Source organism: Polyodon spathula, chromosome 15, assembly GCF_017654505.1.
Source record: "Polyodon spathula isolate WHYD16114869_AA chromosome 15, ASM1765450v1, whole genome shotgun sequence".
NCBI classification, from domain to species: domain Eukaryota; kingdom Metazoa; phylum Chordata; class Actinopteri; order Acipenseriformes; family Polyodontidae; genus Polyodon; species Polyodon spathula.
The window spans coordinates 16,308,028-16,452,206 of record NC_054548.1 but is presented as its reverse complement, the minus strand read 5'-3'; the positions used below and the strand labels follow the sequence as shown (position 1 = coordinate 16,452,206).

General features: G+C 35.9%; 1 protein-coding gene across 1 annotated transcript; it reads right to left on the bottom strand.

The window, feature by feature from the left end:
• Positions 1-55,562: 55,562 nt before the first annotated feature.
• Positions 55,563-108,205, bottom strand: LOC121327620 (anosmin-1). Its single transcript, XM_041271733.1, has 14 exons — positions 107,935-108,205; positions 97,298-97,345; positions 78,704-78,766; positions 78,282-78,504; positions 69,934-70,118; positions 69,644-69,773; positions 63,944-64,149; positions 63,094-63,238; positions 62,123-62,251; positions 61,528-61,616; positions 59,268-59,439; positions 58,512-58,732; positions 57,306-57,447; positions 55,563-56,572 (listed from the first exon to the last, which is right to left on the bottom strand). Exons 1-14 carry the CDS (start codon positions 108,124-108,126, stop codon positions 56,514-56,516), a joined length of 2,004 nt encoding a protein of 667 aa, XP_041127667.1. The 5' UTR covers positions 108,127-108,205; the 3' UTR covers positions 55,563-56,513.
• Between the last annotated feature and the right edge of the window lie 35,974 nt (positions 108,206-144,179).

Genomic DNA, 144,179 nt, shown 5'->3' with positions numbered 1-144,179 from the left:
GACAGATATTTTAACAGATAATGAACACACAGACCCCAGAGACTTTATAATTGTCTCATCAAGTTTCATCCTTATTGACACAAAACACATTTTTCCAATAGACACCTTTTTGTTTTCAAAGCCAGTTCATTAAAATCTCCCTAATGAATAAGTTATTAGCATTAATAACACCAGATTTACCTACGATAATAATAAAATCCATCTAATTGCCACATATTTCAAAATGGTTTTGCTTGCATATTTAATGCCGGAATACTGGACAAAACTCTAGGGTACCAGCTAGCTTAGAAAAGGGGGTTAGTTCATCTGTTTTTTAGAATAGCCTACTATAAATAACCTCATTAAACATGTGTGAATAGCATGCTAACAGGAAATCAATGAGGTTTCCACATGACACTAAACCTATCATCACTACCTTAATATTGTGCAATGTGCCTTGAAACCATATGAGAAGGGTATAAAACAAGGGTAATAAATAAAATTGTAATTAGTGAGAATTTTAAGCGAAAACAAAGCCTTTTAACCACAGAAATCCTTGTAAACCTTTTTCATGACCCAGATAATATATTTTCTGTTATTCTTATATGGAGTATTATCCATTTTATTTTAGCAAGTTCTAAGAAAAATGTAATACTTTATGTTCCTGTTAGGCAGGAAGTGTGTTCTGCCATGACATCCTTAACCAGCAGAGACTATTATACAAAAATGTTAAATTTATATATTATATATATATATATATATATATATATATATATATATATATATATATATATATATATATATATATATTAAGAATGTTAGAGTATTGCTTTGAAAGTCTCCCAGGTGCCACTGAAACTAAAAAAGTTTTCTTAGCGACAATTTGCATAACTGATAAACACAGACTAGACACATCTGTTTTTCACCATATATGTTGTCCAGATTCTCAGACTCTTTTTTTCTTTCTTTTTTTGTGTGAAAGTGAAATATACTACGTGGCTGGAAAAAATAACATTGCCTTTATAAGTTAAGTTGTCCCACCACTAAAAATATAAAAATACAATGGAATATTAAACTCTTTGGTCAGAGGATACTTCCTAAAACATGAAACCAATAATATTTACTGCAATTTGTCATTTAAGACGTATGAACTTCTGACAAATAGCTCAAAGAACTTTCGATAGTCTTTCACCTTTGAAGACACATCTTTTTGTAACAGCTACAAGAGGATTATTAGAAGTTATTTGCCTTTGCCCTGATTTCCACATTCGTATGTAAGCATTTAAGCTCCACTTTTCTCCTATAGGCAGGTGTTTTACATAATAGTGCAAAGGTATTCCTTTCTGATGGATAATTAAATCTGTCATTTTGAAGTAAAGAACAAAGCCCAGTTACAGTGTTACCCCAACTAGCCCTACAGATGTCATGAAATCATTCCTTTGTTTACCACATTTTTTTAACAAATTGCTTGCGCATGTTCAGCATACTTCTGCTCCAAGAGGTCAACTTTAGCTCAGGTATTTTATTTATTCTGTGTTTTAATACACATTCAAATGTATGATGACAGTACTGTAATGTGTTGTTTTTTATTATTATTATAAAAGCAACGCTTTTCATTTTTATTCTCACCCTCAACATTTTGTTAATGTGTTTTTTATTAAGCTTGGCTCTATTTCAACAAGCACTTAAGTGCACTTATTAAATTGAGATACCTGCTAACACTAGAATGGTCATTTTGTTCAGTTTTTAATATTCATGTAACATTTTCTAAATATTCTCTCGTTCTCAAAATGTATTTATTCTCCCATATCCATTCTATCATATATAATGTAGGATAACACTTGACATTCTAATTGCTGTGTACTTACATAGGTACATATGTGGCGGCTCTGTGGTCCAGTGGTTAAAGAAAAAAGGCTTGTAACCAGAAAGTCCCTGTGTGATCCTGAGCAAGTCACTTAACCTCCTTGTGCTCCGTCTTTCGGGTGAGACGTTGTTGTAAGTGACTCTGCAACTGATGCATCGTTCACAAGCCCTAGTCTCATATCTTGTGAAGCACTTTGTAATAGTGGTCACTATATAAAGATTAATATATAATTACAATGATATTATACATAGTTACAGTGTATTTGATGTGTAAATGTTTTTGCACAATACAACCCCAACCCTACCCTTAACCCTATCCCTAACTCTAAACCTAACCCTATGCCCATTTCTGATGCAATTGTGTACTTACATATATCATGCAAAAATATTTACACATTAACTACATGGTAACTATGTGTAAGGAGATTGTAATTATGTGTAAGTACTCATTTATTTACTATGTAACTATTACATAAATAAACAATAATTAGAGACACAATGCAAAGTGTTACCAAATAGAGTGTGTATCTGTAAATATAAGAGCTTTTCTTTAAATGAAAAACATTTTTAAACTTAAGTCTCCCTGATTCCATTGTTGCATGCTGTATACTATGTGATCATTGGCTTTATCTCATTCTTTTTAATTGAATTGAGTTAGTCACGGAAGTGACTCAGATCAATAAACTTTGAGGACCCAAATCAAACACATTTGTCCATAAAATGGTGTAGCTTTCAGTTGGGAATTACGAAGTCATATGAGTTAATGTACTTGACATTTCCCTAAATATCTCCCTGATCCTATTTGGTTCTTATAACGTTTAGAAGCCTTTAAGAGCTCAAACTTGCAAATCAGAAAGACTAGTTGTGACCTTGTGTTGCAGGTCTTTCTGATTCTCTATCAAGCATGAGCGCCCCACGTCTTCATTGGAGAATTGTACCAAGAAGGTATAGCCTATAACATCCAGTTTGCATTCACTCAGCATAGTTTACCTCTGCTGGCACAGTTTTAATGAGAAAGATCTGCAGCAAATGTTCTAGCAGCCTTGAATGTGGTACCTTGTTTCCTTACACAATTCTTCAAATTACCACACACAATGAATATGTAATTCACCCTGCCAGAGCTACTTGTGAATCACAATTTCTGCCTGCATTCATGTTAACTAAACATTGTATTTGTTTCATTCATCTAAAATAACAGTATCCAAGAAGCATTGCACGGTGTATTGTGATGACTGCTTCTGTTTCTTTTTACATTTATTAAGCTAAAATACATTGCCAGTTGGACACAAATAGACGCCATATACTATCAGAGAAAAAAAAAATATATATTTTATATTTCAAGACATTGTTATTATGGTTATATTGTTTCCATATGCTCGTCCTCCTAACAAACTTCATGCCATGAGGATTAGATTTTTTGAAAAACAAATGTGTATTTTGATAGAACAAATAATGCTTTCTGATAAGATATGAAGCTTAATATTCATGAATTTCCCAATTCAAGGCAAAAAAGGACATCAATTAAATCAGTTATGAAGGAAATATAAAGATGCAAACAGATAGAGATCATAAACGTCGGATTGAAAACGTTTATAAAGAGACAAAAACGCTATTATTTTGTCTGTTATCTTTGAAACTGGTGTTACCAAATTATTTCCCGCTAGAAAAATTGCAAACAATTGTGAATTGTGCCCTTTGACCTTCCAGGGTTTCTTCAGTCAAAAATAAGTAAGAGGGGTCATATATAAGTGTGTCATCACATGGCTGTTTACACCCTTCCAAAAAAGGTGTGAAATATTATTTTGGGACAGATTTTGTAATTTACTCCTATTTTTTGACATTGGAAAAACACCTGTTAATTTTTATAAAACTAGAACCAAACAACTAACATAATCCAAGGTAGAGTTGTTAGTTTCTCATTAACATTAACATGATTTGTATTCTACTTTCAAAAAGTAAATTACACACTTGAAAAAATGCCCCAGACTTTTTAGTGATAAGGCTACACATTTTTCTGTGTACAAATCTTTTTTTTTTTTTTTTTTTTCTGCATATCTCAATTGGTGGAACAGTAAAAAGCCAATTCACATGACCTGGTTTATGAAAAAATAATGTTTTAATCTGGGATCTGCAATTCTGTAGCTGTGGCAGCTAAACAGTAACACATTTTATCCTAAAATTGAAATGGACTGGCATGTTTATCTTTTAAGATGCAGCTGTTGAATGTTTTTTTTTTTTTTTGCAATCCTTCAGAAACATTTTATGATCCCGTTGTCTGTAAATATACAGCAATGCCACCCACAATCAGATTTACCCAAATTAATTTAATTCTGTTCCCTTTATTTTTCACGTCATCACTATTTCTGTATTTACTGCCATCTGTAAAGTGTGAAACCAGAATATGTCCTCTCAGTTTCTGCCCCCCACTGATAACTATGATCTGCATTAGTATGGCATATTTACTGCACTGCTAAATTGTAGAATATTTTGTTTTTTATGTCAATCTTTTAAAGACCATTAGTAAATTACCAATTCACCATTGATAAATTATCAAATAAAAACTAAAATAAATTTATAACAACAGACATTTAAAATGTCCCCTTCTGATCTTTAGCAGAAATGTTTCCGATCTTTAATGCAGCCGGTGTCTTTTTCGCCTAAGACATTTTAAAGAAATCATGCAGCTCTATGCAGTGCCTAAATGTGGTGGTGTTGATTCAATAAGGGAAATGTTTGCTGTATTTATTTTTAAGTGCTAAAAAATCATGCATATTTACACTGTTCTTTCAGAAATGGGAATTTTCATGTGGAACTACATATTACACGGCAACAGGTAAATTTCACGTGAAAAAAAAACACAGCCATCGATGGGGCATGAGAAGTTACCCTGCCGAAACTTACATCAATGCATTATAAAGTGTAGCATAGATATGGAAATGAACATGATACAATTACACACGCAGTGAGCGAAGAGGATTATAAAAAGTTTAAGTATTTTGAGCAGTCAGATCAGTTGTTTAGTGAAAGACCTCAAAACTTCCCATACTAAGCATTGCAAGATGAACTCATCTGACAAATGTACAATGATCCCACAACTGCTACAGCCTCCAAGACCTGTCATCGCACTCATAAATAATAAAAAAACTTGGTAACTGATTTATTAGCTCATTTTCCACTGAATTATTAAGATAGCATATCATTATCTTGGCAGGGCTAAGGAGCACAGGAATAGCTGATGAAATGTATTTGTTTCCTTACTGCTACAGTTACAATCTGTTCCTGATTTGGCACATGCATGTAAGGCATTACGTGTCATTCAGGTATGATGCTCATTGGATGTGTTTTGTGCATAATGAGAATTTGGGAGGAGTTAAATGTTTAACCAGATTCTAAACTGACCTGAAATGAATGGTTATCTAAAAGCATTTTTTTATTTATTTTCTGTAGTTTGTCAGGTTTTGTCAGTGAATCACAGCATATATTGTGATTAAAAGCCATTACACAACATTTAATTGATCTGTGAAAGTAATATTAAACTAGAAGACTGGTTTGGTCATCTAACTTGGGCAACTTAATTTAGACCTGACTATTTATTACAACAGCGCCCCTGAGCACGTAAGTGTTGCAAGTATGTGTTCTGTATATATTTTTTGTTGAGCCTGAATTAAAATGCATGTTCGTATTTGTTATAAATGTGGCCTTTCCCAAGTACTCATTAGTCGTCTGGTTTGTAAAATCATATTTTATTATTGGGGTTTGCAGTTAGGGTTTACAATCCAGAGATAATTATACAGAAGTAGTGTTTCTCAATATTCCACATACTGGCTTTAAAAAAAAATGTTGACAAAATGATCTGATTGAAACTGCTTCTGTTAACGCATCAATAATAGAGGACCTTAAATTAAACTCGTTTGTCTATAAAGACATTGATAAATATTTGACCTAGTTTCTTTTTAGGTTTTCTATTGAAAATGTAGAACATCCAAAATGAGTACATTGTAGAACAAATGTATCTTTAATATATCATGGATATATGAATACAAGTCATGTTTCAACACTGGAATTCTACCTAAAAGGAACAATAACTATATAAATTAAACCAAATTCAGTATATTACATTAACAATATTGTATTAAAACACCTCATAATGAAAAGCATTTGTGTGTAATTTGTAATAAAGTGTAATGCATAATGTTTAGGAAAATGTAATTAAAAATGTGTTTGTGAAATTAAAATAACGTTGCCATGTGGAAATATGCAGAAGTACAAGACTGTGCATGGGTTGCCTCATTGATTGCAGCATTTCTTTACCACTGGCACACAGTTTTATGTTTGTGCTTTATAAATCAAGATGGCAAATGTTCATCTTCATTACTAAAGCCTGGGGCCACTTTAGAAAAAAAAGGTGAAGCTTCCAGACTATTTAACAGAAAAGCATTCAAGTTTTATGCCAAATAGTTTTATTCTCACAATTGTAATAATTCAAAAATGTGGTCTGCATATGGATAGATAGATAGATTCCAATTTGAGACAACATGTATTTTTATATCTGCTTTTCACATAAACCAAAAAAAAGTAATACTGAGGGAAATTGAGTAGTGAACAGTCGTGAACACTTCAATTAGTTTTTATTTGCAATACACTAGAGGGAACACTGCACATCAGAACTGCTATCCTCTCCCTGGTCAGACTGATTAAAAATGTACGTTTATGTTGTTAAAAATGTAATAATAATAATAATAATAATAATAATAATAATAATAATAATAATGGTAGAACATTGTAATTGTAGCACTATTACGCTTGAAAAAAGGGTCCTTTGACCCTGTTGTTTTTTATTTTGACAAGGGTTTACAACACACTTGTGTGCCACGTCAGTGGGTATCATATTATGGTAATCATGGAGGGGCTTTGCTGACATTTCTGATATCATGCATCAAAAGAATGTACCATTAATTAAACACAGATTGCATTAAAAATGGTGTTTGCAATGACTTTGTATGATTGCAATTGTACTTGCCTAATCGTGGCCATGCATGTTAACAGCAGATGTAACTGGAGCACTCTTTTGGTCATCTCTCTTTTTTTATCTCCAAGGATAATTATATGTAATTATTTGTTAAATGTTTCCATTAAGATTCCCTCACAGCAAGAAATGTCTTAATGTGCTGTGCTAAAGCTGTGCCAACATGCTGCATCTGATAATAGTTTAATTGAAATTAATTTGTTAACTACGTAAGTTAATACATATGTGTGTGGCTTTTTTTTTTTTGCAACCCTTAGAATAGCTACAGTGTAATGTGAACATAAAAAGTACGTCTAGTAAAAGATATGTTTCATGATTTCAAATTAATCAATTTTCAATGAAAGGCTCTAACTGCTATAAATATTATAAGAGAAGAAATATTATTTTGTATTCAAATATTTTTCAACAGCAGGATTCGATTATGTGATCTTAAGGACCATAACCTTTATTGACCCAGACATGACTTGGTTTCTAAACATCGGTTTACAGCTTCAGGAATTAGCCCACGCTATCTTTTAGCAGCCGTCTAAATTCTAACAGCATTGCTTATTCTCCTTACCAATGCAAGTCTGGATTACTATAGAACTGATGCTACTTCCTGCCTTGGCCAGAACTCTACAGCTTCTCTGAGAATCAAAATAGTTAATGTGTATATTAACAAAAGTGCATTTTTCACATTATATTTAAAACTAAAATAAAAAAATACAATAGTCATATAGCTCCTGATTTAACTGAAAAGCATTATTGTTGTTGTTGAATTATTAAATTATAATTAACGTAAAACTACTGCACATTTTACTTTTACAAATTGATCAGTTTTATGACAAGGCTATTACTGATACAAACAATTCATTCAGAGTTATACTTGAGAAATGTGCCGAATGGTGATTTTTTAATTCAATGTTTAATATATTGTGCAATCTTTCTAAAATACTAACACCCACAGTAAATAGTAATCATGTTTTTCAGCTTTGGAGACTTGATGCCATCTGATAGTAATTAACTCTGGTACTGCAAATTATCTCAGTGCTACCTTGGAAATGTGTATGTATCCTGATTACAATTACATGAAAAAAATTCTGAAAGAGAGTTTAATCTTATATCCAGAGACAATACATTTTCTATCCATTTTTGCTAGGCAAAAAGCTATATTGCTTATAAGCATGAGAAAGATATAGTTGTAGTTCTCTTGTCCACGCTAAAAGGAAACAATTGACAGTCAAAATTTACCAACAATCAAAAGTCAGTATTATGCAAGGGTAGTTTTTAAGTGTCCACATCCATAAATACTACAGTAAGTATGACTGTTAGTCAGAAATGTTTAGTTAACTGTTTTTTATTATTAGTTAGTAACCATTATATGCTAACATTTATCGATTAAGAGATTATTGATTGCCATGGTGAGTCTCAATTAAACATTCATAGATGAATTGCCCTGGTGTCTTATTTGGAACTTCATTTAGCTAGCTAATCAATAACACATACTTTCCTTGCGCATTGCTAGAATAAGGCTTGTCCATTTTTATTTGTTGTTTTTTTTTAGAAATTAGGAAAAGGCAAAGTTTTGTGTTGGAAGTACTGTAGCTAACTACATCGAGAGTAGCAACTTCTCGGTCTATAATAGTACTAATGTTATTAAGGCAGGACCAAAGGATGATAAATAAGACCAAGTTTTTCTACAGTTATTCAGATTTGCATTACAGTTAAAATGTAAGGCTGTAGTTAGTGAGTACCCCATAAGTTAGCATTAACGTATGCACTGTATTTATTAGATGTACTAGTGACTTCAAGGTAATGCTGCATCTTACATACCCAAAATGCAGTTTACACACACAGGCCCATTGATATAAAAAATGGCGGTAATTTTGGACCATTAAATAAGAATACTGGGCAGTATTTAACACACGGTTTATAAAACCTACAGCCTGGTTGTTTTACTGGCCAGTAATGGTTTTAGATGTGATTTACCATCATAGATTGTTTGTCACCAAGAGCGTGTATCTAGCCAATTGTCAGAGATATGCTGTATCCCCTACTTAAGATGTCGGCACATACACCGTTTGTTTATACCGTCACATTATGGCTACAGTAGACACTCTCTAAACAGGACAAGTCAGGAGACAGACAGGTTTAATAATTAAATAAATAAATAAATAAATAAATCGCATATACACCCAGATGTTTATAGTTTATTTTAACATATAAATGTTTTTTGTATAAATCATTAAAGTATTCTCCGTACACATTACATTATGTGAAAATATAAATCTGTACAGTAGGCATATACAGGACAGTAGGAAAATCGTAAAAGTATTTTTTTTTTTTTACTTTAACCTATAGGCTGCCGCTACCACAAAATAAAGCATGCTGCTGCATTGGACACTGTTGGCTGCTGTTATGCATCAAACTTTCTTTTCTTTACATTTCGAACCACTGGAGTACATCAGTATTTCTGAAAGCTTCTTGCTCTTGTCCAACCATTTGATTGCAGTAGTTAGTTTAAACTCTGTATAGTACTAGTTATATGCCCTCTTTTAATCACGTTCTTTGTTTTTTTTAGTAGGCTGCTTGTATCTATTCTTCAGTGCAAGAAGCACTGGCAAGATGAGCGTCAGATTGTTAAAAGAAAACAAATCTGCAGGTTCTACTCAGTCTTCTGGGAGGGTCGTCTTCCAACAAGATGTTGCCCTCCTCCTGATGAACAGCTCAGATAAGCACACCGAACCCTGCCATTTTCTCCACTTAGAGCAATGAATAGGCTACAAGACTGATTTGTGTTTTCCAAGCAGTAAGTAGCTTGCCCTGCTCAGACGAGTTAACAATGCAATTTAGTGCATGTGTGTGACCAAGTGGATTGCAGTGCCCTTGTGTTGAAGTGATGTGGTGCACAAATAAAGACAAACAAGTGATTTCAATATTCAAACAATGTTTTATTTGGAGTAGAGTTTGTAATCCAGGTCGTTTGCGACCGGAAATAATAATCACAGACAATATACAGCAATGTATATTGCATTGTTTAAATTACAGGTTACAATCCAGAAATAATAAACACAGTATTAAACACACACAAGACACACACATGATCACAAGCCAACAGTGAGTGCTAATGTTTAAGTGGTTAACATACAATATATCCATGAAAGATGGTGCAGTGTAGTCCAGGTTTGTGCTGGCCTTAAGTAACAGCTCCACATAGTGTTAGCTGTCTAATAAACAACATACATTACAATTAGACTTGACAAAACAAACAAACACTAAACACTCACAGTTATTTTATATTTGGTCCTTCAGCATTTCTCTTAACCATAAACAAAGGAACAGATCACCTAGCCACGTCCCCTTTTGTACCATTGTGCAATTGTTTCTCCTCCAATCCGCAGTTGCCACATCGCTTTCCCTCTGGAGCGATGACTTAGTGTACCGTAGCTCCGCCGCCTTTCTAGATAGCCGACTTACACCTAACCCTTGGAATTAATTGTCTGACCATCCAGTCCGGGGCACTCTTCCCTTCACACAGCGCCCTCACAGGTCGGGAGGGAGATTTATAATCAAGCTGAATTCTTTCTCTGTCACAATGAGTTACAAATAACAACATACTTAAATGACCTGATTACCGGATAATTGAGCATAGACATTTCTTATTATTACTATTGGCTTAAATACACGTTCCTAAAAACACAAATTCGGCTGGGAAATTAGACAGTAAAACACATGTTATTCTCCGCTTGGTCTGAAGTATGTAGTAATTATGATACCAGTAAGGGTCAACTAATGGCACCATGAATCAGGCGAATAATATGTTAATGAGAAAATTGGTCTCTAAGGGCACGTTATTCTAACGTTGTGATGAGTGAGGTTTTTTGACGGTAAATTATTTTTATGAATCACCTCATGAAATACTGTCATCTTAAACACTATTACTGGCATGATAAAGGAGTCTGCATATGGGAATACTGTTTAAATTGGAGTAAGTTACCATTGACCTAAATCCATATCTAGAGCACTGATTTGTTATTAAAAATAGATCATCTGTTTCTCAGAATAATTAATATTTTGTCAGACAGACAGTTGGAGATTTGTCAAGTTACCTTGGTGATGTCAAGATGTATTTCTAGGTACCAAACACCACATTTTAAATTAAGATCATGTTCATGATAAATGAATTTAGATTCAAGGCTTTTTACATGAGTGAAATGGATTTGGTCACATACACATGAATCTACAAACACACTTAAAATATTCTTCATGGGAAAACAGATAAAAATTAATTCAATCTGTCCTCATCTCTTGGTGATTATTTTTCTGTTTACTCTTCATGCAACGATGTAAGGAACACCAGTGGCATTTTGCCCAGAATCCTAATGTGAAATTCAGTGACACAAGATCAGACTAGGTCTACTACTGTTTATTTTTTAATAAATGCTAAATGGGACCCTTAGGATATTATGGCACATTTTCTTCAGTTTCCTTGCTGTAGCTATCAGGAATATATACATAATATCAAGCTATAATAATCATATTGATTTCATGTGTTCATATATTGATAACTTGGGGAGGTATTTGGTTGGGTGATGTTTGAGTTTCTATAGGATATACAATAGTGTTTGATTTCAGTATAAATGTGCATAGTACAACACACAAACGAATACTGCAGCAAAACCACTCCAGTGCTTAAAAAAAAAAAATACCCAGTGTATAGGGATAGTCATTGTTTGATCAAACAAAATGGGGTGTACTTCAAACAACTTACATCAAGCTTTTTGAGGTCCTATTTTGGAGTGGGAGTGAGAACACAGGAACTGATGACATCTCACCCACCTTGCTTTTAGGAGTCATACTGCCTGCGTGCCCATTTTTAGACAACAATGATGATACTGTAGTAAGCAGACTCCCAAGAAACAGCTTTTAGATAATTATACAGCAAGTGTTGAGAGATCTAGTGTTGAATAACTCTTTTGTGTGCTATGGATCTCATTTGGAATATAAAATGTGATCCAGTCAGAGCGGCAAAGCTTTTTTTTTTAGGTTTAAATACTTTTATTTTCCATACAATGCACTTGCAGTCTTTATAAACAGGACATTACATGAACATTCATGGAATGCTGTGACTATTTCATTAGTTAGGATCGCCATAAATAACCCACTGGTAGCTGGATTTAAAAATCTGTGACGTGTTGCTTTGTACACACAAAGAATGCATGAGACAGCAAATTGTGGCATCATTCAGATTTGTTCATGTGATCTGGACCTTCTATTCATGTAATAGCATACTATATAATTTCTATACCCGCTTTTATAATGTAATATTTCCTTAAATATGTTGGTTAACTATATATATATACACACACATTTCTTACTTCTGGCATGAGGTTTCTTTTTTTTATTGTGTTGTATGTAAGGTCTCCAGTACAATCTGTCACAGCCATTTCATTGTTTTTGCAGACAGAACTAATAATATTTTCTCACCCTCAGATGGCTGTTCTAAAAGAAATATGCATTATTTTCTTGGTAATTTTTTTTTTTTTTTTTTTTTATGTAACACACAATATTAAAAACGAAGTAGCTTATCGAACTGTAACATTGTTAAAATGAACCACAGGACCATTTTATGGACCACCGGGAAGTGTGATTCCACTTTCATGAACTTTTATATGCGGCTCAACAGCTTTATTAGCTGATGAATGGGTGGTATATCTCACTGAACGTAATTATCCTATTAGGTGGCAGACATGCTATAAAATGTGGTTTCTACACTAACTGCTAAAAGTCTTGATTATAATAATGTTAGTAGTGTTTTAGGTGTCAAGAAACTGAAGTGGCAACAATTTAATGTGCTTTATCTTAAAATTCCCTATTAGGATACATAAAAAAAAAAAAATAATAAAAAATCATCCCCATACGTAAGTACATACAGAATGTTAAATGCAGCTGGCAACTGGTGCATCATTGTAGCCTCGTAACCCAGATAATGGGGATGTAAAATCCTTGTCACAATGAACAGTAGATGTCTGTAAAAGTAAAAAAAAAACAACAATAAAACAAAACAAAAAACAGAAAACGTTTAAGATGTCTGAGTTCGAGGTTTCATATGATTTGTTGGATCCTGACATAGAACGAAGGTAAAGGATAAGAAGTCGGAGATACCCTCCTGAGAGGGTTTATAAGCAAAGGATCAGTTTTCTCACACTTAATAACTTAAGAACCCAAGTCATGTGTTTCTACTGCTTTGTCTGTTGCTTTAAAGGTAATTGCAGCACTAGTTATTTTATGCAACAGGTACATTCCAGACACCAACTGCAGACACTACAGGCATGAGTCAGTCATGTTTTTCAAGATGTTTATATCAAGTGAGAGGTGCATTGTTAAAAGTGCCCTGAAACCAGATACCAGCAAGAGCAAACAAAGAGAGATTTCATTGATATTGCTGGTTTTCCACAGGTATTGGGTGCAATAGATTGTACTCCTGTCTAAATATGTGCACCTTCTGAAAATGAAGCTGTTTACGTTAATCTAAAGGCTTTCATTCTTTAAATATCTAGGTACTGTGTGATGCTAAAAGTATAATAACTAATGTTTTTCCAAATTACCCGGGATCCAGCCACGACTCTTTCATCCTTTTTTAGTCATCCATGGCACGGTACTTTGAAAGTGATGACATATATCATAGTTTACTGATAGGTGGCAATGAATATAGTCTGAAAAGTAAGCTTATGACACCAGTTCCTCATCCACAAACAGCAGGTGAAAATGTATATAATGAGGTGCACAGAAGAGCTTGCAGCATAATTGAAAGGACATTTAGCATGCTTAAAATGCATTTTAGGTGTTTGGACCTGAGTGGTGGTGCATTGCAATACAGTCTGAAGAAGGTTGCAGACATATTGGTAGCATGTTGTGTGCTACTCATCGATGTTTGTTAGACATCATTAAACAGGTTAAATGTCATTATTCAACAGCAGGCTGACTTTGATATTCCAAATGATCCAGTAGCAACTCCATTATGATTGCCGATTACTTTGAAAATGAATACCAATATCCTTTGCTTAACAATTGAAAATCAGTGTAAGGTAAGTCTTGTTAAATGTATATTAAATGTGATACATTAGACATACAAACAAATATTGAAACACAAATCAGTTTTATGTATATATTTACACTATGTGCACCAAAAACAAATTATGCATCAAATGCAATATATGTTTTGTTTTAATCTACAGCTCAGCTTTTTCTTGGTTGCTCTGGTCTTCTTGACATAAATGGGGCCACAGGCTCACTCCAGTCTTAGGCACAAGAAATGGAAGCCTGCAAGGTAAACGGGACAGGATCTGTGTTTGTTTCTGCTGTTACTTTTGTGTGTGGTGGCTGTGAAGAATATGATCCATATTATTATTATTATTATTATTATTATTATTATTATTATTATTATTATTATTATTATTATTTTTTATTTATTTATTTATTTATTAGCAGGCGCCCTTACATAGCGGGAGTTCACAGATTTGCACAACACGGGCAGCATGCACACAACTTTGAATCTGCACATGCCTTTGCCCATGCCCAGGGAAAATATAGTACTTTTTTAATTAGGATTTCGCAGTCTTACATTAGAGAGGAGAGAATTTTTTTTTTTTTTTTAAGATATAGTATACAACCCAGGGATTTGTAATCCAAATTAAATGATCATGCTGGATTTGAATAAGAAAGTAAGGTAACTGGATTTATTGAGGATTTAAACCATATGGAGGTAGCAATTAATAAACTTGTGACATTATTTTGATTTGCACTTGGCCCTGAAATACATAATCACACATTTAAATGCCAAGATTGTTTCATTATAAATGTATAATTAAATCAAAATGAATAAGGACTCCTCTCTGACCCAATAGTTTCACACCATGCCTGCTTTCTCATAATAATAGTAAGATTGATGTGCAATACAGTAAACCTGTAACAACTGTCACTGGAACCAGTATTTATATTTCATTTTAGTACAATACAAAGTGCGTTAAGGCTGTTCTTACTTCCTAGGTCATTCAACATCAGAAGTGGTTTTCTGTCAAAGCATATCACTAGCTGCAAAGCTGACTGATGGAAGCAAATGGCAGGTAGGTCAAATGTGTAATCCTTTTGATGACAAGAATTGTATTGCATTTTAAAATTAGACCAGGAGACTTTTTTTTTTGTTTGTTTGTTTTGTTTTTAATAGAAAATACACTTCAGTAAACAAGAGCAATGTAGTTACCTTCTCTGTGGGGTTTCATGCCCCTAAAGTAGAAATCTATTTTGATTTGATTTGATGTGAATCTCATTTGGTCTAAAAAATAAAATTTCTGACAGCTGTACAAATAAAAACATACAATGAAGGTTTGTGCTTACAATAACTTGAATTCTTTCTATTTCCAATAAACAATATTTCTAAGGATGTTTTTTTTTTTTTTTTTTTTTTATAGCAGTACCTTTTTAAAAATGTTTTAGTACATGAGAGAATTCATGAATAATTTCATGAACCCCAAGGCTTTGCTTTCATTAGGATACACGCAAGCGAATTTTCAGAAATGACTGGTTGTAGTTGCCTTGAGGCCACTGTTAAAATCAAAATGTATTTCTCAATTCCTCATTCCATGAAAATAAATGTGTGGCAGACAAGACCAACCAAGCCAGTTGGGTACCAATCTGAGCAAACAAAACAATAAAACACTTTTCAGAGCACACATCTTACCATAGATGACTATATAAGCTCCACCTGTTCTACACGTATACAATGGTTCTCACTTCCAGCTTCACAGATTCTATGTTATCCACATTATAACTAGGGCATCTGATTTTTGGGTTTTACCCGACTCCCCCCCCTCTCCCAAATGCTTTTTCTGCATTCGGATTAAACCCGAAAACTCCCCGAATAGACACATACTGTATATGAATAAACGCATGCACAGTTGTCTGTGATTCGAAAAATGTGGCTTCTTATATATAATCGTATGTACGGGAAGGCAGCAGCCTGATATACGTTCCTTACAAAGGAGCCAGCTCTTTTGTACAGCGGTATCGGTACTATGCTTCGAGAGGTCCCGGGTTCGTGCCCACCTTCCACCTGTGTGTGGACTGCCTAGCCCTGTGTGAGATGCCTGTCTGCGGGAACTGAGATCGCTACTATATATAGTAGCGATCTATAATTACAGCAATATAGCTTTAAGGTTTTTACTTTTTTTGCACCCTTTCCTTCCCAGTTATTTGTTTTATGAGTGTGTGTTTAAACCATGAGAATTTAGATGGAACAGTCGATCATTTCTCTTTGTAAAACAGAGTGGAGTAAAGTCGTTTAGTTTTCCATATGTTCTATGTGCAATTATACTTGCAACTCCACTACAAAATAAAACTTGATTGGAATGGAGAAAAGCTTCCATATACAGTGTGAGAGAGAGAGAGAGAGAGAGAGAGAGAGAGAGAGAGAGAGAGAGAGAGAGAGAGAGAGAGATTGAAGGGGGGGGGTGAGCTCTGATAGGAGCGGTGGAGAGAAACGAGAGGGGGAGGAGGTGAACGGTATGAGTTGCAGATGAGGGTGTGGTAAAGACGAGATATGTCGCCAAAAGTTTGCATACCCCAATGTGTGGAAATATACATACATTGGGGATTTAAACTGTTCACGACAACTTTGTTGTCAACACTTTGACCTTGAGCATTTGTTTATTCCTTTCTAAACAAAACCAGATTTCTACCCAAATATTTATTCTTTTGTGATTAAATATTTTAAAAATCCACCAAATTTCACTTGATTTTTTCATTAAATAATTCTACACGATTTTTTAAAAAGCATTCACCCTAATTTGGAAAAAAAATTCACCTGAAAATCAGACGCCCTAATTATAACTTGCAAAGTACATTGCAATAATCATGTTACCTGTTGTAGTTGATTGGTAACATCATGGGACAGGCCATTTTCATGTAATTACATCAGTAGCTACAGTTGGACAGCAGGAACCAAAATGTAGAGTATGTTTTGAGGTTTACTGAAGTAATTTCTGTTACTGTTCTGCCCTGCCTTTACCTCACATCCCTCTTCATTCCTTGTTTCAACATGCTCTGATTTCTCAGTCAAGCACTGTCTCTGATTCATTAACGAGGTCTCTTCAACAATTTCCATCAGGCACTGGTGTGGACTTGAAAGTCATCTGACATTGATCCTGTTACATTGGCAGCAGATCAATATCAGCACGATTTTAAACTGGACTCTGACTGAGTAATGCATCTCAGCCTACTGATTTAAAAGGAAGCAAGGATTGGACATGAACAGCCAACCTCACAGTTCATAGCTCAGGAGTAGACAGCTAACTATGTGCTGTCAGTATTAATTAACCATGTAAATAGAGGGGCCACAAAACAACAACAACAACACATGAGATACATTACATTATCTCCCATTTTAATGAAAGCTTGTACTTTCATATATTCTCAGGGAGTTTCAACGTTGGGTTTGGTGCTGGTCCAGTTACAAATGAGAGTTCAATGTAAAGGATGTTAGAGGCAGGTTTTAAACCATGTGCTGAAGAAAATAAATATAAAGCAAAACAGAGGACTGTGACGTATTAATATGATCAGAAGGTAAATAAATCCACCTAATATTGGAAGTACGTGAATTAATTTATCAATGTAAATTATACCAAACATCAGACATACTGTATAGCTGATTTTTCACCTTTGTGTAATGTCAGGTTGCAGATTGGATAGCAGACTAAAGAAATAACTGGCAGCAGACCCAGTTAGATATTGAAATGATTGAGTTTTTCATGGCGCGGCTAAAAGCAAGTACTAATACAAGTTCAGCATTATCAATCTAGAAATCAGTCATACTGCAGATAAACATTTACTTGAGTAATTGATAGATTATTAAATATACATATGGTTATTATGACATGTATATGTACAGTACTTTCAGCATCAAATAACTTTGGATAACTAATTAGCAGTGTCAATGTCTTATGCTTAAAAATGAAGAAAGACTTGTCATTCCTATACTGTACTATTACTGCAGTCTGTTGTTTTGATTGTAGGTATCAAACTGTAAGAGACTATATGTTAGCCTTTTCTGTATGTTCATAGAAATTGATAAAAAAAATGACAATTGGATTATTTTTTAGCAATTTGTTAAGCGTTTAAGCAATAACACACTTAGAATTTTAATGGTTCCAGGGGGGTAACTGAGTCCATAGTTCTCTACTATATGCTGATATATCTCATACAGATTTTTGGAAGGAAGCCTTTGCCGTTGGGGATTTTTTCTTCTGTAATGATTGAATTTTTGCTATAAAATTTCACTGCTTACTGATGTGAGGCTGCAAGTCTCTCATGGCTGAGATTGAGTTATGTGAAATAATTAAACCAAAGCTGGCTTCTGTCCTGCCTGGCAGACTTTTAATTTAACTATGATGTGCTTTATCTCTGTCTGTGTACAGTATTCTCACATTCAAAGCTAGGAACCGCAGTCTCTTTGCCTTTGACCTTATTGAATTACTTTTTCATAAGCTGCCTTTAGAAATACTGGTTGATTAAATGAAAAGGCCGCATTTTTGTCACAACGTACAGCTTTTTCTCAAACAGAGGGACCATAGAAAACCCAAACCACAATCTGTGATCAACAACAGTGATAACATTATATAAGGAAGCAACCTTCATGGTTAAGATTCCATAGGGCACATTATTGTTATTACAAGAGAATGGCATTAAAAGGAACAGTTCCAGACATTGGCTAGTGGGAATTGCCAGTAAATCACATATGAGACCTAAGACATTCTGTTGTTAACTGTGTTTATTAACTGACATGTCAAGCACTTATTTTTATGTTTAACAAGCAATCATGCATCTTGCTGCAGCTTAAAAGAATGTGTCACATATACTCATGTTGCAGGGTGTACTTTGATGACCAGTAACAAAGAAAGATAGGATTGAAGTATGAATGTTTTTGACTTGAAAAGATTGATGTCATCGTTGACAGTTATGTGTTTGAAATCATATAATCTGATGCAACTGGTGCCCTACAATTCTAACATTACAGTGTGTCAAATGTATTTTAAACCAGCACCTGTCAGGTTTAACTTACTCGACTCAACCTTATTCTCTTTGTACCTATTTTTTTTTTAATAACTATTTATTTTGTCAAAACACCAAAACCACAATCTACATAAAATGTAAATATTGTTCCCCTACTTTATCAATCTCAGACTATGTATAAATAAGCATATTTCAGTAACATGTTCCTTTTCCTGCATGGAGTGATAAAATAAAACATGTATGCATAATGATGAAAGGTTATCTGTTCCGGAAATCCAAGTAATATCAATCAGATGTTCATGACTTCTTGGTTTAATTAGCTTTCAGGAATTGCAGAGTACAATTGTTTAATTCATAACATGCAATTCACTATTGAACATGCTACAGCAGTATTACTAAGGTTAAAAAATGTCTAGATTTAGATGAAGCTACAAAACTATATCTGCTCCTTATAGTGAGCATCTAGCTTTCTATGAATCAGTGCTATCAATAGGGATCTCTGTCCCTGCACTGCGTAAATGACCAGAGGTTTGGATCACTGCTTGCTGCTGAATCTAATGAATTGGTTAACCCTTGAAAATCAGCAGGTGCCTGACACCAAACCCTCTACCCATCTGTAGAGCTGCATTACATAAAGAATAATGCAGCATGAGAAGGAGTGATAATTCACAGTTATGATCAAAACCATGAATTGTAATGCAGAACTGTACATTCACAACATTTTAATGAGTGGTGGTTACAGGGACTAACCATAAAGAAATGCTATTCACTCGTTAATGTGGTATTGTTTATAAAATAAGTTAACATTTAAAAAAATCATGGAAAAAAAGAAGTCTGCCAAAAACAGAATGCCTCGCCCTTGACAGGACCAATTATTATTACCGCTTTCCACTTGCTTCAAAGCAAGGGCATTTCTATCTTTCTGGGGGAAAATAGACAACTGCACATACTTTTTTCAAAGAAGCCTGTATTCTGGAATAAACAGCTTTGAAATATAAAGGCCATAGTTCTGATTATGAATATATTTTTTAAGTTATAAAAGCCAGTTATTTATCTTCCCAAACTACATTTATGCTTCATTATCTTTACTGTTGAAGACTAACAAAAAACAAAACAATAGATCATCAAACCTTGATACTGTGGTAAGACATTTTAGATTGACAGCAGGTGAAGGTGAATTAAAAGCAGTTTTAGATGTTGTGCAAATACTGATTCTTTTGTTTGTGTTCAGCAAGAATTATATTTCATTTGAAAATGTTGCATGACTTGGCAAACTAGAGACACACAGCATACCTGTAGTATATACCTTAAGCACAACAGAAAGCCTTTGATTTCTTTGTGTTAGAAACAAAATGGACAGTACCATATAATGAAGGAAGTCTGGAAATGTAAACCATCATTTATCAATCAATGAATTTAACAAGGTGTCTTATTTCAATATTTCTCTTGTAGTCGGGGGCTGCAATAGTCCATCACTCATTTAAAATAATGTTCATGACTTCAATACATTTTTCAAAGCTACACAGCCACATTGAATCCATCCTTGCAAATGGGCATGTCATTTATTTATAATAATGTGTTTAACAAAAAATAGTTTTTACAACATGTGTTGTTTTATTGAAAACAATAAAATATATTCAAAAATACACTATCTACAATAAACACACATTGAAACCACATGATTGCTATTCAGAATTAAAAAGCTGTGCTCAGTACTAAGACATGCTTCATTACATATAATCCTGGCTTGCCAACATAAATTATATCATCTTTTTAGGTGTTTCCAAAATGCCAAGGCTGTTACCATAACAAGTCAGTGATCAGCCTAACATTAGTGGAACACATCACTAGAAGCTGTTTTCTTACATCTCCTATTTGTTTCTTAATATCTGGAAAGTCAGTAGTTTCAAATGCATGTTTAGTTTAATTACTGCCCCTTTGCTGTTTTATAAAGTTTGCAACCATTCTCATATATTGTGTTTTGATATTTTCTTTGTTAAGGTGCTTTGACGTGACGACTGCCACACTGAGGGGACTGCCTGAATAATGTGGAGACTGGAGAGGTGGAGGATGAAGTTACAAATCAGATTGTGTCGGCACCAGCTAGGGGAATTTCTTTGAGGCTTAAATAGGTTCTGGAGGAAGGATCGATGTAAGAGGCAAGCCCCCATGATCCCTACCCTGATTCTAAGCCTATGCTTATAAGATTTACCCATCATAAACAAAAGTAGATAGACAGGGGAAAAAAATGTAATTAAAGAGTTGAATAATGAATTTGATTCTAGTTTAATAGAATCAAATTATCACTCATCTTTAAGTTTTTGAACTGTTCTCTTATTTAGGGGCTTTTGTTTGTTATGCATTTTAGTCTCTAACAATAGCTGTGTTTAAACTATTGGAAATCCAGTCCAGCTGTTTGCATTAAAATATAATAAATATATTTTGTTGATGTAGCATCCCCACTAAAATGACTAAGTTTCAAAAACATGGTCAGAAGGAACCTGCTTGGTTAGCAAAGGCTGTTTAAAGAGAAGGTTGTCTGCTGTAAATTACGACAGTATGAAAATGTTAAACAGCATGCGATTTTCTCAAAACAATTTATTCCAAGTTCACAAAAAGGTATAGGTTATATATATATATATATATATATTATATATATTATATATAATATATATATATATATATATATATATATATATATATATATATATATATATATATAATGTATAATTTTACATGATTTGCAATGTGTTGTATTCAACAGGACTGCTCTGTAGTAAACACACAAAATGGAGTTACCAGTCCCTTTGTCAATCCACCTTTTCACACTGGAAAGCCAAGTGTGTGAGAAAATATATAATAGTAAAGGGAGTTTAAAAGAAAGTTTGGGGACAAACATTTGACAAACCCCAGAGAGACATTACCACCCTTGTTAATCTCCCAAGCCATTAGGGATTCTTCAAGTCTAATTGATTCTTTGATATTTTCCTTTCATCTATAGTTCCTATTCACATGTGCAGGACTTTCACTCTGTTCCACTGTAACCTGTTTGTGTTTTCAACTTCCTGCACATATGCAGCTGACAGCTGCACTGAATCTTTTGTCAATTTCAATTTATTTCCTCCTTTGAAGGACAAACCAATCACTGTCAATGAGAAGAACAACTATACAGTCAGGTGCCGTCAACATATGCCAGATAAAGATATAACTTTCACACATAGCTGTCCTTTGCTGTTAAATACGGGTCTGTTATGTAAGACAAATGATTTAATAAAATGACCTATTAGAGGAAAGTCAGGTAAGATGGACTAGCTTGTAAATTGGACCAGCAACTACAGTAAACAAATATGTTTGATAATGCTATCAATGGAGGATACACACATTAGTAGATAGTTGGACCAACTTTTTATTTATTTGGTTATCAAACTTATTCTCCATTGATGATTACAGTTTTTAACACCAACACACTTGATTTTTGTCGTATTATACTTTAGTTGTATTTAAATATACTGAATTGCTGACTGAAAGGTTTAGCCATTAGCTGAAATAGGCAGTGATATCCTAAAACTGTGGTGTCCATTATGTTATCAGTTGTTTTTTTTCCTTGATAATCCAACTGCAGTGCATACAGTACAGTATTTAGGAGGTTTTTATATGATGTACTCTATTTTTCTACAGGTGAAGAACATATAGGTCAAGCTGGTTTTAAGCTACCCCCCTGACAGTCAAGCAAGTACAGTAAATTACATTTACTAGACTCCCAACGCAATATGCATCACATATTAACTCTGCTTACACACAAAGGGCAATACAATTTTATAATCACACTAAAAGTGCTGCATTTGTATGCTGATAATCAATTTGTATTGCTTACTTGTAATAACTAGCCATCATCTTTTATGAAAGCAGCTAACTGGACTTTTTCACCCTCTTTAAGTCATGTTTTTAATGATACATAATTAGGTTTCAGTCCTTGTGATATTGTGGGTGCATTCCACAACTCAACACTGCAACTCAATTTGGGTAAAAAGCTGCCTCAGGGAAGGTTCCTTCAGATTGGTGAATTCGGCAGATCACTCCTGAGCAAAACTGGGTCTCTACATTGAGTTTTAAACCTGTGAAACACAAGGAAAACTTTTGAAGAAACCAGTTGTAAATACAACAATGTAAACATCTGGCCCAGAGGTAACTTATTACAAATGACTAATCATCCATGAAACCACCTTGCAAAAAGAATGAACATAACTGTTTATAGATCCAATGTAACTGAAATAATCTCACATTACAAAACATGAACATCAATCAACTGCTAATAGATAAGAGTGTGGTCTTATTTTACTGACATAAACAATGTGAAATAAGCAATATTTATATATCTCCACAGCCTAAACGAAATACTTATTATCCATAAAAATACCTACTTGCCAAAAATATTTAAACATACAGGCCAAAAACTACTATACTGTTATGCGGGATAAAAAGAGTTAAGAACAAAATTAATGTCAGTTGCCAGTTTACAAGCCTGCCTAGAAAACTGAAGATCTAATAATACAGCCAGCTGTGTTTTAACACAGTCTTACAGAAAGCCCATATTTTTAGAATAGCTGACATTGACTGGCTTTTGTTGAAATGGCTGTGCACAAGTTTATACATTTTATACACACTTTATGTCACCACCCTATATAAAGAAATGTCAGGCAGGGAATGGCACTGATGGAATTTGCAGGTATAAAACAACAGATTATTAACAAATGATTCTCAGAGCCTAACAAGAAAGTACTCAAGTTGAGATATTCCTTAGAGGTAGAAAACATTAAAAAAAAAAAAAAAAAAAAAAAAGCATCGCTTTCATAGCTGCTGGACGACGAAGTACGATGCTCTAACTAAATACGCAAATTATTCGTTAAATAATTGACCGTTTCTTATTAAGCAGTTCCATAAAAGGTTTTATTTCTTTAATAGAACTTGAGCAGTATCTTGGCAAAGGACCACTGCGCTGTCAGTCCATTTTAATAAAATTAAACTAATGTATAAAATAGGGACACATAGTTTCCAGACTGAAGTTCTTTTAAGACCTGCTTTAAATAAACTCTTTAAATCACGTAATATATGGTATTATACACGTAATATACCCATAAATTGCACAAAACAATTAGACTGTACAGAGCAGATAAAAGTTGACATTTAGCTCAGATGTTTAAGAAAACCATTTACATAGACCTCACAATAAGGGATAGCCTATAGCGTGTTTCGGGGGGGGGGGGGGGGTCTCAACCACACACAACTGTCTAGCGTTTCAGTTTGTTTTCTGCAAACCTTTTGACTCCATTGCTAAGCAATGTCTAAACCTCGTGCTCTCGTTTTGTCGTCTGACTAGGACATTGCCGAGTTCAACCCCGCTTTTTTTTACCAGCTCAGAAGATCTTGCAGGCCCTACAACATCTCACTATCTGGACCAAGTAGCGTCTACAGCAACTCCGCAAAGGCGGCAGCTTCACCACTCCGAGTGGACCTGCTCGCTTAATCATTTACAACTCCAGTATAAAGACTGTACCATCTTCAAACTGCTCAATACCCTGTATAAAAAAGGCATCATCATTCCATCCTGTCTGAACAGGCTCGCTTTTCAAATTTTATTGCAAAGCCATTTTGTTGAGCCTATCATTCCTTCCAGCCTTTCTGCCTCTCCTCAGCCTGTTTGCAGTCCCAGTGTTCAATCCTCCCTCCCCCGCTCCCGCTCCTGCTTCAAGCCGCTAACCAGCCGCTTAGCCAACATCTCCTGTCTCACAGCTGAGCACCAATATTCACCAGGAATCTTTCAACAACATGGGAACTCTGATGTAACCAGTAGCAGACGCCATCACCTCCATTAACACCAGGCTCGATGATATCAATAACTACATCCTACTACTATCAACAACAGCAGCCATTCCTTCATCTTCAACCACTGCAGCTTTAGCCCAACCTCCTCCCTCTGAGCTTCCAGTCCACGTTTACTAAAAAATCTCACATTGGGAGAATTTGTGATGGCATTTTCAGTATTTAAAGATGTGTTGTGCTCTGCCTACACTCAGCTTCATCAGGAACTCGATCAGTACATGCAATATACTGTTGAGCTTTCCCTCCGATATGGAAGAACAATGTTCTTTGAATATCATAAAGCATTTTCTGCCAAAGCAGCTTTGGTTGGTCCTTTTTCTGCCCTCCCCTTTCACTAACTATCGAATCAACCCTATCGGCATCACTACTCGAAAGATTTCATGCAAGAAGAGATTGATTATTAATCTTTCTGCTCCCCGTGGCAAGTCAACAAGCAGTACCAATGCACTTATACCTCACCACCAGTTTTCTCTCCATTCTATTACAATTTCAGATGCCATTAAATACATTAAGGTAGCTGACCGAGGCTCTTGGCTAGCCAAAGCTGACTCTCTCTGAGGCTTTCTGCTGGCTACTGCTTAACTCTCACCACGTTCCATTTATTCTGCATCTCCTCAATGACTTCCTTCAAATATCTCCTCCCTCAGACCCTCCAGTTCAAGCAATTTCCAATCTAAAATCCTTATTTTCATCAATCGGTGTACCGCTTTCTGAGGACAAAACCATTGGTCCAGTCAACTCCATCGAATTCCTCAGCATTACAGTCTGAAATTCGAAACTTGTCTTCCTCCATCCAAGCTAGACTGCATTTGCATCCTAATCAACACTTTTCAAGTTTCTTCCTCCATCATAAAGCGCAACCTTCTGTCTTTGCTTGGCCACTTTAACAATGCCATCTGCATCATTCCACAGGGCAGGTCTTTCATATTCTGTATCCTGCAGCTATCACCCACAGCAAAACATCTTAGCTCCCACATCAGTGTAACAGGTGAAGCAAGAAAGGATATCAAAATGTGGGTAACTTTAATAAGTCACTGGAATGGGTGTCCTTATTTTACAAAGATCTGATTTCAGCTCCTCATGATTTTCATCTCTCCACCAACATTATTAAGATTCGGAGGCTACCTCGGGACTGAATGGTTTTCTAGTGAATGGCCCCCGGAAATTCAGAATCTGTCTCCCTTCCCCATCCCGACTTCCCATTTCTTCAGATATTCTTCTCCCTCTCATGTCCACCTTGGGATAAGGCTGCTTTAACTCCTTTGACTATCTCCTCATGGAAGCCATGTGTTTAACTGCATTCTTCGGATTCCTGAGATGCTCTTTTTGCCCCACGGGTGTGGGGTTATGCAGTGAGCCAGGGGTCCAACCTTTGCGGGTAAGTGCGGCTCACTTCCCCAACCTGTATGGCACTCACCGCGTGAGTTAGAGGGGACCTTCGGCTACACACTCTATTTTTCAGCAGCTCCTGCTCTTGCTCTAACTAAGACTGGGCTCTATCGCCAGCTCCCTCTTCTGCCATTCCTTCTCTAGGTCCTTCAGCCCAAGAATCTATTCCTCCTACATGACTGATGCTCCACAGAGCCTGTTGTGGGCTCAGTGAGCCAATCTTATGTGTTTTAAGCTTCCTGGGGTTGCTCTACTGGCCAAAAGGGCTCCCGCCGGTCAGAAATATCTATCCTTTATATTCCAACTAACAAACTTTCACTCCCCATGAGGTAAGGCTATGCATTATTCAAAAACTAATAGATTCTCTCAGCCAATGAGGTTCCTAGTAGAGCCCACTAAAGATAACGGGACATTAGAATCCTAAAACTCACTTTCAACGATTACTCAATATTCAAGCAACCCAAAGTCCAAAATATAAATAAAATAAAAATACATTATACAGTATATAAGAACATCTTGCACCTGTGGCTAGTGACATTAAACTGTCACAAATTTCAGATCTAGCTGATAATGATCGTAACATTAAACATTCATTCTTAAGTAGGTGCTGGCTTGAATTGGTCTGTTCTGGATTGCTTTGCTATTTGTTTGGATTTACCTAGGATTTACTATTTTCTTGTATTAAAATGTTTGATCATAAAACATTAATGTGTCTACCTTAACTTATAGTCTTACTGAAACTCTTATGAGTAAGTGTTTACAATTACATGTGATTTTATTTATGAAAGGAACACAAAATGAAATGAACAAAAACACTGTAATAGATTATTATCAATAAAACATGAATCTGTAATTATATGCAAATAGGCTTTCATGGCAGGTGCCATCTCTCATTGTTTAATTATTTGAGCTATAGGCACCCCATTAATACATTCTAATGGATGGTTGTAATTATATTGTATCATCAGTCTTCACATTAGATCTCACAACCCAAACATAACATTAAAGGAATGCTTTTGAAATTGGAATACCACCAAGACTGTATCTGATCTCCAGCTGTGGTGCACCAAAACCAAGGATGAGCAGCAGCTCAAGTCGCCAGGTCACATCAAAAAAGCAGGGGAGTTGCTGAATCTTAAACACTTATCTTTGATCCACTTATGACTTACAGCCAGAGTCATTTTCCAGTGAGTGCCAACTGTGAAATGTGTATTTAATCTGTTTATTCTTTTGTTAGGGTTGGACATGTTGGAATAAAGCCTCAAAATGTCAAATTGGATAGTGGATTCCAAACAAAAATACAATTTAGATTTTTTTCTGCAGCTTTTATTTGACAATTTCCTAGTTGAGGGGGGTAAATATTTTTTCTTCAGTGTATTATTTGTATTGTTTGGACTACTGTATATACGTTTGTTCGCATTGTCCAGTTAGAAAGATATAGAATATTTTTTAAAATGTATTGCAAGCAGGAAATCAGGCAATAGTAGGAATGTAGGGCTTACATAAAAATGTATGGAGGCATTACAGGAATAAATTATGTTTCCATAGCAGATGTTAGAATATCGATGCCTGTATCTATGTAGTGTGCAATTTATGTTGCAGTTTTGCTTTCATAACACGTCTTGTCAAGATGGCACCTATTGTGAAAAAGACCATAAGCAAAATGTTTTATTTGGATTAAAATATAGACATTTATATATCTTGCCAAGTTTATAAGTTTGCAATCAACAGTTTTGTTACCTGAAAACACCCTTTCTATCACCAAACAATGGCTATATTTAGGGGTATAAAAATCACAATAATCCTTTCTTTATTGAAAACAAATCATCTCTATTAAATGCACAGTTTTTTGTGACTGTGGCTGTTATAAGAGCTTGTCTGCCTAGCAACCAGGCAAACACAACATAGATGTCCTGCAATGAGGGGCAGATGGGGAATTTATGTTTCAACTGAAGACATGTTTAATCTTTACAGATACACTACTATGCTTAGATTCATATGAACTTTTCTTATCACTCTCATACGTGTAAAGTAATTTGCTTTCTAAAATGGCTTGGATAAATTAAGTGCTGTGATTGGCTGAACAATATCACATAATAATTGTCTTACTGCTCGGATATGACATCATAGACCAACTTACTTACCTGATCTATTAATATTACTAGTAACAATTATCTAAACAGCGTTTCTGTAGGTAAAAATGTCAACATACAACTGAAACAACATTTAAATCACTCAACAATCTTTATTTTCATCTCTACTAAGAATTACAGAAAAATTGGCAAATATACTGTAGTATTTATTTAGTCAGAGAACAGAACAACGAAAAATAGTAACAGTAATATTATTCAAAAGTCAACTACACCACGCAAGTCAGCATGTAATATACTGTATACACAGCAGCGGCATCTACTTACTAAATAGCGCCTTATAAAACTGACTAGTGAGTATGCAATATTTAAACTCAACGCAACAGATACATCTCATCACTACCCCCAATTTCAGAAACATATTTAAAATCTCTGCCGAGATAACCGTTTGGCTTTTAACAAGGTCGGGTTCGGCATAGAATTCTATTGGGCTCGCCACGGACGGGAAGGACTGCGCCACTGCGCAAACTCACACGGAAGTCGTTTAACCACATATCATCTATTATTGCTGCTTTACAAAGTAGGTTACAGGCATCAGTGTGAAAACAGCCTTCTAAGTTATTGATCAGCTTCTCTTGAAAGCTGCAAAGCCTGAATAGGATCATTTCTTACAAGAAAAAGAAAAACACTCTGAAGCCTCTCCCTCGAGGGCCACTGCGGTGGAGTGTTTGGCTGTTCCTTGAATCCTCCCTCAGATGTGGGAAATCAGTCTGCTTTCAATTCACAAATGTCATTTCATCTCGAAAAATGTTACTATAAATGGTAATGTTGATGGCAAATAACAAAAACTACAAAATATATGTTACAGTCAAACAGTCTTCAGGGACTATTTTTTCTCAGTGGAAGGATACATGATATATTTCTTATTTTTTTCCTTAAAAATGCTAGTTTTTGTAATTATTAAAAAAAAAAAAAAAAACAACACACCCAGGGCATGCGGTAAGAATTGTCTTACCGCACACACTGTCGTGGATTATTTCTTACTTAACTTTAATATTGAGTTCATCCATTAAAATTAGTTAACTGTAGTTACTTTTGGATGATTTTCATATTTTCTTTTATTACTTTATGTAAATATACATTACTGTACTACTGTAGGTGTATAATTGTAATAAAACTGATTAAAACTGATATTTCCCGTTTCATCAAAACAATGACATTGCCTTCAGCTTGATCATTGTTACTCTTGGAGTGTGTTATCCCTTAAAAAAATTATAGGTACATTTCAGAACTAACTGTGGAAGAACTATATAGATATATATATATATATAATCTTTTCTTTGAGATGTGGGCTAGCATATGCCTTTTGTCATAAATCCATTTATCAACAAAACATTAGGTATATGAATAAAAAACACTGTGTCTGGTCTGTTCTAATTGATTTATAATCCATCAAACACACATAATAATCAGACTTTATGAATCATACCACCTTCCTTCGGCTACAGGGCTCTGTTATCTTAAGTAATTGTTATTTTTTAATTGTAATAGATTTAAAATGTCTAATTGAAGAGTTTGCCAGTCCTGCAGCTTGCAACATAATGGTTTTCTTTGTAAGTATCATGGTGAGATAACAGTGAATTGTAATGGGTTTAGAGCTGATTTGCTCTTGCTTTATGCCAGACCTTTGAGATATGTTATATAAACATTGTCAAAAGCCTAAATTTATCCTTCGAAGAAAAACAAGAGCCTTTAGTTCCATGAAAGCTGTCTGCTGACTTCAGTTACTTTAACAAAAAAAATAAAATCATAAAGCACTCATCTAAACAGTATGCACTTGATTCATACTCCCAACAAAAAATATTTCAAGTGTTATATGTTTACATACTGGCAAACATTTTGTTCTTTTTTTGTTTGTTTGTTTGTTTCAGCTGGTTTCTGGTAATACCAGCAGCCTGAAATAATTCAAACAAACAAAAAGTATTCAGCAGAAAGAAAAAAATAAAAAAAAAAATTTCCGCTGCAGTTTTACGTTTGTGTTTACGTTTTGTATTTCATCTTGCCTTTTAAGTATTGGTACTTGATATATGTTAATCATGTTTTCATTTTAAACAATAGTTATCTTAATCTACAGGAGTATGTACCTGAGCTTAGTTGGCTGCTTCAAGTTTACTCAAAGTCAATCCCGAATGGGGGGGTTCAAAAAACAGTGTTATCAAATTCACTGAATAATGATGAAAATTGGGTAAAACAAATTTGTTAATTATACAGTTGGTTACAATTAACCAGTAAAGGCTGGTATAAAAGGCCAGTTCAAACAGTCCTTGGTTGGTGGTAATAGTATGGTGTGGTTGCAGACACTGTTACAGGAAACCAAGAAGTAAAGGTAGCTATATTGGATATACAAAAAAAAAAAAAAAGCCTTTTGGTTTAAGAAAGAGAGGAGCAGGAATTATCCCTCTCCTTTTATAGTCAGGGACTAAACAGGTGAAATCACTCAAGTTAAGTTAGAGCTCAGAGAGAGCTAGTGTTTTTTTTTTTGTTTTGTTTTGTTTTTTTTTTTTTTTTTTTTTTTTTTTTTTTTTTTAAAGGGCAAGTAGCTCTATTGCTATGTTTTGGACTCTGAATAACTCACTTATCCCACACTACTCCACTGGCTCCTGATCACCACTCACATCCAGTTCAAGACTTGTATTCGCCTACCAATGCCTTGACCAGACAGCACCCAGCTACCTCCAAACCCTCATCTCCCTACACCCCCACCCGACCTCTCTGTCTGCACTAGATGACTAGCTGTACCTTCTCTACGCTCTCCTACCTCCAGAGCCCACTCCTTCTCCACCTTCGCCCCGCAGTGGTGGAATGACCTTCCTATGGATGTCAGGACTGCCCAGTCCATGACCAACTTCTGGTGCCTCTTCAAGACACACCTCTTCAGACAACACCTGTAAAACTCAACTCTTCCCTTCTGGACAATATAGCGCTCTGCCTTTAATGTACTTTAACTTGCACTTATCTGTTCCTTATTTTACTGTATTTAATTCTGCACTTAACCCAATCTGTAGTATTTTGTATTTTCACTTGTATATGCGCTTGTATATAACCCTGATGTACCTTTCAACACTGTTATCTACTCTTGAACTGCCCCAATATCAAATTATACTGTGTTTTGCATTTGCTCTTATTAGGACTGAAGTCATTGTATTTTGTATCTTGCGCTTAATTGTACTGTAATTATTGATATGTATTTTTTGTATACAACTGTAAGTCACCCTGGGTAAGGGCATCTGCTAAGAAATAAAATAAATAAATAAAATAAATCACTGCCACCTACGCCTTCTCTTGTGCTATTGAGCTTGTGAAAATGTCTCAATATTATATGAAACTGAATTTCCCAATGGGAATGAAAGAAGAGCTGAACCATTGGTTATACTCTTTTAACCATATGGCAGTGGAATGTTAGCAGCCAATCAGGATGCAGGAAATTCCCAAACCATTTTATAAATAATGTGCTTAACAGTTGGATTTGGTACAGTATTTAGAACAATAGTGCTTTATTTCCAAAACACCCATAAAATAACATTAATGTACTGCAGGTTTGCATCTTGTGTATGATGTTATATTTCCCTTTATATTCCATCTGCAAACCATTACTGAGAATGTTTTACACATTGTCACTTTACCCAGTCTTGACTTTGACCTGTGTAAAAGGCTGAAAGGATACACAAACTGTGTTGGATCAAAGTCTTATTTTGTTGTTAAATAATTACTATGAACATGTTTGTTCATATTGTGATCTGGGCAGTATTAAACAATCATTAAATTAGCTACAAAAGTGGGGTCTTTTTTAATGTTCTAAAAAGTTGTCTTTAATACATGTGCACAATTTATTAATATGTCTGCACAAATGGGGTTCAAGATAGAGGAAAAAGAAGCTCAGGAGATTGACATTTTTTACCTTTTTGTACCCAGCAGGAGCACTTTTCATACTGACCTTTTTCTTCAAACTCCATACAATATTGAAGTTTTTTTTTTTTAATTTAGCCTGCCAACCAATTGGGTTTTTTGTGTGTGCTTTTTTTTTTTAACCTTGCTTTACTCACTGTTACTTCTACTTCCCACAGTGAGTTGCTTTTCCATTTCTCTGGAGCTTCTTTAAATACATTTGTGAAAAGACAATTTGTAATCACTCACGTTAAAGGTTTATTTAGAATTTCAACAATCAGCTTTTATAATAAGTGATGAGAAGACAATGGAGCTCCACAGAGAAGGAAATACTCATTTTCAAACAAAAACAAAGACAATAGAGGATTACAAAACAGCAACATTTTAAAATAAAATGAATCCATCCAGTCCGAATTTAGAATATTTACTGTAAAGATTTAAAGGCGCTCAGATGTTTTAGACAAAATCTAGTGAGTTTTAACACAAAGCTGGTTAAGATATTTTCTTCATTTTTCTGATTGATAGACCCTTGTATGAATCATGCTGAGGCAACCATTGTACAACATGTTGGACACATTAGGGCAATGTTGGCCAGCAAATAATAAGTGGTTTGACAAGACTGTGACTCAGTTCTGTCACTTACACAATAACTCAATCGATGTGAAAAGGGCAGAATGTAATTATTTCCAGCAAATTGCCTTTTTTTTTGTTGTAAGATCCAGAACATTACTGAAATCAATTCAGTTTTTATTATGAGTTTCAAAAGCAAATTAACAAGTTGCATGAAGTAGTATGGAAGATCAATCTTTCTGCAAATTATTTGTTGTTCCCAAACTTTTAGTCTGTAGTGTGTGTGTGTGTGTGTGTGTGTGTGTGTGTGTGTGTGTGTGTATATATATATATATATATATATATATATATATATATATATATATATATATATATATATATATATATATATATATATAATTAGGGCTGTCAATTAATCAATTGTCAGTTAACTTCTGTGATTAATGCGTTCATTTCTTTGGAGATTATTTTTTTTTTTAAACAAATACGTTTTCAAATAGGATTTTAAAGATTTGATTGTGCAAGCATTCCTGATTTGAGTCTGGAACAAGTTCCATTATAACTAAATGTCTTGGTTCCAACAAGGATCTAACGAAGTTTAGGTACTGTCAGAAGATTAGCATTTTTCAATCTCAGGGAACGAACAGAGACATATGGGGCCAGTAGATCTTGAAGATAAGAAGGTCCAAGACCATGTATGGCCTTAAAGGTAATATAAGAAGAACTTTGTAGAACCTTGTGTATTTCGTGGAGCTGGAGCCAGGACTCCTTCCTTGTGTCATCCAACTAAAATATCGGTCAATCAACCTTTACTTACCTGTCAGTCATCCTATTTAAACTGTAGCCAGCTTCCTAATTCTCATCTTGATTTTCAGTTTGTAGTTACCATGCAGACTTGCAGACCCATTCTTAAAACAAACCTTTTGTTTTCAATCGGTTTAACGCTTTGCAGTCAATTTATTCAGAGCTTTGTCAGGCGCGTCAGGTCCAATTTATTTTCACACAGGAGCTATCTCCTTTGTTTGTGTCCGTGTTATCTCTGTGGTGCATGGGGCTACTGTATTGCTGAGATACGCCCTTTTTTTCGGCTTGATTTGTCTGCTATCAGTATCACTCGGCCATTGAAAGGTTTTCTAGGCTTTTTCTGGAGAAAAAACGACTCAGGACCTGTGCTTTACGTCTTTTTGATGATATCGGACAGGGACAGGGTCTGACATCGGACTGGAAAGAGTTAAAATGACTACTCGCCTGAGGTAGCTTTCATTTTCATCTGACTCAGATGAAGAATTTTTCTCTCCTGGATGTCTTTCTTCAACAAATAATCCACTAAAAAAAATTTTCAAACAATTCCACCCGTTCTACTTCTCCTCCATCTGACAATTGGACCATCGACAAACTCTTAAAGCGCTGCTCAAAACTCAGTTAAAAAAAGTCTTGCCCATTGAAGCAGGTGCTCCTTCATTTGTTTCATCAGCAGCCAAAATTACAATCAACCAGTCCTTCCTCAGCAATGGAATCTTACATTCGTTCTTCTCTCCTTGGTATTATTCCTTGGTATATTTCCGATCGTGCTACGGCCTGGACCCCCCCGGCCATTGCTTGCCTGGTGGGTGGACCACCAGAGGTTTTCTTTTGCAATGAATTTTTTTTTCTCTGCTGAACGGCCTTAGATAATTTATATATATATATATATATATATATATATATATATATATATATATATATATATATATATATATATATATATACAATTTTCTCTCTTCTTTGCATTTGTGGCGCAGTTGAGGTGAGCTGGGGTCCTCTTTTCACTCGATTAAATGAATCAGTAAGTCAGGGAGACCTTGGTTCATCTTCTATCCTTCCTTAGTTTCCCCTTGGGGGAAGTTCCTCGCTAACCCTGGTCCTCTTTATGTGTTTATTTCTTATTCTCTTTTGCAGCGCTTTTGTTCTCCCTGCATAGATACATGAGGCCTTGGAGCGTCAGCCGAGTCTGACCTCTCTAGATTAGATGATTCAGTAGACCTGGGAGACCTTGGTCTGTCCTCTATCCTTCCTTGGTTTCCCCTTGGGGGAAGTTCATCGCTTCCCAGCCTTGGAGGTTGATTGATTCGGCCTCACCTCAATGAGGGTGGTTCTCCGAGTAGTCAAGGGGAAACTCCTATTCTGTTGTTAAAGTCACAAGCACTATGACTATGACTATGTCTTTATTCGAGTAGCCCCTTTACACAGGCCTGGCTCCTACCTCATGAAATAATAATAATAATAATAATAATAATAATAATAATAATAATAATAATAATAATAATATCATCAGTAACAAAACAAATTTGAATGCGATGGATGCAGTAATTATATCAATTAAATATGTGTTTAATACCAAGATTAACTAAGATTAAAATGTGTAATTGCGACAGTGTGCTTATAATATTAAGAACATGTTCTGTTGCACTTTAACCTTGTGTATTTCTCTAGTTACAAACAGCAAGGTATTCAATACCACTAGTATAAAAATAAGCCAACCATCAGAACAATCTCCACTAATCCCAATGATTGCCATCTTAGATTTCAGTGCAATTAACACTCTCCTATGGCGGAAATGTTATTTTCATTTGATTTTCCAAACAGTTCCTTCCAATCAGACTGATTAGAACTCCCAGCTTTCTAATTGGCTTGAATATGGCAGTTGGCTACAGGATCGATCTTTCTGTCATGTCTGTCTTTGGTGATCAATATACCTGACGCTGGTAAGGCGACATTAACTCAAGCAATAATGCAGACAACTTCTACAACATACCATACATTGTGCATGCTACCTTTTCATTCTATATTACAGATCAGTACGCTTGAAGGTATTTTGTCAATTGCATATTGTTAATTTTTTTAAATGTTCTCTCTTTTCTGTTCTGAGAACCACTCAAATCAAATAACAGCAATTATATACACCTAATGCAGTATTAATACCAAAGGTAATAGTAGATAAAAAGTGGTCTTATTGTGTTATAGAATAAACACTGTTTTTATTATTGTTGTTGTTGTTGTTGTTGTTGTTGTTTTTGTTCTTGGGTAGTTATTTTGTTAAAATCTGAAAACCTAATGATGTTGCTGTTTTATTTTAAACATACTTTAAAAGTAAGGTTTTCTAATGCCCTTTTATTGTTTGAAGGTCATGCTTCCTCTAAATATCTATCCTTTTGAGATGCATCTCCTCTAGTTTTAGCTGGCACAAAAAATATATATGTAACTTGCTGGTATTATACGTTAAAGCTACTTGCTTCAGATGGATTTCTTAGAAGAATCATTCAGACAAAGGTAGACACTACAGAGTGTGCTACTGGCACACAGAACAGTTTCACACTTTGTACATTGCTACAAAGGTATGGCTTTCTAAACTTCATCTACAGCTTCTGAATATGAACGGTCTACACAGAGGTTATCCCTTTGAGCTTGAATTCCTTTTGCTAAGAGTATGCACTCCCATAGCTGGCTTTAACATATTTTGCAGTAGCTTTAGTCTCATTCAAAAGCAAGACTGCTTCCAACAGGATGAAAACAGCAAGGTTTAATCCACATTTAAAAAGGCTGCAAATCCTTCCAGAAAATAGACGTGAAATAGGAAAGAGTGTGGAACTGGTAATGATTATTTGTTTTGAGTTTTGAGATGGCCAGTGATATTGCAGTAACAATCTTAAGGGAGTGGTGTAGGGTAAAAAGTAATATACAACATCAAAATGCCTTCCCCAGCCCCCACCAAAAAGAAAAAAAAAGAAAAACACACACACACCATAATAATCCTGATACATTGACAGGTGTTGACATTATGGATTTTTCAGTCCTCCATCGGAATGTTATCAAAAAGGTTTCTTGCAACTCGTAACACCTTAGTGCCAGGTGTCTGTTACCCATGTGTTTCAAATCAGACCTCTTAGTTGCTCTGAAGTTCCACACTATGTTCAGTTAAATACAACAGTGAAAGCTGAATAACTGTAACTACAGCAGAGTGCTGTAACATTGCACTAATTATTCATTCATTTTATAATCACATACCACAGCTGCAACACAGGTTCCATTAGGGAAGTGGCTCATAATAGATCTGCAGCTCGGGGCCTGCTCTTTGAAACTGACTGATATTTCCCTGCTTTGTGTGAATGATTGTTTCCAGAGCAGACAGAATACAAGATGTGTTAGTGGATCCTCCACCTCCATGTAATACTGGATGTGTTTTTAGAAATTAGCTATTAGAAATTCCAGAGGATTATGTGCTAGACTCAATGGCTTTTTCGCACACAAACACACACACACACACACACACACACACACACACACACACACACACAAAATGATGCTCTTGAAATTATATAGGCTTACTTTTCTATTAAAATGACTGTCTGCATTTAGAGATCAGATTCACTGTTTTTAATTGAAATGCACATTGCTTCAGGTTTCCTCGTGGTCAGGCATTTTTTTGGCACCACCTATTATTAGCACCAGTAGGTTATTGATTCTTTGCTTGTATTTTATACTTCACTTTGGAATATGCATATATTTGAAAGACAATGTTATAGAAGTAGAAATTGATGCGGTTTCCTGGTATAAAATTGTAAGAGCCTGTTAAGTTGAGTGCCATACACGCGTGTGGAATGTAAAGGGAAAAAGGGTGCGTGTGTGGTACTTGACTTTAAATTGGGAACAGAGACAAAGGGTCAAAAGGAGCAGTGCATGTAGAGCTCAGACAGACAATCAAGGCCAAGGGAGATCCGGACAGATACACACCCATCATTTACTAGGCCCTGTTCATGGAGGTATTGGTTCTTTGTGACTTTTCTTTCGGTCCGAACTATTGTTAGTAGTTGAAGCATTGTATATGGCTGTTAAGCAGCCTGCGGTTGTAACCAACCCATACATGCTGAGTAGAGATTTGTTGATAACTTGGTGTCTAGCACTCCCTAGGAGAGTTTGTAGACAATCTAAATCTTAGTTGTAGTTGGGAGACCGTGGATGGAGTTAAGCTTATGGACTTTTGGTCCTGAGTTAGGGGTGTGTGTCCATATTCCTGAAGTCTTGGAGCTGCTTGTTTTAGGAGGGAAAACGTGCACTTTTCAGCTTGATAGAGGATTGATGTATGTAATGAAATATTGTAAAATAAATTGAGTAACTTGGTGCTATTAGATTAAAGCGCACACTCCTGAAAGGGAATAATACTGGGGACCAGTTGAGTGGTTTGTTTTGTTGTGTTTTTTTTGTTTTGTTGTTTTTATTGTCTTTTTTTGTGAAACACTTGTATTTGGTTTGAATTCCTTTTTGAGTATTATTACATTTTTTGTATGTTTGCGATGTGATACCCATTTTGTTTAGAGTACACTAGGTTGTTTGTAGTTTACTACTGATTTATTTCATGAATTACTGTTTCCTAGAATACTATTATTCTAAATCTATGGGCTGTTTGTTAATTGACTTCCAGGGTCTTGATATTTAGCTTTTTTTTTTTTATTATTTTGCTACCTCACCCCTCCGGGACAATACAAAATCACTTTCTGTGCTATAGCTCTGTTGTTGCACTCCAGTGGTCAAGCTACAAACAGGCCATGTGACCTACCACACAGGAAGTTATTAGATACCTGGATATATTTTTGTTCTCTACAGGGTTGTACTTGAAAATCTGTACATCTTGTATTTAAGTATAAACAATGAACTAAATTAACTCCTACACAAGTGTACAGGGATAAGGCTGCTGTTGCTAATAAGTAGGACAATGGATTTCATAACTTTGGTACATTGATTTTTGGCAACTTCATTATATTTTGAGCTGATTCACCTGAATTGCAGAAACAAATTCTCAAGGAGGTAATTCCCACTGTTTCAAGGCTTGGCTATAACTCGTCCTCTCAAATGTTCCAGGTTTTCATTCAATGCATGTTGTAGAAGCTGCAGCTAGTTCAGAATGTCGCTGCCAGGATCTTTATCAGAAGTAAAAAACGTGATCCCATCATCCCCTGTCTTGCCCAGCTGCACTGGCTACCTGTAAAGTTCAGGATTATTTTAAAAACTCTCCTGCTCACCTACAGTGCCCTTCATCACACAGGCTCTGAGTGCCTCCTCAACCTGCTGACCCGCTATGTCCCTGCCCGCAAGCTGAGGTCCTCCCACTCTGGCCTGCTTGTTATCCCCAAGCAAAAGTGCACCACACTTGGAGAACGCTCGTTTAGCTTCATGGCTCCGACTCTTTCACACTCTCTCCCAGCTTTGGTATGTGATGCTCCCACCGTTGCTCACTTAAAATCAACTCTCAAGACCCATCTGTTCTCTCTTGCTTTCCATGCTCTGTAAGCCTGATATCTGCTATTAGCTGATGTGTTGTTGTTACTATTTCATGTATTATGCACTTTCCACTGTATTTAATGTATTATGTTTTTTTTTTTGTTTTTTTTTTTTTTTTTGTTTACTGTATATCATGCATTATGCATTTCTGTATTATGGATTTTCTTGTTGTTACTGCATCTTGTAAAGCACTTTGTGATGGTGGTCCATTATGAAAGGCGCTATATAAAATAAAGATTGATTTATTGATAGATTGATTGAAGTATTGTTTTAATGATATTTATCATAATCCACATATTTTTTATCTTTGTATTAGACATGCAGTAAATAAAAATGTTTATAAACCAAGAAGACACATGCACAATACATTTAGAGAAGATATTTCAAGCCTTGTAAGGAAACAAATGCATCTTAGAAAAACAAACATGGTTATAAGCCTGCTTTCCCTTTTTACATATCTTATCCTATGAGCAGTTTTATTTGTATATTCACAATCCACAACTGTTAAACTGAGCAAACACAGAACTCTATGTAGTAATCTGCATGGGTGATTCTAGATAGTAGCACACTGCATCAGCATCACAGGATGCTAAGTCCTGCATTTGACTACTTAGCATAAAACATTTAGATTTTGTTGAAGGGAAAGTGATAAGAAGCGGAATAAAAACGGAATAAAAGCATATTCCTTCAAAAACTGTTAAGAAAGTATGTCAGCATTCTTAATGCAATATAGAGGTAAAGCATTATGATCTAATCAAGCACTGTCTGCCATACCAAAAGAACTCTATTTGCATGCAATCACATACATTATAATATGTAACTTAATCAGCTCCCTAATGGAGAACGTTCATTACATGTGGTTATAAGCTTAGAATTTATAGTTCAGTGTTTGACGTTATACTGTAGATGATTTGGTAGAATGCTAGAAATAGTATTGTTAATACTAGCCATTCAACTCATCCAGAACACTCAATGAAAAGAACAAGCTAAAATTGTTGTACGTATAAAAAAAGCCAAATGGACAGTATTACACACATTAAAGACATTCTGATATATGATGAACTATTATCAACAAGTGCAGCTCCATTACTTTAATATCTAGGCCAGACCATCATGTCAGGCTATCATCAGCAGGCCTTATCTTTTTGTGGTTAATGTATTGTAATCTAAACCAGCTGTCATTGACAGTAGGATTTTACTTCACAAAGTCAGTGTTTTAATCATGTCCAGTCTTTCATATGGGAGTCACTGGGCATAACTACCGGTTGGTTGTGATTAGACTGAATGATGGAGTCTTATGTAAATGCTACAGATAGGCACATGTTTTACTATTCATAAAGCATTGGCATGACAGGAAATGCATTGGATACCAGGCCGGTTCTAGGTTCTGACCCTTGTTCAAGAGATGAGTTTAAAATCTCTATTGGTGTTAGCGCAACCCTTTCTGGTTAGTATACACACTTGCGCAGTGTGTGGTCGATGGTTCTTGCCCAGCCTCAGAGCTTTAACAAAAGGTTTGGCCGATTAAAAGAATATTTCAAAATGTTGTCCCATGTGGTTTGCCTAGTAAAAGCACTGCTGCTTGGAGTGCATGTTGAGTCATGCAAGCGTATCTCAAATCAAATGTTCTAATCTTGGGTGGGGGCCCCCAGTGGTTAAGCGCTGAAGAGTCCAGGTGAAGACTTCCCAGGCTGAGTTTGGGCATCTCTTGCACCCATTGGTCTTCAGGCCTCCTGAATGGTAAGTGGGATGCATTCATGAGCTGATATTCAAATTGGGTAGATAAACAGAGGTAAAGTTTCTAAACCAAATGTTTCCAGACAAAATGGAAGATTAATAAAATGTCATACAACTTTCTGTTCCTGTAGGATTGGTATATGTACCACAAATGTAGGTATTCATACAGTCCTTAATTTTTTAACATACATTTTGTTGGAAGGGGTTGATGATAGAGTGGAACCATCCATTGAAACTATTTGAGTAAATGTTGTACTTTTTTTTTTTCAAAGCATGAAATACTGCCCAAAGTTTTTTTTTTTGTTTGTTTTTTTTATTGCTTAGCCCGAATCCTTTTTCATACTCCATCTTTGTAGCTTTGGGGCACTTGTTGAGTCTTTAGGCAAAGATTCCTCACTTTAAATCTTTAGAAAGATAAAAAAGGGCTTACAAGTAGGTGTATTTCTAAGTATGAGACAGGTATCACTACAAACAATGTAGCTACACATCTCAGCACCACTTTGAAAATGAACAGCAAGTCACAGTTGCTTTAATAATTGGCTCCTTTGCAGTTAATTGCCTACAGATCCCATTTTCCTTAACAGGAGCCACCTGTTAGGGAGGATCTTTACAGCTTTCTCAGTTTCACAGCATACCCCATATACAGTAGGACAGCTTTATTCATCACCATGGATACTAACTAACCTCTAGGCTGAGTTTGATTCATAACCTGGCAGGCGGAGTTGGAATTTAAACTCAGAGTTCCTATGTGAAAAGGCCAAGGCTTTAGCGCCACAATAAATAAACACATCACAAACAATTATAACAACAAACAAGAACAAAAGACATGTTGGCAACGAAATAAGGCTGTTTGACCCAACTAGGTTCATCACCCCACTCTTTTCCCCAAGGATATCATCTAGCTGTTTCTTGAATGACCCCAATGTTTTAGCCTCTGTGACCTTACTCACTGGCATATTCCTCTCATGTATTCATCCCTAAATGAAAAAGTGCTTCCGAACTTCTGTTCTGAATTTGTTTTTCTGTAACTTCCATCTAAGCCCCCTGGTGCTGAGTTCAAAGTAGGAGTTTGGGTAATTGACATTATCTAGACTATTAAGGATTTTGTATGCTTTAAATTAACCCCATTCAAGCCACCTAGACTATATAGATAGAGCTTTATTAACCTGTCTTCATCTAGTAAAAAAAATCCTTTACATGTCCCGATAGTCCTATGAAGAGGGTTTTATTGCTGTGATGAATATAATGTTGTTAATAAAGACATTAGACATTGTTTAGTATTGCATTAGGTTGTTTGAAAGTCTGTAAAAATGAGAGTTGTTACTGGTATGAGAATCACTGAACCCACAATCTACTTGCTTGACATACTCTGTGAAGTTCTTATTGTAAATAGCATTGGGGCACCTTTCATTGAAAATGTTATTGTACTTTAAATTTTGTTTCTTGAGCGTTCTTGTAATTGGCATCTGTTGTTGATAGGATTAATAATGTTTTTCATTATTACTGAGAGTAAGCAACTCAAATAATATGTTTTACTTAAACGTGTGCTTAAATATACTTTCCCATAATACTCTTTTTAAGAAAAATAATAACACATCTATAACTAAAGCTATTTACTTAAATTTGTATTTGGCACATTTTTTTTTTCAGAAAGAAAAATGCACAGAAAGTGATAATGACATTTTGGTGGAAAGTGATTTGAGAATATAACACTAAATCATTAGGTGATGATATTGTATAACACATTGTGATTTACTGGTAAAAATTGAAAATATTTCCTTTATCACTAACTTCGACGAGTGACTGAGAAGCTCCTATCAGTAAAACCTGAAGGTTATTATTGTCATTAGCACATACGTTTTTTTTTTTTTTTTTTTTTTTTTTTTTATAGAGTAAAAACAAACCCAATAAGGTTACCAAACCAGAAGTAAACACCTCAGACATTTAATTTAGGTGCTTGTCTGAAGTTGTGTCTTATTCTATTTGGAATAGCAATTGGTGTTTTTATTTCCTTTTAGACATAAAATTGCACCAATGACTATTTGAAGTAAAAAGCTCCCAAAGACGGCAGTGGCGTCTCCCCTTCTGGCTGCAAAGATGGCAGCAACTCCTCCCCTTCTCTCAGCTGCACCTCTGGTGGCTGCTGATGGTCCCACTGCTTGCCCTTTCAGGGGGGTGTTGCATTAGCTCCTCCATCAGTGGATCCCCCTCCCCTGCAAATTGCAGTGGCGGCAGTTCTGGGCACGGCAGTGGTTCTTCCTCCTGGTACAGCAGCTCATCCATCTCGCTGTAGCCCTCAGGATTCTCCCACTGTAGGGCTGTGTCCCCATCCAGATCCAGGCAGCCCGCCTCCTCATGCCCAAACAACAGGCAGATGGTGCAGCAAGGGGCTCTGCCTCCCAGCGCTCCTCATGGATCCAGTGGACCACTTTATCCATGGCATCCAAAGGCTCATCCAGTGCTGGTTAGTGCCCATGGATCCCCTTGAGCTGGGCTTCTGGGGTCAGGTAGACGAAATCCAAAAGGATCTCCACATGGATGGTCCCAAGGTATTTCCTCCCCTTCATTTCCAGCCACAGTGGAGTCCTGGGGTCCACAGTCCAGACCAAGGAGATGTCCATTTTTATTTATTATTATTATTTATTTTTTGTAGTACCACTCTGAGTCTGTTGTTTTTTTTTTAATTATCTACATAATGACATTGTAATTGGGGTTGATTTAGAGCAATGTAACAGAACAAGTTAATTAAAATGTTACATTACAGTTACAATCAATTCCCTTAACAGCACTTACACACACACACACACACACACACACACACATCTTAACATCATATCCACTTCAGGAGTCAAATTCTCCTTCATGGTGCAAATTAGTTTAAGAATGATTCTGAGAGGCATAACACTGCTTTCAACCAGAATAGACATAATATCCTAACAATAGTCTACCACTGAAATAAAATACCTATGCATTGACATTGTTCAGTGGAATGTGAGATTTAATAACAGAACTTTTTAAACATTACTCCACAATTCCATGTTGAGATTAGAAAGATATCCAGTGTTTATACTTAGTCACCTTTGTGTTTTCTGCCACTGGTATAGACATTCTCTGTTTTTCATTAATGCCTGTGGTCAGTGGATTTGAAAACATAGCTCCTGCATAGATGTAATGGGCTTTCATCTTGAGTATCTGGGGATTAAAAAACTGACTTGAATCAAAGATACCCAGATCATTACAGCCTGACAGATGGAGTAGGTCACAGAGGAGCTGGGTTCATGAAATTTCAAGGTAGGTTATTTTTTATGGGATTACATGCTTCAAAAAGCATTTGATATTGGTAATAGTTGGGCATCTAAAGGTGTGCAGAGGCCACTGGAGAAATGTAGTTGAAAGCATTAGCCAAAAATGTGAACAGAGGAATTTAGTAATAATAATTGAAGGGGTCATCCATCACATACATCAGCAATGATCCTGACTGTCAAAATCCTTCAGACTTACAAAAATATCAAATTTGCATAATACATTCTTATGGAAATCTAAATTCATGTTTTGCATACATTTTCCAATAAGTGTTGGTTAAATAAATATTTCTCATTACATATGCATTATTTTGCATTAGTAATAGCTAAAATACATTCATTCTAGCTAATTAGAATTTTTGGTTTTCTTGACATGAACTTGAATGTCATTATAATTTTCTGACATTCATTTGTAATCCAGTTTGAATACAAAAATAAAAACTATCTGGAATTAATACTTTTGAATAGGATTATGTATCAACAATTGCTGTTCTGAGCAGTAAGTTACAGGCAAAACATCTTAATTAATAAGGGACAATCTCTCATAGCAGGGTTGCAATAATTAAATCTTGAAAATGGTCATGAACACCCGATAATGTATTTGTTTTACATACAGTACATGTTTTATGGTACTTAATTTTTAAATATGAAGCAGACACACCGTTAATATTTAATAAAGGCCCTCAGAATCTATAGAAACTATTTAGTTTTAAATTGCAGTGTACTATTTGTTGAATGTCCCTCTCTAAGCTATGGTGCTGTTTTGTCTTTGTTTATTGAGACTTTAAACAAAAGCAGGTGGTAAAATGACATCCAAATGGGAAACAAGAGATTTTCTTCTTAGCTAGATAGAGTGGTGGGCGTGTACAATGGCTTTGGTAGCAATGACCCAGGAACAGTCGTGAGCATATTGAAGGATGTTCACAAGGCGGTTAATTCATCTGTTTTACCCAAAATGAACCAGGAGGTCCAAAGTCATCCTTCTGGTGGCAGACAAAACAAAGCAAATGGAATTCAAAACCCTCTTAAACAGCTGAAAATCTCAAAAAGAAGCAATAGTTCAATGAAGGAATTCTCAGGGCAGCTGCATTGCAGTTGCTGTTGATTTTGCAGTGCATCCTCAGTTGCTTCTTTTATGTCAAAACAAAATAGGGCCACAAGAAGAGTCTGATCTTGCTCTGCAGCAACAGATTGATAAATGCTGCTTGGAAATATTGGTAATATTTCACAGCTAGTAGTACAAAATGATATCAAACATCGTTCAAAAACCCTAAACAATGTTTAAGAAAGAATGATGGTTCTAGTTAACATAGACTATAAAAGACTGTCCTACAGTCACAGCATTTAATCTTTCACCATGTGTGGCCTTTGCAAACGCTTTGACATTTCATAGGAAAATACAATGAAAAAGAATGATGTTGTTGGGGAGATATCAGTAGCTAAATGATAATGGGTATTTATAAATTATAAATAGAAAATGTTTTAAGATGCAGCGATTGTCTATATATATATACTGACTGAATATGCTGTATTCGAGAATATTATTATTGTTCTCCTATGTTTTTATTGTAGATGATTTTTTATTGCAATTACTCAAAATATATGAGTTCCATTTTTCTGTCTGGTGTTGATGGCTGAAGTGTAATGCTGGCTCCAGGGATCAGCTTATTTTGCTTCCCTGACACATCAGCACACACAGCAGCTGCAATGTTGGCTCCAGGGATCAACCATAGTGCGGTCTCCCTAGTGCATCTGCATGACAACCATCTGGACTGAGCAGGGTAGTGTACTTTTCTGGGATCAAGTGGGCACCTTCTATACTTTGTGTTTTGTCGACTAGCCCACAACACCATATGAGGGCTTGACAGTGATTCTGGCATCCCGGCATCATCTGCCTCCATCCTCCACTCAGCTAAGCCCAGTTTACCTTTACATCAACGTTGCTTTCTTTATACTGTGCTTGAGATCCTCAAACAGAATCTTTCTGTTTCAACCACAGCCAGTTGCTGCTCCTCTCTGCTGCTTCAGATAAGTTCTTCACTCTGCATTGCAACTCTTGACCACTGAATCCGATGTTTCTGAGAAACCGGGTTGTGGAGTGTGCCACAAATCCTCGACAACACACTTCCACTGGGTAAATATGGACTATCCATTCTCTCTGTTCCGCTTCAGCAGCTAGTTGAGCATATCGAAGTTTCTTCCTTTTGTACGCCTCATCCACAGTATCCTTCCATGGCACTGCTAACTCTACCAGGTGAACAAGGTGTGCTGATCCAGAACACAAGGCAATATCAGCTTGAAAGCTATCAATCTCAGGTGGGAAAATAAGCCATTGCCCAACATCTGCCAGCATCTTCCAGTCTCTATCAGCTTTCTTAGTTGTCCTAGATGAATTTTGGTTTTAATATCTTTTCTTGGTGGTTGCTCACCTGGACGGAGGAATGTTGTTCTTCACGTATCATATATTGTTGGCATTGGTGGCAACCTGTTGGTTATGCTGCATTTGTCTTCCAATGCTAAGGCCAAACATTGCAGCACCTGGTCATGACGCCAAATAAACCATCCTTGGCTAAGACCCACCTTACATCCTGTCAAAGTGTTTCTAAATGTAGCTGGCGATGAACATAAACCACGGATCCTCTCCTACCCATAGATTAAGGTTCTGTGGTGATGAGAGAACATCATATGTTAACCTGATGAGGAAACTGGTCCTGCCCTGTTCCGTTGTCCATAGATCTCGCCAGTCAATCTTGCATTGCTCAACACTTTCCCATTTCATCCATTCTCCCTGCTTGGCCTGGGAAACTGCCTTTACACACATCATCCTCTCCTCCTGGTTTTCCACCTTGTTGACTGCCAGCTTCCTCCACTGAGCTGGGGTCCTCTTGCACTGCATGTTGTCTCACTTCTCCCACACGAAATGTGTCCTTTAAGTTCCCATGATACCATCTCCCAAGACTTTTCACAGGATTCTCAGACACTGTTGGTATTGCCTTACTGTTAATCTAGAACGTCTTATCCACTAATTTGCCTTTAATTATCGAGATGCTCCTTTACTTAATGGTCTTGAATTGCATTCATGCCCATTCATTGTTATTGATTAGTATGCCCTATAACCTATTAGTGCACGCTACTGTTCAATAGTACAATATTTTTGTTTGTACATAATATTTCAATGCTTAACTATAGTTGCTTTGGGGCTGGAATTAACCTGTACCCCATCTAAAACAATATCTTATCTACAGTGGATTATAATATGGTATTTAGGCCAGGGGGAGAATGCAATTAAAACTTTTAAAATAAAGGAAGACATAATGGTGCCGTGGCTTTAGGAGATTTTATAAGTCCTCCATATGGTCAATTACATCCTTAATTTAAGTTGTGGGTGCTGAAAGGTGGGGAGAATGGTGTGAGAGATTTAGTCCAATAACAGTGACACTCTTTGTAGTCAAAGAATAGAACTAGTCATCCAACTTTTCTCTTTGCACACCAGAGAAAATGTGTTGCGTACCAGTTACAAGAAAGGTCTTGTTTAACTTTGTGATATACTGTATAGCCAATACAAAAGAGGTCAATTTACCCTTGGTAATAAAATATTGTACAATGTAAACCATGTTGTTAAGTCTAAATCAAGTTATAAGTAATCAAATTGTATAAATAAATAAACACTATGTCAAAGACATTATAAAATATATGCCTTCGTTGATAGATATATTGGTACAATCCTTTTTATTAAATACTGTGCAGATACAGTTTCTTAAAATTCAAACAAAGTTTTGGAAACAAACCCCATCCAAATTGGGGGGTTTTAAAATTGGATTATATATTTGAATTGCTTTTATTATATTTTCAGTTATTATCAGCTATTTTTTTTAGAACTATTGCACTAAAAGTTGTTAGTTTTGGTGGAATGCAAGACTCATGCTTTGAGCCAGGCCTTTACTGGGCCTCAGGCTACCTTCAGGTATCTCTGTCCAAACAGCGCAGGACAGGCGATTATTAGGATTGTCAGGTAAAACAATACATTTAAAAATGTTATAATTTAATTATTCAATGCATTCTATTCATTTGTCAACACTGATCATCTTGTACAGCCTTTGGAACGTTAAGTTGCTCAGAGAAGTACCGGTTGGTATGTAAAAGGACGACCACTACTTTTAGCTGGCTTGAAAAGCAATTAGATTTGATTTACCCCAAACAAAGGACAGGTTATCTTTTGTCTTGTCCTTTTCACTTCACAGACTGCATTTGCAAAAATATATGTGGATACTCAAAGGAAAATGCTAGCACAGTTCAGTGAATCAAGGATTCATTGACCAAAGGCCAGAGAAGGGAAAGGGGGACAAGAGGATACATCTGGCATTAATTGAGAGGAACTAATCTCTGGTGGCATAATATAACTGTACATAAACATCCTGAGAAAAAAGGCAGCCAAGGATTAACAGTGTGAGCTCAGTGTCTAGGTGATGTTTTGAGTGAGGAAACAGTCCACTCAGGACAACTAACTGCTTTTATTTTTACTTCATGAAGTGTAGGATAGGTCTTTACCATGAAGACTGTTTGAAGCATCTGTCATTTATGTAGATTTGAGCCACCAAGAAAATGCTTTTATGTTGGAGGAACTGTTGGAGAAAGCACTGCTCACAAAGCTGTTTTCTTCATAAAATATTGGAGCCTGGAATGCACCTTCTGTGCGTGTGTATTTGGGGGATGGTAATCCAAATACAAAGTATATCTTTGAGTTGCTTATGCAGATATACTGCATTGTTTTAGACATCCCACATCATTTGGGTATATTAGTGAGATCAACGAATTGTGTTTTCAGACACTGGGGTCTTAATCTCAACTTAATGTGTCTTCAATTGCTTAAGAGATATCTTGAAATAGGCTACCAGTCCCTATTATGAGCAACAGATTTTTTAAACTGGAAAATGAATTTAATACTGAAACCAGCAACAACCTTTTAAACACATGTCAACATTGTTTTGAAAGTTATCTATAGTTCTATGTTTAGTGAATTTCTCCACTGAACATTTGACACATGAAAGAAATTTCAGTCTTTGTCTAGGAGACTCGTAATAATTTAGAACACTAAATGTTTTCTTGTCTTTGTCCATGTAGATCTGGGGGCAGACCATCCAGATGATAAGACCATTATTTTTATGTAAACCCCCATAATTTCCCATAAGAATAAGGATTATGCCAGGATTAAAAGACTATAAAAAACGTAAGATTACAGCATAAAATATGCGAGGACAATACAAGGATAAAGGAAAGAATTCCATACATATCTTGCATAAAACTTGCATAAGATTTGTAGTCATTCAAATCTTGCAAGTTGCTTGTGTGATTCATGCATCCATTGCATCATCCTAGCATAATCCTTGTATTTTTTTTTTTAGATGGAATGCTTTTCTTATCCTTTTATCATCTTTGCACAGTTCTTATTTGCAACTTGCACTGTCTTGGTTGATCCTAGCATGATCCTTTTTGTGGTATGGGTTCATATAAAATAGTAAAGCCCACACACATAAGACAGGCAATTACTAAATCGCTCCTGTTATAGACATAATAAGCATAAATTGACTTTCTGGGCAGTTTATGGGGTACTAGAAAACAGACTTACATAGCTGTACAGCTTCCATACATATCTGACTTACAGTTTAAGGTATGGTGTAGTAAGAAGGTAGAAAATGTACTTATATTATAAAAAATATATAATTTCTAAAATTATATTAAGAAATATGGTAAATACAAAATAAAAAAAAATACTGCCACAAATTGAATTACTTGTTCAAATGTTCTAAGAATGTCCCTCCTACTAAAACATTAATGAAATTTGTCCCTTAGTTAATGTTTTACTGAAACAAAAGCATAATGTGAAAAGCAGCATGTTGTTTCTGTTTGTTAAATTGGTGAATAACACCCTTCGTTGAACCTAAACAGAAAGCATTAGAGTATAGTATGTGGCATTCCCTAATCCTGCTAAATGGAAACTGTTGCAGCACTAGTGATAAGGTATGAGCTATGCTTTCTTTTATTTGTTGACTGTGGGATTAAAAAGAAGCCAAAACCCTATTCTGTCTAACTCAGGAAACCTCGGGGGGGGGGGCACAGCAGGACAATGCCAGACTACCTGTCACAACCATTTAAAATGCTTCAGTAAAGCTCTTTATTGTGGTTTCATATTGTACTTATTATTGTATTATTTTTTTGGATTAAGTGTTCATCTCTGGAATGTAGGACAGAGCCCCACATTTAGTCCAGAAGCAATTAGAAGAGCAGTTAGTTTTATAAAATGTAAATACTTTATACTGGAGCCACAATGATTAACCCTTGGTGCTTGTAGAATACAAGGAAATCTGGTTGTAGACAAATTGACATTGTTCTGCCCCGTTGGCTCATCAGCTACCGAAAACATTTGTTCCCTCCCTGACACCGGCAGGAAAACCTTTGAAGGAGAAGGACAAGGTGGAGAAGACCCTGCATATTCAAACTCAAGGTCACTTTGTTTCAGATGCCGGAGGATGAGGTTGTAAGGCGTTATTATCTCACGTTACAGGTCATCCTAGACCCAACAGCTCAATTTCACCTTTTCATCACTTGGTTCACAGTCCTCCTGGTAACACTGACAGCATTGACTTTCTCCACTATAGAGAACCATATGGCCTCTTTGGTAGCATAACTGATGTTGGCCGAGGCTTTTCAATTGTACCAAGTGTACTTGCAAACTACATTGTGAACACAAACGAACTCAGTTCTGAAAAAAATGGAGAAGGACCAAAAAAAAAAAAACTTTAGCTCGCATCCAAATGAACTCGGTCCCTTTGCTCGCAGATAAGTGTGAACAGCAAGCAAATTGATACAGTGTTTCAAACTAAACGAAACACACTGAGCTAGTTTGAAGCAGACCCTGTGTGAATGTAGCCTAAGTCCATAAGTTCACCAACACTGTGCATGGTCCAGTCCAGTAATAGTTGGTATTACATTCTGTACAATTAGGCTTGGGCAAAGCCAACATGAGAGATCATATTAGGAAGAGACGTCTGCCTTTTATAGGATAATCATTTAATTGCATGTGAATGATAGTTAAAGGGAAATACATTTTTTGTGATTTTCTATGGATTATTATTTGTAAGCGATCAAAGTTAGAATGTCAAAATTTAAGCTAGTCTTGAACAGTAAAAAGCATCATAAAGCTATTAATTAGCTCACAATGCTATTAATGTGGTTTTTTTTTTGTTTTTTTTGTGGGCTTCTAGGCTTTATATTGCCTGCACTAACCATGCAATTTGAATTTTGCCAAAATATATTTGGCGAACATTAAAGACTAGCCTCCAGTCAGTTAAATTAAAAGAGGAAATTCATATTATATCAGTGCAATGGTGGCATAGGCAATACTGGTAAGCTGGTGGTTCACCACAATACATATTTTAGGTTGTCCACAGATTATTGAAAGCCATTGCAGCAATGTAAACCAAGCTACAACTGGTATTTTTAAAAAGATACTGCTGTATGTTTTGCAACAGAATATGATGATTTTCTCAAAGCAAAGCCAAATGGACATTGGTGGGAAGGTGGGGTTTCTAGTGGACTATCAACAGCACTAAGCCAAGGGTTCCCGGAGGCCCACCTATGCAGCTGCATTAGGCAGTGTGGCCCACTGTTAACACTTTTTGAAGAAAATTAACTGTAAACATTGTACTGTATATTTTTAAACCTGTAACACTGTAAATACATATTTACGTATTTTTTTCATTTGAATATAAATATTTATAACAATAGAAATCACCAAGAATATGCACTGGAGGAAGTGCTTCTAGATCTTTTAAACATTCATTGAAACAGTAGTTTTTAATCAAAACTTGAAATAATGCACCTTTTCACAACTAAAAAACATTTTTATATTTTTTAATTTTCTTTCTTCATATATACTAGAACTGGAATCAGTTAGTAACACCAGTGCAGCCGTAACTCTTAAAATCCTAATTTCTGTATTTTGTAACTAAAAGACACAACTGTACTCTCAACTATTCAAGAAGGAAAAACAAGTCAGGCAAATTGAAAATAAGAATAAAACTTAAGCCCCTTTCATACTGACACTCCTACCCAGGTCCGGACCCAGGTCCTGGCTACCCGGGTCACAGTCCCACATATTGTGAAACCACGTGCCTGGGTCATACTCGGGTTAACCCGGGTCCCAGCGACCTACCTCAGGATGTAGGTTGAGAGACAAAATACTTGACAGCCATTCGTGAGCTGACACAACAACAAGCCATGCCTGCATGAAGGTTTCACTTCCACAAGGAACGTTTTTGTTTATTTTTATTAATTTTGTGTAGTCATATTTTTGTTGATTGAGAAGCACCATAAGCCAGATTGCAGCAGGGATGAAGTAACATTTACTCTCATCAACATTTGGGCCCACAGTTCAATCCAGAAAAGCATGGATGGAAGCGTCCGTAACAACCTGCTTCCGGGGCATTGATACGCGTATTGTATACTTGCGTCTGTCACCTTGGTCAACCCTGCTTTATCAAAAGCAGTGTGAAATCACATAGCCAACCAGCATGACACCAGATCCTGACCCGGATAGGTTCTGACCCGGGTAGACCCAGTGTGAAAGGGGCTTTAAAGTCCAGGAGTGTTCTTAATGTGATGTTTATGCTTGCTTCTAGTTGCAGTTTTTCCAGCTGGGGTTATATATTAGTGAGGCTCAACCTGATTTCATCTTCAATTTTTTGCCTTTCCTCTTAAAAAAACGAGTGGTTTATTTTTACTATGTTTTTGCTTCAGATGACACTCAAGTTTTGATAGCTGTAAACGCTCATTTGCTAGAGTTTCACAGCATATAACACACTGGCAACACACTCGATCCGGTAAAGAAAAATCCAAACCTTAAGTACACATCGTCATATTTTCTCATCGCTTTCTTTAATTTTTTCCACTGGCTCATTCTGAGTAGATCTAGATGTTCCAGGGAGTTCATCTTCACCACAAGTGCAAACTCCTCGTTTTCGAAGACTAAATCGATCCATGACAAATTCAAAATGCAAGCTGTTACTTTGTAGAGTTGAAAAATGGACGACTGTACTTCAGTTGCTAAGTTACTGCTCACTTCAAACTCACATGATAGGAAAGAAATACCCATTATAACGTTTCAGTTACTACTCAATAAAACACTTACAACTTGCAAAATGATATTCCTTTGGCTTACATTAAACTTTTATCTATACAATTAGTTATACTTAAAGCTGGATTTTATTGTTTATTTTTCACAGAAAATGACATGTATATTAAAACCATAGATTAGAATGTGGTTGCGCTGATGGACCACACAGACCACAGTTTGGGAACCCCTGCACTAAGCTGCTGATTTACTATCCGCCCAACCCTGTAACTGCTTCATACATGTGAGAAGTAGCATGCTACTGCAGCAGGGTTACATGCATGCAATGCACCCTCCAGCATTGCTGGGCCTGGAGAGAAGCAGAAATGGGAATGATCAATAGCGATCTGGCTGTCTGTATCATTTTGTAATATTCTTGTATTGTCTGTAGTCTGAAGATATTTACCCTATTTTCTGTGGAACTGTTTTTTTTTTTTTTTTTTTTTTTTTTTTTTTTTAATTTTCTCAGTATGTGCCACCTGCATTTTGTTTCCCATGCTGTCCTGTTAAAACCACCTTAGCTAATGAAAAATATATAGTTTATTTTATGCAAAATGTTGTATGGATGGAGAACAGTTTGACATCTTTGAACTTTGGTCTAAATTAGACTTTGGTACTAAGACTATGCAGAGCTTGAAGGAATGTCATTCCTGATTTTATTTCTATACATTGTTTTTCTTATAACAAAATGAAAAGATGACCACATGTACACAGAGTAATAAAACACTAAATATAGGTTTTATGACTTGAGTAACAAAGTATTTAAAATTCATATTCTCTGAATTGAGCTGTTAGAGCATTGATTCCAATTAAGCTAACTCTCTCTCTAACTAATTTATATATATATCTATAAGTATACTATATATAAAATATATAATATAGATATATATTATATAGGGGATAAAAAATCAAAGCCAAAGTTAGCTTTTCAAACTTTTTGAAAAAAGTGAAAGCAGAGAATATAACCGAAAGAATGTTGGATAGAATGTAAAATGCAATAACATTTTCAGACTTTATTTGAATTCTAATTCTAACCCTAACAGTTGACTTTTTAAAGGTGTTTACATGTTTCGTGTTTTCACAAATGCAGTCTGAATGTGATAAGGTACCCGATTTAAGATTATTAGGAAAAAACTTAAGTCCTGGACAACTAAAAGTAGGACAGGATATTAGACTGCTTTGATTCCAATGTATAAAAGTAAAATGAATAAAACTTTTTTTTTTTTTTTTTTCTGTCAAACATCTATGACATTTATATTTACTGGAAAATTGAGACCATTTTTAAGGATGCCTAAATTCTACTTTCCTTTACTGTACCACTAATACGGCATGTAATATGAAAATGCTACCATTCAACCATTTTACTATGAATAATATTATTGTATCTGACCCTGAGTTATCATTACCTCTTTGGGCTAGATTCTGGAAAGAAACAACTAAAATTCTAAAGCTTACAAGACTAGAATTAAGTGGCAGGGTTTTGAAAAACATAACGTTACATGTCCCCATGTGTTGCTACAACTGTTTGAATAACGTACCTGTAATTTTTCTTTTTGAAAAAAACTTTGAAACAAACCAAGTAAAAAGTTGGGATGTTAACAATGAAAAGAAAAATGACAGGTACGTTATTCAAACATCTGTAGCAACACGTGGGGATATGTAATGTTATATTTTTCAGAACCCTGCTACTTACTCTTTAATACTGCTTGCAAGCCCCTACTTTAAGTATCTGAGTTATTTCTTTCTAATAAGGTAACTATCTGGTGTACTTCATTGTTGAAAAAAAAAAAAAGGGTTGATAATGAGTTGTATAAAGTATAACTATAAAGCTTATATAAAGGTGGAGTATAAAGCTTGGAAAATATAGCCCATAGTATCTACTTGACAAAAAAGGTGAACAAATTACTCTGATGAACCCTGTTTGTTCCATCTAAAATGTCTGCAATTATCTCTTTGAAATGGTGTTGTTACTGTCAGTGTGTCAATGGGGGGGACAGGGCGGTAAGGGGATTGGAAATCACAGGAAGACAAGCGGCCTTTAAATTTGTATCGACCTGCTGACATGAGCTTTGGTTCTACTGTGTTACCAAATGAAATGGTCTACATGTTAATTTAGGGATATGTGAAACTTTTTCCAACTTAAGACTTCCAGTCTTCACTTATTCAGTTTCAAAAAATACATGAATACACCTAGAAGTTTAAGGTTTCTTTACTCATTAACACTATATACAATTTCTAACATGAAAAATAACGAGTAACATGACATTGAACTATTTACAATTCAATTTTTACAAAATGTTTTTACAAGTATATCTGTTTAAAAAACAAGCTAGACTGAAACACACACAAAACATTATGTAATACATAAATAAACATTGACATTAAATGACTGTAACATGAGCATGATTTCTACAGCCAGTTTAGTAAATACACAATTCTGTCATTTCTACAGAGTTTTTTCATTGAGTCCTCTTAATTATTTTGTAAACTGAGTTAAGCTAATATATTCAGAAGATGTAACACAGATATTGTATTTCATGCATCAAACAGAACACTTAAGTTTTGTCATGCAAAACCATATATGATTCAATCTGCAACTAATTCATTTGCATTTTAAATTAAATTGTTTCCTACATGCAATATCCTAATTAATCGTAGTTAAACTACATTTTTAGTAACATTATCTATCAATATTATGTACTATTAAGCACCACTTGGGATTACTTAGTTCTAGGTAATAAATAGTTTGATCCAAAGCTACTCTTACAGATGACAACTGTAATATACTGTACAAGTATTATGGCATTTGTTCTGTTTCTCAAAGATGCAATATTGACGTTTTCCTTTCTACAAATCATTAAACCTGTCACCATAATAAGACACCTTTCTATGCTACTCAATATTCTTTTCATAATTCATTATTCATATAATGTCATGTCGAGTATACTTTAAATGTGACATAATATCTTAGCCAAAATATTACTAGCGGTATTTGAGTCTAAAATACCCTAGAATCGCGCTCATATATAACTTTAGGATGGCAGATGTGTCCAATTAAAATAGTTGGGCACCTTCCTGTTGAAAATAAAAACCACCTCTCATAGGTTTAAACAGTAACATCAGTCTGTCTATTTTATTTATTTTTTTGCAATGGGTGCTGCTCAGATTTAATTTCTCTGGGTGTCACTGTGTCTGGGTCTTCAGTGTTTTCCTGAAGATGGCTTTTTGTGATGCTGATGGTGGTGTTTGAGCCTGGGTCCTATAAAAATCAAACAAGGAAACACCGGTCAGGTAATAAAATGGTAACGCATAGCATTCTTAAAACATGTGTTATTAATATTCGGTACCTGTTCTAATAAATAATTATATTAATGAACTGGCACAACAATTAGTAAAATATAATTACATAGACATAAAATATGATTGTATAGTTTGTAACTCTGATTACACAGAACAATGTACTGTACCAAAGGAATACAATTATTTATAATTTGCTGCTTTTACTTAGTGAAAGTCATTCTTATGGATGTAATTCCACCAAAGTCTTACAGATAAAAATAAGGTTTTAAATAATTTTGAATCCGTGCTACAGTCAACAACTGGTTTTAAGTGCTCAGGCTATGAGAAGGGGTACTGCTGACAGCAAGTTGTTGCAGCCAAGTTCCAAGTCACAAGCATACAAAAAATAAAAAACAAGCCTGACATCCAATTTAGCAGAAAAGCGAAATGGACCACACCCCTAATGCCATATTGACATGTATTCACTACACTTAGTTTGGCTTGTTAATTGTTTTAATTACCATATGTCTAGCGATGTAACGGTTAAGTGCTACTTATTACTAAAGGACAACTGGCACATGCATGTGTTATCCAAAATGGGGAAGGAACCCACTGAGCCACTTTCCACATCCCCACGTATTTGACAGAGTATGCTGCAGTTTGTTGCCTACTGTGCTATTCAAAATGATAAACACGGTATAATATGCACTTACTGTGTGGGCGAGCTGGTGGAATGTCAGGTGTTTGAAATGTTTTAACCTTTGCTGGGCCTTCTCCTCCCGTTGTTAACACCTGCACTTCCAGTCTGTACAAGGTTGATGGCCTCAAATTTGATACTGTAAGATGATGGCGGTCCTGAAAGAAAAAAAAAACTGTAACAGACAAAATCTTTACATTTTGCTGCATTGACTCTTGTACTTTTTTATTATTATTACAAATATATGACATGGGTTCTAAAAAAATAGTCAAACTTACTTCAACTGTCTATTTAATCAACCATCTAAAAGTTGTCTCTCAGGCTAGACTAGAGATACTGTATCGTTTGCAGTACAGTTCAATGTTTCGCTTTTAGTAGTGCTAGCAATTAGCAGCAGAACTAAAATGTAAGAGTGTATATGCATGAAATGAATTGATTAATTGATTAGCATCTACTAAAATGGATAAATATAATCATGTTAAAAGCATGTTATGGTAATGATCTACTGAATTGTAATATCTAATTAATGTGGGTCATCCTGTGCACCAAAACATAATTTACATAATAGATTATGTAATAGAATATGTAATTATGCTGTCTAATACAAATAATGAGGTTATATAGCTCACTTAAGCAAGTAGGTCAGCAGGTAATGGGAACACACCAGTGATGAAAAACTGACCTGCCAATACCTGAGGCATGCAGTGATTTAAAGATCAATAAGATACCACAAACTGTGACTTAATGGGGTTACATTCCTGGGGTGAACATATTTTCTCCAGATGAGGACATTGTATTCAGCAGCCACATCTCTAGTTTCCCATGGCTAGAAATGACCTGCCCTCCAGACAGCACTCTGACCCACTTTACTTCTTTTGACATCTAGTCTGCCAACTCTATCTGTGGGGGAGTTGAGGAGTCTCTTATCCAACGGCAGATTTCTTTTCATGACACCGTTTGTCTTAATAAATAATGAAAACGTAGTGTCTGGTTTGAAGATGACTAACAATGACAGTTTGTGTAACTTTGTGTTCTGTACCTCTCTATTAATCCAAAGCCCTACATACATATATTTCCTTGTTTACATTATTATTATTATGTAGTCATAGTATTAGTAGTAGTAGTAGTTTTGCTTTACTTCACCATTTTTATATTTATCCAACATTGAACTAGTACTATCATTTCTCCCTTAAGTTATAGCCGCCTGTCATAAGTGACTTACAGGAGGCAGTATCTGTGACTGGGAGATGATGCTGTTTGGTAAACTGTTCTGTCTGCTCTCCGTGGTGACCTCTGCCCATGTGACTTGGAACCCTGTCACAGGCTGGTGTAGGTTTGCCCTTGATATTCTCCAGAAGAAATTGCCTGTAATATTCCCTTCCTGAATGATGAAGGATGCAGACAGGTTCTCTGGCTTGGCAAGCACTTTCTGAAGCACTGTCACTGGAAACAGAGAGAAACGTTTAATAAGCACACAGGGATCCCATAGACTAAATATCAGACGCTATGTGGTTTTATATAAAGTGAAGAAGCAGATGTGTTCTAAAATGTTTTTTTTTTTCAGATCAACTGTTATAAGCCAATAGTGATAAAAACATAGAATATGGTCTGCTTTTAAAATTGACATTTTATAAACACAAAATGATTGTTAAGGACCCTTATCTGACCTATTTCTTGTGATTTCAAATTAATTTATGGTTCTTATAAAAAATAAATAATAATTCCCGTACATTTACTTCAAGTTGCCCACAGTGGAAAATACAGGCCAACATGTTATTATCAGCTGTTCTATTCAGTGTAGTTTAATTTAGCAATGATGTACATAACATTACAGGTAAAAATAAGATACTAAACATATAAAACCGATACTTACTGTGTAACAATCTAATCAAACTGAATACATATCCCAAATAACTATTATGATAAATGTGCCAACATGTCAGGCACCATTTTTAAATGTAGTTTCAAATGCACTTACCTGCTTCTCCTGGACAGTTAATGTGTTTATAGCTCTTCCCTTTGAAAACAGAGCAAGGTGGAGTGGTAAAGCTTGTGGTTTCTGCCTTTGAGCGGCCCTTAGATTTCATAGCCTGGACAGTCACTCTATACTTGCATGAAAACAGCAGCCCTTGGAGATGTATGTAGTTTTCCTATGCCAAGAAAAACAGTGTTTATTATTGAGGAGTATCAATATTTTACAGTTCCCAAGGAATCTTACAAATGATTAAAGACATACTGTCATAAAAGTAATAGTTTGCCTTCAGTTGCCACACAACAAAATAAAGTATCATGTATGAACTTGACACAAAATGCAACAGGGTACATATTTCACCTCTACTGCCATATTTCAGAAAAAAATATCATTTGAAAAAATGTCATAACACACTGGAAACTGTTGCACCACTCCAGTTAGATTATGTTGAATTCTTCTGTCAATCTGTATATAGGAGTAACATTTGCTATGGCTAGAATTGGTGTGTGATCACCAAGGACTGAGCACAATCTAGAAGATGCTGCCTATGTCAAACCTGTGTCAGCTCTTCTCCTTCAAAAACACTAGAGTATTTTGGCATGCAATCACTCTGCATGCCTGTATTACTACTGTGTGGAAAATAGTGAATTAAACTACTGTGGATTGCAATGTGTTGCATATTTCATATAAAAGGAACAGTTTCTATTCTTAATCCTTAGCTTCATATATGAAGATGTGTGTGACCTCATGGAACTGCCAAAGCTGTGCTTTGTGTTAGGCCTTCATCATGAATAGCTCACACTTGGGATGAGGTCATTGTAGTTATGAGGACAACAGAGGAAAATAGTTTAAATATACAGTTCTGGTTGAAATGTAATTCAGCACATGCTGCTTAATAATCCAGGAGCGTGAGAAGGACATAGGTGGTGTACTTGCAAAGGCCTGTATGTCAGCATTATAAGTAATGTGTGTCTTTTGATGGCAAATGGTAAAATGAACAAGGACTAATGTACTAAATCTACAGAATCTCCATCTCAATAAGGTACATCCAGTTATTTAGTTATTTCTAAGATATTTCTGTGCCCTGGCTGTTGCTGTCAGGGCTTCAGCTAAGACTAGCACATTTATACCAATCACAGGGTATTAAAGTGTAAATATAAATCACAAAACACATATTTAAATGAATCCTTAAAACAATTAACTTCAGAGTATGTGTAACGGATTTCATACCTATGAATTAAATACCGTGCAAATCAAGTCAAGCAGGGAAAACTAAATTACAATATAAAAAATGCAGTTTTCCCAGTAGACCTTTCTGATTTGTTGCAGACTTGGTATGGCATTATTAAAACTAACTGGCCCAAAGTTCAAAAGTGCTTTACAGCTTATGTGGATTTCCCAAAGCTTGGTGGCATTTTATAAAGCAAAATCAGCATCTCAGTAGTTCCTAGAAATTATCAACCATGCGCACTAAAACCGCAAAACTAGCTGTTTTCATGAAGTGGATGCCATTTCTGATCATTCTGAGTTGAAACAGCAAAGGCATATATATCTTGATGCAAGCCATAAAGTATTCAGCATTTTCATTTGAGAACACAATCCTGTTAGTTAACTGAAATGTGTGCTTGGCTAATGTAACAGCATTGTTATTCACCAGATTATCTGTAATCCTTATGAATGTTTCTGAGTGTTTCCAACGAATGGCACTGGTTGGAAGATGAAAGAAATCAATATACATACTAGGTTCTATTAACCCCAAAAGCACTGTTCCCACCAACACAATAGTTTTGTCAATCTTTCATCCTGCATGAGGGTAGAATACTGCTGAAATGTTTATATGCTGTTAGCAGTGCCTACACTAGTGGCTAATCACCCCCTGAGTTCTCACTAAAGAACTCAATAAGATGTAGTAGGGCCACCATTGGCAGCCAAGACTGTCAATCTACATAACAGAATTTGCTTCACATTACAGAAGTACCTAATGCTATGACCGACCCTTGTAAATATCAAATCACGTTTCTTACAAGACCAGAAAACACAAGTTTAAATCAAGAATGATGCAAGTATGATACCAGGATGATGAAGGATTTCATGTGTACCATACAAAAAACTTCCATAACACTTGCAATCATTTTTTTCTGAATTAAAATCTTGCAATCTCCTTGTGTGATCCATGCATCCCTTGTATTGTGGTTGTGCAAGGCATGCATGAAAGCATCCTGGTATCATCCTTGCATGGTTCTTGGTTTAGTTTGTGTTTGTTTACCTGTGTAACAGCTCTCTCAGGACCCTTTGTTTCATTATGAGTGCAAGACTCTGGTATCCACTGGACATGGTAACGGGTAATGCTGGTATCTAAGAGAAAAAAAGACATGCTTCTTAAGGAAAGCAACTTATTTATTCCACGTTTTACATTATTTCACTCACTGTAATGTAACAAATTATTGCATTAATAATTATGAGTGATAACTGATTCATTACTCTTAAAGGGCCTAGTTTAACACTTGATCACTTTGGGGTGGAGCCCATACCAAACCCTGGATTACTCATTTCAACACTGAAGACTTCTAGTTAAACTTATCATATATCTTTATATGTTGATTTCAGTATTACATAAACCACCATTGAGTGTTTTATAGTTATGCTTACAATGCCGATTCTCCAAAGCATTTGAGGTCTGACACCATGTCCACTGCTCCTTGGCTGTTACCTTTGCAATAGCTCATTAGAACTGTTCCTTCAACACTTAACATAACATGGCCTGTCTAGGTAGTTAAAACTACGCGGGTGTCTCCCATAGTGAAATATTAGTAGTCAAAAGTATTTACAGTGAAATGTGTAATTAACAATGCTCAATTTACCTCCTCTTTTCTTCCAGTAGACCTTCACCTGAAGCTGTCCGTCCTGGTAGAATGGAGCACCTATCTCTAGAGGACTAGTTGGACTATTCCCCCCTTTCCTTGTTTTCGATGAAGTGGTAGGCTGCTCCTCTGGAATAGAAGTGACAGTATTTATCATAACCTAAGACAACCATGCAAACCAGAATACAAAATATACAAGGTAAAGAAGAACACAAACAAACCAAAAGAGAAAAAAAAAGCTACAAATAGTTTTATTTGTCACAATAGCATCTAAAAGTTCTATTTTTTCCATTTTCATATTTGTCAAAATAACCGTCTTTGTTTTGAAGTTCTTTAATATGCATTTTCTTCCACAAAAATGAAACATTTTAGCAGTGAGTAATATTTACTTAATTCACAGCAGTTGGCACATTGGCATCAGCGACTTAATCTTGTTCTTTTGATAAAGGCAACTTATACATTTTGCTGAAGGCAACTGAATAACACAGTCTGTGGTCTAAGTTCTGAAGCCATTCATGACACAGGCAGACAACACTGAATTCCACAGATTTAGAAAGAAAACCAAACATATATGCTATGCAAATGCAATTAAGTTTGAGAGATTTTACTTTACATGAAAACCTATTCATAAGAGCCAAAGCCATGAAGATGAACCTAAAGGCACGTGTGATGAACTAAATAAATCTAAAAAAATCTAGCAAACAAACACAGCTAGGGAATGGAATGCTGTGGGTTTAAATCCAGGTCACTGCTGAGTATAGCTCATGTAGGGCAGACAGACCAATTCTCTACAGATTCCCTTAAGTCTTCTAAATAACCAGAGCATGAAAATCAGTGTTTGCCACTCAGTCCATTATCTCCAGCTTGAGAGAAGATAGACCTGCCAACAGTAACAGTACAAAATGTTACTTGATTGCCAAATGGCACAGATACTGGCAGCACATGTAGAATTGTCATACAAAAAAGCTCACTTGTGTCATTTGCTCTCAATGTGCTAAAGTATAGGATGACCTTTGCACTCTTCAGACGCACTTGATCCCAGTATGTGATGGCCTGCAATTCTACCATATAACTGCTGTTTGGCTGGAGACCCTCCAGATCCACATAGTTTTGGGACTGTAATGGGTTGAAAAATAGAAACAATGTACACACATTACAAACACATCTTATTAAACTGAAGCCTGTGGCCTGTCAATGTCACCCAACTCAAAATCTGTGGAACACTACACTGGCACTTCAATGGAGGGTGGGCAGGTTTAACATGGTGTCCTTCCACTAATTCTGCCACCACTGGCATACAAGATGCTTGAGGTTGCATCATCTGACAGTAACAAACCAGCTCCAGATATGCATATGTGAACATTCTGAATGGCTCTGGTCAATAACAGTGTTTAAATAAAGATAAAGATAATCTGTTTTCAAGTACAGTAAATAAGTGTCAAAGTGAAGAGATTCTAACTCAACAGTTCTTTTATAGTTCCCACAGCGCCCTGATCAAGACAATTACTGGCTGTAATTTAAGTGTCTACAAAGACATTCCTATTGAGGAAGCTTTAGCTCAATGTGAAAAACATCACGGTATGACTGGAGTGTAGAACAGCAATGAAGGAGAAAATGCCTAAATCTAGAAGAGAGACACCTGCTTCATGCAAGTGTCTACTTTCTATAATTTCTTCATCTCTCAAGAAATGATGTTTCTCATGTGTCTGGTTTTCCAGATATTCACTGAATATAAATTATACACCATTAGTATGTTTGTTCAACAGGATTTGACTAAATTGTTCTTTACAAATCTATAAACTGTCAAATTCAATTTTATACCCCATTGGTGGTCTTTCTTCTCTTTTTCTTTGCCGGCACCATGGATTTCCCACTGACAGTCCAGCTCCAGAAGACTTTGTAATGGTGGACTGGAATGTCAGGCTCCTCAGGAAGAGCCCAGGAGATCCTTGCAGAGATGGAGCCGTCACCATTTGTGGTCATGTTCGTGATCCTCAGACTGGACGGGGTTGGAGGCGCAGAGGGATCTGCAATCAAAACAGAGAATGGGTGTGATTGAATTTAGATTCTTTGCTCAGCTGAATGCAGTACAGCAAGTATATCTTAAAGAACTTCAAATGTTGTTTTCACATTATATATATATATATATATATATATATATATATATATATATATATATATATATATATATATATATATATATATATATATATATATAGTTGTTTTGCTTTTGAGCCTGGATAATCCTAAATTCCGTGATTTAACACCCTTCCTTATTTCATTCAAATCATATGACCCTGTGACCTTCTACCTCTGTCAGATCAACCTGTCTCTAAATATATTTATTGAACTGAATGAGAAATGCTATTTAGTTCCAGAATTTCTACAATTCTCCAGACAAGCTCAAAGCAAGCCCAAAGCCAGGTGAAGGAAGATTAAAGCAATAATAATAATAATAATAATAATAATAATAATAATAATAAATAACAGAATCCAGAATCACTCATTCTAAAAATAGAATAGAAAAAAAGCAATTCACAAGAAATGAAGCTGCTTACTCTGACAACTTGAATTCCAGTTAGAGATATGCATTTACATTTTCATAATATCTCATTCCTTACCTGTTTAATATCCTATTGTGTGTGTTCTGCATTATTTTCTATGTCTGTCTGCTTAGATCATTATTAACAGACTTACTGCCTGATGTTTGTTTTCAATCACAAGAACAAAGGCTAAAGTGTTATTATAAATGATACATATAATAGGGTATAATAGATTTTTTAAACAGAAATTAAATATGTAGCTGGTATTCTTTTAAGCCTCCATGTAGCTAGAGGACATAGACTGACCATGCTGTATTTTTGTACTCATAAGTGACAGATAGTGGTAGTCAATTGAAAAAACATATTCAATTGAAAAATATGCACACTGGTAGGATGAACTTTGAAATACGATGCACATTTGACTAGAAACTAATACGATTACATTGTTTAGAAGAACTGTTACATTTGCAGCAGCTCCAACAAGTCCATAACCACTTTGGACCGCCTACCTATTCTGGCATTCATTCTGTCCTATCAGACAATGTACTGCATGATTCATTTCTATTCTTATAATTTATTAATAAACAACCTGTATGAAAATATAATGAAAAAAAAATGAAAATCTGTATTGTTCTTTAACAATACCAGTGTTATCTAACAAATTGGAAATCCCACACACAGAGTTGTGTCCTCATAAACTAAACGGAGGTTGCAGGAGACTGTGGGGCCCTATTCAATCGATGTAAATAGCTGCTGCTCTACACCACTGCCAAAAATACACTAACGAGACAAAGACAGAAGGCTGAAAAACATTCTTTTACCATTTATTAACCATTCGCAGACATCATTGTCAGAAGTGAAAACAGAACAGATGTGTCAGTTTTGAAATGTGGTCTTGATACAGCACACTTAATGATATGGTACCCTGGCACAGCAGTGTACTGATTCACAACATTGACACCATTGATATGTCAAAATACAACACCTGTGCACCAGATCCCCTTTGGTTCATTATTATTCAATAAATAGCCTCACGATGCAAGTGGTTTACAGTTCAAATGTGGAGGGTAGATATCAATTGTGAGGTTTCATTGTTGAAAATGCCACACATACCTGATAGACACAGCAGAAAATAAAGATAGACACAATGATTAATGAGTAAATGGGCACATTTATGAAACTAGCGGTTGAAATATTTACAAAGACCCTTATAAACAATGATGACTGCATTTCTAAGTGGATGATTACTAGCCCAATAAAGAGCAATTTAGTCTATAATGACAAAACAAATCGAAATTGAAAAGAAATTGGTCCTCAAGTTTTTTTTCCCCCACCTGAAACCTATTTTAGGTGGCTGAAAATGCAATTGGTTGTAGCACAACTGGGCGGTGAAGAATGTAACCCCAACAAGATAAATGAGCAACTTCTGTTTTTGCAGGTCCCCAAACAGATTACAGGGTCATGATTCCTATTCTGATGATATACCATTACAATATAAACATCTAAAGGCCGGCAGATTTATTCAGGGAGCTCGTGCCCTCATTGGCTGGTTTACATTAATTCTTCTAAAAAATGTAAAGAATCATTTCTTGTTTATTGAAATAAAGATGTTTGTACAGCACAGCTCTAGGCAGTTGTACGCTAGATCCTTGTTAAAGAGGCCTTCACACACAAAGGCAGACAAATGAAGCGTCTCTCCCTAGAACAAAAAAGCAATAGCCGAAACGACCCTAGTGCTGTACCAGTGCACGACTGATGAGGCAACAAGCAACAAATGCTACTGGAGTTACAATATTCTTTTAATATTTTTCATTTTTTAGACTAATGGCAAGCCTAATATTTTTGTGATGATCCTAATCCACAGAATGTTGATCATAAAAAATTGTGACAATGAATCAGATATGTCACTGAAGGGTTTTGCACAGAGGGTTGTTATACACTAGGTAGAAAAATAGATAGATACACATGCTTGTGACATGTAACAGAAGAAAAGTTTAGATTGACTGACTGGTGTCAACATAGCCAGATGTTTCATCATTATACATATTTGTTACACAGGAATGAGGGAATGTATCTGAGGGAATGTGTCTGCAACATGATCCACCAAATACTCCTGAGCCAGAGAACTGACAGAAATACACAGCCTTTAGCTTACTGTTGGAATCCTGAGCCTGAGGACATGCAATTTACTTACAGGCTAAAAGCTGATTCTGTGTAAATAATCAGTAATACTGTGTGGGTATATGAGCTGAATATATAAAAGTAACCGAAAGACAAGTTCCTCGTTCCAGTGGATTCCCTGGAGTGTGACATTATAAATCAAAATAAATAAGAGTATGGTACCACTGCCATTGAACCTGCGAAGCAGCAGTGCACTGTACGTAACAAGCAGAGCACAGTGTCTTAAAGATTCTTTCAGGCTCAGGTACGAGGGTTCAGAGAAACGACAACGTAAACTATATTAATCTATTAATTTACAGTTTATCACAGTCATATAGCTCTGGATATTGCAGTTTTCTATAATGGTTGTTCAAACACAGGAACGACAAACTGGTTTTTATGCTCATTGTATGTTTCCTTCTGTGTTAAATATGTTTTTAAATGGCATAAGGCCTGATTTTCAAAGCAACTTTTTCTGTTTTTTTTTTTTTTTTTTTTTCGGGGGGCGGAGGGTGATTAAATTAATATATTCTAATCTGTGCAAAAACAGCATAACCTTTAGGTTAAAACACAGAATCAATGAAGATTTAAAACTTTAATGTGATAAGCGCAAGTACATCCATCAAACATAATGGAGAAATTAATTTCTTGTCGAAACTTTCACCCCCCCCCCCCCCCCCCCCCCCCCCCCCCCCCCGTCTTATTTTTTTTAGAGGTCATTCTGACTCCTGCTTTTTCACTGTGAATCTAAGTTAAAACCTCACTTCAACAAGGGCTGTTATAGTGTGCAGCCAGTAATTCCCAAAATTTGCAGTAAATCTATTCTACAGACCACGGCTGTGTCTAATCTCTGATTAACCAGCTTTATGAGGTGTTACATTTTACAAGGGCAACTTCTTAAAATCACTCCTTGCTGTATCCTAAAATATCCAGCTGCTTTTCAGAATTCATTTCACGAGATGTCTGACACATGCAATTTACTAGTTTATATAGACGTGCCTTACAAAAGCAAAGACAATGGCAGCTAGCCATTTTGTATATATAAAAAATATATATATATATATTAAAAGGGTGAGAGATTTGAGTGGGATATACTACGTTTTAAAAGTGGAAATCTGATAATTCACTGGGATTTCTATACTAATGGCACAAGCATGCCAATGATATTAATCCCCATGGCTGTAAATTCAGAATTAGAGTCATTAGAAACATGAACAAGTACATCACCACAACCCACACCTATAGTATGCACAGCTTTGAGGTGCTTCTGCAAACCCTGAAAACAGATTGAACTGTACATATAACTTATATAAAGGACAGACGTGATTTGTAATAGTTCTTACTGGTGTGAAAGCCCTTGATGCACCAAGGGACTGTGCATGGGAACAATCAGAAGTGATTAACTGAATGATTATGACTTGGAAAGCATCAATGATCTGTTTATTTTATTTATCAAAATAATGAAGAAAGGCTTTAGTGTTACAATAGATCCATTATCCTAATTGAAAACATGTTCTCTTGCGCACAGTAATAAAGAACTGCAATTATCTGTCCATGTTCCCTTCCAATTAATATAAACTGTGGTAATGGGTGCTTAAAATTGGTTAAGTAGATTGTACTTGAATTCTCACACAATTTGTTTTCTTAGTATTTAACTAATGCTTGTTCGATAAGTGCTAACTTGCTTAAATGCTATGTTTTTAATGTTTCAGTAATTGTAGGGGTCCTATCCTGATCTTTCTAGTTTATTATTATGAAATAGGATATATTTATTTTACTTTAATCTGCTATATTTAAGTGTTTTAAATAAATGTTGGGTTCAAGCTAAATCCTCTGTAGTCATTAGACATATCTTCTGAGCATCTGAGTTTCTGTTTTTAGAACTTGAGTTTTGAAGACAAAAATACTATTACAAGCATTTTACGTATGTGTATACTGCACAGGAAACACTCACTTATTTGATAGAAAAATGTTTTGCCATTTATAAAATAAATCTATAAAACAGCACACAGGAAACAGCTGCATTATGCAGTAAAAAATGATTAGTCTCCAAGGGCCACCAAACAGAATTTTATTACAAGAGGTTGGTGTCTGTTCCGATTTTACTAAATACAACATGGTACTTACAGCATGAACACCACAGCCTCCTCTTTTTTGTTAAAGCAAGGAATGTGGAGAACATTAAATATGGAAAGTCTATTTTAGGACTCCTTTTCACCTAGTTAGTTTTGAACTGATGATTTGATTCAGAGTTTGTTTAAAAAATGAACCACAATCAGAATTATTAAAGAGGGGAACTGGGTTTACATGAACTGCTGGTCTCGGCTCTCATGAATTTCAATTCAACTTACTACTCAAATTTGGTCTAGTTTCAATAGCAATTGCCGGTGACTCTTGCAAGGAAACTGACCTGAATGCACAGCAGTGCTTGGCTTAGTCATACAGGTACCGTAATTAAGATCATCAAAATTCACCTCAACTGTATTAAAAACAAGAACGTACTAATATTTCAGTATTAAAATAGCAACATTTGCCAACCATTTATTCTAAGGCCCTAGGTAGCTTAGAGAATACAAGATAAGGCATACTGTAGTGTACAGCATAGAGAACATACTGTAGTATACAGGACAGTGTCTCTAACATGTGAATGCCCCTCAACTCCAAAGTACAGTATATTGGTACTATATAGATTGTAGATTGATCAATCCCTCCATATTTCTACCTGCTTTAAAGCCTGCCCGATTTAAAAGGGTTAATTGCAATCCTTAGTGGCAGTAATTGAAGCTAAGTATCTGGGGTAAAAAAGGGGCACACAAACCTTTGGAGGAGCGGAAGTGTTTGCTGGGGGCAGGGAATCCTCTTGTTCCATGGACGTTAACAGCAGCCACTCTGAACTGGTACCACCTGCTAGCCCGGGTGTCAGAAAGTTGTACGCGCTCATCTGTTGTCTGAGGGTTCAAAAGGTTAAATAAACTCACAAGAAAGGATCCTTCAAGCACCACACACAAACACTGTAAAATGTCATTTTCACATTATATAAAATATCAAACTTTTGATTGTAAGGAAGTACTGTACCACCATGAACTCTTGACCTCCTGCTTGTCATACCTGAGCCACAGTCTCCCAGTCAGTAGCATCATCTTCACTGGGGTGTATTCCATAGTTCCATCGTCTCTGGACTACATAAAGCACTGGTTCCACAGAGATGTTGAACTTTGATGACCACTTGATCTCCAGCTGGCCAGATGGGTACTCAGTAAAGCTCAGTTCCTTCCTGGGCTTCAGCGGAGCTCCTAGAACACAAGGTTTTATTACTTCATTACTGTCATATGAACATTTAAACAAAGTATCATTCTATCCCTGTGCAAACATTGATGAGAAACTTAGAAAAAGAAAAACAATGTGTTTTTCGTAAAAAAAAAAAAAAAAAAAAAAAAAAAAAAAAATCCTTCTACAATTCATCACCTTGAATAATTATTTATTATGATAAAAGAGAGATACACTTCCTGACGCTTGGGCACTGTTCATATTGGTGTTTTTATATTCGATAACAAAGGTTTACCAATTTATCATTTAATTAATGATTTTTCTCCACCCCCATCATGTTTTTTAAATACATCTAAAGGGTTGATACAGACACCTCCCGTTATTTCCCCACTATATGGTGGCATTCAATCAAACTTTCCAGGGGCATTTTAAATCAAGGGGTCTAGATTTGTAACACAGGTTTGCTAATGCAGAGTATTTGAGTGGAAGTTTGCTAAAATTTCATAAAAACAGTAAAACAGCCTAGTGTTTTCAGATTGAAACAACCTAGTATGTACCAAAAGCAGCTTATAATATAATTATAATTTCTACTGTATTTAATGTATTATGCATTTCTTTTTTTTACTATTTATCACCCATTTCTGTATTCTGGGTTTTCTTCTTGTTACTGCATCTTGTAAAGCACTTTGTAATGGTGGTCCACTATGAAAGCCGCTATATCAAATAAAGATTGATTGATTAATTGATATAATGTATGCTTTATGTTGGGTAAAGATATTTATTGTAACAGTTCTTTCTGTACTTTTTAATAAGTGCATCACCTCCATGTGTGTCATGTTTTGTTTAGTGTGCAGTCTGCAAGGAAAAGGCTTTGGCCCATTAATGATCAAAGCCATTCTGTAATATCAAAAAGGGAAAAACCAGGGACTGGACATGTAGGCTGCTTACGATAGGTATCTGTGTAACCAAGTGATATTGCCATTCACTCATAATAACTGAAGCATTCATTCTGGGCTTCCCTGGCTGGTGACTCAGTGAGAGTGACTATAAATACAGCTTTTACTGCTCTTTTCTCTTTTTTGGGGTACTATTGCTTCATTAAACACACCAAGAGCTGTCACTGAGTGAGTAAGATGTCTCCTGAATAGACATAATACAGTTCTGCAGCCACCCCTGCAAACGTTTTGGAAAAATCATACAATACCTTGATTTCACTATGATTATCGCTTTTGTAAGACACCCTTTCATTATTTTTTACATAGACGAAGCTTTTGGGTTTGTTTGAAGTTTACGACTTCCACCACTCATGCTGCCTAAACATCAACAACGTACTGACTCCTAGCACTGTTAATGGGAACCTCTCGGCAGCATCCCACTCAAACAGCTCGCTTCAAAGAGCATGCAGGAACTTGAAAGTGATGTGCAGAATCCGTCTTCGAAGCCTGTTGCCTGAGCTCATGCATTTTGGAAAACTAAGTCTTATCTAATACAGAGAACAAATTTGATTTCTTTCATTTCCATCCTGATAATGACGTATAATAATTCTACCAATTTGCATGTTAGAATATTCCCCATCTGCTTTGTTTTAGGGGCTGTTGGATTTCCAAGGATTGGTAGTAACTAACCCTCTCTGGTTGATGTAATTGTAACCAGATGGGCTAATTGAGGTAAAGAGCAGTCAAGCTCTGAATGTGTGTTTTTGACTGATTTTGCACACATACACATGCAAACACAAATCCGTCAGAGTTGCAGCTAGATATACAGCATCAATCGTGCCTTTTTATTATGTAAATTGTTAGCCTTTCATCTGTCATGAACAAATTAGTCTGTGGTAATCTTTGTACATCAATAAACCCAATCAAAGGGATTTGTCTCTTATTAATTATCCAATACACTTTTAACATTGGTTAGGTTTTGACAAATGGACCTGGACTTCTATAAATAATTTTTAAAAGCAGAAAAAAAATAAAATATTGGCACAGCTCTAGTTTCTAGATTTAATTAAATGCAACCCCCCCGCCCCTTTTTTCTCCAGCCATCTTAAAGATACATAAAATCTATATTAAAGATACATAAACAACACCTTTAAAAAAGCTTCTGGAGGTTTGGTTGGTATCTGCTGCAACACAGAATCCTGAAGCTGGTAAAGGTTACTACTGTTGTATGTGATGCTGCATTGCTTTAAACAGTTGGTGTGTACATCAGTTCGCCTGCCCAGTGATTTAATGCGACATAAGAAAGCAACCAAAGAAACATTATCTGGTCATAATATGTAAAACCCTAATAAGGCGCCTTGACTCTTAGCCCTGTAGATTGAATCTTATATTCAGGTGGTGATGGAAGAGTATAATACATCTGCAGAGTGATGAGCACAAGCCACAAACCTCATAGATCAGGTCACAGCTGTCTAGCCAGACTTCTGGATTACTCAGCACAGACCTGGTAAACTTGGAAAGAACACAGAAGGATTCACATTCAAGAACAGTCACACTGCCACTATCAGCGTTCTCACTTTAGACACATGAGAAAGCCACTGGTATGCCAAATAGATTTCACCTTCCAATAAACAGACAATAAGACTAACCACTAATCCACTTTAGGAATACAATGACATCTGACCTTGTCTCCCCTCTGGATCAACTCAAGTTATAAGTCTGCAAAATATACACCTTCATCCAGCTATGTAATATGAAAGCCCCAGGCATGTGAACAGTGGTGTGAGCTCTGGAACAAACTAGACTGTTGCCATGCCAGTTTTTAGATTACAGCCGAGTCTCCGATTCTATATTATCTTCAAACACATGTACTATACAGTACCTTCATTTCTACCTCAGAATCATGTTCCTCTCAGCCTGTACCTTTCTTACAGCTCCCAAAGAAACTCATTCAGTGCAGCAATAACAAATCGAGCCTTTCCAGGACCTGTGGAAAAGCCTTCCAATATATTTTACTTTAGAGAGTTTGCTCCAATTTACGTGAACAAATTAATGATACTGAATGTCAAGGTTCACTAAGCCAATACACCCATACAGCTGCTAAATATTCTAGAGGTCAGTGAAATCCAAGTATTTCCTCTAATCCATCACTTCCACAAGATTCTAGGAGTGCCAACAGCATAACAAATTATGAGAATGTACAGCATTGCCAAAAGTTTTGCATCACCCGAGAATGATCTAATTTTGCTTCATGAAGTTGAATGAAACCTACTGAATAATATTATGTTAACATATTGAATTACATACCGCTTTGTAGTTTTCCATATACTTAAAGAAAAACCGACAATCGAAAAATGTGACATTTCAAAACATGAAAGCGCGCGATTTCCAAAAAGATGTCACAAATCTCGACAGGTTAATTAGAAGTAATCAAAAGGTCACAATCAGAAGTGGTAGAGAGTGGATTTAAGCTACATAAGCATGATTTTTACATAGATTTTGTAACTTCAGAGCAAGCCCTCGGGAACAGCCATACCTCCTCGGAAACACGTGCAGTAATGATTGCACTTCATGAGGAAGGCTTTAGCAGTCGTCAGATAGCCAGCAGAAGTTATGTCAGCTAAAGCACAGTATCCAAGATAATTCAGAAATATAAGACTGGAAGCTGTAAAGCTGCCCCCAGGTCTGGATGCCCAAAAGGCAGCACTGCTCGTCAGGATCGCCACCTATGTCATTCAAGTTTGAGAGATAGGACAGCCAGTGTCTACTTACTGTGGCAATGAAAAAAAGTTGTATTAAGGATGTCTCTTGGAGAATAGTCTGGTGTCAGAGAGGCTTGCTAATAAGCCCCTTCTGAGCAAGAAAGAGATTGCCTGAACTTTTGTCGCACATACAAAGACTGGGCTAAAGTATTTCTCTGACCAGTCCCCCTTCAGTTGTTTTGGGAACCGAGGTGGATTAAGAGTTTGAAGACGCAAAGGAGAAAGATACATGCCAGAGTGTACTGTCACAATCACGAAACATCCGGAAACTGTCTGTATCTGAGGATGCTTTTCTGCCAAATGCACAGGATCCCTACATGTTTTATACAAAGGGACAGCTATGAACAAGGACTGGTACCTGAAAACTACCTCCTCTCTATGGCTCAGAATCATTTTCCCCAACAGTGATTTCTACTTCCATGATGATGGTTCCCCTTGTCATTGAGCCAAACAAGTGAAGAAATGTTTAGAAGACAACAGTAGCATGCCACTTCAATTTTGGTTGGGAAATTTGTCAGATCTTAATCCAGTTGGGAATGTTTGGGGTCTGGCAGGACAGGAAATCAGGTTAAGTCAACCATGCAAATATACTGGACTCAAGTTTAAAGGATGCCTGGAGGAATCTAAATGATAACTCAACACTTCAGTGCCTTGGCTCCATGCCTGAGAGGATTAAGGAAGTCTTAAAAACAATGGAATACACTGCAAATGCCAAGTAATAGTAGTATGGTTTCCGGTAGACTTTTGCAATAAAATTTTGTAGTGTTTTTGATTACACAATGTTAAACAAAAGATCTAAATAATGTTCTCCTGACCTGTGAGGGCGCCAAGCAGTGAGAACAGAGTTCTTTGGATGGGCTGGCCTGACAGTTCTTTCCCCGGGTCAGGAAGTTGGTCAGTCTGGAAGAAGGCGAGACTCCATTGCAAGAATGTATTGACCCGGAAGGGAAATTACGTAGCAGCCGCAGATTGTAAAGGCAGCTGCAATCGTTTACCAAGGGTCATGCGTGACAGCATATAAGGGGATGGAGAATCGTAATCTGTTCCTTCACTGATGACTGTGTTTGTACATTGTGGGCGGGATACTTGTGTTTATTGTTTGGGACTGCAAACTCGTTACGATTTACCCCGTGCATTACACACTGCTGTGTATTGCCGGGGATCATTGTTTGGTCACCAGACCTGGATTAAAAATAAAGAAACACTTTTCCAAACTGGATTAAAGTCTCTGTCTGTTTAATTCCTGCACTACATCACCTCTGCACTGTATCCACTCAGCTACTTTGTCATATACACTTTTTTTTAAATCAATGTCTCAATCCTAGAGTGATGCAAAACTGTCAAATGTCAATTCTAGAGTGATGCAAAACTTTTGGCCATAGTTGTACCAGGTACATAAATGAAAGTGAGTAAATACTAAAAGGCTGAATACACTCCTTGATGTTGTTATTGAAATAAAAATGCAAACATGTTGCACTGCATGGAATTGCTGGTAAAGTCCTTCTACAGCACCCCTAGTCCTTAACATAATATCCTCATGCAACCCCAGTCAGTACACCATACTGCAGAATAAAAACATTTAAAAGTATCTGGCTTCGTAGCACATACAGATGACTGATGTTGGAACCCTGAGACCAATTTCTGCTGTGCTAAATGACTGGCTCTATCAGCAGAGGGGACTGACTTGTCAGTTTAAAACTCATCTCAGTCAGCTAAAGTTCATTACATGCTTAGCTGCTGTCTTTCTTCAAACACCTCTGCCTTACAGCCTCACCTGCTGGGAGAGGCAGGGCTCAAACAGCAGCTGCAAATTGTCAGTTAATGGTTACTCTATTCAACAATGCTGGATACTCAGCCAATGTTGGACTCATTCTTTTACAGCTCATATTTACAGTATGTGGTTTGTAATTAATCTAGGATGCATGTGTGCTGGTTTAATAAAAACAGCATCATTACTATATATGTCTAAGCATATACTATTTACATGATATTATAGACCCTACTCACACTACCTAAAAAGTGCACCATCACCCTGTTAAGTTAATGGCAATCCCTTGGTTTTAATGTGTGTTTATCAAATTATTTAGGAAATGTAGATAGGGTAACAATCTTTTTTATTTCTAATTCAATAAATAACACAATTGTCCACAGTAGATATCAATTAACAATCTAAAAGTCAAAGGCAATAGCTTAACAACTTAATGATTATGATTCTTATTCGAGTTTGGGCTATTTTAACGGATTCTGTTCAACTGTTTGACTTTCATGCTTTTTTCAAACAAGATGTAAATAACCAAAATATAATTTGTTGATTACCTCATGTTTGTCACATTCTTCCACACTTCCATGCACTCTGATGAATGAGAGAGCAGGTCTTTTTGTTTACATCCCCACAGGGCAGTTTTAGATAAGAGAAACACATACTCTATTACTCTGTGTAGACAAATAAGTATGAGCCTGCTACCACAGTACTTGAAACAGTAGGCTGTTGTTCAAGCTACAGTTCAGAAAATAAAATAGAACATTTTAAAAAAGTACTTGAAATTTATTTGAGGGGTCCCGAATCCTAAAGTTTAGCATCCAGTTTACACAGATATCCAGATTTGAAATTATTTTCAGATGCCCTGTAATTAAATAGTTAAATATAAAATCAGACAATATTGTTACAGCCATTTAGTAATTTACTTTCCAATTAGAGTCTATCAAATGAACTCCAGTTTGTGGGGCCTACCCAGTACGAAATGTATCCTACAACAGGCCATTTCTATAAAATGTCAATGTAAATTATACTAATGCTGATTTAACTGTAACCAAATATGTCTTACTAAATTATACCTGTAACTATTGTGTTTACTTGTACAATATTGAAAATATATATATTATATTATATATATATAATTTCTTTGCAGTCCATTGAATGTGCCATTGGCAGAACACCCATTCGAGAGTGAACAGATTATCAAAACCAGTAAAACACTTAGCAAATTACCCTCCTGTGCTTTACTTAAGTCCCTCTTAAGATTCTTTCTGCCTTTTTTCAATGGCAGTGTATCCATCACTGATAAGTCATGTCACTTTCCATTTACTCGCCGTCACTTCCAGTATCCCTCCTTCTGAACCTGTCTTGACTTTCCATCTATAGGTGGGCAGGCAGCCCTACCATATCTTAACTATTTGTGCTCACTCAGTATCTCTTCTCACTCTGTTTCTCTACTCCACAAAGGACTCTGAGAAAACAAATGACTAAAATCTCCCTTTCTTCAGCACTTTCAGGGACTGTCCTGTCCCTCTGTCAAAGGTATGCGAGTAATGCTGTTGCCCTAGCATTAACATTAACCCTCCATCAATTGGTGAAAAACAATATTTTAAGAATTATTTATTAAACTATCACAAGCTGAGACCTCTCTGTAATAAAATGTTGGTCATCTCTTACTGTTCAACCACACAGGGCCCAATTCCCCCAAGGATTTCAAAGATAAATTAAAAAATATACTATGCTGTAAATGACCGTTTTAAAATCCAATGTAATCTTCTTAAAAATGTCCTGGCCTAAATTAAATCACTAGAGAATACCGTAAATTTACAGTATAATCGTGGAACTGGAAAAATTACTCGCTTCTAAATCTTTTGTAGTCATTTTTGTATTACTTTAGTATAAATACATGTTAATTTGGATTCATATGTTGTTTTTTTTCTGACTTAAGACACAAATTTGCCCGTTTTCCCATTGGAAATAGTGATATTTTGAAATATCACTGTCCTGGTCACAAAAGCACAGTTTGTGGGGAATAATAGCCATTTTCTATACTTTTGAGGCATAAGCAATTAGGAAGTAACACTTACTACCCAGGAACAAAAATTGTGTTACACAGTGCAATCATTTGTTAAAGGTTGGCTAAACCTTCAAGTGCGCTATATCCAGTACTACTCGCGGCATTGAGACCTGCTTGTTCTTTTTGGTGGTCTCCATCTCATCCATTTGGATAGGCAGCGAGCCCTCAAACCAAGCTAGGTTTGATGCCTAATGAATGTGAATATATAACATACTCTGTGTAATTTTGCATACTCTCCATTATTCCCGATAAATATTTGTATTAAAACATGTTATGATTGGTGTTGGTCCCGAACTACTGAACTGTACTCAGTGCATGCTTGTAGTGCCAGGAGCAACCAAACAGATATGAGGCCTTACTTACAAAACTTTAAGAAATGAGTTATTTTTTGGATGTTTGTGTGACTGTTTACATGAATTAAATAAAAATGGTTTTCATTAAACTAGACTAGTGTTAAAGAAGCCTTAATTTTAAACTTGATATGAAAACAGAATTACAATGTGGTCGCATTTATAAATCCTTCTGGCAATAACACCTGTTGCTAAAGGAAGGTGATGTTACCCCGACAACATTTGTTTCTTTAAGCATCTATGATATTGATACTGAAAACGTGTTAAACAGAATTGAAAAAATTCTACACTGTCACCATCTTGACTTACCTTTGTACAGATTTTTTGGTAGCTGGCAGGTGTGTCCACAGCCGTTGGAGCAGCATTTCTTCACCGTTGAGCACTCACTGTCATCCTCACAGCTCTCCACACAGGCAGCAGCAAATCCACTGGCTTTCTCTGGGGCTGGGCAGTCTCCTTGCTTCAACGACTGGATGGATTTCAGGAACTCACAGCTGGTCAGACACTCATAGTGTTTCTTGGGAAACAGAGGCTAAGTGGGGTAGAAAAAAAAAAAAAAATAGAGAATACAGTGGCTTCTCCTCACTCCCATTTCTCATATAATGAGATTCCCACATCATTTGTCAAACATTATAAAATCACATTATACTACATATTGAACTGGCATTTTTATCATGTTTTTCTGAGTAAGTGAAAACAGTAAAAGCATAACCGCCTGAAGGCTGGCGTACCTCGCATAAGTTTTGGCACTGATTCTGCTTCAGATCCCAAGCTTCTTTGCAAGGCTCCAGGCACTGAAAAGAGAACAAAGTGTCAGACTCAAAGACACCACATCAAAGAGGAAAGAAAGACACAGGTTTGTGCCGGCGGCTGGCCTGTTTAATACTGAGCAGCTTACAGTGCATGCTGTATATTCAGTTGGATGCAGTGAATAATTCTGTATAAATGTCTAATAATGTTTACCATTGCACTTTTTAGAAAATAACATTTACATAAGTATACAGCACCTATCATATAAGGGTTATTAAGGTGGCAGTTTCCTTCTGGCTTAAATCAAATAGCACACTTTGAGGATTTTGCTTCAAATACACTTGGAGAAAGCAGGTACCTGATACACTTTGGCACAAGCACCAATGTGTGTTCTTCAAATTACTTCTTACTGAGAAGGTCTTAGTCATTACTGAAATAGTTGTATTAAACACATTAAGCAAGGCATAGCTCATGAGTAGTACTGTATGTACATACTTGCAGTTTGTTTTGTTTTTTGGTTAACAAGTACACAAATTAATGAAGTTTGCCATAACTAATTTTTTTACATGTATTTAGTGGTAATGACACAGTTTCCTGGCAACCCAAACCCACTAGAACCGTTTCATCAGGATTCACTCTATTTGTACTGTACAAGTTACACACTTCAGTTTAGTTTACTACAAAGAAACATTTATTGTAGTTTAAACTAAACTTCTAAATTAACTGAATATGTTATTCGTTGCTTTGTTACTTGAACAGTTTATTTTAGTACATTTGGTATTGCTCACTAAATGGTGTGCACTGTGTTATCAATTACAGTGCTTAAATGCACAATTTATCAATGTAGTTACATTTTTTTCATTATGTTGTGTTGGAGATTGTGCTTCTTTTTTGAATTTGTGCAATCATTAAGTGTCCTAAGTGTAAATGTTACAGTTTTACTGCAGTTAGTGTACACATCTAATGGAAGCCCTAGTATCTCAACCGGTCTCTCGGCCATCTCCTCCTGGATGCACTCTCATCATCTCAAACCTAATCTCTCCAAATCAGACCTTTTCTTCTCCCCCTCCTCCTCCCCCACAGCTGATCTCTCTATTTCTATGCTGCTTGAAATCACCATCCTCTCTCCTTCCTTGACCCCTCCCTCTCCTACTCTCAGCACATCTCTGCTCTGGCATGCACATGCCGCTTCAGGCCCTGGTACTGTCCTGCGTTGACTACTGCAACTCCCTCCTGGCCGGCCTTCCTGCCTCTGCTACCCATCTCCTAACTATAATCACTTACCATATCTTGTATTTGATTTTACTCTTATAGGTAACCATACTCTTATTTGAAATCATTCTCATCCATTTATCATACTTCCTACCTGTTCTTACTGGACTTATTTAAGCAACTACTGACTATAAGTTTGAACTGCTCTTACCTGTATTATAATAGTCTGTAATGTGATATTTTATAAAGTGATAACTTGTAATGTGATATTTTGTAATGTGAAGCTTTGTACTGTGATACTTTGTAACAATTGTATGTCGCCCTGGATAAGGGCGTCTTCTAATAAATAAATAAATAAATAAAAATTCCTTGAGTGCTCTTTGCATCTTTTTCCTCATCCAAGCCTTCTCCCTGCATTTCTAGATGAAAATGCTAGACACAGTGCTCGCTCACACTGCTCTGATTACATGCCTTAACCAGTCCTTATCTTAAAAGAAGGGTAGTACATCTCCTACCCCAAACCCTTTCAATCAGCCGGAGAGACCCTGTCCAAAGAGTCAACAGGGAGCAGCTGAGGTGATGCATGGAGGAGAAAACTCATAACAGCCATGAATATACAATCAGAGGTAATTCCAAGTGAATTTAAATTGAAAGTTCCTAATACAAAATTTCTTCAGTCAACATATCCACCTTCACGTCATTTACAGATGAAAAAAAGCACAAAACATTTGAATGTAATCTTTGTTAAAATTTATACATTTCTACAGGAATCCAAATTTCTGTATTGGAGTCAAATTTCTTTATATATATAGATATATATATATATATATATATCATTATATATATTTATATCATATATATATATAATATATATATATATATATATATATATAATTTTTTTTTCCATATCCGATTTTTTTCAAAGAGGCTATTAATCAAATAGTTCCATTCCATTTGTTCACATGAATAGCCATATTGTATTTCAACCAAATTCATGGCCACTTAATGCAAATGTCTTTATTATCTTTAATGTGATCCATGATATTTCCCCTCAGTCATTATTTGTACATGGTTATTAAAAATTTAGAAAATTTGACTTTCAGCTAAAAGTTGGGGTGGGGTGGGGAGATTATTCAAACAGGGGCGTTGACGCGGCAGAATCTGGTAATACAAATTATTTAATACTGTACATTTTCTGATTGTGAAATCTCCTTTAAACATCACAGTGCATCCACATCATGATCCCTCCTGCAACAATGATGTCTGTCTATAATGTTTACTGGAGCAATTCTCCTTCTCCCACAACTCAGACAAATCGTTCTAAAAAAAACATTGAAAGCTTTTTATCCCCCCCCCCCTCCAAAAAATAAATAAATAGCAAAATCTGATCTTTGAACAAATACGGGTGGTTAGAGAAAAAGGAGTCTGTTCTCGTTCTAACACCGTGGCTACTGATGTGAAACTACTCATAGTGCAGTGCTACGGTTTTCCTTCTGCCTCCTCCTCCTCCTCACATAATGCATGATGTCATCCATACAGCAATTTGAGGTTTAAAACCAAACAGTTTGTAGAGAGTTTTTTTTTTTTTTTTAAAGAAGTCACTTTGATCATGCTTAATTATAGTCTAAGTTTTGGCAAACACCATCATAAATAATATCATCACCCTAAGAAGTTTCAGATGTACTTATTTTAAAAGATAACATGATGTCTGTAACTGTATCTGTTTTGGAGTATTAAGTTAATAAAAATGTCACATGCATTGATTGCCACCCCTTCACATGAATCCAAATAAAGCTTACTTTTCATGTGTGAACTTCAGATTAAAGCATATTTTCTGCAATTACTTTGGTTTCAGCTGACATATGAATGATAACCTCTTCATGGAGGCCTTTGGTGTCTTGAGGTACGTACCACTGTGTTCATATCCTCCCAAAGCTTGCTAACACTGTCCTTCAGAGACATGTACAGTATGTGTGTTATATGTCATTTAAGTGGTCTAATGAAGGTGGTTCTACTTACAGCTGTCTTTAATCCTAGGGTGCTGTAAAGAACATTATATGAAGGATGAAATTACAGATTTTTAAACTGCAATATAGAAAGAGGTTTAATACATTCATTGATCAAGATGATTCTTTTTTTCTGAAAGTTGCAGCTGACTGTAATGTAATCACATGCAGTAGTGTCGATAGCGTTTTGTTGATGTGGGGTGCAATAGTGCACAATTGTTGCTATTTCCCCCATTCCCCAAAGATGAAGTCTTCCATCAAATATGTATTTGTAAACATACATCTTTATATGTCTGGTAGTTTTTAAAGCTGGACAGGTAATTGTCCACAATTAAGACTGCAGACAACCTACCAGCACTGATACCACTGCAATTACATCTAAACAAAGCATCACTAAAGCACAGCTTCACAGCTGCCTATTGGTTATTTTTTCTGCTGGATCAATATGAAGGGGAAGCCATTTAGTCTTGCAGTAATTGCAACACGGTATGTGCACCAGAACAGCACCTAGCAAAAGATTTTGCATGTCCATCCTCTTCCTTTTCTTTTTTTTCTGCATTACTAAGTAGTCATAGCCATGGGTGCCTTTCACTTCCAATTTCATGCTGTAATAAAATGCAGCAGTTGTTGCACTGAGGGAAACCTGAAAGGCTTTTTATGAACCCAATTTGACGGTCAGATTAAGCACCGAGTTCTGGCAGCAGGCATCTGTGCTTCTTCACACAGAAGTAGCTGCCTTAGAGCAAACTTCCCATGAGAGCACAATTATTTTGTGCCACTCGAGCGAGAGTCTGCAAACTGTACAAACTGATCCTTTCCAAGTGGACGCCCCAGAAATGGAAACTATGACAAATGTGAAGGAGGAAGAAAGAAATGATGATCTGAATTGTTCTTCTTTGCTCTTGTTTATTAAGCTTCACATACAGCCAGTAGATAACTCCTGCCTGGACTGCAGTAATAACAATTTATATAAATTCAAAAATCATATGCATTTTAGTAACTGTCATGATTAGAAAACTGCAGTGCTCATGGATGTCAGTCAGTATCTATTTGACAGAAAGTACATGCCTCGAGGTATGTGTATATATTATAAAATATATATATACACACACACACACACACACACAGAGGCATTTACTGTGGTTTGTTGTGTGTCGTTTTCTTTTGTAAGCATAAGCAATCACAATCCTGACTTCCACCTACAATACCTTGCTTGGACTTGCAGCAGGATACTTATCAGACCTAATCTAACCTAATGTCACTAACCACCACTTATGCTGCTTAGGCACACATCTACAGTAACCTACCTAACTGCTGCTTGAACCTGGGGAGGCGATTCTGCTTCGTGCTAATGGAATACCCCTCCCACCTCCTAGAAAAATCAGTAGTCAGTGTTGTCTTTGCTAAATCATTCTCAAGCAACAATTGGTCTGTTCCCAGTTTCATTACTGACTCATTCAAAAAACATCTTTGTAAATTATGAAGAATTTTAATAGGAACAATAAGCTACATTGATACAAATCCATGCTACCCATGTCTAAGGTTTTTGTATGTGATAGTTTCAAGTAAGATATGTCTAAGTTACAATGATGTTGTTATTATGAAAAGGCAAAGGAGTCAAGTTCTTAAATATACTGTACATAACACATTAAATCAGTGAATATACAACAAAATAACCTTGTGTCCAGAAGTTAATGGTTCCAGTTGGTTGCTCACTCACCGCAGCAAGGTAGCCTGCCATCACCATTAAAAACTTTAATAAATATGCATGTATAGTCTAGGCTAGCCTGCCTTTCCATGCATACGCATATAAAAAATAAAAAATAAAAAATCAGCCCAACTCTAGTGGTCTGATATAATGTAACATGTTCTGGAAGACACCAACTACTAGACAGGTCTGTACCTTCCCCCAATTGCTCCTACCTATCTGTCTCACCTGTCCTGCTATGACTCTCTCACATCCCTGTTATTCTGTCCTCTCGCTCCAGTCCTCTATCCTCTCTCCGCTGCTGCTCCTCTAACCCCTCTCCCCCATCCCACTCTTATCCCTCCCGCATTCTCTCTGGAGCCCTCTGGAACTGTCACTCATCTAACAAAGAAGATTTAATCTCTGCCATTGCCTCCCACCTCTCTCTCTCAATTTCCTTGCTCACTGAAACCTGGCTCTCTCCTGATAACACTATAAGTGAACTACTCCACTAAACTCCTCGTCCAGGCCAGTACTCTCCAGCCTAGACTACTGCAACTCCCTCCTGGCCGGCCTCCCTGCGTCCACCACCCATCCGCTAAAGCGCATGCAGAAACTCTGCTGTTCGCCTGGTGTTGTCTCTACCTCGCTTCTCCCACGCTACTCCACTGCTCCACTCACTCCACTGGCTCATGATCACCACTCCCATCCAGTTCAAGACTGTTGTACTCGCCTACCGATGCCTTGACCAGATTGCACCCAGTTACCTCCAGACCCTCATCTCCTCCTACAATCCCCACCCGAACTCTCCTCTCCACCTGCACTAGAGGAGGCTGTACCTCCTCTACGCTTCCCTGACTCCAGAGCCCACTCCTCCTCCACCATTCGCATGCAGTGGTGGCATGACCTTCCCACGGATGTCAGGACTGCCCAGATCCTGACCACCTTCTGGTGCCTCCTCAAGACACACCTATTCAGACAACACCTGTAAAATTCAAATCTAACTCTGGACAATATAGCACTCTGCCTTTAATGAACTGTATCTTGCACTTATCTGCTCCCTATATTACTGTATTTAATCCTGAACTTAATCCAATCTGTAGTACTTTGTATTTCACTTATACTCTTATCTAACCCTGATGTATCTTTCAACACTTATCTGCTCTCGAACTGCCCAATATCAAATTGTACTTTTGTATTTGTTTTTATTAGGACTGAAGTCACTGTATTTTGTATCTTGCTTTTAATTGTACTGTAATTCTTGATATGTATTTTTTGTATAAAACTGTAAGTCGTCCTGGGTAAAGGTGTCTGCTAAGAAAAAAAATACATGTTTTGTTTGTTCTAATACAACATTAAAATCTGAAGCACTGTAACCAAGACACAGATTATTTCCAGCCTTTGGGTGTATAATATCTTTAACTCATGACTCACATCTCTCGTTGCGCCTTTGAACACACAAACTCACATCACCCGTAATCACCCTATATATACACACCTGTGGCTGGAGCCTTAATTAATCATTTACTCACTTATTCAATTCATGGCTTGTCACAAATGGCTTTGTGTGACGTGTGGGTCATAACGTCAGGTTCTGGAAGCAGTAGTCAAAACAAATGTACGGCGCTGAAACGACTGCAGCTATATACAACAAAACAGTTAAACAGAAAATGCAAAAAGAAAGAGAACAATAGCCAAATAAAACAAACACAAACTATATTTCCTTTACAAAAATGAGTACCTTGTTCGTTGGCTGGTAGCATTCACTCTTGGTCTCTTTAACTCTCCAACAACACTTTAATGAGCCAAGGCAGTCTCTTTTATATCCTGTGGTTGAGCCTTAACTACCCATTGATCAAACAATTACCTTATTAAGGCTCCAGCCACATTCTCATATGTTTATTTAAGGATAGGGAAGTAACCACATCCTTGTCAAATAATAATGATGCCGGCTTTTTGCCGGCCACAAAATACACACACACACACACACACACATCCCCGTTCTCAAATACCAACATAACTTGTGAAGTGATTGTGCAATCCCCATGCCTAAATACAAATACACATTTTAAATCGCCCGTGCTACCTAACCCACACTTTGTGCACCGCTGCACACATACATATAAACATAAAATACACACAGGGGTGGGGCACTCCTCCACTCCTCCATTTAAAATATCTGCATGGTTTCCTTTCAAAAGCTGCTGATGGAGTATAATCCTAGTTATTTAGGGTGGCTCATAAATAAAAAAAAAAGTTTGCCTTATTGTTGCTGCACCAGCTGCTTCTTTTGTTAAACACTTAAAATTGCTGATACAGCCATTATTTATTGGACCTGCTCCCTGGAGAATGGCGCTATCCAAATTATTGCATTTTCTAAAAGGTGAAACAATGAGCTGGATTAGAAATGACCGCTAGATGTGCAATTAAATTTTTGCTCTGAGAGCAACCACTTCATATCAGTAATTAACATAAAAAGATACTGAAGACGTTAAAAATTTTAATTTAGAAAATGCTGATGTTATAAACTATCCCTTTGGCATTACCTTTCCGTAACATTAGGGTGTTAGGGTTAGGTTTAGGGTTAGTGGGGGTGGTAACATCAGAGAAAACGGTGGTGACATCTACAAAAACTGCAGCCGTATGAGCATGTGCACAATTTAGAAATCGTCTGCCGGAAGTTACATTCTATGGTAGAATTACTTCTTTTTTTTAATAGTCTCGAGTCAGCGACAATATTATCAGTGTAGCAATATTTCTGTTGTATCTTAGTATTTGTCTATTGATATATTTCGGAAATGGATTCTGTAACTAATATGGCCTTCTTAACTAAATCAGAAGTCTTTTAAATTACATAATAAAGGAGTTTAAATAACACTGCAGTATAAAATAGAAACAAATGCACTAGGCAAGGGGTTAGCTACAATAATAATGAAACCCAAGGAGAAGACCATTTGACTACTTTTATACCTGCTGGCTAAGGTTAATGACATGCATTGAAGGTTATCATTTTCTTATTAAAAAAAATAATAATAATGATGAGTTGGCTGCCTCTGCAAGGAGTTGTATTAGGGTATCTCTCAACTGACAGTTGTTATGTTTTGTTTTTTGAGACAGAAAGAAGATGACAAGCCAAAAAAGCCTGGTTGCTAAAGGATTAAAAATGTATTTCAAATTATTATTCATTATTATTATTATTATTATTATTATATATTATTATTATTATTATTATTATTACTATTATTTTAATTAAATCATAGTCCTGGCATAGAGTCATGGAACATCCAATAATTAGCACAGGATGGGCTAGGGGTGTTAGTTATGTTTATATGGAGGCTCATAAAGGAGCATTGAGACTCAGTATGTGTGGATTAGGTAATTCAAGGTAACTCAATTGTGAAAGAGGCAAGGAGATTAACTAGATTGTTTTCAGGTTGCTACACTAGTTTTTACACAGTGTTCTGCTGTTTCTTTCATCACAAATTAAGCACTTGGGGTAAATGAGATGACTACTTAAAAGACACGTCAGTTTGTAGTGGGTTAAAATGTTTACATAGGATTACATGACTCCTGTTACAGAATTCTCAAGAGATCAGTAAACAGCAAGCTCACACAACAAAACACTGAGACCTAAATGAATGACATGTATAAAAGGTTTTATTTAAAACTAATGTGTTTTATGCCTTGACTTTTCATGTGGTATCAAGCACATGTTCTCCAAACAGTTTATAGTCTTCTACCATGTTTATCATCATTAACCTTACCATCTTTGGAATGTAAATAAAAATGTGGAGTACTGTAGTACTTTAGTAAGGAAATTAAAAACTTAATGACATAAAAGTGACATTAACTCAAAAAGTAGTTTTCTGTTTCTTAGATCACAGTTAGTCGACGTAAGTAAATTTGAGACAGGACCTGGCTTTCTTGCGGTTTCGCAATAACAGCTGCACTGGTAATGTCTGGTACGATTCCACAGCAGTTTCTCTCTCTCTCTCTCTCTCTCTCTCTCTCTCTCTCTCTCTCTCTCTCTCTCTCTCTCTCTCTCTCTCTCTCTCTCTCTCTCTCCCTTGTATGGGTATGTCTCTGTATTTTTTATTTATTTAATTTATTAATTATTTTTTATTAAGTAATTATGAATACCCCTTACGATTGGAACAGTTTCTTAATTTATGAGGCAAAAGCATGGCTTTATTGCTGCAAGAATGCCAAACAGCCACAGGTTTGACTTGATCTAAAAAAAAAAAAAAAACATTGTGAAACTGAAAAAAAAGAAGAGATAGTTTCTTAAGAAACATTTATTCATTGTAAGCTTTGTAAATTATTCATCATGAAGGTCAGAGATTCCATATCTCTACACAATAGCCATGAGTTTTGCCTGCACTGAATTAATGATACTAATCCAATGCTTTAATCTGTTTTGACATCAAAACACGTCCTAGGGCATGTGAGTCATCATGATTTCAGTTACAAAAGATATGTAAAAGGTTCTTGGTGAAAGAGCTCACAAAGTGTACAAGCTCAATATCTCACAATGTGGGCTGCAGAGTAAGAAGGGGAGATAGATGGGGAAGCAGATAAAAAGTTCAACCTGGGCATGAAAGCCACCAAATGGACCAGACAACGTCCTTATATTAATATCAAAGTGTGAACTGAATTGACAGAATAAGCTGTCACTCATAAACATGCTCACCTCAGTGTCTGGAACAGAACCAGTAAAGAATATAGGAGACAAGAAGGTCTATGATGTAAGTATACAGTCCTAAAGTAACAGGAGAAAGTTAAAGCCTTACGCCTCACAAAAATGTATGTAGGGAGTTGCCAACTATAATGGAATACAGTATGTGTATTCCTAGAACATGTCTCTGTCTCTTTCAACCTCTGGACTGATTCAACACCTGAGCCCTTGCTGTAACAGATCCTGACCAGTTGTATTTATTTTTCATGTGACCTTTAACACCGCAGTCGTCATTCTCTCATGCTGTATTACTGATAAGAGGCCCCCTTGCACTTTAAATAAGGTTTCTGGGAAACTCATCTTTCTGAATAATCCCTCGTCACACCTGGGTGGGTTTACACCTGCTGTAAAACGTGGTTTAATGATAAGAGTTGAATCCTCCGAGTTGTAACTGCTGCCCCAAAGCAGACATCATGGGAAATGGAAGCTGTCTTAATATTTTAAACACCCTGTTTTAAAATCAGCAAGAATTGATGGCATGGGGTATATGAACAGTTTCACTGTGATGAAAATAGAAACCCTTTCTCTCACATAAAATAAGCATTGTATTCAAGTACATTACTGTTCCTGTGTAAAATATGAAATGGAAAATTTTAAATGACCTGGAACGGCACAATCAGGATCACATGAAAACGAAGGTCAGTAATGTCTTCTGCACTTCTGTAAAACCAGACAAGTTTGGATCGAGTAAAAGTTGTCTATCAAACTGAAATCAAAACCATCAAAATAAAATGATTCAATAAGTATAGCAGGGAGAAGGCTGTGTGAGAATAACGACTATGCACACCCCAAGGGAGGGTCTTAACCACTATGCAAAAGCTGTGCAGTTTTTAAACTCATCTCACAGACAGGGTCAGAATCTGTGGCAATGCATCAAATAACACTGTTAGGGTAACATTATTGCCATCAGAGGTGGTCCAGCTCTGTCCTACTTTAGATGCATTTCCCAAACCTCCTCTTGTGAAATGGCCACGAATGTGCAGAGATGTGCATAATAACCCCCAATTCTATTTCTATGTCACATAGTATTATCCCCTCTATTTCATCATTAGCCTTCTTTTTTTTTATTCCTTCTTGGTATTTTTGAGTAGTCTATATGGGGAAGAGCTAGATCCAAGAGCATAATTCATTTATATGCCATGGTTAGTTATGTCACACTGTGATGGTATAATAGTACTTCAAAAGATTGTCTACAGGGTGGTATATAAAGAAATCCTAACTTTAAGCTCAAATAACTTCAGAACAATTGAGAACAATTTTTAATTTTACTGACTTTCACTGTCACAATACGTTAACTGCATTAATACTGTGTTTCAAAGGGAATGTACAAAGCAGACAGTACACTGATTCACTATCACTATACATAAAGAGCACCCAAGTCAATACTTGTCAAAGTGTAATTCACTATGCATAACATCAACTCGGAGGTCAGCAACATTTAATTCAAGGAAGTGTGCATCAGGCTTCGTAAATTGAGCCCTAAACATTTAAACCTGTAAGCCTTACAAAAGTCCCCCTTTCCTGGAGTCTTCAATCTATCCCGTTAAAACATTTCAGCTCTGCTTGGGTACACATGAATGCATGATGAGCCTTGATAGTAGGGATATTGTTGTAGAGTACATAAAAATGGTAAAATTGTAGGTTTACCTGGCACCACCTCTTTTACCTCTTCATAGTCGTGCATACTGATAAATCATCTCTTGATCATTCGTTTTATCACTAAACTTCTCAATAATGTGATACAAGTCATTGTTTTATTACTATAACATCTCAAAAAGCTTGGCAAATGTCTGTGATATTCTTTGAGCACTGGATCTTGTTTGTTTATGTCCGTGTTATGTCTGTGGTAAAGGGACTATGTGTATTCCTCCCCTTTTTTTCGGCTTCTCTTGACTCTTCCATAACAAAATCCTTATGGTCACGAGCACATTCTTCTGCTGTTCTTGTGTGTTTAGACATTTATTTTACATTTCTGCACAATTTGCAATTCTGTTTTAAATTCTACAAACATGTAAATGCACTCTATCGTACCGTAATATAGTTTAAAATCTCGCGAGCAAGAACATCTTGTTTTAAATCCCGCAAGCGTGAAACAATCCTCCAACAGAAATGTAGGAATTTGTTGCCACTCAATAGCTGGGGTGGATTTAAAGTATTCAAAACAAATCAATATGACATGTCAGGAAGAAGGGCATTGCTCAACTCCACTGGGATAGGTTTTTATTCATTTTTTGTATCGTGGGTGTTTTACTGTTTTTTAATGGTTAAACCTGAAAATCAGAAGCCCTATGTATAATATACGTATAGTTAATGACTGATTACACTATCGTTTAACCAGCTCTAATTTGAGGATAAACGTATTTACTACTTTCACTAAGGCAGCGATAGGACCGTGTGCCTCCAAATAACAAATCGCTGCCTTTTTTCTTCTTTCTTTTAGGATTGATAGTATTCCTGTGTCCTCTGAAGTGAACGTAAGAAACAGTTTTATTTGCCAGCTGTCTTTGTCTCTAGCCACTGCTCCCAGAGCCCTTTAGAAAGCTCTCCCAGTTTTATAGCCATACCCACCACACAGCGTGTGAATAATGAGCACTACAGATATCAGTCAGTGGTGCAGTCCGAGAAAAAATGAAAATTAACAACCGTAACCAGATCTGGCCTTTCCTGCTGGGACTGACCAAACCACACATCACCGCTCCCACCACCCAGAAGCAGGCTTTTGTAGTTCTGATGTGAAGTCCAGCTAAATGAGCACACTGTATTTTTTTTTTTTTACAGAGAAACAGAATCTTAGTTTTGTATTAAGGTGTAGGGTTTTTATCGAACTTGAATGGCAGCTGTATTTAAATAATTCAAAATCCATATTCTATGTGTATTTTCAGACACTCAAAAGAAACAAATGACAGTATAAAACTACTACAGTGGAAATCCCTCTATTAAGGCCACCGAAGGGTTTACTGTGTAAAAATATCTTAATAGAGGAAGATCCCAGTATTGTCTCAAAATTGAAAGAAAATGACAGAAGGTATGGTGAGCTTGCCTTGATATGCAACTGGTCACAAAGAGGGAGTTCACTAAAGGAGGGCTGGGAAGTATATTGCTGCTCTAAACCTACCAAATAAAATATGTGTTTCCTCTTCTTTAATATGCAAAAGTCAAAGTTATGTTAAGTTCTTGATTCATTTATTTAATAAAAACTGACCAGATGATTGGGATTCTTTAAGAATTTTTATATGTGTTCACTTTCATTTTATAACTGCTTTGAAGTTATATATTGGCTTTGAGTACAATTTAAAGGCGAAGGGTAATTCCCTTTGTAGCAAGGCCAAGACAGTCTGCAATGTACTGTAGTAGTGTGCTGGAACAGTGCAGAACAAGTCCATCTTTGGGAGGCAGAACCAGATTCATTAGATATGAAATTATGAAAGAAAGTGACATGTTTGTCTTTCAAGATGAGTTAAATAATGCCAAGTAGGTTGACTGTACATCAGAATCTGTGGCAGTTTAAACTGCAGCATGAATCACACTAAGATTGAAAAAAGCCTGCCAATATTACTGTGGAGTCCATGATGCAAGCAAACTGTCATTGGATGACTTCCACCCGCAACCCCTGTATTAATATTGATCAACAAATCTCACAGCAATTTGATAACCATAATGCAAAGAAATGCAGCCCTCAGGATTCAGCCCTCTCCAAAGCAGTTTTGTCCTTCTGGGTGATGACTTTATGTTACAAATATGTTAATGACTGAGGACTGGGTGAAGCATCAAACCCCTTTACTAAGTAGAAGAGCCCAGCAAAGTAACTGCAGGGGGGTTGGTAGATCAATAAAAAGAAATAAAACTATGTAAAGAGGGCTTTAAATAAGGGGTGACCAAGAGTAAGGTTCTTTCCCCTACACTTCTCTAACAGGCACAACAGTCAAGTGTGCTCTAACTTTGGTACTAAAAGAATGGGGAAGTTTTCTTCAACAGCTAGCCCTCTTTTCTTCATAATATGTCCATCTTTTATTTATTTATTTTTATTTTTTTTAAACAGAACACACAGGACTAAACAATATAGGCAATTCCAAATGTTACTGTCCTTGGAATTCCATTTCTCATTGATACTGCAGATTTGGAAATAATACCAGATATTTAACCTGGTTAACATATGTTTAATGAAGTGGTTAACAAAAATGTTTGTATAGTGCTTATTCTGTGTCTACAATGATGCCTTTTGGATTTGGAATTTTGTGCTGATCTCGTGCCAGATTCAGGGAATGGCCACTAACTCTCTTTTTGTGATATTTCAAGTCCTTCCAAACCTGCTCACACTTTCTTAAAAAAGAGCTTGTCCTAAAGTTTTAGAATGTTTGGCATGATTTGTTACTTTTTTCTTCCAGTGATTGCATTTGAAGTGCAGAAAAATTGGGATGAAAAACAATAACTGGGACAAAGCTGCACAATCATGGACTCATTGCATTTCTTTTAAAAGGATAGGAATTTTCCTGTTATAGGATGCTAGTGTTCCACCAAATGCTCCATAATGCCTTCTCTTTTAGGTCCCAGCATGAGGGCACCAGTGCAGATTATCATAACAATACCAATGTGGTGAACAGGCCTTGCTTTGCACACTGTTTTAAGGATGACTTAGGTTGCTGGAGTCACAAATTAAAGCTGGAAGCTTTGGTTTTCACAATCACTGACAGATACTCACAATAGAATGGTGCAGAGAAGCTTTGTTTAAATAATTAAGTAATCATTCCACCTGCATTATCATGAGAAGGCGCATACTGGAAGCAGGACAAGTCCATTATCCTATAAACAGTCAAGTATGTACCTGAAATGGTCGTGTTTTTGTTGACTACCACTTTTGTCAACTTGTTTATCTTAACCTATACAAGTTTAAATTGAGGTGATTGCTGTCATTTGTTCCCATTTGTTTAGAAAAAGAGTGTCTTTAAAGAGTGTCACTGTAAACACTGCAGTAAATGAGGTCCAACAGTTGGTTTAACTAAATAGTACAATATATTGACCAGATTGACTTCAGACTGATTGAAGTTTACTACCAGCTCGTAAATACATTGCCAAAGAAGGTTAGTCTAGTCAACAATAATTTAAAAACCCAAATCAACTAATCACCAAGGCCACTGAACATACGTTGCTGCTTACCCCTGATTTCTCTGTCATTTATAAGAATCTGTTTTGAGGTTTACTTCCTATAAGTGAAAGCTTATTTCAGTTGACCGTTGAGAAAAATGCTACTGTACTCATTTAAAAATACAGACAGGCATGGCCCTAGATAAAAAGTACAAAGTGCAAGCTGAATAATACTCAATTGAAGTGGTTTAACTGGTTGAGTGAACCGCCCAAAGCAATATGATTTTAAGCAACAAGATTCTGTATCTTAATGATTTATACTCTTCTGTATTACCATTATAGTGTACCTTATCAAAGAGAAACAATAAAGTGAGTTTTGATTTTTTTCACAAGAGTCAATTATTTCGATCCTGAAACCCTTTCTTATAAAGTCTAGTGTAATTTAATAGTAATGGTAAGATATACCAATTTAAACCACTAAATAACCCCCAACAAATCCCTTCACCTAGCTGCCTCTAAACCTACTTAAAACTGACTATAAAGAGCAGCTTGCTTTTTAACTTTAGGATCCATCCATCCATGAATATGATTTAATCTTTTGATATACCTACTGAAATAAATCATATCAAATTTGATTTACATTATCGTATTAAGGTTCCCCTCGAAATAATAATGCAATTTTAATCTACTGTACGTCAAACACATTTGCCCTCTGAAAAGTGTCTGCACTTAGCAAGGACAAGAGATGCTTTCGTATGAGTCGTTAGTGAGCGTTGCCCCTTACTCTCTACAGGTCAAAGGTGAAAGATGAGTCTCCTGAGAATCATAAGAAGTATCTAATCTGCAAACATCTGTCCTGTTAACTAATTCAGTTACACAGATATGTGTCTGTTTAAAGTGGTTCCCTAAACAATTTTAAAAAGGATATTAAATGGTTTTAAGAAAACTCAGAGGCTCTTCTCCAACGGTCAAAATGAAGTGTATCCCTGTATTGGGATGTAAACGTACCCTTCTGTTTAACCAAGTACGGCTTTGGAAAGACCATATTAAACAAGAAGCAGCTATTGTAAACTCCCACAGCTATTAGTCTTAAAGGAGCATCTTTTGAAATGAAGGTTACGTATACATCTTGCATAATTCCTATGAGAAGCAAACACTAAAAACCTTCAGAAATCAGCGACCTAGATAGGGACAGGGTCTGAATTAATTTTTTTTTTAAAAAACATAAAAATTCAGAATTCATGCTTTCTCAGGCAATATTAAGTTATTAATATTAATTAATATTCAGGCACTCTATTAAAAAAAGAATAGTATTAGACACAATCCATGTCATAATTGTAAATCATGATACAATTCAGGTGGGGCATTTGCTGGCAGTTTTCACAAACCTAGATTACCACAATCTTGGACAATCTCCTCTAAAGTAAACAGTCATTTATGTTACTACTTTAGTTTTGCTGATTACTTATAGTTTTTTTTCACCTTTCAAGGAAATGCAAACTCAAGCTTGTTATTAGCAAATGGATATAACCAGAATTCTCTTCGTCATCACTCATTCGTCAGTAAACAAACTTTGTGCTAACTCTTGGGAAATGGAATAGATGCAAATATCCACTGTTGCAAAAGAGTTTGTTTTCTCTCTTTTGGCATTCAATATCATCCATAGCTTTAAACACTCAATTAAAAGATACAGAGAAACACAATAAAGAAGGTACCAGTAAATAAAATCTAGCAAGCGAGTGTTAATATGTTCCCAGAATGATAGCAACTGAAGGCACTTCATTCATGATAGGCTTGTGGTTTGGTGTGTGTATGTGTGTCGTTGTACTCCCTCAGCTGTCAGTATCTTGTGTTGATGGCCACACCACCCAAAACTAGCCCTATCAGACCACCATATGCTTATGATGAAAAAGAAAGGTCTCTGTAGAAGGCCTGTCAACAACAGTAGAAGAGTTAAGAAGACCTGTCAACAGCTGTCCAGAACTGAACTCACCAGCAACCACAAACCCAAGCAATGAGAAGAAACTGTATCATTAGGGAAACCCATATAGGCTTACAGAAAATTCTGTGTACATGCCAGCCACTTGTTTATCAGGTGCTTCAATATCAAAGACTGCACGCATGACTTGTACAATCAATATTCATTATACCATATACCATACTTTTCCTGTCTTCATTTTCTCCCAATTACAGAAAAATCAGAAATCACAATCAATTTCCCCACTTCCTTACTCATTTCAAGTAAATGACACTCTGACTCAAGCAATTATATTTATTTAAACTGAATATTTTTGACATAGTAATGAAAAATGTACAAGTAATGGTTCTGTTTATCAACAATAAAATATATTGCTTTCTGATTATTTGTAGATTTTGTAGGAATGCAGTGCCTAATTTTTATGAGTACTGAGTTTTTCTTTGTTGTTCTTTTTTAATTAAAATAATTTTAAATCAAGAAAATGACTCTGATCATATGTTTTTCATGTCAAATTCTAAAATAAATGGTTAAAAAAACATTTAAAGATCGGGTTAAAACATAAATGCTGGCACAAACATATCAAGACTAGTTTGTGCAAACATGTTTGGTATACTTAAACCGGTAATTATAAAATAGAAGGGAAAACTGTAATTCTGAAATGGCAACATTTAATTCACATTCACCTGAATACTAGTAAATTCAAAGAAACACATACCATCTTAAATCATTACAGTTTTGACATGTTATTGCATTCTTGTCTGTACCTTAAACAGTCTTATGCAGTCAGTCTAATACATTGGCACCATGGGGTGTGACCCTGTGTTTTTTGTCTCAGTAGTGGAAGACAGCATGCCCTCTGCAAAGCTTTATCGAGAAGACAAGTCTGTTCCAAATAGTACATTTTCATTCATAAGAGACAACTCATCACTGCACTGCACTGGGTAACATAAGAAAGTTCTGAACCAAGTTAAACTAATTAGGTCAGTTCAAAAAAGGCTGTTAGTCACTCGCCACAATGAAAGAGGAAAATAGGTTCTGTCTACAGGCTAGATATGAGGCAGGAAAGCTGGTTGGTTTGTCGCAGAGACACTGCTCTTGCTTTAAGAAAAATGTCTGAAATTAACCCTATTCACAGCTGAAACGCAAGTCAATGCTCCACAGGTGCTGGTGTGGGATACACATAATTTAAACAGTCATCAGTACTATATAGATACTTTTTGAGTTCTCTATCCATTGGACTACAGCAAGCATTGGGCTAGGTTTTTTATTTATTTATTTATTTATTTATTTTATCACTGAGACTGGTGCTAAATTATATCAAATAGTATTACGGCACACCGCCTCAGTTGTGAACCTCCATCACTGGTGTGTGTTTCAGGTGATTCACAAAAAGATTTTAAATAATTCTAAAAGTTTGATATTTTTGTAATGTGTAAGACACTGTCATTTGTATTAATGTTTCTTTGGTCATTAATCAGTACATTTTCCTACACCGAAACTAGGAATGTCTATAGAAACCCGCCTGGGCCATCGCATTGCCAAGTGTGTGAACGTCTGTTGTTATGATCTCTTGTTTCATCAAAAACAGAGGAGAAGAGATGGACGTTTGTTTAGAAAAAAAGTGCACACTGTGAAAAAAGTCACAGTATATTCTCCAACACTTTAAATATTTAAAGTGTGGATTAAATAAAATAAAAAAAAAACAGTTAGTGACACACGAGTTCTCACTTTTTGGAAAAAGGTGCTGCATTCCATGTCACACAGAGCAGAACTGTTTAACTTACACACTCCAAAATCTCTATAATGTTAACATTCTGTTGAAAGGAATGTGAACAGGAATAGACTGTAAACTGATTAAGATGGTTTTTACTTTACCTTGGAGCACTGCTTATGATTCTGACACCAAACCAAGGATCCGTTATTCTGAAAAGAAACATATTGGAAAACAAATTAGTGACATAAATTAGAGACATGTATGCATTCTCAAAAGGAGTTCATAAAGTACTGTGCTATTGAACTGTTAAAACGGATTTATATAATTACATATGCAATGGTGAACATTAACTTCAGTGCCCAAATATTTTCTTCCCAATCTTCTCCCCAGTTTAGAATGGCCAATTACTTTTCCCCTCAGCAGCAACTCCCAACTCAGGAGAAGTGATGGTTCAGTGGGCATCCTCCGATCCCACAACCAAGCCAGTTTTCTATTTTACATCCAGGAACTTGAGAGTGGACGTCAGTGAGCTACTGGCCTCAGGAGGACAAGGGCCAGCCCTGCAGGTGTCCACCTGAAGTGGTAGGGTCTGCTGTAGCGCAAGAAGAAGAAACTGACGGTTTTGTCTCTCTAACCCACTACAGCGACACTCCTTTCTGGCGTCTTCGCACAGCCAGGACATGAACCTGTGCTCCCCTGACTGTATGTGCATTATATATTGTATGCCTGTATCTTCAAAAACAAAAGTAACATTTAACTTTTAGCAGGGGTTAGCATTCATCTCAGTTTTTTTACATTTCTAATTACACTCTTTAACTAAGGTTACTATGACTCACGCAAAAAATCTGCATATTGTATATATTATTTGCCAAAGATGTAACTCTTTAGGCTCATTATAAAATTAAAATGTGGAGGCTTTTCCTACAAAAGTTGCTTGGGCCTATTTTATTTTTACTTTTTGTTTTAGAAAATTAAAACACAACCACAGGTGTATGCAATGGATACAAAACCGTGTTACATATACCAAATACTGTAAATGTAATACATACTAATAAACAGCAAGACAATAATACATGGCAAACATTGATTGGGGCCTACTGGGGCCTAATTTTATAATCTGAATGAATGAGAATCTCAACCCCATTGGCAATGAAATTAGATGGCTCTTTGTTAGATGTTAGCATATTTTTGGTCCTTAAAAGAGTTACGTGTGGGTGATTTTTGAGAAGGACAAACACTAAAATAAGATGGTGCCGCATTACCCACTTAGAAACATGACATATCCTATATGTGTTTTTAATTTAAACATCAAAGTAATTTCTATTCAGCAACATTTAGTTAATGACTGCACTTGCAATGCATTTACCCACTTGTTAATGCTTTTGGAATTAATTCCTTGTACCCAGTTCAGCTGCATGAGCAGGCTTTGTGTCTCCAGTCCCTCTGAGGGCAACATTTCTCATCATCACAATGGAGGAAAGCTCAGAAGCCAGTGCAATCATATTCTCGTCAATAGTTAAGTGTCCCTGCTGGGACCTACACTTATCCGTAAAAGCATTTTGGGTGGAGTCAGAGCCACTTTATGACCCATATTATTTTGCAGTTCTCTGGTGCTTCTCAATCAATATTCCACAGCAGGACAACCACCCAATAAAACCACACAACTCATACCAGATCACAGTCATAATTAGACTTGCTACTTTTCGATTTTAATTGGTAAAGCTCGTTAAATGTCGAATTCCCAAAAAATACGAGTTCGACTGAAATAAATTTACATTTTTTCTTATGAAAAATAATAATTTAGAAATCACCTCTAGTCTGTGTAGTTTTTATACTTGATGTCTGTCCCTTCTCCGTTCTGCTCTGAATGGCTAGGGTTTGCTGTCAGTCAACTCAGTGGTCCTTTAATAGGCTGGTGTAGTTTCACTGTCAGTCATTTCATCCTGTTCTGACAGATCACGTTGGCTGAAGCAGCGCCAGAATGCTTTCATTCCTTTAAATGACCGTCAGTCATCAAGACCGATGTGCACTTTCATTTGCCAACTACGGCGCCTGTCAATCAAAGCGCCTACTTTGAAATTAGCGGGTTAAGGTGTGAGTAAACTTTTGTCTGTTATAGGTATATACGGTGATGGTTACTAGTTTAATTTGAAAATTAGGTGCAAGAAGAAATACTTAATGAGTATTGTGCACAATACCCTGCTCGACGGCTGAAGTCTCCGAGGCAGATCGAAGCGGGCCCGTCTGCCTTGCCTCCAGTGAGTTCAGCTGTGCTGAAGCAGGAGAGGGGCGGAGCTCAGAATAATAAGTGCAAGTTAGTTTTGATCAACTATCTAATGTTTTGTTCTGTGCAGATTATTTTTACTTGTAAATGTATGATATAAAAGTATATGTAATACACTTTATATGCTGCTTTTTCTACGGTTTACTTGAGACAATTTTTTAATTTGTGTAGGAACTTTATCTTTACAAGGTATAGCTTCACTGTGACCAAGCGTTATTTCAATTAGAATGTTGGTAACCATGGTTTTGTTGCATTGTTGCATGAGACGTTTCTCAATGGCATAAAAAGTCTGGGGGGAGGTGGGGTTGTTAAACACAAAGGTCAATTTCACCCATGCGCTGCTTGAATTGAAAAATAAAGATTAAACAAAAGAAAAGGGTAAATTCTTTCACAAATAAATGCGACATTAATCATCGATGTTGCAAATTTTTTTTTAATTGAATAGTAACAAGCCTAGTCATAACTCCAATTTCCATTTTTACTTTAATTCCAGAGCCACAAACTTGAAATCATTACAGCTAGAAAAAGGAAAAAACATAAAAATTCTTAAAGCTAGCACTGTGGGGCAACACCAAAGTAGTATTAGAAACTGAGCACTTCAAATCCATCATTTTTGACATCACAAGTTTCACTAAAACTGCACCCCAAAGGGAGTGTCTCTTTTCACCATTATAAATTAGGGATCACAAATAAAAATAAATAAAAGGAATGGTTTCTCATTTATAGTATACTAAAAAAAAAGTATAGTTCCAGTAAATCTAAAACAGATTTAAAACCGAACAACTCACAGTCCTGAGAAAAGAGAGAAGCTTTCTCTTTCAAGTCTAACATTTTTAAACGGGCTAATGACTTCATTTTGATTATACTCTTGCCAAATGTTGTGAAGTTACAGCAACCTGCTTATTCAGATCAACTATCCGTTCCTGATGAACTACTAGGCTATTTGGATAGATGAAAAGATTCATATTTAAATGTATTAATTACTGGTTATTTACAGTCAGAGATGGAGCAGTATATATTTTACAGTATTATGAAAGAATACACTTCCACTTCCTGATGCAATACGAAGGTTAGTGTATATTTCACTCTGCCATAAGAGTGAAGACATATGTAATGTTTTGTCACATTCTAAGCAGCCCATGATGCTCTTAAATAGCATGCTTTATAGCATAAGAATGTCAGCTCTGTGGGTGGTGTTTCCTGTAAAACGTTATCAAATGTTATCATTATAACAAAAGCATGACTTACTAGCACCTTAGTTATGTGTTGCATCTTCAGCTGCTATTAATTACATAGAAGAAATCAACCAATCACAGTTACTGACCAAAATTGACAACCTATCTTTACCTGAATGAAAAATATGGATTTCAAAGGATGCCATAAATCATCCCAGCTACTAGATGCAGAAAAAAATGCCTTTGAACATATTCTTTAGTGCAGGAACTGATAGCAGAATACTCAGGTATTCCATGGCCAGGTTTCTTTTGAATGCAAAATAAAAGACTCCGGTCAACCAATATGCATTACCTCTTTGCTTTCATTCACTAAAAGCAGCTCAAATAACTAGCATCTACACAAGTAGCAACTAACCAATGGTATTACTTATTGACTGAATCCTATAGTTCTGTGTTTGTCATGCTATTTGCCACTCCCCATCGCCAGTATGTTAACAGATGCTGACGAGAACACTGTTAGATGCCTGCATTTTTATTTTGTGGTACATCAAATGTCAGAATCCAGCTTCAGTAGTCGAAGCATATCATTATAAACCCATAAAATGAATTAATTTACTTTTTATTTTATTTAGGATAGCCCATTTCCTTTCAAGAGTATCCTAGGAGACCACAGGTCGGTTTCAAGAGTTAAAACAGTTGAAGGAATGACTTTATTTCAACATGATGGTTATTCCAGTTTGAAGGAGCAAGGCTTCGCTCATATTTGGAGATGCTAATGCTGGAAAAAATGTCTTGCAATTTATCTGATGCATATAATGAAGAACATCAAATTTGGAAGCTAGAAAAAATAATAAAGGGCATGCCAGTTTATCCTATGCTGGATCTTGGGAACTCAGATCAACAGGTTACTTAAACCACTCCCTCAAAGTTTGTTTTTTCTTTGTTTTTTTGTGTTAATGTATGTACTTGTTACTCAGACTTGCTTAACCGATGTACCTATTTTTTGTAAGTCAAACTAAACCAATAATAAAATATATAAGTTTGAAAAAGAAGGAGCAAGGAATGCCTTCCAATTTACTTGGCATTCAATTCTATACATGCCTAAAAATATTTTCAACATTTTGGAGACAAAAAAAGATGAAAGAATTGTCTGACTCTGTCTGTCTGTGGGTCTGGTGGCAGCAGAAAGCGGCTGTGCCTCGACTAATTTTGATCCATTACAGTGACACTGCAACAGGAGGACTGATTGGGATGTTACATCAGCTGTCGCAAGCTGACCCTGCAGTGCCATTCACAAAGAGAGGATAATTATAGGTCAGGTCCTGATTCCTAAAGTCAAGCTCACATTCCATATACATTTCAGCACACTGCAATAAACCAAAAATGAAGGTGGGTTATTTAAAACTGTGATTTCTCTAATTAAAGGGATGACTGCAAGATTCACTCTACAGTGACGTTAATGTATGCATGTCCACTGTTGATGTAGTTGGTCAGACAATGGCTTGATAGGAGAATGGAGTTCCTTTCAGTGTAACACTGTAGTTAATCAGCTGTCAAAGCAGAGGTCACAATAATGTACAAAAGAGCAACAAAAGAAGAAGCAATATGAGAGCCAGGTGACTGTCGGAGGAGTGGAAAACACTGTTGTTCTATGAGGTACATAATTAAACACAAGTAAAATGCGCACACTTCTGCTTTAAGGGCTTCCCAGTGACAACTGTTTAATGAAGATGTGCTATAAAAAGACAAGAGTAGTCACATCAAGGAGACTCCTAAACATTTGTCAATGCAGAACGCTAGTTCACCAGAGATGTAGCAAGTATATAGAAAGGGCTTGATTTAGTGAGAAGCCCATCGTGATTTAAATACATTTTCTGTCAGGTGGAACCTCTGTTCATGTGGTGTTTAACAGAGTGAAAAGTCTGTACATTTTCATTCTAAACATGAGCTTTTTTATATTGAAAAGAAAACATAGAACAAGGAATCTAGTAAAAAAAAAAAAAAATTCCACATAATAAATGTTTTTCTTTCCTTGCAGCTGAAAAATACCTCCTTCTTATCCATGATATTTATTCAGATAATACAGGCATATTATATATACCTGTAATGTATAGCTTTATTTACTATGTTAAGTTTCATGGCTTTAAATCAAATAACGCAAACACATTACCAGCCTGAAATTTGTGGTGTTCCCTTGTCTCACATTTGTAATGTATAAATATTTCTATATTAAAGTAACACTTTCTCTACAGATTTAGGAACAATACTGCTTTTCACCATACTAATTAGGCAAAGCAAAATGCTCCAGTAGCTACAGCAGGGAATTAGTGTGCCATCCACTCTGAAAATATGAGTAATGGCATGTTTCCATTGGTCTGCAAAACAAAGTGTTTAAGAAATCATTTAAGATTATTTTTCCATCAGCTAATGTGGAAAAGAAGGATTTCTTTTTTTAACACTGTGTTGAAAACATAAAATAACAATTGTAATCTTCTGTTTTACTCCCTGTGGTGAGGTTTACCGATTCTAAATCCATTTGGAAGAAATAGATTCTCATAATATGTATATACAATTTAAATGTGTACATATGTCATGTAAAATGCTTTCAAGTCTATTTTTTTTTCAAGTAAATGACTAGTACAGACTAAGTTCCTGCTGCAGTGTGGAAGTTTTATCAAGGTCTGGCTATCTTTACTAGTGGGAGAGAATGGCCATAGACTGTTTTAGGGGAAGTGCCTAAGATTTTTACTAAGAGGGCTTAATTTAAACTGCCAAATCACTGTCAGTAGTTAAAATGTCTGTCATCTGCCTCTGACAGGTTCTAAAGGGTAAATTAGCCTGTGTAAGCATAATGAGTTTCTCCATTTGAATTTACATGTAAATCTGTGTAGCATACATGTTGCTTATTTTCAAATAATCTTCCCAGTACATATGTAATTATACTGTATAAATACATTAAGTTGCTGTAAACTTCATGTGCTGCTGATGTGCTTTTTGTTTGCAACATGGCTATGGTCAATTGTACCTACAGTAACACATCTGGAAATCAACTTATTTATGGAAATTCTAATCCTGTTACATGCACATCAGTACAAATAACCTGTGCCTCATATGTACATGTGTAGGTGGCCAAGCAAGTACAAAACATGTGGTGCTCTTTTAATGGTGCACATATGTTACTATGTGTCTACCAGAAACAAATATAGGCTTACAATACATATAACAAATGTGAGAGTTAATGATGCAACATTTTGCTTGGGAGATACTAGTAACGATTGTCTTATCAAAGAAGTAACATGGTCCTTGGAATATTAACACCATGAAGCTAACATGTTAAGACTACTTCAATTGAACTTTTAAGAAATAAAGTTAGAATTTCATAAGTATAGGACAGCTCATTTTAGCCTATTAGTTCTGATTTTCATCTACAAAATGAGATCAGTGCAAATATCCTACAACACACAAAGCATGGTGTTGGGGTATGCCAACAATGAAGAAACAAATTGTATAAATGTCATATGTAATAGCCTTCAATCAGCCATCCTCTTTATGCCACAAAAATTTTATAAATGTAAATTAAGTCATTAGGATTAACTGTAACTTAGCAACCGGTAAGAGTTCTTCTTGATGAGTGGGGGGTTTGGGGAAGTGCTAAGGCATCTCAGTCATGCAAATAACATTTTACATTGATTTCAGTTTTTTTTTTTTTTAGGGCAAACAGAAGATAATAATATTAAAACAATTCTGAGCTAGTGGGCTGGGCAATGTTTTATGACGTGGTTCTCATTCCCTTTCATTAGATAGTCATGAAGCACCACGAGTGGCAATGTCAGGTCATGTGGCATGTCCCAGGAGTAACTTTGCAGCACATAAGGCCCAGAACAGGTACACATATCACAGTAAACTTTTATAAATGATTTCTCACATTTTGAAAAGGGCAACACAAACTGAAACTTCAACTGGAAAATCAAGGTCCCAAAGACCAACGCGTCATGCATCTCTAAGGAATGCAAGACGTCCTGGAAAACAACTACTGATTGGCATTTGTATAGTCGGAAGAGACTGGTGGCTGAAGGAAAGACGATTCTGAAATCTAAAAGGTGTCAATTAACACTACAAAAACTAAGCAAACCACTGAATGCAGGCAGTGAGCATGCTATATCGAAGAGAACATTGCGGTGGGTGTTACACAAGATAGATTGTCATCAATTACTTGGGTGTGGTTCAGAAGTTGTTCAAGCATACCAAATTATAGTATAAAGACATAGGGCTGATTGGTTATATTTATTTACAAGACTCTACCATAAGAATATGCATGTATCAAACCTATTGTAAATATCATGTAATGTTAAGCTTTTTAAGATCCAGGCAAACCTAATCTTAACTACAGTACACTGTATTAAGACTTAATGTACAGATGTGTTTACTAATCTTATTTGGTATTTCATGTTTATGAGGTCCAAATGGCAGTATAGTGGATCATTTATAACTCCACAGGCTATTTTGGATTACAAGTAAACTAAAAAAAAAAAGCAAGGGCAGATGGAGGGCACGTCATCGTTGTCTAAAGAAGATGGTTGTATTGGTGTAGCTGATGACCCCTCTCCCCTGGTTCCCTCCTGTTTAACTGTGAGGAATCCAAACAGGATTCACAATACAACAGCTAGCATCGCAACTTATCTTGCAATTCAGGACTGCTCTGAAGTGAACGACACTACAGAGTACCTTATGGCAACCTACAGTAATTAGTGCCTTGTACGCAATTCGCAGAACTTTCAGGGCTGTCGTTTTAAGTGTCCATAAACATTCTTTTAGGTTAAACAGAACTTTGAATAGACCAATACACAGTCCCAAAAAAACTGCTGAAAAGATTTCATGATCTGAAAACTTGATTGAATTAATGGGCTTGCAATCCTGGTCTGACTTTCCCACTTTCCCATTTTTTTTTTTTTCTCACAAGTTAAACAGAAAAACATATCTACATGCCCAAGGCCATGTTCTCTAAGGCCAACAAATTAAATAATCAAAAAATCTGGAAGCTCTTCTGTACCCAGGCTTTTTCCTATCATTATAAAAAAAAAACATAACTGCTGTCACATATCACTGCTGCTGACATGCCAGGTGTCTTTATGTCCAAATTTGTGCCAATTAAATATCAAACTATATTGCACGGCACTCTATAGCTCTCGAAACCCCATGTCATTGTAGCATTTCTCGTTACCCTATTAAACTAGTAAACCGCAAAAATGTCAAGAGGCTACAGTACTTTGTGTTTTTAACAATTTCTATTTACTAATAAACACAAGCACACTACAGTACTAGCAATCTGTGCCCGTCATTAATGTGGTAGGTTACAATTAGGTGTGTGTGTGTGTGTGTGTGTGTGTGTGTGTGTGTGTGTGTGTGTGTGTGTGTGTGTGTGTGTGTGTGTGTGCGCGCGCGCACAACTGCCTTAATCTGAGCACAGTAAACCTAATCGAATCTATTTGTAGAAAAAGTCTCCCAAGAATGTATAGCCAGACAGAGGATGCAACAAAGATATATTGCTACCTTTCACAAAACTCCCGAGAGCGAACACTGTGTCCACTGAAGTATGCAAAACAACTGACACAACATCAGGGACGGGATTATACAATGTAATTTCTTTGCAGGTATTTTACTCCCTAGCACGGCAATTTAAAGGGATTCTCAGAGGGTCTAGTAAATATCAATGAACTCAAAATGTGTTTGACTATTTAAAGGTCCGACATTCAAGGTTTTGCAAATGTATATATCTACGTCGTGTAATAATTTTGAGAAATAAAATCAAATGTTTAATTTATTAATATTATAAACCAATTGTTATTGAATTGTTATTTTATAAAATATATAAATTACCCGAAATCTAAGTTATTTAGAGCATCCCGTCTATAAAAGAAGTAGACCTATATAATAAAATACAAATACCCTTTAGTGCAAATAACATATTATAACTTAGGCTATATTCGCCATAATGTATTATAATTAAATATGTGTATCACGAAAGCTTCTAGCCTGTAGCGTACTGTGAAATGTTGATCTAACTTCGGGCTAATTACATGTTGTTACCCGAATTAAAGCGATATGGCTCACCAAAGCAGTCGTGATATTTTAATCCCATCAAAAACGGAGTGCCAACAGCGTTCAAATAAACTACAACTCGTTGAACCTTGTAAGCATTTGTGTTCACATCTAGCAGAGGGGGGTTCAAATTTGGAAATCAGTTGCATGCATAACTTTTTTTATTTTATTTTTTATTTTATTTTAAATATAAAATGATTAACTAAAGTGGCATGACTCTTGAATTGTATAACTGTGATTTGTATTCACCGTTAAACCCGGCGAAATCCAGAATGACAAAACACTCCCAAATATAAGAATAAAAACAACAACAAACAACTAAATAAACAATAACCTGACAGAACAATGCCAACTTCCTATTAAAATCAAATGATTCCAACTATATTTTAACTGTGTAACTATATGTGACAATATCTGGAAGACACAGCCAATATAACTTTAATATTAATCGTTGATCTCATATAGCAAAAATGTTACTTTCGTTTACAATGTAACAAAATGTCAAAATAGATGCACATATAAAGTGTTGCAAGTAAAATCAGAACTCTTGGATCAAGTTTTGATCTCGTTGTATTATACATCACCGTCCTTACGGTGTAGTAGGCTTCCAAACACAATTCTTCATAAAACCCCAGATATAACCTGGGTTTATTAACACAGTATATTCATAACTCATTAACAGAACATCAGAACGTGTGTTAATCAAAACAGCGTGTTTATATTTCTAGAAACTGTTGGACAGTTCTTCAATGCAGTATTACAAAAATCATCAGCCATGTCGCCAGACGATATCTTTAATGCGCTTTTTCAACAGAAATCCACCGATTTAAAAATATTCGGGGTATTTAGCACAATAACCAACTTTATATGTTATTTACACCACCGTTTAGCTAATTTAACAAGTTATGTTCTGTAAAATCGACCCGCTTTGATTGCACTTCGACTCTTTCTTGTGAACTTCGTCATGGCTGACACTTGAATTATCAGTACAATGGAAGAACATGCTGAAGCTAGGTGACGTATCTTTAATTATCGCAATTGGTAATGAACAGGATGAACAATTACATAAATTAATTATATTAGCATTGAACGTTGTCCATTTCTATCCAAAAAGAAACATCACGAATCTCCACATCTCAGGTTCAATAACATAAATGCAGTGACAACTGCAAAAAAAAAAAAAAAAAAAAAAAAAAAAAAAACTTCACACTGAAATGGAAAATATTATTAGTTCCTCTACCTGAAAATGTTTGAAAAAAGCAGAGATGCGAGTGATGTGCAGGCTCAGGCACCGGGACGTGCATCTTGCCCTGTAAATGCTGCCAGTGAAGAAAGACTCATCCTGCTTCCCAGCACCGGCATCAGCCCAGCTCCAGGAGGCTGTAATCCACAGAAATAGGGTCAGATACAAATTGGGATGCCTTACAAACATTGTGAGACCGAGGTGCTTTTATTATCTCTATACACTGATCAAGCTAAACTGCGTGTGTCCCTGCTGGAGAAGCTAAAGAAACTTCAATAATCCACAGGGGAGGAGTCATATAGCGGCATGTGGGTGGCGCCCCATTGGAGAGGGCGAGGATGAGTGGCAGTTCAGGCAAGCGGTCTTACTGCAAACTGGTCACGCGAGCTTTAAACATGCAACATTCTGAAGCAGGACGGTGTTCAATGCTCTCACTAAAATGTGGATTATAACTGGGCGACTGATGACAATAACGACCACCACTGAAGTCAAAGACGAACATGTCCCTGATACAAATACAATAACTAAAAAAAGAAATGAAAAAAAAACAGTGTAGAGACCTTGTCTGATCATGTGAAACTGTTGCTGTGACATCTGCAGAAAATCTGCAGGTGGTCTTTGTTATATTGAAATATTATAGCAAACCTCTTTTGTTAATAACTAGATTTGGTAAGATGTACACCGCCTCAAAACAATGTAAACTAAGATAAATATTTGTGTAATAATCTATACTTTTAGATATGTGGCATATTTCACCTATATATTTTTGGCATTTGCCACTTAAAATTACAGTGAAATACACATTTTTATGTGTAATAGACATGTACAAATAACCAGGAGAGTGTTATGATGTAATGTTATATACATATTCCACTTACAAATGCATTTTATTTGACTCAACTATTGGATCACTATTTCCTTCATTTACATCACGTTTTTTTTTTTTTTTTTTTTTTTTTTTTGGGGGGGGGGGGGGGGGTGTTATACGCATCATACACATGAGAGAGGTTATACGCATAAAGCACTCATTATCATATAATAGACGTATCTCCCCAGCTCAACAAGACACAAGCATCATGACGTAGGCATAATGAAGGGTTCTTACCTTTGTATAAGGTAGTGATCAGCAGATGTGTCAACCGCACGAAGAACACAGCGTGTGGTTTTCACTAGTTCTACTGTGCAGAATAAATTATTTTGTTTCTATTGGTAAATATCGGGACTTTCTTCCTATGCATCGGGACGCTGGACATTTGCTAGGAAATCGTGGATTTTCCGGCCATATAGTGACTGTTGGCATATATGTGTATGTATTGTTTAGTTGTTTTATTTTATTTTTTATGTTATTCTTTGACCTGTTTTGTTATTTTGGTAGGCCTACAACAAAAACGTTTTTTTCAAATATATCTGGTAGATATAATATTGAGATATACAGTACATTGTAGGCCAATGTGATCCTAAATCATTTTTGTTGTTGTTGCTGTTGTTTTTTTTTTTTTTGTTTTTATTTTATTTATTTATTTTATTTTTTTTGCATATTCTTTAATTGGTAACATCGACCTACACTTCGAAAATAACAGCTCAAACAAGCAAATATGAAAAAAAAATTAAGAAGGAGAAATCATGTACAGAGAAATGGTGCAGGAATTTTGGTATAATACAGCACTGGAAGTAATTATTTAAGTCACCTAACTATTTTAGTTGATTACCCTGCAGGAAAGCCTTGTTCTATCCCCATTCTAAATTTAAATCTTGTTTGCAATGCTTTGTAAATCTGGTAAGAGGAGGTAATGGCTATTGTTTCTAAGCAAAGACAAAACAAACAAACAAAAACTCTTACTTTGGCATTTTGCCAGTTTTAATTATAACAAAGTTTACTGTGCCTCTTTAAGTAACCTCGACTTCAATATGTCTGACCTTGAGCTTTCTGTGGTTCTTCTGATGCAAACACAGTGAAGCTTTCTCCTGATTCGTTGGATTATCATTGGAATGAGTTAGGTCCCAATTCAGTTAAAGGGACAGGTATGTTCTCCACATGTGCTATTTATTAATCCATTGCCAACCACTGTATTATGTATCATCTTCAGTCCGAGATTTAAAACGTGTTTCTCTTGCCCTTTCCATTGTACACTCATATGGTAACTTTGATGGAGGGATTTGTCTCTGCCAGTATGAATCCTAACTGGGGCTGGCAAGAGTCCCAGTAGAAATGGATTTGATCTTGATCTGTTGCTGATGGAAAGGAACGAGTCTGATTTCAAATCGTTTTCATGCCAGTCCCAGTGGCTGATGGGAAAGTGGCATACAAAGGGTGACAATGTACTAGGATATGTGCTCTGTAGTAAAATGACCCTTTAGTGGATCAGCTTGGAGAACATAAAGTATGTTTGAAACCATGCCTCCACCAATAACAATACTGACAGGCTCGTAGATGCTCATAGCTAGTGTAGCAAATGTGCAAAGCTACATAGCCATGGCTTTAAAAAGCAAGCAGTTTCCCTTTAATTAAAGTACAGCGATCTGTTTTTGGCTCCTGATTTAGGTCAAACTCTCAAAAAACAGCATTAGCTGAAAGGTATAAACCCACATTCTACATTCAATTGCCATGGAAGCCTGAGGCCATTAATTGAATCAGACCTGACATACGTAATAAAACGATTTAACAAAACCTGTAAAGATTCTTGCTGTTTAATCATGCATACTGTAGAATTACTTCTGAATGTGAGTGTTGATGTTTAACGTGAGGTTCTGCCAAATCTTCCAAATCAACACAAATCAGTCCGTCCCTACCTTTCCCTCCCAGATGCAGAAATACTTTGTCATGCATTTGTCTCCTCTCGACTCGACTACTGCAACTCTCTATATGGTGGTCTCCCGGCACACACCATAAACCAACTGCAGCTAGTCCAGAATGGCGCTGCCAGGATCATTACCAGATTTAAAAAACTTGATCATATCACGTCTTGCCAATCTGCACTGGCTACCTGTAAAGTTTAGGATTATTTTAAAAACTCTCCTGCTCATCTACAATGCCCTTCATCACACAGGCTCTGAGTGCCTCCTCAACCTGCTGACCTGCCATGTCCCTGCTCGCAAGTTGAGGTCTCAAGACCCACCTGTTCTCTCTTGCTTTCCAGTCTTTAAGCCTGATATCTGTTATTAGCTGCTGTGTTGCTGCTGCTATTTTGGGTATTATGCTATTATCATGTATTATGCACTTTCCACTGTATTTAATATATTATGCTTTTTTTTGTTTTACTGTATATCATGTATGATGCATTTCTCTGTATTTGAAGTATTATGGATTTTTTTGTTTCTACTGCATCTTGTAAAGCGCTATGAAAGGTGCTATATAAAATAAAGATTGATTGATTGAGTGATTGTTTTCCTGTAAATATCTACATATAATGTTTATTTTTTTGTTATCCTACCCATTTTCCAATGAAATAACATTTCAAAAGTCTACTGGAAGCCATAATAGTAGTACAGTATTTCATGTTAGATTTCCAAAATGTCGCATTTTTCCAGTTTTGTCAGTTTATGGAAAACTGTAAAAAGCAGTGTGTAATTTCAATAGGTTAATGTAACATTATTCAGCAGGTTCTATTCATCTTTATAAAGCAAAATTAGTTAATTCTATAAGGCAATGCAAAACTTTTTGCCATAGCTGTATAGAGTGTAAAGGAATAACACGTATGTCCAGTTGTAGGACAGCTTACTCACTAATAATCTTTTGCATATACTCTGAGATTGTACAACTAAAGTAAACTATATCTGTCAAAATACTTGTTGGAGTTACTCAGACAAACTAGGCAAAACAGCTTTTATAAAGTTTATTCAACCAAAGAATTCAGAAAATCACAGTAAATATAGTTACTTAAAATTATAGTCATTAATGAAACAATGGAGAAAAGGAGGTTGATTCAACAACATATTTTACAGCATTTTTGCAAAAAAACTATTTCGTAGATTTATAAATCCAAAGAAATTAAATTAATATATTCTCAAAATTCTCAAGCATTTTCTAATGTCCTGTGTCTACATTAGTATAATGTGCATATGATAAACATCTGTTTTTTTTGGATACACTTTTTATTGAGTAAATAACAAATACTCATCAATCCTTTCTCAGATTTTAAAAAACTACTAATGACCCAAAATAAAGTCGTATTTCTAATTTGAATATAGAACTAAGATTGTTATCCCTGTATAATTTTTCAGCAAAGGTATGTGTAGGTTTGCTCAGTTCTTACAAAAGCTGCATGTGTACGTATTGTAGATGCACACCTGTGACTTCAGTTAGTATGCAGGCTCTATTCTATTAATAAGCAGTAAGGATTTTTAATTATAAGACGTGCATGGTGGTATCTACAAGTTATGGGGGTTGTTGTCTATGGTGTTGTCTTTTCATAGTAAAACTTACCATATAGCAAACGTATATTCAAAGGTCTCTGGTTTGCCTGATATCATCTTCACAGTTTAAACACAATATTTTGCCACCTGTGCATTTGCACAGTGGATATTTAATGAGCCCTTTAACGATAACAGATAACTTGACGTTGTTAAGATTTCAACCCTATCAACTAAATGCCGGGGTGTGCTGACAGCAGATGTTTTCATCACCTGGGAGTGCTTTTTATAGTTTTTTGGGGAAAGTGAGAAAGCTCTAACTAACTGACGTATGTGCAACATGAGGCAGATTTATCAAGTTCCTTAGACCAAAATTAAATCTGCACATATATATATATATATATATATATATATATATATATATATATATATAGTACTGTGCAAAAGTTGTAGGCAGGTGTGAAAAAATGCTGTAAAGTAAGAATGCTTTCAAAAATAGACATGTTAATAGTTTATATTTATCAATTAAAATGCAAAGTGAGTGAACAGAAGAAAAATCTATGTCAAATCAATATTTGGTGTGACCATCCTTTGCCTTCAAAACAGCATCAATTCTTTTAGGTACACTTGCACACAGTTTTTAAAGGAAATGTTACACAACTAATGTTTATTTTCTTTTTACAAAACATTGTGCTTAATTTCTTTTTAGTATGAAAAACTTTGAGAAATCTAGCCCCTTGAGTCATATCCTATATTGTTAGATGAAACCTTCATACCTTTTGAATCCCCTAAGGGCCCCTTGTCTTTATTGATTCAATGCTGGTTTCACAGCTGTTTTTGTCTTTCCATCCTATTTAATTTGAAAGTGATAACTTTCTGGGCACTTGTGCCTGCTGTGCTATCCTGTCCCATTAAAACTACAGGACATATTAATGACACCAATTGGCTATTGGATGACTGTATTATTAAAGTTTGTAGTTATCCATATCGTCTAAAACACCACAGTATTTTTGCACAATAACTTTACAATTTTCCCACGCTTTTACCATGGTTATACTATACATTTAGTATAGTTAATTGTGTTTTGCCATGTTTTTTAACATGGTCTACCATACTGCTCTGGACTTTACAATGCTTACCTTTGCTTTGTCATGCTTTCACATTTCTTTATTAAACTTTGCTGTGCTTTTACAATGAGAAACTTGCCTTAAGCTGTGATCAACGTTTTGCCCCTTATCTCAAAAGCCTCAATTGAGATGAGGTAATGAACCACAAAGAAGTAATATTCTAAGTCTAAGATAATGAACAATGCTGATAATGATGTTAATGAGCTCCCGCTGTAGATGTTCTTGATGATCAGCCTAGCTTGTTATCAGGGGCTGATCAGATGCATTAGAGGAGGTTTCTGAATTGAAAGTGTATGAAGTCTGTAGTGCTGTAGCTCATAATCATTTAGGACCACCATGTGAGCAACACAAACAGGCAAACAGTTTACTGTTACCATTTAGTTTGACGCTGCACCCCGCCTCTTGAATAACAACTACTGGTATTATTGTATTTGTTGCAGTTGAGGCATACTTTAGAATACCAATGTATTTTGCTGTACTATGGAATACCGTAGTATATAGTAATGCTATTTTCATGGGCAGTATTTTTCTACAGAAATGCATTCACCATTCAGTTGCAAAAAATTCCAAATGATTCTATTGTAGCCAAAATACACCAGTAACATTAGGCTGTATTGAGACAGGCCCATGGCAACGGGTTGGTTATGATCATGTCTAACCAGCAGTTTTGTGTGCTGCATTCTGACCCCTGCTGGTAAGATACATTTAAAGGCTTTAAAACTTTTCCTGGGGTCTTTCCCCAGTTGGAAATTGTATTACTGGGCTTTTCAGATCAGGGCACTGAGGACATGGTTAGACTGTAACTCTTGAGTGCCATGGCGCCAGGTAGAGGAAGAAATAGTGACCCCACACAGACTGCAGGACGTCCTTTTCTCTGGTATAAAACTAAGAACTTAGATTTGGACCAATTATATCTAATTCCCTAACGCTATGGGCTAATATAAAAAAGTTAATTGGACACTCCCACATAGTCTGCAAATCATCCCCTACCTGGAATAATAACAATTTATTGACCAATAGTCAACCCTTTGTGTACCCAGCTTGGTCCAATAGGGCATTCATATTCTTAATGATAAATTCAGTGGGACTGGCCTTCGTACATTCCAGGACCATAAGGATACTCTCTCTCTCTCCTTGGCTTTTCCTTTTTTATGTACCTGCAGTTTAGGTCAGCACTTCAAGCTTATGGTGTACCATGGAATATATCTCCTCCCTCTCACCGCATGGTAACTTGGATCAACTCCGCTGTCCCTCCTCGTGGTACTGTGTCCACCCACTATCTATGGACACCTTGTGACCCAGAAGTGTAATAGTCTAGCAGCATGTAAAACATGGATCCGTGAACTTGGCAAACTAGGCTTTACACCTGATGAGGATACAATATGGTCAATTATTTTTAAGGCTTCTAAAAAACCCACAACATCAGCTTATACACTTTAAAGTAATTAGGGCTTATGTCACTCCTTATAGATGGTTTTCAAATGAAAATCACACTCGATCCTGCTTGTACCAATTGTAAGCTCAGTATTACTTGTACCAATTTACACATGCTCTGGGATTGCCCAGTTACTGTTAAGTTCTGGGCCCTTGTATCTTCCATTCTGTCCCATCTTTTAGAATCAGATACACTGAACCATGCCAGCTTCTGCTGAATGATGATTCTTCGCTATCTCTTACTCTATCCCAGCAGAAAATGTTACTTGCATGATTAAAGGCCACTAAAAAAAGCTATATTACAAGCATGGATAACTCCTAGCTCTACACAATAACAAGTTTGGCTGGGTATGTTTAGGGACGTTGTCTGATTAGAACACTCCACAATTGTAGAAATCAAGCCAGCACTGCCGCACTCCAGGCCTGGAGTTTGGCTTCAGCCAGCATCACCAATCTCTTACTAGGATAATGCTTTTTAATGTGTTTTTATTTGGGTCCTTACATGTGAGCTCTGATCTATTGTGGTATATAACTCTATTTTTATATTGTTACCATTCTTGCTTATCTAGGTGTTTTTGACTCTTTGTTAAAAAATAAAAACAACTGATCACAAAAAGAAAAAATACTCCTGCAGACCAAAGCCTGTTGGCCAGTAGTTAAATGTGAGTTTTGGGCAAGGATACTCATTGTCATTGTGTCTTTTTGATATTTAATATAGATAATTAAACATATTAAAGTAAATAGAGTCTCCTTTTTGTGGGATCCAGTGCATGACATCTTAATGTTTAGAAAATATTAAAATATATTTTAAACATAAAGCATGGCCTAAATATATAATATAGGTAACATACAGTATATACAGCACATGGCTGGGCACCTGCTCTATTTCTGTTTATAAGGTGCTGGTTCTTCATGGGCTATCCGTACAACACTGAGTAGACAGGAGTAATTTGCCAAAGAGGTACCCACTGAGAGGCCAAGTATTTCAATCAGTAAGTACACCCGTACAGTGTGATCACCAGCAGCACATGTGACTAGAATCTCTTAAGTCTTATTACAGAGGATATTAATAATGCTAGAAACCGAATAAATGGTATATGTGTATTTACATGTGTTTTTAGGTTACATTATGTGTTGGTCTGGATCACCTAGAACACTTGACATTTATGTTGCTGTTTAAGTGAGCTCAAAATTCCAAATAGCTTCGAGGGGCATCACTATGTGGGATAATGACCACGCTACTTGAAACCAGATTGGCAGAGTTGAGGTTTGCTCAATGTCTTTGGCAAGACAAATGGAAAAGCAGAAATGTCTTTCTTTTGTTGTAAATGACACAATGTGGGGTTTCCAACTGCTTTGAAGAACAATGCACATTTCTTGGCAGCTAAGAAGAATATAGAACAATGGTTTTAAATGATGTTCACCAGTCAGTTCTTTGGAGATCTGAGTTCTAGTTCTCCATATGCCTAATTATTGCATTGCCCTAGCATAGCATAGATCTGAAGAACTGTCTGCCCGGTAGGTTTCATTTAGTTTCCCTTTGAGCCAGCCCAGGTGGTTGGCATAATAAAGAGCTCTCAGCTTAGCTGTCATTTTCTGTAGCCAGATCTCAGCTTAGCTGTCATTTTCTGTAGCCAGATCCCAAACATTTAATGGAATTCTACCAATACTTTGAGGCCATAATCTATCATGCAGGAGATTCTTTTTATTTTATTTTTTTTTTTTGTATATGTATATTTTTAAGAGAAAAGATCTCATAGCTTTTATCACAATATTCAGAAACATTATATTATGAGAGTTTTCAAATAACTCTTATCAATGTTAATTTTATATTCTTCTATTACAAACTGACCCATTTTTTCTGTTTTTTCAAAGTTGAATAATTGTATACATCACAACACCCGACAACAACCGACAACAGAATAAACATAGAATGAGTGGAAGTTTCATCGCTATCAAACCCTGCGCTTTCCATAAATATACAATCATACTGTCTTCAAATACATGCAGTATATTTAAATAAACAATTCCTCTAGAAATTATAGTGCTACCCAAATACTTACTACCATTGCAGAAGAACTTGGATGGTATTCATTTTACTCCATACCAGTCATGGCATTCATTATTGAATATTGTGTTAGTTCTAATTCTGGAGGGTATAATGAAAAAGTAAAGTCTAACTTATTCTACATAGGTAGTAAATATATAATATTTGGGTTACACTGCTACCATCTGATGGCTTGCTCATTAAAATCTTTTGCAAGCAACAAGAATATAGTCATGTATATATTAAATAAAAAAAGAAACAATTTAAGATCAAATTGAAATATTTGATATAATGTTATTGTCATCGCCCAAATGCTCTTAATCAAAGAATAATTCCTTTCCCAATGAAAACAAGCCACACTGCTTTATTTTTCTATAGCAAAAAACAAGCTGCTTGTAATTTGGTTTATTAAAGTGCATACGATACTTAGCATGCAGCCAGTGCCTGTGTAATGTCGGTAAATGTGTGGTTTCTGCAGCTGTTCCTAAACAAGCATGCAGCACCCTAAAGAATAGAAAATGCAAGGATGGGCCATTGACCAACACTGTATTACAGATAAAGAAGTTATGATGTCCCTGAATATTGTTTTGTAGTGCCACTAGATGGCAATATTTACCCACCACTAGCTATTTTAGAAACTAGTCATGCTTTGTGAACAGAACCCAGTGTCTCCTAAAAAGGTCATGTATATAACTAGCTATAAAAACCAACGTTTTCAGTCAAGTTTCACCAAAAGTTCCTAAATGTTACCTATATTTATCAAAAACACAGTTTTGCACCTTATTTTCCATATTATACTTCGAAATGCTTAAAACTTGTTTGGCATCATGTATGTCCAGCAGATGGCACTACAGTATGATAATGTGTCACATGTAATTTAATCCTGGCCATGCAAGAGTTACGTAAACACAGCATCAAAGCACTTGAGTTTCATCGACATGGATTTTCTTAAATCCCACAAACTAGATCTTTACATTTAACTTGGTTAAATGCCTTTTAATGGGATTATCTGCAAATATATAAAAATATATTTCCCATACCAAATAACTTGACTGGGTTGCGGATATATTTGCACAGGTTGTGAAACCATGTTATAAAAATCTTTAAAACTACAGTTTAGGTTTATGTTGTAGATAGTTTTTCTAAACTAGCTCGCTTGATCCAAGCCTGAGGTAGTGTATATATATAATTACTTTTTCATTTCCTGTTCTCATGTATACTCATTAAAGGAGTTTCTTCTCAAGTTTGACAAAAAATAATTCAGGACTGAAGGGGTTAAACACTGTGTTGTTACAGTGATTTATCTATGTTCATCCCCAGACAGCATTACCAATTAAACCAGCTAAAACAAAAACCTAAACTGTGGATGGTACCTGAGATTGAAAACCACTGCCGTAATTCAATTACATCTCAAATAATTTGTTTCTGTTTTTTTTTGTTTTTGTTTTTTTTAAGTGATCTATAAATATTGCACTGTAGCACTATACTGCATTTCATTATTCTGAAGTATCGCTTTTGACCGGTCCTTAATTGTGGAAGTGGTAGCCCGTTGTGTCGTCTGCAGCAATCACTACTTATTTACCCTCTGATTGGCCAACAATCTTCCATATTCAGGTTAGTCCCTACTGTGCCGTCCTATTTTCAATCATTTCAATGAACAGCTATATATTACCAGGTGGCATTGTTGTATGTACGCCTGGTTTTGATGGTTTGTTCTGTTTGTTACCCAGATAGGACTGTGGTTTGGTTCCTTTGGAATAAAGCTCCTGGGATTCAATTTAGGGTCCAGTTGCTTTAAAATCTCATATTAGTATAAATTTGGTCTGCTTAATTTGTGGAAAAAAGATCCAGAATATGAGGGCCAGACAAAATTACTGCGATTTATTTAACAAAAGGGTCCATATCAATATAAATACTTGTAAACTAGCCCTATCGTAGATCTCTGTTGCAGTGATGTCAATAAATTACCCCTGGGAAAAAACAAACAAAACACTAGCAGGATTAATACAGTGCAATGCTACTGAGATCCATCAGACCACACAGAATACATTTCTCAACATTTACTTGGGAGCTTTAGCCGGAAGAAAGAAATGTCTTGTAAGGATCAGAGTGTATCCAGATCATACTCCCTCCAGCGATAATGCTGGTTTTCTGTTCCCACAACATGCCACTCATTTCAGTCAGGGCACCATTGTTGGTTTCCAGATGATTGGCTCAATAAGGTTCCATATCAGGTAGCCCTTTTCACTGCCACATTGTTTTTAACCTCTGGACATATCAATGACACAGATCATTTTAACATTTCCATATTGTTTCATTGCTACTGCTTGGCACAACTATTCCTACTGTGCAGATATTTTTAATCGCAACTTCCTAGTTTTGATTTCTTTCTTGATATTGGGATTCAGGGAAGCTGCACTAAAGCCCAGTTGTCACCTGAACAAAACCATTATTAAAGAAGATTTGCCAACAATCTGCACTTGTGGAAGAGATCCATGTAACTAGTGCCCCCACAGCTTAGCTTTGTAGGAAAGTGCCAACACAGTCCAGACACTTTCTCAATACAGTATAACTGTTTGGGGATCCCTCTTTAAAGTAATAAAGGTTTTGGGATTTTAGGGTCCTCATTCAAAATGACCGTGTTTGTCCATCTGTCTGTCACACACTACATTGGAACATCAGGAAACTATCTTGAGTTTCACAAATCTTTTTTTTTTTTGTTTTTTTTTTTTGTTTTGTCTCCCAGTCTGTAGAACCTTTAATTTGTACTGGGGGATAACCCTATGAAATGTTGATTCTCTTCAAAACTCTTAGTATATTACATGCTGTGCATGCCACAGTAAAACAAATAAAGTTTAATTTTTATACTTATACATTTTTATATATGCATCCTTTTTATGATTGGAACTCCACCTCAGAACTGTATATGTCACAGTCTTCTTAGAACATTAATCTGTAAGTCATTGTGTAACTTTCAAACCTAAGCTTATCGGTTTACCAGCTGTTTCTAGCATGCTATCTGAACAAGGCTGAAGCTGAAACATTTAGACAGATAGATAATGTAGGAACATAAATTAGGGATCCCCTTTTTATTTACTAGTGTCATAAGTGGTGGTCGTATATTTTGTTGCAGAATCTTTGTTAGTTAGCATGTGCATAAATTATATATTTTATTGACATTAATAGCCAGAGTTAATCAGATAGCATTAAACAGATATGCAATAACCATAAACATTATTCTCTTATTATGTCATATGGGGCTCACTGTTGGTGTTTTCATCTTTGTAGTAAAAGGCTAGTTAGTAAACTGGGCCTTACACAGCATGGTTTCCTCTCTAGTTATCAAGAACTCAGCATGAGGTAAGCTATAGAGAATTCTTCAAGATTGCATTAATGATAGCTTGAGCTTTGTGATAACTGTAATGCCCAAAGCTATTTCATGCTTCTAATCTTGTCAGCTTGAAATGTTGTCTTATATAATGACTATGTGACATTTTTAGAAATTGAACTGTCAATATATGAACACACGGCATAATTAAGCCTCATATTGAACAATGTTTTCCTGCAACAACCAATCACGTTAGGGTCATGGGATTGATACATTTATATGCGTTTTTACTGTATACTAGATCTGAAACAAAAACACATTGGAAATGTGAAAAAACACCAAAAGTGCCCAGCTATTTAAAGCAGAGATATCAAAAACACAAGCCAAGTTTCAAGAAACATTTGGGTCAACCTTAACAGCACAAAGCAAATAGGCATAATTGTAAAACCAAGGTATAACAGTTTTCAATGAACATTGCCCTCTTCATTCTTAAACGTATGTGTTTTCTAACACACACATTAGATCTAATGCAGTCAGTACTCATTGTCATTTAACACCATTATCCGATCACTGGAAAAAATAATCTAGCAATCAACGCATTCAATTCACATTCCAGGTACTTAACAATCTGCTATATATTGTATTTGCAACGTATCTGGTCCACAGCAGAAAGAAATGGAGACGGCACAGGATGCAGTTTAAAGCAGTGAAAACTGCTATTTGTATTGAAGCTTTGGAACAGCAGGCAAATGAAATCTCTCTTATTAAATGGTTTAGCTCAGATAGACAGGCATGAAAACCACAACACAACCCCGAGCTGCTCTCAGGCATCTCTTAAATAGTGATCCCCACCAAGCCCTATTAGTGTATTACTCACAGTAATACACTAACATTAACTAACACTCAAGTACAGCGGTGCAGGGCTCTCTATATGGGGCTATGGCAACGCTGGGCTCCCTCTCTGGGCTTCTTGCGGTGCGGGGCTCTCTCTCGGGTTCTGACGGCATGGGCCTCTCTCTCTGGGGCTCTGGTGGCATGAGGTACTGTCTCCTTGGTAGAGCAGGATAGTCGCTTCCAGGTGGCGGAAGGTACTCTTTCCCAGGTGTCGCTGTGCAGTCTCTCACTAGCAGCGGTGTGGCGTGCTCTCAATAGCAGTGCTCTCAATAACAGCATTTATATTAATTTCATACAGTATTAAATGTCATTGTTTATATGATAGTGAAAAATAATAAATACATACATGTCTATGTATTTGTTTATTTCAATATTTATATGAATGTATTTATTTATTTGTGTTTTACTTTTACCAAATATATAGGCTATCTTTCAGCATAGCTAATTCTCAGAAATGATGTTACTTTTTTGTCCAGGGGGGGACCACAAATAGCGTTAGTCTCAACGACCAGTAGTAGCACTGACAGTTAACCCACAACATGCTTGCACAGTGAAGGTTGTAGGTTCAAATCCCATGTATAGTAGACCTTTTTTTTATTTCTATAATGAAAGATTTTTTTGCAGGCAAATGTTCCATTTTGAAACATAAATAAATCATTTAATATAAATGATATAGACATCACAATAATTGCATTCCCTAGTGTATTTCCATGTTGACAAAACAAGTTAATTGTCATCAAAATTGGATGTCCTGTAACATACATATGCATGGATAAAAGTGCCTGGGGTCTGCAAAAATCTTCAAAAAAAAATATCAGGAGAAAAAGAATTGAGATGGGCATTTTTACCTTTCTTTGGTGACTTATTTCTCTTACTGTATAACATGTATTTACTTTTTTTCTGCATTTCACGTATGAGTGTGGGGAACTACAAATTAAATGTGGAATGGTACTTTTGGCTGATTTACCTTTGCTGCCCCAATACCCTGAAAACACATAAACTATTTGTGCTGTACAGATAGTCAGTGACAGTTCTCATGCGTCGCTGTAACTACCATTCCTCTCGATACAGATATTTAGTAGTGTTTACAAGCAAAAACAAGTTGTCTTTAAAATGCCTCTGAAAAAATTTAAACCCATGATGACATGAGACTTGAGAATCACAACCAAAAGCAGGGAGGGGGGTCTCTGCATGCTTTTGAATAGAAAATGATAAATTAGTCACTATATATTAACTATCCAACATTTATAAAAACACATTTGTTCACATGTTTACACATAAACAGAAAGTGGTGAGTGTGTGAAATGGGATACCAAGTAGGGCTGCAAGTTTGGTTTCCTGTGCCAAACAACCAGTACAAATGAATATTTGTAACGAGTATGACCATTTCTTTTTTATACAAGTAATACTAAAATATTTTATTATAGATGTTATTAGTCATTATTCAGACAGAAAAAAAAAAATATGTAAAAAAAATGCATTTAGTCAGCTTCTGGCTCCAATAGCGCAGGACTGTCAATGTTAAGTCTAGAGATAGAGAACCAGTCCTGGAGAGAACGAGTGTGGACTATCACCACAGCAGTCTTTGAGCTAAACAAAACATTTTGCATTTTGTTGAAAAGCAAAGCAATAGTATATCTCATTCATCCTCTAAGAGGACAGTGTTTTTATCTTAGCAATCTACATAAGATTTGCTGTTTGTTTCTTTCTTTTAAAGAAATGTCTTTTTCTCCTAATGTTTAGTTGTTTTTTGGTGTGAGATGTAAAAAGTGTCTAATAAATGCTTAAGCCTGCTATTGTTTGCACACAAATAATCTGTTTTATTATACATCCTGTTGAAAAGAACATCAATAATATATCAGCCAACGAGTAAACAGCACTTTTTATCTTAACAAAGTTAAGATATACTTACAGCTGCTTGTGATAAGAAACAGCTTCTTCGGTCTTCAGTACAGTGATATAATCACATTGTGAAATGGAAAATACTAAACAAGCAAACAACGAAGCAACAGAGACAGCATCTTCATTTGGTCTGCTGGAGGATCTCTGGAGCGCCTTTACAGTCTAATTGAATTTCAATTGTCTGCTAGTTTATTCCTAATTTGGACAAAGTATCCAAAGAAAACAAGCAGCAGAAGCTGATTCTGGGGCTGTGCAAGTCTACATTTTTCTGTGTGTGTAAGGGCATTCAGTGCAATTTAAAATGCCACAGCAGCAAGCCTTGCAAAAACAAATATAGTGATTTGTATGTTTCTAAATGTAAATTGTGATATTTTTTCTTTTAAATGTGCTGTCATTATGTTTTCTTTATATGTATCTAATTTGATTGAACTACTTTAATTTTGCCTGACTATTATTATCTAAATAATCAAATCAGTGTTTTAAAATGAGGTTCAGTCCAGTGGAGCTCTCAATGCGGTTTATTCTGAAAATGTTGTCATCTCAAATAAAAACCTTTAAGGAGTGTTTTTTGCTTTCAAAAAGCAGCCTCTGTCTTTATTCCACAGACGTGGCATTGCCTGGCGCTGGACGGGGTCTGCAAAACCTGTTTTCAAAAAAGGGGTAGTTCACCCCTTCCTGTGATTTATGAGAATATTAAACGTTTATGAAGCATACTTTTCATTCTTTTTTCTTTCTTTCTTTCTTTCTTTCTCTTTCTTTCTTTCGCTAAAATTAGACAAAAGTGAACTGACATTTGATTTTGCAGTTTAAATACTGTGTATGCAGTGGTCTTATAATATGAATAAAACAATCCATTTTAATTGTGTATATTTATTCTTCTAAAACTGTATTTTCTACATAATAAGGGGAGAACACTATGGAAGTTATTTCAAACACGTGTAGCTGTGGGTGCTATTGTGGGCAGTTAATATATTCTTAAGAGCAATATATCAAAGGACCTCCAAAAACTATTCTAACCTATTGTAATGTACAAACCCGTTTTTAATATCGCTCTCTGAAAACGATAGCGGATTTACAAGTTACAACAAGCCAAAAATAGACCACATTCCAGACTGTTCAAAGTTCATGAATCATGTTTGTTCAACATGAGCAAATGATTTAATACTGGGAATCTCTTCTTAGAAAGATGGTATTTATTAAGCATGCAATGAAATAAGTTTGAAAATCACACAAAACAGTTACACAATTAAATGTCACATTAAAACATTACAATGAGAACTAAGGTTTAAGACAAAAATTCATCAAAGAAATACCAGTACATACTGACACAAGGGGTCACAATACCTGAATAGATATTTTAAGAGTATTGTTACCTAGCCTGAAAAGTAGTCTCTTGCGTTTCTCCGAATGTCAGGGCTCCCAACCTTGATGGATAAATACTTAGAGATGAGGGCTCCAGGTGCAGTCTTTAATTTCTTAGTCTTCTCAAGTCTGAGGCAGCTTCAAAGGTTTGGGGCAGCTAGTGGGTCCGGGGAACTAGCGGGTCGGAGGGAGCTAGTGGGTCAGGGGAACTAGCGGGTCCAGAGGGAGCTAGCGGGTACGGAGGGAGCAAGAAGCTGGGCTAAAGCAGGGGTTTTATACTTTTCAAACAAAGAGATTGTTTGATTTCCCGCTGCATGCTCCGATTGGCTATTTTGTTGCACATGAGCTTGCAATCTTGATTGATTGCTCACCCCCCTTCCTCTGTCTGATTATCATAATCTGGAAAGGGGAAACTTTAAAACATGCATAACTTTTGCTAAATAATCCAGATTTTATTCTGAATTCCTGTTATTTTTACCACAAGAAATTACATTTCTTTAGACACCAAACATGTCCAGTTGCGATTTTGGTTATGGCTTGGCTTGCAAACAGTTTAATTCTCTTGGGGATTTATTACTTGGGTTATTCTATACTTTTTAGGCAATTTAAGAATAAAAAGACTTGTATCTTGTATTCAGTAGTATTAAATCATTATGTGAAATTTGTCTTAAATCTTTTAAGATATTTTCCTCTCTTTTTCAGACTCCTATGTTAAATCACCTCTCTCTCCCTAGACTGGTTAATTAAATCACGGAGATGGTTTTGATTAGCCATTTGTCTCCTGAGTGCCTGGTGCATTCAAGGTGTGAGGTTGATAGTTATCTCTAGGCAAAGCTAGACAAAGTAGATTAAGGTTCATTCCATGTAGATTCCTGATACTGTAACATCATAAAAACATAAAATAGGAAAGTTCATGACCTTTGCAATATATTTGTGATGACAATGCCTATAGAACCTACACACACTTGGAGTTTAATGTTTGAGGTCACTACTGTATCCTCCTAAATTGCTTACCACCTCCCCGTTACAAATGAGGCCACGGTCTCAATGGGTCAACTTCCTGCATAAATAATAAATACAGAAATAATGAATCAATGATGTGTACCTTGACTAATTTTATGTTCATTCAATTAAAAAAATATCTTTAAGATCTGTTCAGGAGCTATGCATTTGCTCAAAGCACATTTCACAATTTGAGTATGTCGCTTTACTCAAAAACTGAAAACGCTGTCTCTTCTTTGGGGTCTTCAAGTGGGCACCTTCCATCCTTGGTGTTTCATTTCATTAAGAGGACTCGACAGTGATTCTGGCGTCCCAGCTTCTCCCCACCGACATGCCCCACTCAGCTAAGTCCAGCTTACTTACCTTCCTTTACATCTATGTTTCTTTTTTTCCACTGTGCTTGATGTCTCCAACCAGAATCTTTTCGTCTCAACCAGAGACAGTTTCTGCTCTTTTCTGCTGCTTCAGATATGTTCTTCACTATGCGTCGCAACTCCTGACTACTGAATCCGATGTCTGAGAAACCGGGTTGTGGAGTGTGCCACAAATACTCGACAACCAACCTCCGCTGGGTAAACCTGGACTTTCCATCCTCGCTGTTCCACTTCAGCATCTAGTTGAATGTATCAAAGTTTCTTCCTTTCATACCCCTCATCCACAGCATCCTCCCATGGCACTGTTGACTCTACCAGGTGAACAAGGCATGCTGATCCAGATCACAAGACAATATCAGGTCGAAGGTTAGTGGTGGCAATCTCAGGTGGGAAAATAAGCCATTGTCCAACATCTGCCAGCATTTTCCAGTTTCTAGCAGCTTCCAGTTGTCCTAGACGAGAGTTTGTTTATATATATATATATATATATATATATATATATATATATATATATATATATATATATATATATATAGAGAGAGAGAGAGAGAGAGAGAGAGAGAGAGAGAGAGAGAGAGAGAGAGAGAGAGAGAGAGAGAGATAGATAGAATTTTATCATTTTTCATGTTATTTTATTTGAGAGCTGGTGTATTATGTAATGTAGTACAGTCATACACAAAGACAGCACTTAATAAGCTAAGGGCCTGTAAAATATTGAACACAAACACAAGCTATTGCCTGTTTTGTAGAAGAAGCATTAGCTTTTAAGAACACAAATGGCAAAAATATATTTTATGCATTTTTCAATCCTCACAAGTTGTGTCCTTTGTTTAAACGGAAACGCATTGCATTTTTTCATCAGTTTTTCATTTTTCAGGTGCGTAAATTAAGCAGTTCACGCATCCCAAAGAATTGAATGTTATAATATGTTATAATATATAGATTTTGTATTTTATATACAGGCTATTTTAGAAGCACAGGTGCTGCAGAAGGCCCTATACAGTGATTGAAGTAGTGTTTACCCAGTCTGTCAATATTCTCTATGGTACCTGAGATTTTTACCCGCCTGACAATTTGCTAAAGTCAATTTGCATGTGACTACTGTGGCTCTGCTTATGCTTGGACAAATATTATATCAGAGATTACAGGCCTAAAGAAATTAATCAAAGTAAAACTTGATTTAACCTATAAACACTCACTTTAAGGATTAAGTGGTATCCACTCAACACAGACACAACGTGTCTTTTGCCAGACACATACAAACCATAACAAGTCATATTTTTGGACAGCTTGGTCCAGTCAAGGAAAGATATTATCAAGTTAGTTTGTTAATAATTTGTTAAGTCTTGGTACAAATGTTAAATATTTTAAAATTAGAATTCTATTGGATGTTTTTGCAAGCTAATTGTTGTGCCATATTTAATGGCTTTTGTTTGTTTTTTTTAAATGAGGAGAGCAGGATGAATTGCTTTACTGAAGGATTATCAAGTATACAGTATGCATGTAGTTAGTTCAGTAGTAAGTAGAATTTCCAGGGGAGTGATTAGCCTATGCTGCAACATCAACATAATAAGAGCTGTGCTTTCTTAATAACCTCTTAGTAAGCTGATGGAATAGTTTAACGATTCTAGCTTCCTTATAAATATGTAGAACGCTAATCAGTAAAAAAAAAAAAAAAAAAAAAAAAAGACCTTTGCATGTTTAATAAACATGAAGCAAATAAAATTATCTTTGCACATGTTTGGGTAATTAATGTAATCATTCAGATCCGGGCTGTGTTGATGAATGAACTCCATCTCCCATTTTATGGGAAAACTCCCTTCATTTTACAAAGATAGCAGAACTAAAGCTGTTTAATTGAAGCAGATACATTATATGGTAATGAGTGACTATATTCTGTTCTTATTTTAGGGCCTGGCATTAAATGTCATTTAAGGCACTGTTGGAGAATTTATTTTATTAGGGTGTATTAGTGTATCATTCCTTGAGTTCCTTGGTTTGGATCCCTGTGGAAGAGCAAAGCTCTGCTCTTTAGAAATTGGCAGGGATGGGGTTAACTTCCCCTACCTGCCTGGGTTTATTATGTTCTGGGGTTGATTAGTTGATTAGGTTGATTAACGATCAATCAGCGCCCAGCCACCTGATATAAAAGGAGGCCTCTGCTTCTCATTTGGGGAGAAGGGAGCTGAGGAAGCAGGTTGGTGTTTGTTTTGTGGTTTTTGAATTTTCTAAATCCAGTGAAGGCATTGCCCAGCCTGGAAACTTTATTTTTGTGAGTTTTGTTTTTGCTTTATTTGTGTTTGAGTATCTGTTATTTTGCCCTTGTGCACTTTATTTTTGTCTATTTATAATAAAATAGTTATTTTTTTGAACTGCAGTCTGTCTCTGGGCCTCTATCCACTCGCCAGCCTGCCACAATCCCCTTATAAATTTGCATACTTTTCCCCCCTCAATTTAAATGAGTAGCTAAGTGTAAAGATCACTTTTATGAGCAATAAAGGTGTTTAGTCCAGTGGCATCACTATGGAGTGCAACACCCCACAGGTTGTATCATGTGCCAGCATGCCAACCTATTCCTACCCCCCCCCCCCCCCCCCCCCCCCCGATCTGCAGCACGAGTTAATATGCACGAAAGCTGAGACTACTGATCAGCGAGAATAAAAACAATGAAAATTAATCTATGCTTGCTGCTTGTTAATGGACTTGAATAATAAAATAGCAATACATGAATGTTCAATAAAAATCACTTGGACAAAAACACGTGTGCCTTTAGTAAACCTGTACCAAGTGCAAGTGACAACTTACACGTCACATGAATGTGCTTTTTATATCAGCTTGCAAGAAAATGGCATTAGATGAAGGAACGAGTGGGTTTGATAGCTACAGATGAGTATTTTGAGCTACAGCCTCCAAACCATATATATGTAAGTATCTGCCTATACTTCTCAGCATTGAGGAGACCATTAATTCTGACCAAATCCCCAACTCCATTTGCAGAAATGCAGCCCCAAACTTGCAAGGAACATGCTTCACTGTTGCCTGCAGACACTCATTCGTGTACCGCTCTCCAGCCCTTCGGTGAACAAACTGCCTTCTGTTACAGCCAAATATTTCAAATTTTGACTCATCAGTTCAGAATACCTGCTGCCATTTTTCTGCACCCCAGTTCCTGTGTTTCCGTGCATAGTTGGCCGCAAGTCTTCCATGAAGGCCATTTCTGACCAGACTTCTCCAGACAGTAGATGGGTGTACCAGGGTCCCACTGTTTTCTGCCAATTCTGAGCTGATGGCACTGCTAGACATCTTCCGATTGCGAAGGAAAGTAAGCATGATGTGTTTTTCATCTGCTGCAGTAAGTTTCCTTGGCCGACCACTGCGTCTATGGTCCTCAACATTGCTCGTTTCTTTGTGCTTCTTCAAAAGAGCTTGGACAGCACATCTGGAAACTCCTGTCTGCCTTGAAATTTCTGCCTGGGAGAGACCTTGCTGATGCAGTATAACTACCTTGTGTCTTGTTGCTGTGCTCAGTTTTGCCATGGTGTATGACTTTTGATAGGAAACTGTCTTCAGCAACCTCACCTTGTTAGCTGAGTTTGGCTGTTCCTCACCCAGTTTTATTCCTCCTACACAGCTGTTTCTGTTTCAGTTAATGACTGTGTTTCAACCTACATATTGAATTGATGATCATTCGCACCTGTTTAGTATAATTGTTTAATCATACACCTGACTATATGCCTACAAAATCCCTGACTTTGTACAAGTGTACCTAGAAGAATTGATGCTGTTTTGAAGGCAAAGGGTGGTCACACCAAATATGGATTTGATTTAGATTTTTCTTCTATTCACTCACTTTGCATTTTGTTAATTGATAAATATAAACTATTAACATGTCTATTTTTGAAAGCATTCTTACTTTACAGCATTTTTTCACACCTGCCTAAAACTTTTGCACAGTACTGTATATATATATATATATATATATATATATATATATATATATATATATATATATATATATATATATATATATATATAAATGAAAATTTGAACTGTAATTACTGTTGTAGTTACAATTTTGTTCAAGTAACTTGTAACTGTAGCAAATTATTTTTTAAAACGTCCCCATCACCAGAGAACAGTACCCTAGGATAGCATTGCAGCTTACCAGAATTTGTATCTTATTTTTTAAAAGCACTTAAAAGAGAAGCATAGCCTGTATTTAATGTATCATCTTCACTGTCAGTAAATAATTATTTTAATTTAACTTTAAAAGTCAGACAACTTTATTATGATGTTATTAAAATGCTGCATAATAAAAGCTACAGCAATAAAATGTGTTATCGTCCTATTCATAGCTTTACTAAATGCGATCCAATCAGTTATTTTAATTTAGTGTAAACTTATCTCTGAGTAATAGCTTGGGAGGGAACTACATTTTTGTTTACATTATTTTGGCCCAATGCCAAAAATGTTAACAAAAATATATACAGTATTAAGTACACAACTAACTTTCCCAAATGAGTCAAAAAACGAATCTATAAACACAGACATTAAACTAAAAGTACATGACATGAATGCAAGAACCCAGCCAGATAATTGTACAATAACACCCATTTAGAAAACTTACCAAGTAAAGAGATTCGACCTCCATGGCTGTAGCAGATCCAGTGTTGTGTAATGTCTCAAAAGTTAAAATAGTTCAAAGTAAATCGAGATCCAGCTGTAAAAATCATATTAGTAAAATGCATTTTTTGTGTTTTTGTTGTCAGTACTTGAGCAATTCAGAATGCTGCAAGCACCTTTGGGTAATGTGTAACTGGTAGTTTTTGATGGTGAAAACCTTGAACCTTCCAAACTTGTGACACTCCATTTTAGAGAAATTTTCAGTGGGGTACAACAACATTTTGTGGGGCGCAAAAACTCCTTACAATCCCACTCTAGCAACACCACAGGTTTATTACTATCCAGATAAATCCATGTATCTACTTGTGATCATTTTAATTTGTGTTAATGTATAACAACAGTTAGGTTGTTTTCGCTATGGCAGTGATTGATCAAGGAGGGAAAAATCAATTTCAAATAAATGAACCCAGGAGCGTCTTTGTTATTTGAGAGCTCAGCTGCTTTGCTTGTTTTTGAAAGGATTGGAACACAAACACATATTTCAATTTCCATTTACTTACATAGTGTGGGTGTAAATAATGCGCCCACTTGGTAGAGCAGCGAGGAATCTCCATGGAAACACTTGATCACTGCCATTTAAGCCTGTGGCACAGATAACATGAGCTGGCTCACTTTAACCTCTCTGTGACAGTGCTGAACAAGATCTCCAGCCTTCATAACCCTTTCTTTGTTTCTCTACTGACATCACCTGCCTTGCTGAAAGCTGTAGACCATCTTCTTTTTAATTTACCAACATTTCAGATTAGATTTTCCAAAATGAAACCATTAAACAGAAGCAAGGAGCACAGATGTTTTCAAAGAAACAAATACCAGATGGAAATGGTTTCAATATATAATATGTACCTCTTTATCGTGTTTGTTATGCTTGCTAAGGTCTATTATTATTATTATTATTATTATTATTATTATTATTATTATTATTATTTATTATTATTATTATTATTATTATTATATTTTAGGCTAAACCACATTAACATTACATTTAAATACAGTCCCTGAAATTGAAGACCTATACACAGGACATTATTTATTTAAGTACATACAGCATGTAGGATAATAAAAATATTGTTGACATTCAGCTGACTTACATTAAAATTTGAAATAAACTAAATCCCATTAGCAGTTTTTTTCATACCACACTTTTTTGTTTTGTTTACACAGCCTTTCAACTTTTAACAAATATGACTTGTTTACTTCTATTCTTTTGTTTACTTCTATTCTTTGTTTTATTTCTAGTGGTGCAAACTGCACTGAAGCAAATGTCGTTTTGGTTTTGAATAGATTTGAATGAATGAATCTGTTTTGCTTAGTGTTGCTTGCTGTATAATGGAACCCTGCTTCAGTGCAATGGGACTGAAATACAATTCTTATCATTTTTTGAATGTGTAGATTGCTGTATGTGCATTTATTATGACAGCCTCGCAATAGTTGTGCAGTATATATATATATATATATATATATATATATATATATATATATATATATATATATATATATATATATATATTTATCTTATTGTATTTTTATAGAGGGCATGGGCAGTATTTACTGTAAATAGGCAGTTAATTAAAAATAGTGGGGGACTGTATGTTACCATTACTGACACTAATGAGAAACTATGGTAACCAAATTATTTTTCTGTGTGAGGTTGAAAATGTTAAAGAAAATCGGATAATGTTTAATAAAAAATATGTATGTAGTTAAAACATGATGTATACTATATTATTATTGATATATATCTATTTGAGTTGTTTTATTAATGTGTATCTGTAATAAAACTAAATTTGTGAAAAAACCAAAAATTGTAAAAAATAAAAATAATTTCACAAGGCTCTATGTATCAGCAATGCCCTCCATCAATTGGTAAGGAAGACCTTAAAATCTGGGTAACAGTTTACATTAAGTATCTCTAAATACTGTACATACGTAGTCACTTAGTAAATACATGTGTACTAACATAATTACAACGTTATGCATAGTTACAATGTACTTAATGTGTAATTTTGTTTGTATGATATAACCCTAACCCCACTAACCCTAACTCTAAACCAGACCATAACCAATTTCTAGTACAACTATGTACTTACATATATCGTGCAAAAAGATGTACATGTTAAGTACATTGTAACTATGCATAATAACATTATGTATAAGTGCACATGTATTTTTTGGTCAAAAATGGCAAGCTGTTAAGATCAGAATTAATTACCAGTGATTTATTATAAGAACATCTCTTCCGGTAATGATGCTTGGTATCTCATAACAAACATTTTACACCTCTATAATTGCAGCCCGTTCAATTGGCTTCAAAGCAAAATCAATTATTTTTGGATCACAGAGTTTTCCTCTCATTGAGGTGTGTTCCTTTATCTGTTAATAAGCTCTCAGTAATATAATATGAGTAACAACAAAATAAACTTCTTTGCCAAACCTTTTTGACAAATGTCTTTCAGTGTCTTGTAAAAAACTTTTGTGTCAGTGTCACAAAGATGTTTGTAGTGGATGACGTCAGACCAGAACCAGGAACCAACAAATAAACAATAGAGAGGTGGAGTTTGGTGATTGGTGTTGTTCAGCATTTAATAATGAACAGACAGAAAATAAAAGGTTGTAAAGACAAACAAAACACAGGACACGGCACTTTCGCCAAAATAAAGAAAAAAACAAAACGGACTGCACAGACAAACAAAGTGATAGTTTAACTATTACTTTGATTATTACCTCCGTCTCCAATCCCATTCTCCACTCACCAAACACACAACCCCGAGTGAGTGAAAACATGCTGCTTTTATGCAGCTGTACCGAAACCCGATTGCTAATCAATCATTCAATTGGAGTCGTGGTACAACTGCATGTGAATTAATATAGGCAATTCCCCGTGCTCGCATATTATTACATTTTACCTGCACGTGAAGTGCTGTGCAATCCTCGTATACAAAATATATACAAATATAAAAAAATATACAAATATACATTTTAAACAACTTGTGTTCCACCGACCCATTTATATCCTGTGTACTAATGACCATACACCAACATTAACACACAACAAGCAACATATAACATTGAAATACACACAGGGGTGGGAAACATTGCCCCAGTCAGTGACAAAGAATGTTCTCCAGTATTTCTCAGATTTTTATTAACATAGCATAATGCAACACGATTACCCCATTAATAGGTATATTTTACAAAAGCTTCTCATCAACGTCCTTTATCCTGCCCTCAGATGTTCACACTATCTTTGCCTTGCTCAGTGTTGCCTTTGCCTGCTGTTCTGACAACCACAGTTAGGTTTGATGAGTTCAGACCTTTCAGACTCTAAATTGATTCATGATTTTTTAACAAAAGATATATTCTGAAAACTAAGCCCTATCAAGCTAAAGCATTAACAATTTGACATAGTTTGAGATTTCAGGACAATATGCATGTATGCCTCATGAGAATTGTGTAATACCTAATTGTCATCGACACAGAACATTAAATTACATGACCATATTCAAGAGTGGTTAGGACAGTCTTTATTATAAATTCAGTTTTTGAAATCAGGCCATGGGCAGCTTAAGTTCAATGCTGCGAATCTATCTGTGCACCAACAGCAGCATTGATCTTTAAATGAGTTAAAATCAGGGCTGTTAAGAAGATGTGTTGCTATATCTGCCCACATACAAAAAGGGATTTAAATATGAAACAATAAGGTGCACCTTTTGATATACTACAGGTGTAAATAAATTACTTCGGATAGGCTCAGACTTTGTTAAATAATATTTTGATGTTTTTATTTCTGTCGATTTCCCTGGGAATAATTGTAAAGATCAAAAGTTAATGCTGAGTCATTCAACACATTTATTTGTTTAAACTCAAAGAGGATGTTTAAGTAATTTGACACCATCATCTTTACCAAGGCTACTGAAAAACAAAGCAAAGGCTACAATTCACATGACTTGCAAATTCATCTTTGTGAAGCAGCATAATGTTGGCCTGCATCTTCAGCCTTGAGTCTGTATGGAGCTTCAGTCACAGCTAAATCAAAATAATAATCAATAGCTGCTTTGAAATCTATCCTGGAGATCGACATATAAGCATATTGCTGCGATCCATCATTAACAATAGTAGGGGAGTGCCCAAGTACAAGCATAAACAAGTATTCGTAATGAGTATAGCCATTTTAGTGGACCCTTTTTTCAAACCTAAATGCTGACATATTTTACTTTTAGTTGAGATCCTGTTAGAACATGTTTAATTCACACAAAACATTGGGAGTAAATAATTTAAAGTTGATAGAGAGGCAACAAGCTTTGATTATTTTTCTTAGTGTATACTATATATTTGAAACTCTTCTTGGGTATATTAAGTTCCTTTCTGATAAAATGTATCAATAAAACATAATAATGTATCATGGGTGATAATGTGAATGGCAAATGATATACAGTACCACTTACCATTAACCATTTGTAGTCCTATGTCCGACATTACAATTTTCCTTTTCCAGTCCAATGTCGGACCCTGTCCGACATCATCAAAAAGATAAAGAGGTATGTGAAAAATACAGCAAACAAGGGGTGGGGCTTGGCTGTAGATACAGTACTGAATGTTTTTACAATGCCTTTTGAACCTGTTTTACTCTTAAAAGAATATTTTAAACATTGCGTGTAAAATAAACAGCTCGTGTGAAAATAAATTGGACCTGACGAGCCTGACAAGGGCATAAATGGACTGCAAAGGGTTAAATGAAAATACTGTTCATTGTTCAAAATTGAAAAAGTTTTTATTTGTTATGCTGAATTATAATACTACTCACTTTAATTGTAGAATCAGATTAGAAAATTCGACATATTTTGCATATTTTTTTTTTTTTTGTAGTTGAAAAAATATAACCTCTTACATTAAGTAGCAGGCCCCCTGTCAGTCCCCTAAAAACATATGCAATATTCTTGTTTAATATGCTGGTTTATTATATCATTTTTAAGCCTATTACTACAGTATGTTTTATATATGATGGAACCAGTCAGGACCCAGTGTCATGCAGGGTTGACCTGGGTGACAGATGCAAGTAAACAACGTACGTATCAATGTCCCGGAAGCAGCTTGTTACAGACACTTCTATCCAAGCTTCTCGTTGGCCCAAATGTTGATTAGCGCAAACATTTCTTCATCCCTGCTGCAATCAGGCTCATGGTGTGTCTCAAGCAACAAAAATATGGCTAAACAGAATAAACAAATACATTCCTTGAGGAAGTGAAACCTTCATGCAGGCGTGGCTGTTTGTTATTTCCTCCGCCGTCATGCATTTTGTTTCGCTTAACCCGGATCAAAGCTTGTTGACCCACATCCTGATTTATGTTGCTGGTACCGGGTTAACCCAGGTAGAAGTGCCAGTGTGAAAGGGGCTTAACGAACACACCAGACTCAACCACTTTTTAAAATTCTAAAACTTGAAAAAGTACACTGGCTATATTTGATGATAATTTTGTATGGCCACATTTTCGGAGAGCTGCTGTCAGTGTGTCAGTGAATTTCTACATACATCCTCTTTGAAAAGGGATTTCCTAAGAATGTAGTTTCCAAAAGCACACATTATTTAAAAAGAAAAAATGTTACTATTAAGTTTACTTGGGGATTTTAGACTTTTTGAAATGTTATTCATTATGTCCATGAAACTAAACTAAATAATATATATCTATATATATATATATATATATATATATATATCTATATATATATATATATATATATTTGTGTGGTGTGGTCATCATGTGTCTGTTGACAACATTATTAAGATACACCGCCATAACTACTGATGAGGCAAAGTTACTTTGAAACAAGAACCAATGTCTTGGTTTTGAAAAAAACTTTTCGTTTGAAGATTCTTTTTTTGGTTTTTGTTTTTACTGCCAAAGATATGTTCCACGAGTTGTATGCATTGTTTTTTTTCTCATGAATGGTGTGCTCAACAAGAATTAAAATGAGACATTATGACTTTGAAATGAGCCAAATCCTTGTAAACTGAACATCAAACCAATGTCTGGTCACATTCTGGATGAAAATCAAGGCGAGAGATGAATTTTATGGCACTTCGGTTTTAGCCCCACGTACTGCAGACATTTAAAATGGTTGTTTCAAATTGGTTTCAGAAATGGCAGTGGAATGTTATGTTTTGGCATGTTCTAGCATCGACATGTTACAGAAGGCATGAGCTCTGTCACCATGCATGCAGTCTGGCAAAGAGTGCATTTGTAAATATCCAGATTTTGTGTTTTCATTTTTCGCTGATCCAAAAAAATAACTTGTGGCGCTCCTCTCCCCTGAAAAGTAAAACCTGCAAAACCTCTTTACAGATCATGCGAGGTCATTTGTGTTGCCACTGTGTTTTTACAAAGGCTATGAGACATGAGCCATTCGGTTTAAAATAGATAGTAAATGCCCCTAAGGAATCCTAAACCACTTTCACAAATGGAATATGACAGCCTGCTGGAAGCTAGACATCCTTTTTGTGCTTCAGAGACCACTGAAGGAACTTGAAGAAGGTTATAAAAGATTACTAAAGACACTGATAGTCTAGCAACAGCACTGTCCTCAGATAGCCTCTTAAAGAGAGGATTTTCTAATTGGGTTTACAGTGCGACCAGACACATAATTTTAACTCCTTCTATTTTCGTTAAGGACACTTTCTCTATCACAATGCTTTATTTAATACCCGGTCCGCCTAGTGCTGTACTGTGCACACTACATTGAGCCTTGCTTATCTCTGATAGCTGTGTGCTAATCTCAATACAGTCACATTTGCAAAGGTAAAGGAAGGGCAGGAATATAAGGGACATTCTATATCGTCATAAGCATCCATTCTGTCACTTCTAGTCACTTGAGAGACCAGTAGTCACCGCTTTCAAGACATGAAGGATTCATCCCAATGGCGGAAAAATAAAAGTAAAATAATTGGCTGTCAACACTATTAATACTGCAAAACCAAGAATATGTTTGACAGCCTGTTTAGAAAGCTTGACGCACCACTAGTCATCCTCTTTCTTTCTGCAGGTGTTTGTCACAAAGAGGCAGTTTATAGAGTAAAACAGGACATCCATTTATGTACAGATGAAACATTTCTGGTGTAAGTGTCATTTATAGGTATATCATTTAGTGAATCTGATCTGTTGTTTTTTTGTTTGTTTTTTTTAGAAAATACTAGTAGTTTGTTTGGAAAAACATGCCACGAGTCATGCTCATTTACAAGTTGTTGGCACTTGGAGTGAGTTTAAACACAGACAGGCAATGGGATAAACCACTGGTTCTCTGTTAGGCCCCAAACAAGTGGAGAAAAACAGGTACTACGTTAAAAGCATTGGTGAGATAGTACGTTTTCTAGTAGTCAATGAACTCCCCCTTTGTGGTGATAGTGATAAAATAGATGATGTGGACCACTTTACAACTGGGCTTTTCATAAAGCTATTTGAATACACTCTACAGAAAGAGCCCTCTAGGTCTACTGCCCCCCCATCCTAAATTTGCTGGAGTCGGGCCTGCAGGTCACCAAGAACAACAACAACAAAAAAAAAAAAAACCTGCTTACATTATAAATAGGATAATAGACCACTTGAGTTCATTATGAGAGACTCATTTAAAAACAAAAGGCATCAGAGATTAAATTGTAGAATAAGTATGTTATTATTTTATTAACACACAGTTTTTTAAATCAGAACACATATCTTCCATAATGAATTAAAGGCCCTTTGCTCTTCTAGAGGTGAGACAACAGCCCCTCTGTAGATTTCTGGAATTATTTTAGTAATGGAATGTGACTAAGGTCTGAAACCAAGGTAAAATTAGAAAGGAACATTTAACAATGTATTAAATATAACCTTCCACAAATTCTTTCCTGATATATTATTAAAATGGTATAATTATGATTTGTCAAAAAGTACAAATGTACTCTTAACCAAATTACCTTCATTAATAGCTTCCTACAGAAGATTAGGAGAAGGGAGATGTTCCATTTATAGTTACTTTAAAACACTTAATGGTAGAGTATGTACCAATGCTAAATTAAACTTGAAAAATGTTTCAACTAGAGGACACTGAGTAATATATATATATATATTATATATATATATATATATTTTATATATATATATATATATATATATACCGCTTAGCGTACAAAAAAAAATTTTCTTTTATCGGACGATAGCTCGAAGAGCTATCGGGATATATGGTAATGGTAGATTTTTAATGTTAGAAATGGGTATACAAGTTGAGAACATGGACAGAAAATATATTGACATGAAAGCTGAAAAAGTGGATGGTGAAGACAGAGGCATGTGATTGGAAGGATATAGTCAGTGAGAAAAACTCAAAATGTCCCCAGGTTTCACAATTTCAGATTAAGGATGACTTATGATATGTAGAACCTGTGAAAAAAAAGAGTTAAATGCGTTCTTACCCCTGGCTCTTTTGCTCTTTTTATAAAGCCCATGTAATACATGACATTTTGTTTTTCAACGATCTGCAATAAGAGTAGTCTAATGTCCCTAGTTCGGGTAGCTATGTCTTAGCGTTTTACTCAACGATAAAATGATATAATGATCTCCATATAATAGATATAATATATATATATATATATATCAATATATATATATAAACATATACGAAAACATGTACCAAATGCATGTACGCAGTCGACATGACTTTACAAAATGTATTGACCCATAGTTTCGACCGTCGTCGTGTTAAAGTTAACGTTAGCCTTTAGCCATTATAAAAACACAAAAGTTTAAGTGAAAACGACAACTGTAACTGCTATTTGGAGCAGAGAATGATCAATGTTGACACAACCTTGTGCACCCGTCAGAATTGTTGTGAAATGATGACCCTGTTCTGAAAGTAAAACACAATAGATGGGCGAATATAATTCATTAGATGTAGTGCACCGTCCCAGTTCTCTTTCTGGGAAACCCTCAATGTCAATGAATAAGAAGCAACGATAGGTTATCTAAAGAAAATCAAAATGTGAGTTCAGGTTTTTCCAGGACAGTTATGGACATTCTTTTCACAATACTTCAAGGAATGTTTTCAGGAAGTTTTTTTTTTTTTTTTTTTTTTTTTTTTAATTAATTTTAATAAATAAAACAAGCATTACACTTTTTTCAACTGTTGCATAGAATGTTAGAAGTCTATAATCATTTTTCAAAGCACTGTTTAATATAAGAGAATGTTTAAAAGCACACTTTAAAAAGAGTCCTTAGAAAATATTGCTTAAAACAGTCTGGTGAATAAGGCCTTTTGTCACACTTTATCACTTTCACACAAACTCAGCCACACTTAATGTATATGCTCACATAATTAATAATAAACATAATATAATGTTTGTTACAGACAGTTTACTCAAACCAACCAGAACTCACGACATATACTATTTATCAATTGAAAGACATTTCAATCATTATTGCTGTATGTGGGCCAAAACCTAGAGAGTGTTCCATTAATCTTACACAGCATTTTATGGTATAGTTTTATAGATTGATTTCTGTAGCCTTTCCTGGAGTTTGCGGGGTAATGAGAGAGTAAATCTGTCTAATGTTGCAGCCAAAGCTTAAAATGTTACTTGACTGAGAAAGACTTCTGAAACGTGGAATGAAAATATGAAACCTTGTGAAGCTTGACAGAAAGATCTAAAGTGGTAAGTGCAGCAAACTAATGTAGAGTGTGTAATGTAATGTAAGAGTAAAAATGTATCCGGTAGAAATTACTCTAGGACGAGGAACAGTCCGTTCACTGCCATCAGTGTAATGATCACTCCTTGAATACAGGCAAGATCAAATGGGATCGGGTAAAGCATGCCTCTGCCACCACCTTTGATGCCCAATAACAGCTGGGTCTATTAAATAAGGGAATGCCGGAACTTGGGGGCTCAAAGAATGCCAACTGCACACAAGAGGTAAAAATCAATAATCTTTATTTGATAGTCTATTTAAAATCTGCAATCACATAGCTTTAAAATATATCTATCAATAATCAAGTAGCAGCAATACAAAGTGACATTGTGTAATCAAGTATCAGTATAGGGAAAGTTAAATGCACATAATAGACACAACAACTCAAACAATAAATCTCAATAATAAAGTACAAAACTCTTCTTGTGTTTGCTGTGATTTTGTGTTGCTCTAGGTTCTATTGTTATCAAATACATGATAGAAATAAAAATTACATAGTGACTGAATAGTAAACTGCAAAATGACTGAACAAATCCAAAACCTAGTGGAATTGCATGCCTGGTTTGTGCAAATATGATTATGTTAAAAGGTATAAATCTATTCAACCTTTACAATGTACTTGGGTAAACCCAGAGCTACAATAACATGATAGTGTTGAAGGTAGTGAACTATTTTTGCTATGATATATGTATGACTCTGATGGTATTATATCAACTTTTCCATGTAATTCTCTTTCGTGTACGTATGCTGCAATATCTGAACAGTAAAGAGACAAAACAAAACGATAGAGACTCAAACCAGGTTACATTTTGCCAGCAGAAACAGCATATATATTTATGGGCTTAAATAATCTGCTTGTGCTGCTAATAAATTTAATCAGGAATTTTCCTGGATGATGTTGTCTGACAAGCCAGTCTTATAAGATCCCAATATGTCACCTTGTTGAAATCTATCAGAATTACTTAATGCTAAGTCATTCCAAAACCATTATTATGATGGTCATGCCTGCCTTCCCTCGTCTTTTTTATGCACATTTGCTTTTCTATTACAGACAGTTTTGAGATTTTTCAGCAGCAGGCCTGCAGATGTTGCTGTGACTGAAATGTAGATGATCTCAGCTTCATACCAGAGAGTGTAGCAGGCCAGCAAACTGCATTCCAGGACTTATTTTTAACAATGCAGGATAGCTTTGGAAATATTTCAACACTTTTTAGCACAAGCAGGGCATTTGTATTTTCTGGTCAGGCTTTGAAAAAAAAAAATTAAACTACAGCAAGTGCATAAAACACGTTGCTTTCCATAATATTAGCTCTGTCCTTCGATTTCAATTTGTTTTGTTATGGGTAAGATGCCATGTAGATGTGATATAACAACTGCAATATTTTTACATAATAGGAGCTGCACTTATGAAAAAAAAAACACATGAAAAATGTTATTCTTTCTCCACCCTTTGAGTCCCTGAGTTCAAGCCAGGAAAAGGCTTGACCTCATGGTGTGCATCCTGGCTGTGCAAAGCTGCAGGTTAGGGAGACATGCAATCAGCTTTAAATTTTGATATTTGTTTCTCCCGCAATCGCTTGTATGTATCAGGATTAACCAAGGCTGCCCAAATTGTACAGATTTAAGAACATTAGCCTCTAAGTACATACTGCAATAGCACTGGTTAATGAATTCAGAAAGCTTTTTACTCTATGCTTTTTAGCTCCAGCATTCCTGTCCTTGGCACTGTACAGCAATCACACATGAACAATTTTCTATCTCATGTAGACTGGGAGTAGATTAAAACATTAGTTACAAAAGAGAAAAGGCCGAAGCATTTAAGCTTCTATTAGTAGCACTTATCTCCAGGTTGAAATGTCTAATTACTATATGTACTTTGCCAACATTAAAAACCTTCACAAGGCACATGTAAGCAGTCTATATAACCATCAGGGATGTACTACCAATAGATGCTGGCATTAGAATTCAGCACAATATACTTTTTCAGTCGTCTTTATAATTTGTTAATGGGAAATTGTTTGTGTTTATTCAGAATGTTACTTTAACGATTTTGCTACAGAAATATGCTGTTTATATTGCATACTGTCTCCAATCCACTCAACACTTGAGGGTGGGGCAGCCTGCTTCATCAAATAGAAACGGGCACCTGACCAGCTGTTCTACAAAGGGATGTCCAGCTGTTGCTTGAAAAAGAAGGCACTGCAAGTGCAAACAGTGTGGTGGGATGAATGAAGAACAGCAATTATACACCATCACAACCTTTCCAACCAATCAAGTCACTCCCTTGCTGTAGGCTATGCCACGATACACTATAGCTTTTGATTTCTGTCCAAGTATAAAAAGCAAAAGAAGGTAAACAGATATTTTCTTCAACCTCCAGATTAATTTGCATTATATACTTATTTTGAGGTCCCTTCTTCCATCAATGCACAGTCCAAATCAAATGCTTTTATGGTCCAGATCCAGTTGGGATTTGTTAGGTTACACGTTGGAAATAATTATTAAACTTGTTCTGTCACTGCTAGTATACTTTTTAGATAAATATTGGCACTTTTAAAATCTGTATTACTCTTACTGGAGTTTTCCCAAGGGGTTGATTTATTAACCATTGTAAACCATTATAAATGGGCTGGATGTGCTGACATTGCCTTGCCCTAAGCTCTTCTTTACATAGTCAGTCTTATTCCTGGAACAGAATTGATAGGTAACCAAAGCTTTACTTTGCCTGTGCCTAAAAATAGCACTCATGCTGCTGTACATGTGTAATTGTACTTTGGCTAAACTGTCCTAAGTAAGTGTTCTTAGAATCTAGATATGTTCCAGAATATCCATGTAGTATTGTCATTAAACCTATATTTACTATCAAGGGTACTTATAATTTAATTTATATTTAACAACACAGCAAATTAAATATTACGTTACAGTTACTAACATTTCCTGAAAGATTAAACGCAGTGATATCCCTGAACTAGAAGGCCCATATTAAACCCCACCATACTATTTTGGTCCCTGACCTTTGACATGACCTATGTGTTACAATCTTAACGTCTGAGGCCCTCAGGCTATCTGTGTTCTCGCCATCTCCCGATGTTAAGGATTATACTAAAAAGTATTAATTTAATAATACTTCAAATAGATAGATAGATAGATAGATAGATAGATAGATAGATAGATAGATAGATAGATGAAAAATGCCAGATTTGATAAAACTTACCATCTGAGCCATCTTGTAGCCTAGATCGACTGGGATTGTAAACATAAAATGTGTTTGTTTTTTATACAGTACCTAATGCATGAGTGTAAACATGTTACTAATGCTGGCAGGCAGACGAGAGAATTATCAAAAAAAAAATCTAGAGTTGGTATAAAAAAATATAGCTGATTACTGCAGTAGGCATTGCATTCATGTATTCTGGCACTGAGGGATGAAAGTGGAAGAACTTGAACATAATAGTTTTCCTTTGTGGTAATGATCCTGATTCCCAAACCTCTCTTAATTACAGCCCAACCAGAGCAGTGTGAGTTGCAGCCCCCCTCCCCCACAGCAACATATTACCATCCAAATGCTATGCTGTCTAGAAAGGTCATGTGACCCTCATCAGGCTCCCAGGGTGGAGGAGGGGAAGCAGATTGAACCTGTTCTTTGTTAAGAGGTCAACACCAGCTCTCCTGCAGGAAGGGAATTACCACCAACCTCCTAATAGCAGCTCATTAAGGAATGGCTTCTTGGAGTTTGTTGTATTTTAGAAGGACAGTGTTTGTAATGGTTCATGCAGCATCGTAGAATTCCTTTATCAAAACTGTACCAGGGACATGAGAATAACTTATATAATGCATTTACATAAAATGGAATTTACATAGAAACTGTGACTTTTTCCATAAACAAAATGATAACCTAGTTACCATACTTTCTCATTAGCGGCAGTAATGGTAATGTACAGTCCCCCACTCTTTTTAATAAACTGCCTATTTACACTAAATACTCTCCAAGCCCTCTATAAAAATACAATAAGATCAAATATATATATATAT

Bases quoted from the DNA above. Each gene is read 5' to 3' on its own strand.
- LOC121327620 (XM_041271733.1), bottom strand. From the start codon at position 108,126: ATGTTTGTAAGGCATCCCAATTTGTATCTGACCCTATTTCTGTGGATT. The intron at 78,505-78,703 runs GTACGCCAGCCT...TACCCCACTTAG, and splicing joins AGTGCCAAAACTTATGCGAG to CCTCTGTTTCCCAAGAAACA. The intron at 64,150-69,643 runs GTTTGTGTGCCC...TTTTGATTGCAG, and splicing joins ACACTTCCGCTCCTCCAAAG to ATCCCTCTGCGCCTCCAACC.